The following is a 144,179-nucleotide window of genomic DNA, read 5'->3' as shown; positions in this document are numbered from 1 at the left end:
ATAACTAAAAACTAGAAAACCAAAAAAAGTTTTTAAATGCCAATTAGATGCCAAAGTAGAAATCTTGAAAACTAAAGATAAAATTAAAAAGATTGGAAGCAAAAACAAACAAAAAACCCAAATCTCTAAATTAATAAATAATTCTAGGACTTAATTTAAAAACAAAATAAAATGATAACATAGACAAGCCATTAACTACTCTGATTTTTTAAAAAGAAAGAGGAAAACCAAATTGCCAGTATAAAAAATTATAAAGAGGAATTATCAACAAATGAAACAAAGGAAATTATTAGAAATTATATTGTTGAATATGTGCCAATAAAACCGACTGATTAAATAAAATGGATAAACAGATACAAAAATATAAAATTACAAGATTAATAGAACAAGAAAAAGAAGAATTAAATAACCCAATCTCAGAAAAGAAGTTGAACAAGCCATAAATAAACTCAGAAAAGGAAAAACTCCAGGACCAGATGCATTTGTGAATTCTACCTAGTATTTAAAAAACAATTAATTCCAATATTACATGACAAAATGGGAAAAGAGCCCTACTAAATTTCTTTTATGATACAAATATGGTCATGATACCTAAACCAGGGAGAGTCAAAACAGAAAAAGAAAACTATGGACAAATATCTCTAATGAATATTAGTACAAAATTTTAAAATAAATATTATCAAGATTATAGCAACATATCACAAAAAGGATAAGGTTTAATTTATACAAGGCATACATGGTTGGTTCAACAGTATGATAGGAAAAATATCAATATCATAGCTTATATTAATAACAAGAATAAAAATTGTGTGATTGAATTAATAGATGAAGAAAAGCTTTTGACAAATACAACTCCCATTCCTGTTTTTAAAAAGATTAGAAAAACTAAGATTAAATGTATCTTTCATTAATGTGATAAGTAGAATCTCTGCAAAACCAAGAGCCAGCATTATATGTAATGGGGATAAAAATCTACGGTGAAGCAAGGATATCCATGATCACCATTACTATTTGATATAGTGCTAGAAATACTAGCCATGGCAAGACAAGAAAAAGAAATAGAGAGAATAAGCATAGACAAAGAGGAATCAAAATGATGATTTTTTGCAAATGACATAATATTTTATATTGAGAGCACCTCATGGAGTCCATTTAAAAATTTTATTTAAATAACTAATAACATCAGGAAAGTTTTTGGATGTAAAGTAAACCTACATAATCATCAGCATTTCTGTATATTACCAGCAGAATCTAGCAGGAAGAGATAGAGAAATTCCATTTAAAATAACTACAGAATCTATAAAATACTTGGAAGTCTGCCTGCCAATACATACATAGGAACTATATGAATACAATTACAATATCCTTTTTACACAAGTAAAGATAGATCTAAATAACTGGAGACATTAATTACTCATGGATAGGCTGAACCAATATTGAAACTACTTAAGGCTTACTTTATAGAGCTAGAAAAAAGTCATTCACCTGAAGGAATAAAAGTAGAGTATAACAAAAGAAGTAATGAAAATTATGCAAAGAAAAGGGCCCAAAGCAATAGCAGGTCTCAAACTATACTACAAAACAATAATCCTCAAAATGATTTGTTGTTGGTTAAAAAAAAAATTGACTAGTGGAATAGATTAAATATACACCATACAGAAGCAAATGAAAATAACAGTTTAGTATTTTATCCACCTTAAGATCCCAGCTTCTGGGAAAAGACCTATTATTTGACAAAAACTTCTGGGAAAATTAGAAAGAAAATTGTGTCATTGTATATTATTGAAAATCTGATTATTTCTATATTTGGGCTTTGTGGGCCTAAAATGTTTTGTGACTTATTTGAACTGGAAACTCATAGGGATTGTTTGATTTTATGATTAAGTACAGAAACTAAAAATTAAAAAGAGGATATTGAAATATCATTTGGGAAATTATAAGGTAATTAAGGCTGTTCTTCTATGTTGTCCATGGTAATCTTCTGGTGAAGCTTTAAGGAGCAGCTAGAGCTTCTTGTGTCCTAGCTATTTTTCACTGAGGGGACCAGGAAATGTCATCAATGTTTTGAGACAAATCTTGAGTCAATTATATCTCAATGACAGATATAAACATGTGTTCATGCATGCATGTGTGCATGTGTGTGTGTGTGTGTGTGTGTGTGTGTGTGTGTGTATGAATAAGAAAGAGAATAAGTGAGCATATAAGGCCTGACTTTTTTTGTAACTTCCTCCCCTCTACTCTTTCCTTTCCCTAGTAGCTGTCACATTGGCTGCTCCCTGAGTTGAAGGAAATGAATAATAATGACATTGAGTTGGAAAGTATAGCTGTAGTTGGAAGTGTAGGAATGGGCTCACCCTAACGTACTAGAAAGAAAGCACAAGGACCATATCAAAGATAGCTTTCTCAGTTTGTGGGACCCTATCTCATCACTCCAAGGAGAAAAAGACACCCTGGGCTCAAATTTTAGGTAAAGCCATGAAGTACAACTGGTACGTGCTAAGGAAAAAACACATAAACCAGCAGGATATTGTAACTTCAAGTGGCAGAAAGCTTTACTGGAGTAGCAATTGTGAGCACTGGAGAAAGCAAGGTCAAGTGACCAACTGTTATTCTTCTGCCAGCAACCTTTACACCAGTGCCAGGGGCAGCACCATTTCTGCCTTCACTGGGGGCTCAGATTACAACTCAGCATCAGAGCCTAAAGAGCTCCAAAGCAAAAACTCTTGATGGAGGTTAGCTAGCTAAATTGAGCTGGCCAGCAATAAAAACTTTCTCATCATCTTTTCTCCTATTTCTTCATGAAACTTTTCGAAGCTATTTTAAATACTCTATGTTTTTTGTAAAGTAGGAGCTCTTGGAATGAAGCTTTCATTTCCTTCCGTCTTTTCCTTCAGTAACTTTATTCCCCCACCACAAATCTTTAAACCAAAACATGCCACCTTAACAGTTTTTTCTCTAGATAGATGAACACACCTCTGAGTACATGTTGCCCTTGACCTCCCTGTGTCGGGCATCATTGTCCAGATGACTTCTCTGCTCACAGGTCTCCCTCCCCCTTCTAGATCTCTTTGTTCCACACATTTGACAGATTTTGTGAATTTGTGAATGGCTCAACTTTTAGGAGGTGACTTGTTTGTAATAATCAGAATTACCCAGAATTTCTTCAGGAAACTTTTTGGAAATTTTTTATTGCTCTTGCAGAAGGGCCAGCCAGACTGCTGGGGGAGTTTGTGGTGGTAAGCAGGGACATATATGCAGTTTGATAACTTTGGGCATATTTCATTCCTGCTTCTCTTATTATGTGGTGTTGGGATGTTCAGCTAGCTTTTTGTTTTGTTTCATTTTTGCTTGAGTTGCCAGCATTCAGGAGGGTCACGTATGTATTGGATGTATCATATAGTATGTTGTTGGAGGCTGCAGTAAGGAAACATCAGCCATCGAAGAATCAATTGGGGGAACTCTGGGCTATTACCCCTTATTGAAAAGGGGCAATTATTGAGTATACTTACACAAATTAGAACAAATAATACTCCTACATATGTTACTAAACATTCTCTTCCATTTATTCTTTTTATTACACTTCTCTAATCACAAACATTTTATATAATTAAAAACAAAAATATTAATTTTTTTTACAAAAAAGGGGGAATCTGGGCTATTATCCCTTATCGATAATTGGCTATTAATTTTCTAAATATTAACAAAAATGAGTACACTCCAGCCTAAAAACATCCAGAGACCCGGATCCATTACCAGATCCATTACTAACAAGGGGACGAGGGCGTGCTTATATTTTTTCAGAAAACTTTGATAAACCTGCCTGGATACCAGAGAAAAAAATGTCAGAGCGTGTATAACAACTCACAGCTCGAATGCAGAGTATGAGAATTCGGGGGAAGCACAGAAGGAGCTAATCTACAGTGACAAGTCTCCTTCCCACATGGGGTCAAGTGAAAGCTCCCTCTCATCGAGTGATAAAAGACTCCTGAACTTGTATTTTTAGTAATTAGTAGCTTTACTTTCTGCTCAAGTTTGTAGTTCACAGAATGCTCAGCACTGGATTTCTTTTTCCTTTTCCACCCTGGTTGCAACCTATCACAAATATGGACAAATTGGAACTATATATATACTAATAACACCTGGGTATTCAGAAAACAAGAAGATCCCTATCTCCAAGACAAAGTCAATGTTACGATTACCCTCAGATCTCTAGCATCCAGGATACCTATATGTTTTTCAAAAATTTAGCAACAATATTGAATCATGTCTGTTCCTTGTTACATCATTTGTTAATACCAGTTTATCTATTGGATATGTAAATTTTATTCAATCTAATATTATTTTTGAATTGAAATGATACTGGTATCAATTGTACTCTCAAACAAATATATTGATCATAATGACTATATTGTGCTTTTGGTAAAACAATAATCATTTGTTATTTTCCCTACTAATATTTCACATGAATAGTTTCAGAACTCTGGAAAATGTACCCGCCTATTGAGGGGCATGGCACAATTCTAATATTACCCTCAATATTAATACCCTTTATGATATTAGTGCCAATTTTGGACTGCTCAGTATGCTAACAATTGGTGATTTTACAATATCAAATTTAAATAGATATTATGATGCAACAAGAATTGGATGTTTCAGAGCAATCAGTGATAGCTTTAAGAAGACAAATAGAACAATTAACAATACACTTCAATTTGAAATGTGATTATGACCATTTATCTGTGTAACTCCATATGTGTATTCAAACTTTACTAATATAAAAGTTACTATTGAACAAATATTAAAGAAGCTCCAGGGTGCTTGGCACTCTGAAATTTGTACATAGAAAATTAGCCAACTATCCAAAATACAACATGAAATTGCTGATTCTTGTATGGAAAGCATTGATCCACAAGATATTGCAAACAAATTGTTAAATTAGATTGACCAACTTAATCCTTTTAAGAATGTACTAAGTTTGTTATTGCATTTTTACCTTGGCTATGTTTTGTATTAATTTTGTATTTCTTCTTTCCCTGCTTGTTAAAATACACTCGCCATACTTTAGGTGAGATTTTTTCATCCCTTCTTCTTCTCAAGTTAAATAGTCAGAGGGGAGAGATTGTTGAGGGCTTGCACTGATGGGTTTGAGGATTTAGGTCATGCCGGGTTGTTCCTGTTCCTGTCCATTATCTAAGAGTCACCTAGGTCAGAACGTAGGCTCTCCGACCTCTCCCAGATGCTGTCTTTCCCTTGAGAAGATGAAGGATTTTCAACAAACCTTGAAAGATAACTAGGAAGCGAGGAGATGACTCTAGGGGGACTCCCCCCAGTTGCTATTACCATGAGAAAAATTATTGTTGATACTTGGCTTTTTCCACCCTGGGTTCTGTTCCCACGAATGGGGTATAAAAACCCTAGCCCTCAAATCAATAAATGGTATTGGTTCTGAATCTGTTACCCATCTGGCCCGTTATCTCTTTATCTCTCCCATACTCACCGGAAAATAAACACTGTCAGGGACACAGGTGCCTGAGACAAGGAACAGGGAAGAAGGAGGACTAAGGCTGGGGAGGAGTGATTTTTTTTTTTATATTAAGGGCCATCAATGATAGTTTGATATTATTGCCTGCCACTGAAATTTGACTTTAGGTGGACACTCCCTATTCCAATGATGTTGGCACTAGAAAGCGACAGATTCATAAAGTGCTGATCAAATTTTCTTTTGCTTGTATTTCTAAGAAATATAGCCAACTAATTTTATATATAAATATACGAAGAATGTCTTACCCAGTATTAAGAACCACAGATTACTGTAGTCCCCTCTGTTTTTCCTTCCTTTCCATTCTGTTCTGGGACCTGTATCTATTATATGACCTGGTCCTAGTTCTGGCTGTGGTCAACAGGTTGCTATGAAGGGTTTTGTGTGTTAAGACTTTTTTTGTCTCTACCCTACTCTGTTCTTGTGTTTGCTGATCTCTAGTGTGTATTATGTAGGCTTTTAAAAAATTCATATTAAATTCTATTCCATGTAAAAAAAAGGTATGTTATACATACTGCTGAAGAAATGTCTCACAAGTTAAAACTTTTCCATTTAGTATTAAAACTATAAATGTAAACTTATTTTATCCTTAAAAAAATCTCAGTGACAATTTTAATATATTTGATGTGAAAAACTAGCCAGCCTATGTGAATGTGGTATAGGGCCTTAGAAAAAGCTATCCAAACTTATATGGCAGGGCCCTGGTAAATATTGCTCCTATTACAATTATTCATGTGTAGGAGTATATCAGAGAGACTGGCAAAAGAGACTATATCAGAAGTAGATTCTCTGATTTGCCCAGAACCAGAGAATATCTTTAGTGTATCAGTGCTCACTAGAACCAATTCCAGTCTGTTCAAGACACTAGCAGGATATTTCAAACAAAAAGCCAGAATCCAATATCTGCATACTTTGACTACCCATGTAGCCTTATCAAGTCTTATAGGAGAATAGAAGGAAGTGATGACAGGAAGGCTGCTAGGTAGCACAGTGGATAGAGTGCAGGAGTCAGCAAGACTTCTCTTTATGAATTCAAATCTGGCCTCAGATACTTACTAACTATGTGACCTTAGGCAAGTCACTTAACCCTGTTTGCCTTAGTTTCTCATCTATAAAATAAGCTGGACAAGGAAATGGCAAACCACTCCAGTATTCTTGCCAAGAAAACTCCAAACAGGATCATGAAGAGTCAGACATAACTGAAAAGAAGACTCAACAACAACAACAAACAACAACAACAACAACAACAACGAACTGTACTACTGGTGCTTCAGCCTCAGAACTGAATCCTCAAAAGTGACTTTGGTTATTCTCTATTAGTAGAAGAATTTAAGGATTGGTCCAGGCAAAAACTCAGCAAGAATACAGACGTGTTCTCACTACATGAATTTTACATGGGATATGCTTCAAGGAGTAGCCCATTGGATCCAGTTTACTGACTCTTGTCCATTCCAGGAATATCAAAGAAGATTCCTTTTTCTGTGACCTCAGAAACCATCTCAAAGACCTGCTTGGTCAATGACAGTATCATGGAGACCGGCAGCTCATATACATCACTACTTGTGGTAGTGGTGATGAAGAAAAATGGAAAGATATGAATATGTATAGACTACCAAACTTTGAACAAACCAAAATGGACTGATATACTAAGACTTCAAGATATTGTTAGGTATCCAGTGGGTCTCACTACTGGTCTTTCATAGTATCTACTACCAGGTTCCTGTGGAAGAGCAAGAAAAAGAAAAGACTGCTTTCATATGTCCAGCTGGATTTTTAGCAGTTTTAGCATATGCCCCAAAGCATATTCAGGGTACCTGCCAATTTTCAATGACTTATAGAGATATGGACTATCTTCAAATGCCTTGATATCATTGTGTTTAGGAAGATCCTGAAAGAACATAAAGAATGAAATGGATTTTTAAAATAGTATTTAGTAAGTGTCTACCATGTACAAACCATGATGCTAATATCTGAGGATACAAATAGAAAAACAGAAACAGTCCTTACTTTCAAGGAGCTCACATTGTAAATGGGGAGATTATATATCCAGGAGATTTAAGCTGCAAGTCAGATAGAAAGGCCCTGTGGTGCTTAAGGTGAAGCTGCCAAGCAGATGGTAATGCATTTTCTTTAATGTCATTTCCACTGATAAATTTAATATATGTTTCTAATGTTGAACCATTTGCCAATCCCAAGAACTTTGGTGTCTATAACTTCCTTTAGTGGGTCTTTGGTATCTGTGTTTGCTGAGGAGATAGGGGCTTCAGCCCCTGCAGAAGCAATTACCAAGTTTCATCTCCACAGGAGTTGCTTATTGGGATGATGGCTATAGGGTCTTGCCTGGAAGTAGGACAAGAGGTTTTGGGGACAGAGCCATTCCTGGGACTTTGGGGCTTTCTTGCCCATTGGTGGCAGCTGTACAATTGTTCGGTTGTGGTGGTGAAGAAAGTGAGCCACTTCTCCACCATGAAGCCGCTTCTTCCCTCAATGAAGGCTGCAAGATATAGGCTGGAAACAGGGCCGGTGATCTAAAGTCAGTAGCTTCAAATTAAAATAGAAATAGGGTCACTGAATCCTAAATAAGGATACTGACTTAGAAAATCATACATTAGCATTACCTAAACATTTTCCAATTATGTTTTAATCTAGCTCAGTCTGCATTCTATAATGTTGGGGGCATATTGCAAGCAGTATTTGATACCTCTGGTCTGTGACTCTATGGGGTTGTGACCCACAGTTTAAGAACCACTGAAGTGGTCACAAGTGGAAAAAGTTTAACAAGCCCTGTTTTAGGAGGCACTGCTATTCCCACAGTTCTTCAACACAGGGTCTTGGGTTGTCTTCATTGAAATCTGAGGGGAGGTTGTGGTCAATGTGATCAACTGCAGTGGTTTGACTCACCTGGCACAAACAGTCTACTGTGTCTCTCTAGATGTCTTACAACTTCAGGTAGGCTGTCTTGCCTGCCCTGGGGGTGGCTGTTACTCTGCTGTAGTTGGGGATGGCCAATCCCCTCTCCATAGTATTTGGCTTCCTGGAATGATGGCTGAGGGGGGAAAAGACTGATTGTTGGATGAGCTAGAAGAAAATGGTCTGAAGCTTTGAATTTACAAATGCCAGTTTTGCCTCCGTCAGGTGTGTGGCTTGCATAGTATTTCAACAAGGTATAAAGATTAACCCAAAGAAGATAGAACAGCTCCTGATTTGGCCATATCTTTTAAGGTCTTTTTCTAAGCTTTGATAGTTATTATCCCAGGCAGCTAGGTGATGTAGTGGATTAGGAAGAATCTTCTTGATTTCAAATCTGGCCTCAGACACTGTGCGACCCTGGACTTAACCCTGTTTGCCTCAGCTTCTTCATCTGTAAAATTAGATGGAGAAGGAAATGGCATATCATTCCAGTATCTTTGCCAAGAAAACCCCAAATGGGCTCACAACTGAAAAACAACTGCACAAAGTTATTACCCCAAGTTTGTTTTAAACTCTCTACTCTTCTCCCCAGCTATCAAGGTTATAATTCACTATTTGATAAAAATTCTGGGAAAACTGGAAAGCAGTCTGACAGTAATTATATTTCGACCTCACATCATATAACAAGATAAACTCCAAATAACTACATGACATATATAAAAAGTCACATCATAAATGTACAAAATGGTTGTACATAGCTCCACCAACAACACACTAGTGTGCCTTTCCACCCACAACTCCAACATTGGCTATTTTCATCTTTGGTCATATTTGCCAATTTATTAGGTATGAGATGAAATCTCAGTGTTATTTTAATTTACATTTCTCTTATTGTTAGTGATTTGGAGCATACTTTCATATGGTTGTTAATAGTTTTTGCATTGACTGTCTATTTCTGAAAAGAAACTATGAGAACAAATCAAATTCTGGTGTGATTGACCATTTCACAAAGTATACATAGGCATATCCAACCAGAAACCAGACAACTTCCAGGATAGCTAAGGTATTGTGGGAGAAGTATTTCTTAGTGTATGTACTTCCTGCCAGGGTGCATTTGGACCAAGGTACACTAAAAAGGTACAAGGTTTATCTGGCATTAAGAAGTCTGGAGCCATACTTTAATGTACCCTTCAAATCCAGAGCAACACTATCAATAGGTCTATATGTAAAATATGACTTAACTATAAGCAACAGTATATATGCAAAACCATTAATGTGTTAAACCATTGTTATAGCATGAACATAACACAAAATTACATGACAGAAAAATAAGAAACAAGTATACTCAAACAGGCAGTAGTTCACACTTATAGCAGTTGTTGTTTGTTGTTCATTTTTGCAGAGACCCACTGACATCATGTGGTGATGTCTGGATTTGCAAATGAATTGGATTTAAGTGAGGCAGAGTTGCACAAAGTCATCAGCCTCATCCTCTCTTCCAGAGTCATCCAAGTCCAAAGGCAGGACAAAAGTCAGGATGACTGGCAATGGCCCAGGATGCATTGGATGACCTTGTCATTTTCAATACCTGACCAAGTTCTAAGCACTCCACAGTGCTTTCAGCCACTTTCATGGCCATTGGAACAAATTGTTCTCATCCACCCATTTTTTCAGGAAAAGAAGTCTTCACATGCTTAGGGTAGATATCCCCCTAATTTGCTAACATGTCTGAGGCCTGTTGGTTACCCTCAACCTGTTTTAGTCTGTCTGCTGAGACAGTTTACTGAGTGTGGCTGTTATGCATGCTACAGCTTCTTGGAGCCACAGGTGAGAGTTGGGTGAATTAAATGGGCACCAAAGGTGGATGAGCAGCCCAGAAAGGGCCTTGGCAAGCCCTCACACCAGAGGTACTAGTCCACTTGTACACCCCAATACATATATATAGCATATACACCATATAGCCCAATACATATATAGCATTAAACATATGCTTACATGCAAGGCATATTTAATATAGGCAATCTTGTAATGTGTTACTATGTTTTCAGGTTTACCTATAACATCACAACTTACTCTAGTGATTCAACCAAATGGTCTAATTCTCTTGTCATTGACTGATCTCTCTGTTCCTATAGCAGTACTAGTAGTTGGTATGGGCTGAGCATCAGGATCATTATAGGTGTCTTTGTCTACACCTGGGCTGGCACCCAGGTTGGCTATCAGTATGTTCAAGCTCAGTTGGTTGAATCTGTACCCTAGGAGTCTCTGTAGCAGTTTTGGACAAGAAGGGACTTGCTTTTGGGTTCAATTTTCCTGCCCTATAATAATACACACAGTTTCCTTCACTGAATGTATCACTTTCAGCACCCATATCTGGGTTAGAAAGTCTTTGTACAGCTGGTAGACAGTTCCTTTTCCTCAGCCTTTGGGTAGATAAGTGTCAGAGTAATAAACATTTGTTAAGTGCCTAGGCAGATGTGTGCCAGGCACTGAGCTAAATCCTGGGGATACAAAGAAAGACATAAGGCAGTCCCTGTCCTTAAGGAACTCACAATCTAATGAGGAGGGGAAGAAAACACATAAAAAGGAATTGAAAATTGGGGATGGGGGGAAAGAGGTGGTAAATGTATCTGTAGTTAGGAAAGGAAATAATTTTAGAAGATGTGAATTTCCGAGTTGATTTTATCTTGCAGAATGATGAGTTTCTCCAGATCATAAAGTCCAGGAAAACAGCTGGGTAGGAATTGATGAGGTGAATACCCTGGATACCCTCCTTAAATTGTGGGAGATCTGGGAGGAACTTTCCAATGTCCACCTTCCACCTTCTCCAGAGGGAAGAGGGACCGCAGAGGCAGGGGGTGCCAAGGAGATATGAAACTCTGAAACCTGTGTTTCAGAGTTGATTTCATCTTCAAGAATGATGGATTTCTGAAGATTATGAAACCCAGGAAAGCAACTGGGTGAGAAATTATGAGTATCTATAAGTTCAACAAAGTCCAACTAACTCTTCTATGGGCAATAGGTGGTTTTGGTGAATAGTTCTGATAGGACCCCCTCCATAACTCCGGAACTATTTTGTGAACAGGTAGGTTTCTCAGTCTCTCAATTATTTTGAATGGGTTAGCTTTCCACTGGTCAGCTAACTTATGAGTCCTTGAATGCCAAGGCTTCTCCACAGAAATCTGTCTCCTTGTTGAAGGTCTTGACACCAAACACTATATCATAGCATCTTTTGTTTCTGCACAGATCTTCTGACTTGAAAGTATGGCTAGTTGGTAGGTATTTCAGCTTCCCCTTCATCTAAGAAACTATTGAGTATGTGTAGTTATATCAACTTCATGTGAGGTACTGAAACACAAGCCAATAGGCAGGTGTAGTTCTCACCCAAACATAAGCAAGTATGATGTAATACCTATAGCATAATTCCTGGTGGAATTGCATGCATATGCAAGAAATGAGACATGTTGACTCCACTGTTTTGTTCTGTCTCAAAATTTCTAACATGTTCAACAAGTGTGGCTAAAGACCCACAGCCTGAATGGGAAAGAGTAGTAATGGTAGTAAATGTAGTAAAAGAAATGGTGGTAAATAATAGTCTTAGACCTTTCTATACCTGCCAAGGTCAATATTTCCTTGAGTAGTTTGCTCTGAAAGTCTCTACCTTGGTCACAGTAGATACTGACAGGAAATTTATAAACTGAAAAATGCTTTTTCCAGTAGATGATTTTTGATTTATACTTAGATATGCTTGTGCATACTTGGTGAAATGGTCACTAAGCAGCCAGATTTGATCCATAGTTTTACTATCTCCTTCCAGGCACAGAAAATCAAAATAGAACAATTCCAAAGGCATGATGGTACTTGTGTTCTCCAAATATATAATGTGAGTTGGTAGTGTTTTCCTTTGTACCTATCTGGCACAAGTTCTATACTTCTTGGTGACATCTGCAACCATCTTAGGCCAATAAAATTGGTTTCTTACATGTTCTAGGGTCCTTTCTTGACCAATATTTCAAAGTCATCATATAAGGCATCCATGGTTATTTAGCAGTATGCTTTGGGTAGCAACATAACACCTGTTCAGTGTATGACAGCAATCACAGTCCAATACAGTACTATATTGCACATCTCTAATTTCTATTACTGCCCCAACAGTAAGATGCCTTCTGTTACTAGAACTTTGGATGAGTAGGATCATGACCCTGTTTTTTGGCTTGTATTACTTCTCTTAATCCTTCATAAGCCATTTGTTCTTGTTACCAGTCATCTGTAGCCAATTGTGGCAAGGAAGATTGATTCAATGTCATAAGATTTACATATTTACATAGCATGCTGTCTGGTAGAAATCCCAAACTCCCAGATATACTGCCACTCATTTGTAGTCCAATACTTTGAATATCACAGGTTGTTCTCACACCTTCTTCTGGTATCATCATAGATCTAGTGTTCTATGGCATTCTGGACAAAGCCTCTTCATCCACATTAGTTTTACCAGGCTAATAATGCATGTTGAAATCACAACTGATCAGTGCTGCTAACCATCTCTGACAAGCAGCAACTTGTCACTGGTCAATATATAAGTTAATGAACTGTTATTAATCCACACTTAGAGTTTTTATCCATACACATGCTCTCTGAACTTCTCAGTAATGGCCCATTTTAAAGCCAAAAACTCAAGTTTATGGTCAGGGTAGTGAAATGCATTGTCAGACAAACCTCTACAGACAAAAAACTAGCCTCTGGTGACCATCACATTCTTGGTATAGGACAGTTTCCAAACCTTCTAGGCTGGCATTTGTGTGGGGAACGAAAGTTTACTTGGGTGTGCATAAGCCAATATGAGATCATGGGCAATGTGGTTGATTAAGTCCTTGAAGCCTTTTTTACATTTGTAAATGTACCTCCAAAAGGCTTTTTAGATTTTAAGACAATTTTACGTTTTTGGTCATTGGAATCTCATACACACAAGTGAGGCAATTTAATAGTTTAGCAATAACAGCATAGATTTAAAATTTTTGCACTAATAACCACCACATTTCAGAAAAGTTCTTAGTATAATCACCAGTTGACACTATTTGGGAAACTGAAAGTCAAAAATGTTTGCTCTAGCTTTAGCCTTCATCTTCAGAACTTTAGTCACCTGAATCTTGCTTACTTGTGACTCAGTAGCACATGGATGATTGGTCCCAGGTTACATGGTTCACAGGAGTATAGCTTTAGAGCTGGAACAGGCCATCTAGCCCAATCCCCTTATTTTACATTTGCAAAAACTGAGCCTGAGAAAAGTTGAGAGATTTTTCCAGTCACACATCTATGAAGAGTCAGAATTTGAATCTGGGTCTTTGATCCCAATTCCTGCTATCTTAGGTATATAGAGGGGATGTATATGTGTGTGTGTATTGTTCTGCTCAGTAGGAGCTAATGAGTTGTTAATAAAATCAAAATCTCAAGATTCTCATTTCACTTAATCCCCAGTTGTGGGAGTAGTGAAAAAAAGCATGCTTTCCCTGTTGCCCTGACAGTCATATAAAGCAGGGTCAAAACATGTCTCTTTATTTCTGAATCACAAGCTCTTCCCTTTCAATTTCTTGATGTGTAATTAAATAATAGACATAAGTCATATGAGAACATATGGTTGGCCATAGTTTATAGGAAACAAAAGTCAAGAATTAGAAATAACTTAAAAAAGAGTAAAAATTATTTTTAAAGCACCTGCCAGCTGCAGATGCCAGAGAATAGGGAAAGTTAAACCATGACTGTCCTTTCATTGATCTGAATGAGGGACAGCAACTAGCATCCTCAGTTTCAGCCATATACCCCTTTTCTGAAGTTTTAATAGAGTGGATAACAAGGGAGCTCTACCAAAATAAATATACCCTACTGCCCCTATATCAATCTGCATCCAAAATTGCTTGTTTGTTCCTCTTCTGTTCTACAACATCCTCCAGAGTATCATAAAAATTTCCCCTCCAGGAGAAAGGAACTTTTGCTGTCCCTTTGTACTATAATTCTCTTAAGTCATTGCAGTCATGCTCCCGAGCCTAATTACATTGCTTCCTAAGGTTTTGAATTGTGTAGTTCCTCACGAAATTGAAGTTCCTTACAATTCACTCAACATCTGGAATTACACATCATAGCATCAAAATAAACATCAATATTTTACAGAACAAGAGTGATTAACCCAGTTTCCCAGATAGTATTTATGGCAGAATGTATCATCAGCACATGCAATAGACATTGCACAACGCCCTCAGTGGGCTGCTTTAGAGACTATATGTCTAAAGTGTATATACAGGATATAGTACTTTCATAAGCCAAAGCGGTACATAAATATCCATGAAAGGACAGCAAAAATACATAATTGCAAGCAAAATTAAGGTAATAACAACATCAGGAAACCTACAAAAATATCAAGGTATGTATAAAAAGCAATGTATGTGCAAATAATGGCAAAACCATACATAATAAATAATCATAATACAATAACACAAAAGTAAGTAAGCATAAACAAGAAAAACAGAAACATATTCAATATGTGAATCAATGAACATATGTACAATGTATATATTGAACATATGCAATGTAATGTACACAAAAGGCAAATCTTACATTAACACTATTATTGTCATTTGGTTTACATGAGTAGCCATTTTTTCAGTTTCCTTTGGGATATTAGAAGTTAAAATTGGTCACTAGTTAATTATGGCTGGGTTGTCTATAATCTGATGACCTGTCTGCTCTGTATACAAACTAGCTGATGGTATAGGTTAACTATAATCTACTTCTCTAAACCTGAATTTGTAGAGGGCTCAGGCTGGCTAGCAGCATTACTATGCTCTGTAGGATATATATGAGCCCTAAGAGTTTCTGCAAGTTGAAGTACTAGGCAGAAAATGTATTCCCTCTAAATTCAGTTCACTGTCATCATTTGAATTGGCAGTTGGGTTTCAGTACTGTTGTATTAACTTGAAATGTCCTTTTCTGAGCCATTCTCTGGATCAGGAAGTCTTTGTGTATCTGGCAGAAAATCTCTCTCATCTAGTCTACTGAAATGAGTGTCCGTTTGTCTCTATCTGCTCAACAGGGAATGAATATAACTCATCTTTGGACAATAAGTTATTCAGGTAGCTTTTCTTTAAAGTGCCTCTGTCAGTCTGTGGGGATATTTTGTAAACAGGGAGGGTTTCACATTCTTTCCCACAGTTAGATATGGAGCTTTTCATAAATCTGTGAACTTGTGTGTTTCATGAATACCATGATTTCCAGCAAAATTCTATCACCTTTTTAAAGGTTTTACCTATTAATATGGATATCATATTCTTGATCATTTCTTTCAGTGTTTTTCTGAGCTGAATTTGTGGCTAGGTGGTATGTTTCCTTTAGCTTCTCTTTCCAGTGAGATATATTGTTTTGAGTGTCTGCAATCTTTCCATCTTAGAGAATCTAAAAGACATCAATAGGAATGTGTGGCTCATGCCTAAACAGCAGCAGGATGTAAATCCAATGGCATCATTCTTGGAGAAATTATGTTAATGAACTAGGAAAGTCACATGTTGGCTACATAAGGATATTTGTTCTGGTCTCTGTGTCTCTGATATGTTCATAAATGTGTGATTGAAGCATCCATGCTGTGGGTCTCCATGAACATGGTAATTCTTGATTTCTTTATTTTATTTATTTGGTTAGGTGAAGGGGTTAAGTGACTTGCCCAGGGTCACACAGCTAGTAAATGTTATGTGTCTGAGGCCACATTTGAACTCAGGTCCTCCTGAATCCAGGGCCAGTATTCTATCCACTGTACCACCTAGCTGCCCCTGTTCTGGATTTCTTAATGCCAGCCAAAATAACATCTCTTTGAGCAATGTACTTTCTTTTTTTCAAAATTCAATTTTATTATTATTTTTTAAATCACACACACACACACACACACACACACACACACACACACCCAACACAGACCACACACACTAACTGACCACAAAGAAAGAAAAAAAATCCTTATAATGCATAGTCAAGCAAAGCAAATTTCCATATTAACCGTGAAAATAAATGCACCATTCTGCATATTGAAGGTGGGTAGCATGCATCATCATCAGTCCTCTAGAACTGTGGTTTATCATTACACTGATTTGAGTTCTCATGTCTTTCAAAGTTTTTTTTTAATGTTATTATTGTATAAATTGTTCTCTTAGTTCTGCTTACTTCATTTTGCATTAGTTCATAGAGGTGTGAGTTTTATCTGATACCAACCATTTCAGCATCTTTATGACACTGTTACATTTCATATGCCATAATTTGTTTACGCAATAGTGTCTAATTTTTTGTTACTACAAAAAGAACTGCTACAAATGAGTCCTTGGTAGGTACCCCAGCTTTGTGTGGCCTGGATGTTCTTGGCTGTGACTGTGCCAAGACACCTTATTCTCTAGGCCTGAGGCCTTCCTGAGTCCTCCTGCTCAGGACAGTGATAGCTGTAGGCCTGCTAGGCCCCCTAGGTAAGGGTAGGGACTTGGGAGTAAAAGGGAGGCCACAGACCCAAAGTGAGGGCAAGGTGGAGGTAGAAGTGGCCCTGAAGAGCTTCTCCAAGGGGCCTGGCTAGTCTTGGCCAGACAGTGATCCACCCTCAAGAGTGGGGGCACCTGGATATGGCTCAGAGGGATGTGATGCTGGAGAATTATAAGAACCTTATCTCCTTAGGGTTTCCAAATTCCAAGCCAGCCGTGACCTCAGAGCTAGAAACAGATGTACCACGGAATCTGGGGAAAGATGCTCCAAGAAGCGCCTCTCCAAGTTCTTTTGATCAGGAGAATAGATGTGAAACCAAGGCTTCTGCTCCAAGGAAGGGTAATTGTGTAGTAGAGGCATCTAATAGAGCAAAGCCCTAAAGCATACTAATCAATCTATCAGTCAGAAGGGACACCTTATTAGGCATGACAAAATTCATACTGCAGGGAAACCCTTTAAATGTAATGAATGTGAAAAAGCCTTCAACTGCAATTCAGGTCTTACTATGCATAGAATATTCACACTGGAGAAAAACTTTATAAATGTAATGAATGTAGGAATACTTTAGACACAGGAAGACACTTACTGATCATTACAGAATTCATACTTTAGAAAAGCCCTATGAATGTAATGAGTATGGAAATTCTTTCACAGCTTTAATATAGGCCTTACTTTATACCAAAGAATGCATAGTGGAGAGAAATGCTACAAATGTGATGAATATGGGAAAGACTTCAGAGAGAGAAGAAGCCTTAATATACATCAGGAAATTCATTATGGAGAGGAATCATATAAATGTAATGAATGTGGAAAAGCATTCATTCAGAAGATAACCTTATGTCAGAAAAAAATTAGAGTGGAGAGAAAGCCTATAAATGCAACCAACATGGAAAATCATTCAGCTGGAGGGGAAACCACTATACACATGAGAAAATTTACAGTGGAGAGAAATCCTATAAATGGAATGAGTAGGGGGAAAGTCTTCAGCCAGAGGAAATACTTTAGTGTATATCAAAGAATTCATCCTAGAGAAAATTCTATAAATGGTGTGAGTGTGGGAAAGCCTTAAGAAAGAGGATATGCTTCTATATGTGAGAGATTTAAGCCTAGAGAGAAATTTTCTTAATGCAACAAATGTAGGAAAGACTTTAGCCACAAGCCATCTTTTATCATAAGACAAATCAAACTGTAGAGAAATACTTTTAATATAATGAATGTGGGAACATTTTTGCCCAGAGAGGGTGAACATTAAATCGTAGAATTGGAATTATAACACTTAGAGTTAGAAATGTCTCTTGATCATAGATTTGATGTTACTGTTGAGCAGGGAGCAAAAAAGTCCAGTTTTGGTCTCTAGTCTAGGGTTCAGTGAGACTATCATCTCCATCCTGAAAACTATGTCTTTTTTATGTGAAAAGTTTAATATTTTTACCAATTAAAAGTAAAAACAATTTTTAACATTTGTTTTTAAAATTTTTGAGTTCCAAATTTTCTTCCTCACTCTGTTCTGTCCTCTCTCCTTGAGAAGGCAAGCAATTTTATATAGACTATACATGTGCAGTCATGCAAAACATATTTCCATATTAGCTATATTGTGAAGGAAAACACAGACCAAAAAACAAATAAACCCAAGAAAACTAAAAAAATTAAAAAGTAAGCTTAGATCTGCGTTCAGAGTCCATCAGTTCTTTTGGTGGAGGTGAAGAGCATTTTTCATCATAAGTCCTTCAAAATTGTCTTGGATCATTGTATTGCTGAGAACAGCTAAGTGATTCACAGTTGTTCATCATATAATATTGCTATTACCATGTATAACATTCTCCTGGTTCTGCTCACTTAACTTTGCATCAGATTTTTCTGAAAACATCCTGCTCATTTCCTATAGCACAATAACATTCCATCACAATCATATACTACAACTTGTACAGCCATTCCCCAACTGATAGACATCCCCTCAATTTCTAATTCTTTGCTACCACAAAAAGTGCTACTATATATTTTTGTACATATAGGTCCTTTTCTTTTTTTTTTTTAATCTCTTTGGGATATAGACTACTAGTGGTATTACTGGGTCAAAGGTTTTATAGCCCTTTGGGCATATTTCTAAATTGCTCTCCAGAATGGTTGGGTCAGTTCATAACTTAACCAGTAATTCACTAGTGTCCCAATTTTAACATATTCCTTCCGTAATTTGTCATTTTCCTTTTCTGTCATATTAGCCAATTTGATAGATGTGAGGTGGTACATCAGAGTTATTTTGTTTTGCAATTCTCTAACCAATAGTGATTTAGAACATTTCTTCATATAACCATAGATAACTTTGATTTCTTCTTCTTCATATCCTTTGACCATTTATCATTTGGGGGATGACTAGTATTCTTACAGATGACTTAGTTCTCTATGTATTTGAGAGATGAAGCCTTTATCAGAGAAACTTGCTGCAAAATCCATACCCCCCCCCCAGTTTACTGTTTTCCTTATAATCTTGGCTGCATTACTTTTTAATTTAATGTAATCAAAATTATCCACTTTACATTCCATAATTCTTTCTCTCTCTTGTTTGGGCCTAATTTCTTCCCTTATCCATAGATCTGAGGTAAACTATTCCATGCTCCCCAATTTGCTTATGGTATCCTTTATATCTAAATCATGTACCCATTTTGACCCTATCTTGGTATATGGTGTGAGATGTTGGTCTATACCTAGTTTCTGCCAAACTACTTTACAGTTTTTTCCCAGTAATTTTTGTCAAATAGTGAGTTCTTGCCTCAAAATCTTAAACCACTGTATTTATCAAACACTAGATTACTATGGTAATTTACTACTGCTTATTGTGTACCTGATCTGTTCCACTGACCTACTACTCTATTTGTTAGCCAGTATCAGATTATTTTGATTATTACCACTTTGTAATATAATTTGATATCTGGTAGGCCACCTTCCTTCACATTAAAGGTGCATTTAATATGCAGAGTGATTTGCATATTAGGAAGTAGCAGAGCCATAATTTGAACTCAGGTCTTCTGACTCCAAAGACAATATTCTTTCCACTGTGCTATCATAACAGGTGATTGACAGGTGCTTGTGGAAAGATTGAATGTTACTTAACACAAAGTCAATCACTGACCCCCTAGGACAATCAACTTGAAGACCTCCTCCCAAATAGACATTGACCAATTGATGAGTACCTCTTCTATCTCCTCCTCCTCATCATTATCATTTATATAGAGCTTTAAGATTTGCAAAGCACTTTACAAATATTATCTCATTTGATTCTCACAAAACCTGGGGAATAGGTGCTAGCATTATCCCCAGTTTATGGATAATGAAACTGAGGCAAACAGAGGTTGTGATATACAGTCAAACAGTCTGAGGCTGGATTTGAACCCAGATTTTCCTGACTTCAGGGCTGGAGGTTTATCTACTGAACTACTTAGCTGCCTTCTGAAGCCAATCATCCAACAGTTCTAAATGCTTCTAATTGTATTGTCATATAGTCCAAATACGTCCATCATTTGCATAAGAATAGCAGGAAATAACTTATTAGAGCCTTTGCTATAGTCTAGATTAAAATAAAAAACATTAAATATGAATCTTATTTTGATCTTTTTGGGGAAAAGACTTGGAAATGGTGAAAGGCTATATATAGTTTAATGACTTTTGGGCATAGTTCACATTGCTTTCCAGAATCACTATACCAATTCACAGTTCCAGCAACAGTGCACTAATGTACCTATTTTCCAACAGCTCTTCCAAGAATTATCATTTTCCTTTTTAATTTTTCAATCTGATGAGTGTGAAGTGCTACCTAAGATTTGTTTTAATTTGCATTTCTCTGATTATTTGTGATTTGGAAAACTTTTTCACATGATTGTTGATAGCTTGATACCTTTGTAAACTATATATTCATGTCCTTTGATCATTTATCAATTGCACAGTGGCTCTTGTTCTTATAAACTTGAATCAGTTCATCATGTATCTTGTATATGAGATCTTTATCATAAACTTGCTACAAAATTTGTTTCCCAGCTACCTGCTTCTCTTCTAATTTTAACTGCATTGATTTTGTTTGTGCAAAGAAACTTTTATTTTATGTAATCAAGATAGTCCATTTTATCTTCTCTATTCCTTTCAATCATGCACTATTCATATATCTACCTATCTATGGCCATTTCTTTTTTTACTCCTTTAAATTATTTATGATGTCACCTTTTATATTTAGGTCAGGTATCTGTTTGAAACTTATGGAGATGTTTGTCTATTCCTGATTTCTACCAGTAGTGTTTGTCAAAGTTCTTACTCTAGGAGTTAGGGTCATTTGGCTTATCAGATGCTTTGCCACTGTGTTCATTTGCTTCTATATATTATATGCCAAGTATTTTTCCTTGATTGAAATGTCTTTTTAAAAATAGAAATAATAAATAATTTTGATGATTTGTGGAGTATAGTTTAAAATTTGTTATTACAAGGAACTTTAAAAAGAACACTTCATCCCATTATTACCCTTGAGCTTCTTGATCTTTTGTTCTTCCAGATGAATTTCATTATTTTTTCTAGATCTATAAATTAATATTTTGGTAGTTTGATTGTTATGATACTGAACAAATAATCAATTGTGTATTATTGTCATTTTTATTATGTTGGCATGAGATTCCTACAAGAAATTAAGATTTCTCCTATTATTTAGAATTTTTGTCAGGTGTTTTGTAGTTGCATTTACATAGTTCTTGGGTGTGTCTTGGAAAATACTTTAGATCTCTGAGTTTATCAAACACTAGGTTACTGTGTTTATTTGTTTCTGTACATTGGGTACCTAATCTGTTACATTGAGCAACCACCTACTTCCTACCTAGTACCAAATTGTTTTGATGGTTACTTCTTTGTAATATCATTTGAGATCAAGGCCCCCTTCCTTGCCATTTTTTCCCCATTGATTGCCTTGATATTCTTGACCTTTTGTTCCCCCAGATGAATTTTGTTATTATTTTTTCCTAGTTTTCAAAAGGAATTCTTGGGTAGTTTGGTTTGGCACTGAACAAGTAAATTAATAACAATAGTATTATCATTTTTATTCTATCAGTTTCACCTGCCCATGAGCAATTAATATTTTTCCAATTATTTAGATCTGTCTTCATTCCTATGAAGAGTGTTTGTTATTGTGTTCATATAGTTCCTATGTAGGTAGACTCCTAAATATTTTATACTGTCTGTAGTTATTTTAAATGGAATTTCTCTTTTTATCTTTTCCTGCTGGGGTATGTTGGTAATACATAGAAATGCTGATGACTTGTGTGGGTTTAGTTTATCTCCTGAAACCTTGTTGAAGGTGTTAATTGTTTCAATTGTTCAATTCTTTCAGTTAGTTTTTTAGTTCTAGGATTAGCTATAGGATTCTCTAAGTAAACTATCATCTCAATCAACATGTCATCTGCAAAGAGTTATAGTTTTGTTTCCTCATTGCTTATGCATATTCCTCCAATATTTTTTTCTTCTCTTATTGCCATAGCTAGTATTTCTAGTACAATATTGAACAGTAATGTTGACAATGGACATCCTTACTTCACCCTTTATCTTTTTGGAAAGGTTTCTAGTTTATCCCCATTACAGATATGTATGCTCTTGGTTTATGATACATTCTACTTATCATTTTAAAGAAATCTTTGTTGATTCCTGTGCTCTCTAGTGCTTTTAACAAGAAAGGGTGTTGTATTTTGTCAAAAGCTTTTTTTGCATCAATATAATCATAAGATATTTTTCCTTTTTGTTTTTAATGTGTCAATTATGCTTATAGTTTTCCTAATATTGAACCAGCCCTGCATTCCTGGTCATCCAGCTTGGTCAGTGTACGATAGTTGTGATGTATTGCTGTCAGTTCCTTGCTAGTACTTAACATTTTTTTGTATCAATATTCATTAGGAAAATTGGCCTACAGTTTTTCTTTTTCTATTTTGACTGCTTCTGATTTAGGTATCAAGACTATATTTGTGTCATAGAAGGAATTTGATAGGATTGCTTCTTAACCTATTTTTTCTAAACGTATATGTATTATTGAAATTAATTAGTCTTTAAATGTTAGGTAGAATTCACTCATAAGTCCATCTAGTCCTGGGATGTTTTTTTTTCATTAGGGAGCTCATTTATGGCTTCAATTTGTTTTTCTAAGATAAGGTTAAGTTCTGTTAAACTGGGCAATTTATATTTTTATAAATAGTTGTTGACTTCATTTAGATTATCAATTGAATTGGCATATAAGATGACAAAATAGTTCTTAATAATTGCTTTTATTTCATCTTCATTGGTTGTGAATTCACTCTTTTTGAAACTAGTAATTTTGTTTTCTTTTTTCTATCAAATAAGCAAATAGTTTATTTTACTGTTTTTTTAAACCAGTTCATATTTTATTAGTTCGGTGCTTTTTAAAATTGTCAATATTTATTAATGTCTCTTTTGATTTTCAGGATTTCTATTTTGGTGTTTAATTGAGGAGGTTAATTTTTTGTTTTTATAGGATATTTGTTAGTTGCATGCCCAATTCATTGCTCTGTTTTGCATGCGAGTGCTCTCTTTCTCTCTCTTTCTCTCTTGCATTTAGAGGTATAATTTCCCCCAAGCACTGCTTTGGCCTCATCCCATGAATTTTGGAATGTTGTCTCATTGTTATTGTTATCTTTAATGAAATTATTGTTTCTATAATTTGTTCTTTGATGCACTCATTCTTTAGATTAGATTATTTGGTTTCCAAATAATTTTTAATCTATATTTCAAGGCCCTTTATGGAATGTAATTGTTATTGCTTTATGGTCTAAAAAGGGTGAATTTAATATTTCTACTTTTTTGCATTTGTGAGGTTTTTATGCATGGGACAGTTTTTGTGGAGGTGCCATGAACAACTGAGAAATAGTTATACTTCTTTCTATTCCCATTTAATATTCTCCAGAGCTCTATTGTATCTAAGTTTTCTAACATTCTTCATTTCCTTAGCTTCTTTCTTGTTTGTTTTATGCTTATACTTATCTAAGTCTTAGAGGATAATTTGAAGCTCCATGATGTATAGTTTTACTGTCTCTTTCTTCCTGTAACTCATTTAGCTTTACCTTTCAGGATTTGGATGCTATGCCAATTGGTGGTCCTATATGTTCAGTATTTATGTTAATATGGTGCCTTTTTAGCAAAACGTAGTTTCCCAGATTATTTCTTTTAATTAGGTCTTTTGCTTTGTCTGAGATGATGATTGCTACCTTTCCTTTTTTTTTTTAACTTCAACTATGAAGCATAATAATATTCTGTTCCAGCCTCTTATTTTTATACTCTGTGTGTGTACCTCTGTTTCAAGTGTATTTCTTGTAACCAATGTATTGTTGGATTCTGGTTTCCAATCCACTGTGCTATCTGCTTTAATGGGTAAGTTCACCCATTTACACTCAAGCTATGATTACTAACTATGCGGTTTTATCCATCCTATTTTCTTCTGTTTATCATTCTCTGTCCCTCTGTTTATCCTGTCCCTCCTCTAAAGTCTGTTTTGCTTCTGACTATTGCCTCCTTTAACCAACCCTATCTCTTTTCTCCCTCCTTCTCTTAACTTCTTTCCTTCCTACCTCCCTGTTGAAAAAGATGAATTTTTGTCTCCAACAATGTGTATATGTATATTCTTCCCTCCTTGAACCAATTAAAATCAGAATGAAGTTCAAGTGTTGTCCACTCCATCTCTCATTCTCCCTTCCATTGTATAAACTTTTTCTTGTGCATCTCATTTATGTGAGATAATTTTCCCCATTCTTTTTCCTCCCAGTGCATCTCTCTTTCCCATTTTTCAATTCTCCTTTTCAAATCATCCCAACATAATAGAATCACATCCGTGATTGTTACAACCCTAACTATGATAAAGTTCTAAGGGGTTTCACATATTATTTTCCCATATAGGAATATAAACAATTTAAACTTGTGTAGTACCTTATGATTTTTTAGTCATTTTTGCCTTTGTATTTTTCTTGAGTCTTATGTTTGACTAACAGATTTTCTATTTTGCTCTGATCTTTTCATCAGGAATGCTTGAAGGCCATCTGCTTAATTAACTATCCATTTTTTTCTCCCAGTAGGACTATATTCAATTTTTATGGGTAAGGTATTCTTGGTTGTAGTTCTAGTTCTTTTACCTCCCAGAATATCGTAATTCATGCACTTTGTTCTTTTGATAGTGGTAGCTGCTAAATCTTGTACAATCCTGACTGTGACTCCATGATATTTGAATTATTTCTTTCTGGCTGCTCACAGTATTTTCTCCTTAACCTCAAAATACTTGATTTTGGCTATAATGTTCCTGGAAGTTTTTATTTTGGGATTTACCTAAGGTGGTGAGTGGTGAACTCTTTCAATTTCTACTCTGCCCTCTGTTTCTGAGATATCTGGGCATTTTTCTTTATCATTTCTTGAAATATGATGTCTAAGCTATTTTGTTTTGTTTCTGGCCTTCAGGTAGTCCAGTGATTCTTAAATTATCTCTCCTGAATGTATTTTCCATGTTAGTTGATATTTTGCATTTTCTTCTGTTTTTCCAGATTTGTTGATATTTTACATTTTCTTTTATCATTTTCAGTGTTTTGACTTTATTTTATTCTCTCTTGATATCTTATAGAATCAATAGCTTCTACTTGGCCAATTCTATTTTTTAAAGATTTATTTTCTTCAGTGAAGTTTTCTTCCCCAAACCATTAATTATCTTTTCATAATTTTCTTATATAGCTCCCATTTCTTTTCCCAATTTTTCATCTACTGCTCTTATTTGATTTAAAATCCACTCCCCGCCCTTTTAAGTCTTTCTTTAGCTCTTTTAAGAATTCTTGTTGGGTTTGTCGCCAATCTTGATTTTTTTTTATTTTTAACATTTTAAAAAAAACTTTGGGTTACAAATTTTCTCCCTTCCTTCCTCTCCACCCACCGTCATTGAAAAGTCAAGCATCTTGATACAGGTTATAAATGTGGAGTCATGCAAAACACTTCCATAGTAGTCCTGTTGTGAAAAACTAAGTATATTTCCCTTCATCCTATCCTACCTCCCTTTTATTCTATTCTTTCTTTTGACCCTGTCCCTCCTCAGAAGTGTTTGCTTTTGATTATCCCCTCCCCCAATCTTCCCTCCCCTCTATCAACCCCCTGCTCACCTGTCCCCTTCCCCCCTTATTTTCCTGTATGGTAAGATAGATTTCCACATGCCATCATGTATGTTATTCCCTCCTTAAGCCAAATCCTATGGGAATAAGATTCATTCATTCCCTCTCACCTTCCCCCATTTCCCCTCCATTGTAAAAGCCTTTTCTTGTCTGTTTCATGTGAGATAATTTACACCATTCTACTTCTCCCTTTCTCCTTCTCTCAGTATAATCCTTTCTCATCCCTTAATTCTATTTTCCAGATATCACCCCTTCATCTTCAACTCACCCTGTGCCCTCTATCTATCTATGTATACATACATATAATTTTTTCCCTTCCCACTACCCTAATACTGACAAAGGACTCATGAGTTACAAATATCATCTTTCCCTGCAGGAATGTAAACAGTTCAACCTTAATAAGTCTCTTATGATTTCTCTTTCCTGTTTACCTCTTCCATGTTTCACTGGAGTCTTGTATTTCAAAGTCAAATTTTATATTCAGCTCTGGTCTTTTCATCAGGAATGCTTGCAAGTCCCTATTTCATTGAATGACCATTTTTTACCCTGAAGGATTATACTCAGTTTTGCTGGGTAGGTGGTTCTTGGTTGTAGTCCTATCTCCTTTGCCCTTTGGAATATCATACTCCATGCCCTAAGGACCCTTAATGTAGAAGCTGCTAAATCTTGTGTTATCCTGATTGTGTTTCCACAATACTTGAATTGCCTTCTTTCTGGCTGCTTGCAATATTTTCTTCTTGACCTGGGAACTCTGGAATTTGGCTACAATATTCCTAGGAGTTTTCCTTTGGGGATCTCTTTCAGGAGGTGATCGTTGGATTCTTTCAATTTCTATTTTGCCCTCTGGTTCTAAAATATCAGGGCAGTTTTCCTTGATAATTTCTTGAAAGATGATGTCTAGGCTCTTTTTTTGATCATGGCTTTCAGATAGTCCAATAATTTTTAAATTCTCTCTCCTGGATCTATTTTCCAGGTCAGTTGTTTTTCCAATGAGATATCTTACATTGTCTTCTATTTTTTCATTCTTTTGGACTAGTGTGACAGTGCCTTTATTTCTCAAATTGTCACTAGCTTCCAATTTCTCCATTCTAATTTTTAAGGAAGTATTTTCTTCACTAAGCTTTTGGACTTCCTTTTCCATTTGGCCAATTTTGCTTTTTAGGGCATTCCTCTCCTCATTGGCTTTTTGGACCTCTTTTGCCATTTGGGTTAGGCTATTTTTTAAGGTGTTATTTTCTTCAGCATTTTTTGGGTCTCTTTTAGCATCACTCTCAGTTTTTCCTCTACTTCTCTTACTTGCTTCTCAAAATCCTTTTTGAGCTCCTCCATGGCCTGGGACCAATTCATATTTTTCTTGGAGGCTTTGGATGTAGGAGCTTTGGCTTCATTGTCTTCTTCTGGTTGTATGTTTTGATCTTCTTTGTCACCAAAGATACTATAGTCTGACTCTTTTTGCACTGCTTGCTCATGATCCGGCCAGTTATTTGAGTTATAAACTCTTTGTCAAGGTAGCAGTCTGTTTCCAGTGTGGAGCTTCAGGGGTTTTGTGCAGCTGTTTTCAGAGATACTTCTAGGGACCTATAAATTTTCAGTTCTTCCAAGGTGCTATGATCAAGGGTGAGGTGTTTACTCCTTTCCTGTCCTGTGCTCTGGTCTATGAGTGACCACAAGCAGTCTTTTCTGTCTTGGAGCTGTGAGGATTCTCTCTCTACCGCCACTGCAAGCTCCACCATGCCAGCGCTCCTCCTTGCCCCAGGACTGCCACCCAGAACTGTGACCCAGATCCACTCATGGGCAAAGCAAGAGAATCCTACACCAGCAGAGACATCCCTGCAATCCCCCTCTGATCAGTCACTTGATTCCCCCTCAGTCTGTGGGCTGGAAGCTCAGGAGGCAGCCACCCCCCTGGGGTCAAGCTCCAGAATTGGAGCTGAGACTACCTTGCTTCTCTCTCACACCACAGACACACACTTGGGAATTTCCACTGATCTTCTAAGTTGTCCCTGGCCTTTGTGGGTTGAGAAGTCTGGAAACCGCCCCAGCTGCCCAAGTTTCAGTCCTCTGAGGCCTGCTCCAGGTTCGCTGTGGCCTGCCGCCGACGCCGAACTGTGCTCTTCTCCCAGTCCAGCGTGATATACCTTTCTGATCAACCATACAGAATGTCTTGGACAGGAAATTTGCTTCACTCTGTCATTTTGTGGGTTCTGCTGCTTTAGAATTTGTTTAGAATCATTTTTTATAGGTATTTGGAGGGGTTTGGGGGAGAGCTCAATCAAGTCACTGCTTTTACTCTACCATCTTGGCTCCTCTCCCCCTGGATTTTTTTTTTAAAGGCAATTGAAGTTAAGTGACTTGCCCAGGGTCACACAGCTAGTAAGTGTCAAGTGTTTGGTCTGAGGCCATATTTGAACTAGGATCCTCCTGACTTCAGGGTCGGTGCTCTATCTTCTACGCCACCTAGCTGCCCCGCCAATCTGAATTTTTCTTTGATACTTTGCTTGTAGATGTTTCCCAGTCATTGTCTTCTTCTGTATTCATATCTTGAGCTTTCCTGTCACCATTTTTGTGGTCTCTCTTTTACTCATTTTCCCAGCCTACTTATGACTTTGAGCTTTATGTTAGTGTTGTTGTCTGCTCTTTTCTAGGGTAGATGTCTGGCCTGTCTTTTATAGCTTTCTGCTTCTTTCATGGGTCAGACTTCAGATCTGCAAGTTTTTGGTGCTTCCAAAGTCGTGTGATCTGAGGAAAGGTCTGTAAGCTCCTAACTGTTCAAGTCTGTTAGTTTGTGTGTGTTTGAGTTTCCATAGACTGCTGCTAGACTCAGTCACTGTTAGCCTGCTGGAAAGTTCTGCAGATTCAGAGTGACTGAACTACTAGCTCCTCCTTTGGTTTAGCCTCCTGCCCTGATTTATTTCACTGCAGACTTATGAACAGGGCTAAATATTGGAAATGAGGCTACATATTCTTGGCCTCAGAATGCCACACCTATATTTCTGGAACTTGTTCCTTGTTCCTTACAGAGGTAGGGCCCCTGCTTCATTGCAATTGCAATAGACCACAACCACTCCTCTCTGCCTTGGAACTAGATGACAGGTGACAGAGCTGCCAGATGTCACTCATTCCTGCTCTCAGTACTAGTACAAAAGTTCCCTAGGATCTCTTTCTGCCCAAGTGTTCAGTCCTATTATTCTCCCTGAGCTCTACCACACCTCACTGCTACTGCCACTGCCACAACCCAGTGTTGCTTCTGCCTGCTGCCATACTACTGCTAAACTTTGCTCATGGCCAGCCCCCACTCCAGTGTCTGCAGACCTTTTTGTCTGTCTTCCTAATCTTCCCTGGGCTGGAATAATGACTCCCTGTGACTTTTGTTGACTTTTGCAAGCAGAATTTGGATGGTATGCTTTTTAGGTCATTATGGAAGAGCTAAGGCAAAATCAATACCTGTCACTCTGACCTCTTGATTCCATCCTTCCCCTCCAAGCTCAAGGCACTCCCTAAAGCTCCTGTTCCATTTGTATCAGAGGGAAGGACATAGAGTGAAAGGGTATCATTAATTCTTGGGAATCAGAGTCTGTATGGACACTTGCAGCAATCTCTCTGTATGTTATTTAGATAAGACCAAATGGAAACCCTTGATATTGTCCAGACCCATTAACATTAAAAAAAAAAATCAGGTCCCTGGGGGGGGAATAAGAAATATATTTCTTCAGTGATGATGAAGGAAACTAGAGCACTTCATTATACCAACTCCTCTTTAAAAAACAAAAACTGTGTGGCCCCTGAGGAAAAGAGATGCTATCTGGCAGCTTATAGTGAATGACAAGGATCTGAACAAAGTTGTTATGCCCATGATTGCAGCCATTACTGAACTTACCAATATGTTAGGTCAAGTAGTACAGGCACAGGGTGAGTATAGTACTATGGGAATATTGACCTCACCAATGTTTTTTCTCCCTTGTGGTTGAGATTAGAAAGGAGCAGTTTACTTTCAACTGGAAAAGAGCCTATTCACTGCCCCTAGGACTACCTAAATTCTCCCTCTTTGACATTTTAGTGTGTACTTACCTAAAAGAGACTTACCTTACTAAAGGAATTGATGTTCACCACTACACTGATGTTGAGCAGGCTGAATAAAGCCTCTGTGGTGGTCAATATGGAGGACAAGGGATAGGAAATCCTCCCACAGAAAATCTAGGATCTAACCCATTTGGTTAAGTTTTAGAGAATACAGTGGAAAGGGAAAACCCAGAAGATTCTAGGCACACTCTAGAATAAATTATTTTATATTTCTGCACAATATAAGAAAGTCTAGGGAGTTATTAGACTCTAGGTTTTGGAGAACTCACATTCTCCACCTGAGTATACTGATGGCCCCCAATTCCAAAAGTAATCCACCAGTCTGACCTTTTCTAGGACAAGCTACATCTCTGAAAGACTGAAAACAGGACATTCAGCAATATCTGTCCTTGGGCCCTTATGATCCCGTGGGTCATATTTTTGGAGGTCTCTGTTTATAAAGACAGGGATGAATAGAACCTTTTGGTAGGCACAAAGGCCAGAATAGGTGGCCATTATTAGGCTTCTGGAGCTGCTAGTTTCCCAAAGCAGCCACTCACTATCACTTTTGAGAAGCAGTTGTTCACTTGTTACTTGATCCTAACTGCTGTTCAACAGAAGACACAAGGTCATACCCTTTTTCTAGAGTTGCCTGTTATGGGTTGGGTCATGCAAGATGGCCCCTCTAACAAGATGAGAGAGAGTGGGACACAGGTGGCCTGTATTGTTAAATGGAGAGAGTTTCTGTTCTTAGCAGTTCCTCTTTGGGACTCTCTAAGTTAAAGTATAGTTTCAAGTGGACTTTCAGCTTTGAGAAAGAAGAAGGTAAAGACCAACTCCACTTCAGATTGTTGAGAGAAAACTCTGAAAAAGTATGAGAGGAGCTGGCAGTCTTCATCATGTCCATATGCCAGTTTGCTACTCTAGAGACTTTAGGGAGTTTTGCGTGAGGTAGGATCCATGATATTTTGTTGAGTTGAGTTATCTCACTATCAGTGGAAGAGCTCCTTCATTCTATATTATCTGATTTATATTCTTCTGTGTATACCTTCTTGATTTATGTTTAGCTATAATTTGGATAATGGACTTCTTTTCTATTAGCTATGTATACAATCAAAAGTTAGCTTGAACCTGATGATATCTCTAGATGAAAAATGTTTAAGGGAGCAGATAGATATCCTTTTGTCCTGGTACCCCCTCTCTCTGAGGAGGGCAGAGTGGTGGCCTCTGGCTCCAACCTTTTGCTCCCTCCCCTGACAAGAATGAAAGTCTCCCTTGGAGAAAGGTGGGGGAAGAAGAGGCTAGAGATGTCTTTTCTGCCTCCCTATGAGCCACAGAAGGACAGAGCCCCTAGTCATACATGGTTTCACTACACATGTGGGACCACTCATTCCCTCTCCTTTATTACACATATGTAACTGAATTTTAGTGGTCATTAATGTGGTAATGAGGAATACCCTAGGGAATGTAGGTGCTCTCAAGTCCTCCACAGTCAGCATGTGAGAAAGCCTTGACGTATGCAGTGGAGAAAATTCATCTATGCTGATTTCTTGGTGGTGGTCATGGGTTTGATCAAGTAGTCTGGAGCCTGGAAAGCACAGTGCTAGACAATCAAAGACTCTCTCCTTTGGGGTTAGACCCAATGGAGGAATTTTGTTGATGCCTCCCACTGTATACAGTTGTTTATAGGAGCACATCAGCATTCATCAGGCTGAATCAGGTTGAAGTAGTTATAAGAACTGCATATGTTGGATAAACTGTATACAAGGGCTATGATACAAAGGCTGTGTTGGACGTGGTATGATTCCCCCTAAATACAAGGTAGCTATTCCTGTCCAACTAGATTCCTTGTGCCATTTGGAGCACCCATTTAACCCAAGTGGCACTCAACTTGTCCCCAAATGACTGGCCCTTTTACTATCAACAGCTATACTATACAACATATATACAACTATACAACAACCATATAACATCATGTACCTGAGTGCCTAGATCAGGTGTCCAATCTTATAGAAGCCATGTCTTATCATGAATGCCACTCTAGGAAAGGGAAGGGCTCTCTAGTAGTTTCTGTTTTTTGAACATAGTTACAGTTTCCTCATCTGTAAAATGGGGATAATAAGATCACCTGTCTCCCAAGATTGTTGTGAAGATCAAATGAGATAATATTTGTAAAGTGCCTAGCACTTTACATCAGGTACTGTATAAATGCTATTATTTTTATTACTACCACTACTATGCTTCCCTCCTCCTCCTCCTCCTGTTACTGGCTGTCTTTGGCCCTTCTTTATTCCTTCCCTGAAGAAGAGTTGCTCCTTGTCCCCTTAGAGACCTTTGTATACTTGGGGGAAATAGTTTAGGTCCTTCTCAACTGGCAGGCTTCCTTTCTTCCAGGATTTTTTGGATAACTCCTTCCAGGAATGGGCATGGGGGGACCAAGTTAGGAGACACACTATTTCTAAAAGCATGAGGAGACTGAAACCATTGTTATTTAAATATGGTGAATGTATATACACTTGCAATAAATGAGATCCCTTAGCTGACTTGGTAGTAATTCTGAATTCCTGGGAAAAGGTAAGGAGAGTCCATACCTAGTCCCTGTGGAAGAAGGGAGAAGCCCCTCTTTGGAGGCTTCTAAAGGAGCAAGCATTTAGTATCATTCTTCTGATGAGGGTGGGGAAAAGTTGAGGGTAGAAGAGAGGTTTTAGTAGGTGAACCATAGAATCTGAATGGCTAATAGTATGGGAAAAGGTTTGGTATCTAACTATATCTGGGAACAAGTTGCCTACAAGAGTATGCTATGACCTCACAGCAATTTGACAAAGGTAACCTTGAAGTGTAATGGAGTATTAGTGATTTTGACAGAAGTGTTATCAGCTGTGAAATTATTATTGGGGGAAGGACTTCTCAGTTGGTTTGAGGGAGCAAAAGAGGGAGGGGCAATTAATCCTTATAGGTTATAAGCCTGTTGAAAGGAGCAAAACTAGGAAGATCTGTCTCAAATTATTTGTTAAACATCAGGAGAATAGCCTTGGGTTATTCAAAAGCCTTATAGAGTTGCTTATGGATTTCTCCACTAGAATTTTAAATATGAAATTCATCTTCTTTCCATAGGGGAAGGGAATTAATTTATTAATTTGTGTATTAGGAATTAATTCCTAACATACAAATGTCTTAACATGGAACAAAAAGCTTAATTATGGCTTTTCATAAATAAATATGTGCATGAATGTATATATTCTGAAATAGGCAATATTGGTTAATTTCTATTCCTCAGAGTGAGTAAGGATAGAATATGCATTACCACAATTCTAAGAAGCAAAACAATATCATTTAATAAATAATAAGGGGTATAGAACTATAGTGACCAGATGTCATAGAAAGAATTGCTGTGGCTCTTCCACAGAGTCATTGCAAGGCTGTTGCTGCATCCCACTTGAAATAAGGGTCTCAGTGACAATTAGGGACCCCACCTCAAACTGAGGATACCTCCCAAGTACATGGTTCCCCTTTTCCATCTTCCTGTTCCTGGTTGAATCACTTCCCCAAATCTGGCAATAATAAAAGCCATTCTTATTTTTTTCTTTTGAGAATGCTCATTTTCCTTTTTTTTTTCTGGCTAGGCAATGGGATTAAGTGACTTGCCCAGGGTAACACAGCTAGTAAGTGTTATGTGTCTGAGGCCGGATTTGAACTCAGGTCCTCCTGAATTCAGGGCCAGTGCCCTATCCACTGCTCCACCTAGCTGCTCCTAAAATCTTGTTCTTAAAGAGTATGCTACATCTATTCTAAAAATATCAGTGTCTGCCTCCATTGCATATTGAATATAAATGGGAAATGACAGGTGGAAGGATTGCTGATAAAGTGACAATATGAAAAAAAAATCTAACCAAAATAAGCTTCCTCTAAAACTACCTTAGGAACAAGGAGAAAGATGAAGCAAAGGCTCAACAACAGCAAAAACAGATTAGAGAGAGAGTGAAAAAAAACCAAACAACTCCAGTCAAGTGTAACCACTAGGTGGTATTGATAACCAATATCCTGTTGAATATTAAGTCGTACACTTAACCCTGGCAGTTAATCCTGATAAATAGAAGATCTACAAAAGCATCTCTACCTCATTTGATCTTAGGCCTCATTTCAATTACCTGAGTGGTCCTAATTTGCTGGTTTCAGATCACTATCAGTCCAAATTCTAACCACTGCTAATGGAGAATCACTCAGAGATCATGATTTCTCCACCTGGTATAGGCCTAATCAAACACTGTGCCCCTTATCATAACCACCTAGCCTAGTGCCCACTCCATCTAGGAATATGTCCCTTCAGGAGCTGTAGTTGCTTGAGCTAATGTAACAAGACTAGTAGAGAAACTGAAGAAATGAACAAACATAAACAAATCAACCCTGATATAATGAAGAAACACTGAGTTAGAGAACACTTAAGGTACAACTCCAGAAGAAACTAATTTAGTAAGAATTATCTCACTGGATGACACAAGAATGTCCATTATCACCACTGTTATTCAATAATGTATTAGAAATGTTAGCTTTAGCAATAAGAGAAGAAAAAGAAATCAAAGGAATTAGAATAGGCAATGAAGAAATAAAGCTATCATTCTTTGCAGATATGATGGTATATTTAGAGAATCCTAGAGAATGAACCAAAAATTACTTGAAATAATTAACAACTTTAGCAAAATTGCAGGATAAAATAAACCCACGTAAATCATTGGCATTCATTTTTACTACTAACAAAGCTCAGCAGCAAGAGATAGAGAAAACCCATTTACAGGTACTGCAGATGATATAAAATATTTGGGAGTCTACCTGCCAAAACAAACCCAGGAACTATATGAACATAATTACAAAACATTTTTTTCACACAAATAAAGTCAGATCTAAATAACTGGAAAAATATCAGTTGCTTATGGGTAGGTCAAACTAATATAATAAAAATGACAATTCTACCTAAATTAATTTACTTATTCAATGCTATACCAATCACACTACCAAAAATTATTTTATAGAGCTAGAAAAAAATAATAACAAAATTCATTTGGAAGAACAAAAGGTCTAGAATATCAAGGGAATTAGTGAAAAGAAAAGCAAGTGGAGGTGACCTTGCCATACCAGATCTAAAACTGTATTATAAAGCAGCAATCATCAAATCTACTTGGTACTGGCTAAGAGAGTGATGGATCAATGGAATAGATTAGGTATACAAGACTCAGTAGTCAGTGACTATAGTAATCTACTGTTTTGATAGACCCAAAGACTCCAGGTTTCTGAGATAAGAACTCACTATTTGACAAAAATTACTGAGAAAATTATAAAATAGTATGGCAGAAACTAGGCACAGACCAACATCTTACACCATGTTCCAAGATAAGGTCAAAATGGATACACGATTTAGACATAAAAGTTGATGCTATAAGCAAATTAGGAGAGCAAGGAATAGTTTACCTGACAGATCTATGGAGAAGGGAAGAATTTATGACCAAACAAGAGTGACAGAACATTATGACATGCAAAATGGATAATTTTGATTACATTAAATTAAAAATGTTTTGCACAAACAAATCAATGCAACCAAGATTAGAAGGGAGTCAGAAAGCTGGGAAACAATTTTTCCAGCCAGTGTCTCTGATAAAGGCCTCACTTCTAAAACATATAGAGAACTGAGCCAAATCTATAAGAATACAAGGCATCCCTCAGTTGATAAATGATCAAAGTATATGAACAGGCAGGTTTTGGATTAATTAATCAAATTATATAATTTATATATAATATAATATATAATTATAATAAATTAAAGCTATCTATAGTCATATCAAAAAATGCTCTCACTATTGATTAGAGAAATGTAAATTAAAACAACTCTGAGATAGTACCACATCACACCTATCAGATTGTCTAACATGACAAAACAGGAAAATGATAAATGTTGGAGAAAATGTGGGAAAACTGGACCAGTAATTCATTGTTGTTGGAGTTGTGAACTGATCCAACCATTCTGAAGAGCAATTTGGAATTATGCCCAAAAAGCTATAAAACTGTGCATATCCTTTGATCTAGTAGTACCACTACCAGGTCTGTATCCCAAAGAGATCATAAAAAAGGGAAAAGGACCCACATGTACAAAAATATTTATAGAAGCTCTTTCTGTGGTGGCAAAGAATTGGAAATTCCCCCTCAACTGGGGAAAAGCTCAACAAGTTGTGGTATATGAATGTAATGGAATGCTATTGTTCCATAAGGAATGATGAGCAGGAAGACTTTAGAAAAGGACTTACATGAACTGATGCTGAGTGAAGTTAGCGGTGCCATAAAAATATCATACACAATAACAGCCACACTTGAGACGATTGACTTTGATAGACTTAGATATTCACATTCAGAGAAAGAACTATGGAGTCTAAATGCAGATTGAAGCATACTATTTTCTCTCTCTTTTTTTTCTTTCTCATGGTTTTTCCCTTTTGTTTTGCTTCTTCTTTCACAATATGACTAATGTGGAAATAGTTTAATATGATTATACATGTATAGCCTATATCAGATTGTCTGCTGTCTTGGGGAGGGAGGAAGGGAAAGAGGGGAGGGAAAATTTAGAACTCAAAATCTAATAAAAGTGAATGTTGAAACTAAAAATAAATAAAATATTTTTAAAAAACAAATAAAAGAATAAAAGAATTCTTTCTCCAGAAAAAGACAATGTTTTGTCCATAATGCTCCCAAAAGTGGATAGAAGGCCTTCTAAAAAAATTGAAGGGAGCTATGAGGGAGGAAATAAGGAATTAGATTTAAAGATCTTGAGGAAAAACTTTGAAGGATAAAAAAATAGCTTTAAAACAGAAGCTGTGAAAACTTACCAATGTAGAAGAAATCTTCAAATAACAAAAACAAAGAAACAGAAGAAACAACTCAAACAATGAGACAAGAAATTTTAAAATGAAATCATAAAAGTAAAAAAAAAATTGCAAGAACATATGATATATCTATTACAAAACAAAAACAAAAACAAAACAAAAACAAACAACTGACCTGGAAAATGGGACAAGGTAAAATAATTAAGTGCAACAGTTTAAGTTTAACATAACTTCTACTGCTTTAAGGCCAGGTATATTACATTTCACACTTCCTCCCAGCATTCTTCAGTACCCTTAAGGGGCTTGGAGATATCTAATCTCTGCCATCAGTTCAAGCCCCCACCAATTATGTTCCCTCAATTTGAGGGAGTCCCCCCAACATTCTAGTTGCATTTAGCTACTTAGCTCAGATTGTTTTTTACAAAAGAATATTTACTTCACAGGGATAAGGAAAACAAATATACAAACATTTCTCCTCAATACCTGAGGTTGAAGGCAGAATCCCCCCTGCATATTCCCTTTTGGTCTCTGGGGAGGGGATGGGAATTAGATTCATAGCTCAGCTAAATTCCTATTAGTTCCACCAAATTCCAAGTTTAAAGCCCACCCTGGAATGGCTTCCCTACCGGGCTGGCAGCAACATCCAGCCTGGAATCTTGACTCCTAGGCCACCATGGCTTGAGCTTCCAGGTCCAGGAACTCTACAGCCTGTACCTAGAATTGAATAGGAAAAATGAAACAGAATAAAACTCCAAACCTGTTCTTTGGGGCCATAAGGCCTAAAGGGAGAGGGGAAAGAGAACCTTTCCCTGAGACCCATCTTAATGCATGGTGTCCATGTTGCAGGTGAAACTTCACCAATGAAAAATGACAATGGAAAAAGAGAGCTATATTGCCTCAGTTTGGTAGTTTTAACAACACAGCCAGCTTATTCAGTCAGTCAATAAATATTATTAAGTTAGAGGTGGTGCCAAGATGGTGGAGTAAAGGCAGGGACTTGCCTGAGCTCTCCCCAAGACCCCTCCAAATATGTTTTAAAAATGACTCTAAACAAATTCTAGAGCAGCAGAACCCACAAAATGACAGAGTTAAACAAATTTCCAGCCCAAGACAACTTGGAAAGTCAGCAGGAAAGATCTGTTGCACCTGGGTGAGAGTATAGCACATTCTAGTGCTGGCCACACTAGCATAGCCACAGTTCCAGCAAACCAGGAGCAGGCCTTGGGAGTGACTGAATCAGCAATGGCAATGGCAATGGTAGCAGCAGTGGCTGCTTCTGGAGCTCTCACCACACATTCAGTAAAGGGATCAAACAATTGGTCAGAAGGAGATTACAGGGGTCTCTTTGCTAGCACTGAGGCAGGACTCTGTTGCTTTCCCCATGCTTGGATCCAAGTTGCAGCCCCAGGTGGTAGTTCCAGGGTGAGAAGGAGCACTAGTATAACAGAGCTTGCAGCCACAGTGGAGGAGGGAGACTTTTCACAATTCCAGGACAGAAAAGAGTCCTTGTGGTCACTCAGAGACTAGAGCACAGGCCAGGAAAAGGAGTAAACACCTCTCCTTAGATCATACTACCTTAGAAAAACTGAAAACTCATAGGTCCCTAGAAGTATCTGAAAACAGCTGCACAAACCCTTAAAGCTTGGGACTGTGCCCTCTTCACCCTGGAAGCAGAGCTCTACTTTAACAAAGACTTAAAAGTCAACTAATAGGCTGGGAAAATGAGCAAAAAATGAAAAAAGAAAACCTGACTACTGAAAGTTACTATGGTGACAAGGAAGATCAAAACACACACTCAGAAGACAACAAAGTCAAAGCTCTTACATCCAAACCCTCCAATAAAAATATGAATTGGTCTCAGGTCATGGAAGAGCTCAAAAAGGATTTTGAAAATCAAATTAGAGAGGTAGAGGAAAAATTGGGAAGAGAAATGAGAGTGATGCAAGAAAATCATGAACAGTGAATCAACAGCTTGGTAAAGGAGACACAAAAAAATACTGAAGAAAATAACACCTTAGAAAACAGACTAGGCCAAATGGCAAAAGAGGTCCAAAAAGCCAATGAGGAGAAGTATGCCTTAAAAAGCAGAATTGGCCAAATGGAAAAGAGGTCTAAAAGCTCACTGAAGAAAATGATTCCTTGGGGCAGCTAGCTAAGTGGCCCAGTGGATAGAGCACCGGCCCTGGAATCAGGAGGACCTGAGTTCAAATCTAGCCTCTGACACCTGACACTAGCTGTGTGACCATAGGCAACTCACTTAACCCCAATTACTCCACACACAATAAAATGATTCCTTAAAAATTAGAATGGAGCAGATGGAAGCTAATGCCTTTATAAGAAATCAAGAAACAATCAAACAGAATGAAAAAATAGAAGACAATGTGAAATATCTCATTGGCAAAACAACTGACCTGGAAAACAGATCCAGGACAGATAATTTAATAATTATTGGACTTCCTGAAAGCCATGATCATAAAAAGAGCCTAGACACCATCTTCTTTTAAAAATTTATTATTTTTAGTTTTCAACATACCCTTCCATAAGATTTTCTCTGCCTACCTTCCCTTGCCCCACGCCAAGACAGTGTGCAATCTGATATAGGCTCTACATATATATTCATATTAAACTAGCCACATTAGTCATGTTGTAAAAAAGAATTAGAATCAATGGGGGGGGGGACCACAAGAAAGAAGAAACAAAAAAAAAAGAGAAAGCAAATAGTATGCTTTGATCTTCAATCAGACTCCATAGTTCTTTTGCTGGATGTGGATAGCATTTTTCATCAAGAGTCTTTTGGAGCATAGACATCATCTTTCAAGAAATTATCAAGGAAAACTGCCCTGACATTCTGAAACTAGAAGGTAAAATAGAAATTGAAAGAAGCCAACAATCACCTCCTGAAAGAGATTCCCAAATGAAAACTCCCAGGAATATTATAACCAAATTCCAGAGTTCCCAGGTTAAGGAGAAAATATTGTAAGCAGCTAGAAAAACAATTCAAGTATTGTGGTGCCACAGTCAGGATAACACAAGATTTAGCAGCTTCTAAATTAAAGGATCAGAAGGCTTGGAATATGATATTCCAGAGGGCAAAGAAGCTAGGATTACAACCAAGAATCATCTACTCAGCAAAACTGAGTATAATCCTTCAGGGTAAAAAATTGATAATCAATGAAATAGAGGACTTTCAAGCATTCTTGATGAAAAGACCAACGCTGAATAGAAGATTTGACTTTCAAATACAAGACTCAAAAGAAACATGAAAAGTTAAACAGGAAAGGGAAATCATAAAGGACTTAATAATTTTAAACTGTTTATTTTCCTACATGGGAAGATAATGTTTGTAACTCATAAAACCTTTCTCATTATTAGGGTAATTAAGGGCATATATAGACAGAGGGCACAGGTATGAGTTGAATATGAAGGGATGATATCTAAAAAGTAAAATTAAAGGGTGAGAGAGGAATGTATTGGGAGGAAGGGAGAAGTAGAATGGGGTAAATTATCTCACATAAAAAAGGCAAGAAAAAACTTCTACAAAGGGGGGAAGAGGGGGGAGATGAGGGGAAGTGAGTGAACCTTACTCTCATCAGAATTGCCTTAAAGAGGGAATAATATACACACTCAGTTGGGTGTAGAAATCTATCTTACCCTACAGGAAACTAGGAGGGTAAAGGAATAAGAGAATGGGGGGAAGTGAGGAGGGAGGGCAGATTGGGGGAGGGTGTAGTCAGAAGTCAAACACTTTTAAGAAGGGACAGAATGAAAGAAAAGAGAGAACAATAAATGAGGGGGGAATAGGATGGAGGGAAATACATTTAGCAATAGTAACTGTGAAAAAATTTTGAAGCAAGTTTCTCTGATAAAGTCCTCATTTCTCAAACATATAGAGAACTGAGTCAAATTTATAAAAATAAGAGCCATTCCCCAACTGACAGAGGATCAGAAGATATGATCAGTTTTCAGATGAAGTAATCAAAGCTATTTCTAGCCATATGAAAAAATACTCAAACTCACTATTGATTGGAGAAATACAAATTAAAATAATTCTGAGGTACTTCCTTATACCTATCAGATTGACTAATAGGATAGAAAAAATAATTTAATGACAAATGTTGGAAGGATGAGGGAAAAAATGAGACTTCAATTCACTGTTGGAGTTGTGACCTGATTCAACCATCCTGTAGAGCAATTTGCAACTATGCCCAAAGGACTATAAAACCATGCATATACTTTGACCTAGCAATACCACTACTAGGTCTGTATCCCAAAAGAAATAAAAAACAAAAGGAAAAGGATTTATATGTACAAAAATATTTATAGCAGCTCTTTTTGGGGGTAAAGAATTAGAAATTGGGGGGAAGCCCATTAATTGTGGTATGTGATTATGATGGAATACTGTTATTCGGCAACAAATGATGAGCGGGATGTTCTCAGAAAAACCTGGAAAGCCTTGCATGGGCTGATACAAAGTGAAATATATTGTATACAAAGTAACAGCAGTATTGTAAGATGGTCAGTTGTGAATGACTTAGCTATTCTCAGCAATACAACAATCCAAGACAACTATGAAGGACTTATGATGAAAAATGCTGTCCATCCCCAGAGAAAGAACTGATGGTGTCTGACTACAGATTGAAGCATACTTTTTAAAAAACTGTCTTTATTTTTCTTGAGTTTGTTTTCGTCTGTTTTCTTTCACAATATGACTATTATGGACATGTTTTGCCTGGCTACTCATATATAACCTATATCAAATTGCTTGCCCTCTCAATGGGGCTGGGGTGGGGAGGAGGAAGAGTGGGAATTTGGAACTCAAAGTTGTACAAACTAAGGTTAAAAATTATTTTTACATGTAACTGGGGGAAAATAGAATACTAAATAAAAGCTAAAGAAAATATTATTAAGCACCTCTTATGTGCCAAGCATTGCACTAAGTGCTAAGGATACAAATAGGGGGGAAAAGACAGTCATCATCCTCAAGGAGTTTGCAATTTAATAGGGTAAGACAAGGTACTGTAGGAAGTAATGTTAGCGGAGTGTTTGGAGAAGAAAGTACCCAGTCTAGGCACATTGTAGAGTACAGTCCAAGTAGTAGGAAATGGTAAGAAATGGAGGCTTGGCTAGTCTGTGTGCACCCTTTAAATAGAGACTCTGAAAGGAATTCTTTGCTCTGCCTTCCTGCCCTCTAACTGGAGCGGCAGAGGTACTAAGGGTACTGAAGAGGTGTGTTTCAGAGCTGATGCAGTCTTGAATACAAGTCTAGTGGTGAAAAGATTTTCTCAGAGCATGATGACAGTGAAATCCAAGTCTAAGGAGTGCAGCTGGTAGGAAATGAGCTCTAGCTATGCAGCCAATGCAAAGGGGCTGCAATCCACCACATAGGTGCCTCCAGATCTTAGGTGATTTGTGTATGTGAAAAGCCCACAAGAATTCTTGAGGTCCTAGAAAATGATGATGAAACAAAAAACCTGGATATCTTATTTCAAAAAGTCATAATTTAAAATTACCCAGAACTATTAGAACTATCAGGCAAGGTGAAAAAGATACATCAACTGACCCCCAAAAATGTGACAAATTTAAGTGTAACTCAAATTTCTGTGGATATACCCAGTTCTTTTAACACAGAGATGCCCTTGAGGGGCCTTTTGAACATGCCTAGTTTACATAACAAGGAGTGAGCTACATCCTCTGCCTGAATCTTTAAAACTTGTGAGACTGAGTCATGAACTCTCTCTGTTGTACTCTTTTCAGCAACTCTTACCTTCTGCTTCCAGAAATCACCATAAACTGAAGTCATGAGAGGGGAAAGACTTTGACTTTCCTTCCTCTGTTCCCTCTTTTACACCAGCTCCAAGAAATGATCCTGAGGGTGTTGGTTTCTGTTCTGTGTTATTTGTCCTTAGTTTCAAATGCAGAGAGTGATCCTCATGGGATCCAGGAGTTCAAACCACAGTGAGTTGAAGCCAAGATTGCCGGTGGGATGGTACAGCCAGTGAGCTCAGCATGGAAGCCCCAAGAAGCCAGGGTGTCTGGGACATGAGTACAAGCAGAGTTTTGAATTTGGAATGGAAACTGTACCGTATGGGAACTAAGCTAAGTTATGAACCTAATGCTCTTCTCTCACGGATGCTAAAAAGGTACAGGGGAGTAGAAAGTTTACACTTTAAATGTATTGGGACAGTAAGTTTGTATATTTGTGATTATACCTTCTGAAGTAAATATATCTGTGTAAAAGTGAATCTGACTGTTAGTGGCTGTGAGAAGTAAGAAACCATTATATTGCCATTTAAGGAAATTGAGAGGAAAGTAGCTTTGGGCCATCTAAAATTGGGTGAAACTGGTTGTCCGATTAAAGTGGCTAGAAGTAGGACAAAGGTTAAGCTTTACTTAGAATGCACATACTTGAAACTTACCAAGGGGGAACATGTGGTGGGCATTTTGGGAAGTCTGTGACCTGTGCTGACTTCTACCTATGAAAATCAGCTAGGGAGGACTTGTGGCAGGGAATAGAGGGATATAAAGATTGCTTTCACTTCTGTACTGTGTGTGTGTTTTGAGTTCCACACCTGCTTCCTTCGGGAAGCATATTAAAGCACACATCCTGAGTCTGTCTAACTTACTGTGCCTATTTGGGCACCAGAGGTTATTTCCAACATGGCTAATGGAACTGGGTTGCAAGGGACACTCCTCCTGTTTGGGGAGGAACACTTTAGATGAGGCTGGAGCTACTGACAGAGAGCCCAGACACCTTTCAATCTCTTAAGGATACAAGAGAACCCTGGGAGATGGGTGAAATCCAACGCACCTGGCCTCAGTATTACATAAGAGCTTTCAATTCAAACAAACAAACAGAAAACCATTTCAAGCATAAAAAAAGAAACAAATTTCATTAAAGGAATACCATTCAGAATCAAGATTGCATAAATTAAACGGTGAGTAAGAGGAGCTAAAAGGGCAAGAAATGGGCTTCAGAAGCCCACTCTGCCTCACTTAAATCCAATTCATCTGCAAGTCATCACCCCATGATATCATTGGTCCTCTTTAAAAACCACTACCACCACCACCACCACCAACATTAAATATGTATTTTTTCCCCTGAAGGATTATACTTAGTTTTGCTGAATAGGTGATTCTTGATGGTAATCCTAACTCCTTTACCCTCTAGAATATCATATTTCAAGCCCTCTACACCTTTAATATAGAAGCTGCTAACTCCTATCTGAACATATAATTCTGACTGTGGCTCCACACTATTTGAATTGTTTCTTTCTGACTGCTTGTAGTATTTCCTCCTTGGCCTGGGACCTCTGAGATTTGGCAATAATATTCCTGGGAGTTTTCATTTTGGGATGTCTTTCAGGAGGTATTTGGTGGATTCTTTCAATCTCTATTTTACTCTCAGGTTCTAGAATATCAGTTTTCTTTGATAATTTCTTGAAAGATGCTGTCCAGACTCTTTTTTTGATCTTGGCTTTTAGGTGGTCCAATAATTTTAAAATTATCTCTTCTCAATCTATTTTCCTGGTCAATTGTCTTTTCTAATGAGAAATTTCACATTTTTCCTATTTTTTCATTCTTTTGATTTTGTTTTGTCATTTCTTGATGTTTCATAGAATCATTAGTTTCCACTTCCCTAATTCTAATTTTTGAGGAATTATTTTCTTCAGTGAGTTTTTGTACCCTTTTTTCCCATTTGGCCAATTCTATTTTTTAAGGAGTTGTTTCTTTGGTGAATTATTGTATATCTTTTCCCATTTTTGGTGCTTCCTTTACTAAGCTATTGACTCCTTTTTTCATGCTTCTCTTGCATCACTCTAATTTCTTTTCCCAATTTTTCTTCCACCTCTCTAATTTATTTTTAAAATCTTTTTTTGAGCTCTTACTGGAGTTCTTTTTGGTCCTGAGACCAATTCACATTTTTCTCTGGGGGGTTTTCTTGTAGCTATTTTAACATTGTTGCCCTCTTCTAAGTTTGTGCCTTGATCCTCTTTGCTACCATAGTATCTTTCTATGTCAGGTTCTTTTTTTTTCTTCTAGTTTTTCTGCCTATTTCATGACTTTTTACTTTTTGTAATAGTTGGGCTCTGCTCCTGGAATGGAGGGGATTTTGTCCCAAGCTTTTTGTGCCAAGGCTCAAGGTCTACCTTGGGGCCTACTTGCTGGTTTTCACTGGGCTTTGGAGCCTAGATTCTGGCTTACACTGATGGGAGGAGTGCTTAGTGTTGGCCTGTCCCAGGGTTAGAATCTTACTGCTGCCAACCCCAGGAGTTTTGCCCATCTGTTAGCTTGTTCTGCAGATGGGGCCTCACTTCAGGCTTGTACCAGGAGTGGGATCTCACTGCTGGCTAGCACTAGAGGCAGGGTCACTGGTGGTTTGTGCTGGGATTTAGGCTTTGCTGCTGGCTCATCTTAGGCCCCTGGGCCTCACTAGTGGCTTACATTGGGAGTGGAGCCTCACTGGTGGCTTGCTCCAGGGCTCAGGTCTCACTGCTGGTGCCCTGGGTGTGGCCTCCTCTTGCTGCTGCTGAAGGTGCTTCTCTCCCACCCCAATGAGACAGACCTTTCCTGCTGACCTTCCAAGCTGTTGTCTCATTGGCTGGTAAGGTGCTTCCCTGCTCCAAAATTTGTTCTGAGATGTTATTACAAGGTTGTTTGGAGGGGAATTTGGGAGAATTCTGGTGAGTTCCTGCCTTGTTCCAGTATCTTGGTACTGGAAGTGATTAGTTAAAATTTGTATTTGCTCTAGAAAGTAGTACTATGATCTGGTCACAGTAGGCTAATAGATGTTTATTAATTGAATTGAAGTGAATTGTGAAAAAATATGGCACTGCATTTCTTCTGATGTCAAACTTCTAGTTCTACTTATCTAAAAGTACTCCACAGTAAAGGGAAAGAGATTTCTCCTTTGAAGTTCCAGTCCTTGGGTCTTTTCCTCACTCTTCCATTAATAACCTGACAACTGTATCACACAGTACATGCCTTGATTCAGGGACCCAATTAAGTTTTACTACAGCTTGAGAGAATTTTAGTATATGAACTCCTTACTGGCAAAGCCCATTAGAAATACCATTTCATGTTGAATTCAATTCAGTAAGCATTTAGTAAATACCTATACGTGCAAGACACTGTGCTGAAATCCTGGAGAGATATAAAAACAAAAGGGAAACTGTACTGCACCCTCAAAGAGCCTATATTCTACTGGAACATTATTTAGTTCTCTTGTTTTTGTTTTAAAGAACTAGACCATCATTTCCTTCTTTGGTAAAAAGGTCCTGATCTTCTCCTTAAGTATCTTCTTGATCTTTTGGGCCCACTAGGTAGTTGACCTTTGTGGAGCATTTATTATTATCCCAAAACACTACTCACACTGGCAGGCTGGGTTCCCAGAGCACAACTACTACATCTCTTCTCATGATTCTGAGTAGTTTGGGCTGAATTTTCTAATGCTAGAGCCCAGCATGTTTCCCCCAGTGATGATCAGTTTACATTTACTAGTAAGATTAATTTAGCTTTTACTAAGGGGTAATTTACTAAATCCAAATCCTCCTGCCTTCTTTGGTTCAGGGAAGTGGAAGAGACCTAGGCTCTACAGCTTCCTCAAATGATTTCCTCCTAGCGACTTGGATAGAACTGCTCTCTCTTGATTCATCCCTGGAATCTGCTAGATTCTTTGAACTGGTATGCTATTTTTTTTTTTTTACAAATTCTTCCCTTCACTTCTGTCTCATACGAAAAGGCGGCCCTTCTCCTTTCCAAGGCAGACCTCTTTACATGTACAAATGATCCCATTCCATTTCATTTTCTCTAGCAGATTGCTCTGTCATTCCCACACTTTCCCTTATCTTCAGTCTCTCCCTTTCTACCATCTGCTTCTCTATTGCTTATACAAATATGCCCATGTCTCTCCTCAAAAAAACCCACACTTGATCCATCCATTCCCATTAACTATCATTCCATCTCTTTCCTCCTTTTTGTATTTAAATTCCTTGAGAAAGCCATCTACAATCAATGTTTCTACTTCCTTTCCTCTTTCTTCCCCTTCTTAACTATGTACTGTCTGGCTTCCAGCCTCATCATTCAACTGAAATTGCTGTCTCCAAAATCACCAATGATTTGTGTTTTTCCTTCTTTTTTAACCTTTTCTTTTTTCCCAATTACATGTAAAAACAATTTTTAATATATTTTTTAAATTTTGATTTCCAAATTTTTCTCTCTCCCTCCCACCCCTCCCCACTCATTGAGAAAGCAAGCAATTTGATATGGGTTATACATGTGCAGTCATGCCAATCATATTTCCATATAGTCATGTTATAAAAGAAATCACAAGCCTCTCTACCCCCACAAAAAAAAAGACACCAAGAAAAATAAAGTTTAAAAAAATGTGCTTCAATCTGACCTCCAGACTCCATCAGTTCTTTCTCTGGAGATGGATAGCATTTTTCATCATGAGTCCTTTCAGATTGCCTTGGATCATTGTATTGCTGAGAAGAGGTAAGTCATTCACAGTTGATCATTGTACAATATTGCTGTTACTGTGTACAATGTTCTCCTCATTCTGCTCAATTCACCCTGCATCAGTTTATGTAAGTATTCCCAGGTTTTTCTGAAAGCATACTGCTCATCATTTCTTATAGCACAAAAGTATTCCATCACAAGCATACACCAGAACTTGTTCAACCATTCCCCAATTGATGGGCATGCCATCAATTTCTAAATATTCTTGTACATATAGATCATTTTCCTTTCTTTATATATTTATTTTTAGATCTCCTTGGGATATAGACCTAATAGTGATATTACTGAGTCAAAGGATATGCACAGTTGTATAGCCCTTTGGGCATATTTCTAAATTGCTTCCAGAATGGCGGGATCAGTTCATAACTCAACCAACAGGACATTAGTGTCCTAATTTTCCCACATCCCCACTAACATTTGTCATTTTCCACTTCTGTCATATTAGCCAATCTGATAGGTGTGGGGTGGTACCTTAGAATTGTTCCAATTTGCATTTCCCTAATCAATAGTGATTTAGAGCATTTTTCATGTGAGTATAGATAGATTTGATTTCTTTGTCTGAAAACTACCCACTCATATCCTTTGACCATTTGTCACTTGGAAAATTGCTTGTATTCTTATAAATTTGATTCAGTTCTCCATATATTTGAGAGATGAGGACTTTATTAGAGAAACTTGCTAAGTTCTCTTCTTTCATTCTAATGTTGACTGTACTGATGCTGTTTATGTAAAACATTTTTAGTTTAATGCAATCAAAATTATCTATTTTATATCCCATAATGCTCTCTATCTCCTGTTTAGTACTAAATTCTTCCTTTATCCATAGATCTGACAGGTAAACTATTCTACGCTCCCCTAATTTGCTTACGGTATTACTCTTTAATGTCTAAGTAGTTTATTTCCTCTGTTTGCCATTCAACGCCCTTTACAACTTGTTCCCCTCCTAGTTTTTCAGTCTTTTTACACCTTACTTTTCTTCCTCCATATATTCTATGATCTAGTGACTCTGTCTGTAGTCTCTGCCTAGTACAAGACACCCCACAAGACACATTTATTTGGTCAAGTATTCTTTCCCCATCCATAGTTGTGAAAAAAACAAAACACAACACAACAAAACAAAAATCTCCTTCCCTACTCCTCTAATTTGTTTATGATTAGGCATTTTAGATCTAGATAAAATATCCATGTGGTATATGCTATGAGATGTTGTTCCAAGCCTAATTTCTCCCACAATGACTTCCAATTTTCCTAACTTTTTTGTTGTTATTGTTGAAGCCCTTAGCTCAGTAGTTAATGTCTTGGGTTTATTAAAAATTATGCTATCATATTCATTTTCTTATTGCTTTTGAATATCTGATCTACTCCACTGATTATCTCTTCTATTTTTTTAAATTAGTATCAACTTGTTTTGATGATTACTGCTTGGTAATGTAGTTCAAGGTCTAGTACTGCAAGGCCTCCTTCCTTCCTACCTTTTTTTTCATGATTTCCCTTGAGAACCTTTTGTCCTCCAGATAAAATGTATTGTCTAGTTCAATGAAGTAATCTTTTGGTAGTTGGAGTTGTATGGTGCCAAATCTATAAATTAATTTACATATTATTATTAATTTTATTATATTAGCACAGCCCAACAGTGAGCAATTCTTTTCAATGATTTGACTTCCTTCATTTTTGTAAAGAGTGTTTCACGTGTGTCTCAGTGTGTGGACTCTGATATTTTATAAACTCTTTAGTTATTTTGAATGCAGAGGATGACCTTGGCACCTTCAATGTCTCACCAGGCTCTAAGCACTCCACAGTGCCTGCTTCAGCTGTCTCCATGGTCGTTGGAGCAATTTGTTCTCATCTACCCATTTTGCAGGGGGGATGTCTTCACATGTTTGAAGTAGATGTCCCCTTACTTCAGTGGGTTTGAGGCCTGTTGGTTACCCTTAGCCTGGTTTAGCCTGTCTGCTGACACAGTTTTCCCGGGGTGTGGCTACTATACATGCTATAAGCTTCTTGGAGCCACAGGTGAGAATTGGGGGAGAGGTGGATACCAAGGGCCACAGCCAGTCATCCTGACTTTTGTCTTGCTACTGGACTTTGATAATTCTGGAAGAGAGGGAGGCTGACAACTTGTGCAACTATTATTCACTTAAATTTGATTCCTATGCAAGTCAAAACATTACCCCATGATGTCTTTGGTCCTCTTCAAAAAAGATGAACAGCTATTTTGAATTAAAATTTTCTTCTATCTTTCTGTTGAGTTTTGTTGGTAATATACACAAAGGCAAATAATTTTTGCACATTTGTTTTTATATCCTGCAACTCTGCTGAAGTTCTTAGTTGTTTCTATTTGTAGTTGAATATCTGGGGTTTATTAAGGAAATCATCATATCATTTGCAGAAAGCCATAGTTTTTTTCTCCCTTGCTTTTGATTATTCACTTTTTTTTCTTGTTTTATTGTTATAGCTAACATTTCTGCATCAATAATGGTGACAATGGAATCCCTGTTTGACCACTGATCTTATTGGAAAGATTTCTAGTATTTCTCCAGCCAGTGAGTTCTCCATTACAGATAATGCTAACTCTTGGTTTTAGATAGATACTATTGACCATATTAAAAGAAATAATCCATTTATTCTTATGTTTGCCAGTGTTTTAAAATAGAAGGGCACTGGATTTTGAGAAGAGCTTTTTCTGCAGCTAGTTGATTTTATATATCAAGCGATTTTATTTGCTTTGTTATCAATATATATTATGTTTATTGTTTTTATACTATTGAACAAATACTGTAATTCTGATATAAATATAAACCTGGTCATCATTCAAATATGTTGTGAGAGCCTCTTTATTTATAATGTATGAAATATTTTTGTATCAATGATATTCATTAGTGAAACTGATGTATAATTTTTTCCTCTAATTTATGTCTCCCTAGCTTAGATATCAAGATCATATTTATCCCATATAAAGAGTTTGGTAGGATGTTGTCTCTATTTTTGCAAACAATTTATATAAAAATGGAATTAATTGTTTTGTAAAGGTTTGAGAAATTCACTTGTCAATCCAGCTGTTCTCATTTTTTTTTCCTTTGGAAATTTATTTATGTCTTACTCAATTACTTTTTCTGAAATCAAGTTATTTAAATTCTTTATATCTTCTGTTATGCTGGGTATTTTACATTTTTGTATACAGTCATCCTGAAATTTAAGTTAACAGTTTGGGTAGCATTTAATTAGACAAAATAGTTCCTAATGTTTTCCTTTATTTCTTCTTAATTTGTCATTTTTAATTTTTGTAATTTTAAAAACAAAATTGGCTTTCTTATTTCATTAGTTTTTTTAGAAAAAACTAATTGTTTATTGTTTTATTTATCAATTCAATGGGTTTTTATTTTTAACTTTATCTCTTCTTTGACTTACAAAATTTCTATTTTTGCATTTAGTTGGAGTTTTTTATTTGTTGCTTTTTTATTTTGAAAAGTTGCATGCTAGAACCATTGATCTTCTTTTTCTCTTCTATTGATAAAAGTTTCTAGAGATAAAAATTTTCCCCCCAAAACTGCTTTGTCTGCATCCCAAAAGTTTTGGTATGTTGTCTTAATGTTTTTTTTTAATGAAATTATCTATTGTCTCTAAGACTTGTTTTTTTTGACTATCCAATTAATTAGGAACAAATTATTCGGTCTCCATTTAAGTTGAATCTTTTCTTCAAAGGAGCTTTATTATTTATAATTTTTTCTTACATTTCTGCTTTTCTGTACTTGTTTATGAAGCCTTTATATCTTCACTCCTCATTCTGCAACTGTTAGAGAGCTATCCTATCTAATTTTTCTAAAATTCTACTTCAGTCTTTAACTTTCTTCTTTATCTTTTTGCTAGATTAGTCTAGGGCTGTAAGAAATACATTGAGGTGCTCAGCTATTATAGTTTTACTGCCTATTTCTCCCTGTATAATTTGGTTAATGTTTCTTTTAAGTAAGTAGCTGCTTTGCTATTTAGTGCAAATGTATTTTAATGTTGATATTATTTTGCTGTCTATGTTGCCTTTAAGCCTAGTGTAATTTCCCCGCAGTGAATTTATTCCATTCACATTTACAGTCATGATTGATAATTGTGTTTTTTTTCCTTCACTGCAGTACAGGTTCTTCCAGACCTAGTTCACACTGGCAGACTAGGTCCCCAGAGGACAACTGTCTCCTCTCACTTTTCTAGGGATATCCTGAAGGGGTTGGGAATTCCTCCCCCTCCCAATATTATAGATCAAAAGCCCTCACTGGTATGCTTCTCCTCATGATTATTAATTGCTGTTAATTAGTTGGTTAGATATAATTCATTCTTAGTAAATATACTAAAGTAGTATAATAAGAACAGTTGGTACCAAACATACCCCCACAAATTTTTGATGGGCTGCTAGGCCAGCTTCTACATTGGGTGATATAAAGTTTGCTGGGTTGAATACCTTCTTGGGATGCAGTACTTAACCCAATCTGGGCTTCAGTTTCTTTTCCTCGAGTCCTAGCTCAGTCACAGATGCTGCCCCCAATCCTAATTCCTCCTTTGACTCCCCACCTTTCCTTTTTGTGGCTAGGTTGAATCTGCTGCTTTGTACATAGTGGGGAAAGTGTAGGTAAGGTGTTTCAGGAAGTTTTTTGCAAACTTGGGGGACCCCAAGATAAGCTTGTCCTGCTCTGGTCCCCTGCAGAAAGGAGCCAACTGGCTCTGCCCAACCACTTGAGAAGAAGGAGGCGGGGGGCAGTGGGTAAGGTGTATTAGCAGCATCTCTACAGCAGGTGGGATACCAAGATGGACCCCCTGTCAGCTTTATGTCTATGCCAGAAACCTGAAGTTTGTTTGGGGAGGGTTGCTAAGTATACACTTTGAATACAGAGTTTTTGGGTATTAATTTCTGCTGACTTTACCTTATAGATTTCTCTCCTTTGTTCTGTGGATTCCTTGCCAATTATTCTATATCTGGTGCATTTTTAAAAAAGGGTTTGAGAGGTAAAGGTCAGGAAAAAGTGAATAATCTGCCATCTTCCTGGTCATGTGAACTGAAATGGAACTCTTTTCCCCTATTTTTGAGTTCATAGCCTTCAACCCATAGGATGGCATAGCCCGCAATTACCATAGTTTAAAGAAGGTAGACAAATAGAATGGAGTACTTAAGTTAGCGTGGTAAATATTCCAGTGGGCCACTCAGCTCAGTTAGGATTTCTTTAGATTAGCAGGTACAGAGAATTTCAGGCCAGTTAGCAGTCAGAGAAAGTGGAAGAGCCAGGGCTAAAATCCTTATCTTCTGACTTCAAGTCCTGTTCACATTCTATTAAACCTCCCTAAAAGTCCAAAGGGAATGATACATTCTTGTTCCCTGAATCTTAATTACCTAACCCACAAGAAAGTAAAACAAATGTAATGATTTGGTCTCTAGGATTCTTCAAAATAAGCAAATTTCATCCTATATTTGCATGGAATGACAGAACAATAATTTAAACCCAGCATGAAAAGCTCCAGCTACCAGGGCCCATACTCTGGTTAGGCCTGGTTCAGTAACAGTTCTAGATCTATTATCTTAGCTACTCTCTGTCAAAGAATTGTCTCCTGTTCACAAAGTATAAACACTTGCAGAAAGTCAGCATCAAAAATGATTGCTGTTTAGCTTTCTGGGTTCTGCTAACCACCAGTGGGAGATGGAGGGGGTGGGAGGAGATTACGAGTGATGTCAGGCCCTAGTACCATTGTTAGATTGTATGAAGCACAGATAGGCCAAATGCATATTTTCAGTTGGACTCACCATTCTTGATGACCAAGTTTTCTCTCCTCCTCATAGGTGCAAGGATTAGGTTTGAAAGTTATTAGAAGGAGGCTGAACTGCCAAGGCTTAGCAGCTGCTTTCCAATGAACAGCTGGCTCTTTCCTTTGGGAACTGGTAATTTACTAAAGGTGCATATGTGAATCCTGAATGAATTGTATCAACATTCAGAAATACTAGCAACTTTGTATAACTCTGTGGATTTCTCTGCCTCCTGCCTCAGCTCAGCTCCTGTTCCACTGTAGGAAATACAAAATAGATGGGATGGCATAATATTTCTATAATCTTTCCCAATGTGAATAATAAATAAGTGGGGTCAGAATCATTGTTTGTTGTTGTTGCTGTTGTTTTAAATAGTAGGTAAAAGGAAGCAACAGATAAAGAAAGCTCAAACATGTTGGCTATTTCTCCTGGTAACTAGAAAGAGGATAAGTGGCTTTATGGCTTTTCTCTAACAGGTGGCAGGGTTTACCAGCAACCAGGAGGGTAGCTTCTAAAGGGAGGGGAACAGCTAGTTTCCATTAATCTAGGAACACTTCTTACCACCCCAGGAGCTACAGGTCATTGGCCCACTCCTCTTACTAGTGCCCAATCACAGCAGTCCTTTATCTGGACGTCTTATCATTTTTCTGCTTCACCAGAGACCCACCCTAGAGCTGTGTTACATGACTTGTCCTCTGGCTGCCATTATCAGCTTATTATTCCCAGAAAATTGTCTCATAATCAAAGGTGGAATTCACTGGAACTCAGATAAAGGAATGCTGGGGAATGTTGATCTAAATCAAAGTACATGATTATATACTGCTTACATATTCTATAAAGAGAGACTACTGAACTATGAAGTTCTAACCTAGGGTAGTTCAGTAGTCAAGTCTGATAGTCAAGATAGGTGATAAAAGGGCCTCCTTTATAACTAACAGACACAAAGTATAAAGTAGGGCTGGAGAGACCTTAACTAGAATTGGGAATTCTAAGCTCTACCCCTAGCTCTGTCCTCTACTGTACAGCATAAAATAAGGCAACCCACAGGAAGCATTCTCCTCTATCACAAGACTGGTATAAAGCTGAACATCTTGACCATCGTTAGCAAGGAAAAGTCAACTAAGATTATTGTGGTTATTCAGTCATGGGACCCTCTTTGTGACCCCCATTTGAGATTTTCTTGGCAAAGATACTATAGTGGTTTGCCTTTTCCTTCTCCAGGAACTGAGGCAAACAGTGACTTGCTCAGGGTCACACAGCTAGTAAGTGTTTGAGGCTGTATTTGAACTCATGAAGATGAGTCTTCCTGATTCCAAGCTGAGTGCCTTGGCCATTGTGCCACCTTGCTTCCCCAGCTAAAATAGTGAATGTGAAAAGATATGTAATTATAAATGTAAGGTATTACTAAGTAGTAGGTGCTTATGGGGCCATATCCTGGGCCAGGTGATATAATAAGATGCCAGTCACAATTAAATATATTATTTGACATATTCATATTTCATATTTGAGAAACATAGCACCAGAATTCAGAGAAAAGCATTCACATACAACACCCAACAGAGGCTACTAGAAATATCTGCTATCACGAGTTTATTTTGCCTTTTTGTACAGTATGCTACAAAACACTAAAGTATATACAGGTTGAGGAGTCTGTAGGAAGTTACCTCCACTCCTCTCTAAGGATGATATCTCATCAATAGCTTTACCCTATCTCTTCATGAGATGATCACAGTATAGGTTAAAAGCAGCACTACCAAGAATACATTATAAGATATAGGACCACTAAATTCTATCTAGAATTTGAATTCTAACCAAAAGAATACAAATAAAGCATGGGGGGAAGGGGGAGGAAAGCTCTATTAATCTATTTTCACTTCTTCCTTTGTACCTAGAGTTCTTCTATTTAAACAGAAGCAAAGGAACATGTGAAGACAAGATTAACAATCAATTATATGGCAAACATCATTACATACCCCTCAAGAGATTAAAATGGAGAGGTCCTCAACTATTGGGTCACAACTTGCTTTTGCCTCAGACACCTCTATGTGAAGTAGGAAACTGGGGTATGTGCTAGCTATTGTGAAGAGGTTTAATTCTAAGTCTGTCCTATTTTCATCCACTGACATTAATTATTAAAAATAGCTTCCTTGATTTCAGTTTAAAAACAATAGCATTAGGAACAATGCGAAGACGTGTACCCAGTGCCAAGTTCCATGTTCCAGGCCTATTAAGAAGAGACTGAACAGCTTCTTTGTCTACTAGTCCTTTTCATCTTGTTTCTAGGCTACAGCTTGGTAGAAGCACCATGGAGAGGTCATTTGGGCATGTGGACTCAAAAGATGGTGAAACATATACCTGATTTTGCTTTTCTTTTTCTTTGTATCCTCAGAGCTTAGCAAAGTACCTGGCAAAAAGTAGGTACTTAATAATGTTGTTGATTTGTTTATTGAATCTGGTTCCAGGTTCTAACCCCTCCTAGGGAGAATTATATTATTCAATTACTTCTCCACAATTATCCCTTATATTTTATTACTTGGAGAGTTTTTTCAGAGAAAAAAATAGGACAAAACAAAAACCAAGCATATAACATGTCTAAAATATATAATTTATCACAGTATACATAATTATCTATCATGTGAAGAAACACAGGTATATATAAAACATACTGATAATCTAATATCTAATCATACAACGTTGTAGTTACACTGAGGGATCATCATAAATATGAGAGCTGAAACCAAAGTTATTTTGACAATCTTCAAAGGCTGTTCAGGAAAATTTGCATTTACTTATACGTTTGTTTTTTCACAGAATTTACTGTGTCCAGTCAAAGATTGTTTTGAACTGTGTATTTCTAGACTATTTCCCTGCAACTAATTTCTTATATTTATTCCCCCGTGCCCCCAACCCCTATTTCTATTTAGGAAGAGAAAGGCTACAACCATTAGTACTTGGAGTGGATGAGAGGAAGACTATGCTACACAAGTGGTTTATGGAGCATGAATAGATAAATTAATTTCCCTTGCATGAGAGAGACAAAAACCCTTTTGATTTGGAAGCTGCCAACAGAGAAGAAGGAAGGCAAAGACGGGACTAAAAAAGGTAGGGGTGTGAAAAGGAATCAGAAATACTAGAGTTGAAAAGGATTTTTGAGATCACCTAGTTTGATTTCATCATTTTATAGATAGCAAAACTGAGGCAAAAATGATTTGCTCATGGCCACACAGGTAGTTGGAGTAGTCACAATTAGGACCAAGGTTTCCTCACTCCCAGACCAATGCTGTTTTCCATTTTCAACAATTGCTTCCTAGAATGACTTAGGTTCTGATAGGCATTTCTTTGGGGAGACTTACAGAGCATTTTATTTAAAACATAAAATTAGAAAATTGGAAAAAATTTCTAAGCAAAAAATGTTAGTTATTTTTATAGGTCTAATTCTGATGACAAAGTTTTGTCCAAGTACTTTGGAGAAGCAGGTCTGCTAAAAGATAGTCTCTATGTGCTCTTTAATTCCACCTCCACTGTCTTCTATTGAAATCCTAAAGACATTTGCTTAGTGTCTCAAGGATTATAGTGAAATGGAGGTTAATCTCCATAAATTATAGGATTGTTGTTTACATTTCCCATCTCTTTCACAATCATGGTCAAATGCAATGTTGATTCTGCTAAGTGGTTTGGTGAATTATTCATTGACATTGGCATTGTGCTTTTCCTTGGACCTCCTCCATATAGGGTCTGTGTACCACAATGCAGGTTGCAAAGTGTGGTGGTAAGGGGGCTCCCAATCGCTTGCACCCTCTCCCAGCCTGGGTGGCTTTGCCTTCTTCTGTGCGGTCCTTGTGTTCCTGCTCTATGTCACCTATACTTGGCTTCTAGGATCCAGGAGCCTGAACATCCCCAAACCTCACGTGCCTATTTATGACAATTCCTTCTTCTACTACTTTCCCCACTCAAAAAATTTTTTATCGTGAGCTCTTTGCTCAGCTACCCCTCTTCCTTTTCCATCTTACTAATGATGCCTTCTATCAAAGCTATACCTCTTCTCTTTTTAATACATGTATACAATGACCTTAGAAGACTCACACCACCCCATCCCCTGTACCCTGCGCCCCTAGCCTCTGTCCTCATTCCCACAGACCCTCATGATGGGTCTTCTATCTCTTTATTCCCTCTGCCTCTTGATTTTCAGAGCGGCTTTGGGCCCCTGTATTTACATCTGGTTCCCTCTCCTGACTCTTCTTCCAATGAGAGAATTCCTGGCCTTGAAATTGTTTGTTTATGCTGCATGTTTTGATCTAAAAATCCATTCCATTTGATAGTAAACCACCCCTTTTACTCCAGGCATTGCATTAAACTACTCATCTTTGGGTTCCTGGATACATTTTGCAAGAGATTACATGAAGCTTTTTCAATCATTTCTCTTTAACATATTATGTTTCAAGTTTAAAAAAGTTTTTTTTTTAAATTTTGGTCTTGGCTAAGGGATCACCATTCACTGTCCTTATATCTTGTATCTTTAAAATAATCCTTAGGACAAAGAATATTTTTTAAATTCAGAGAAATCATTCTTCCTTGACAAAAGGTACTGTTCAAAGGTACAGCACCAAGCTAACTGAGAAAATAGAAGACCTAAGAGACTATATACAGGCTTTTCAGGAAAAAAAAAGCATTTGGAATTTGAGGGGAAAAACCCACCTGCTTCATAATTAAAATCCTAAGAATGTGTTCCTGATTGCATAGAATGTTTCCAGTGTCATTTACACATGTAAGTCCTTTTACCAACTTTGCTGTCACCACTTGATATCCATGTTGTCTGTGGGGGGTTCAGCAGTACTGTAAGTGGTGTGCAGGGCTTCCAGGACCTTTGGGGAGTCTGTACCATTTAGCCACTCTTGGTATAGTCTCTGCACATGTGTGTTAGTTTCTGGAAGCTGCACAGGGATCTCAGCATACACTTCCTCCATTCGTCTCAGCAGTGCCTTGTCTGGTTTCCCATCTTCAGTTTGAGTTTGACCTTTGCCATTTAAGCATCCTTTAGAACACAAACCCACACATAAGCCCACACACACATACATACATGCATATGCATGCACACACACACACAACACACACACACACAAAATAAAGTCAGGTAAAAGCATATTTTTTTTAAAACTGTTTTAGCTTAAAAGGACTACTTGCCAGGCTTGGTAAAGGGTGTAGTACCCCTCACTCCTGTGCCCTAACATAAATATAGATATAGATATTCAGTTTCATAGAATCCCATTTTCTTATGGGTAAGAAAGGGTCTCAGGGTTATTTTAATCCTTTTCTGAAGCAGGAATCCATTCTACAAAATTTTTTAGCAAATTATTTCCTGCCTATATCTGAAGACTACCAGTGATATGGAACTTATTACTTCCTGAGGCAGCCCTTTGAGGCAATTATTGTTAGGAAAATAATCCTAATCAGCAGGATTATACCTCCTAAACATCTACCTCCTAGTTTCCTAGGTCTGCTCCTGGAGTTTAAGTAGCATAAATTTGATCCATTTTCCACATGATAACTCTGGTGTTAATTATTAATTATCAAAAATAATTTACATAAACAAAGGTTGTAAAAGATAATGGAAAGGAATATGGTGATTGTAGGCTGGCTTATAATATACTGAGAACTATGATTTTGCATCAAAGACAAAGTGACTGTTCATAAAGTAAATGGAAGGAATAACATACAATCTACCTGAGTGTTAAAGTGGTATCTATGCAACATTAAAAGAAACACAAGAAGGCCTCTGACATGTTGAATAAATCCTTTTTGAAGAATTTATGGAAAGATACAGAAAAGAATTACACAGAATAAAAAGGTTTAGATGGAGAAGCTGTAATCTTCAGAGGTGGAGGGAATACTTATACTACAGTAAGATGACAGCTCCATCACAATCAAAATCAGGTGCCATCAGGCTGAATACAGGAGCTGTTCTCTACTGGGGCACAAACACTTTCTGGGACACATCAAAATGTAGATCATTCCTTCTTCCACTTTCTACCAGTGTCAATAACTGATTAAGCTGTCAAGCTGTGGCATCAAGCTAGGCAGCTATTCCATTGGCTGTTAAACTATACTAAACTGGCCTGATGCTAAGTGGCTGCTATGCCAGAAAGGCACAGTAGCTAATTCAACACATCAAAGAAGACACAGGCAGTACCTGGAGGTCACAAAATATGCCCTAGTGTTCTGAGAATGATAGCACAATAATAGATATCACTGAATTCTCAGACTACTGCTGCTTAAGTTTCTTTCTGGTCTCCTTAAAAGTTAAGAAGTTGCTGGAAGTGCCTTTCAATTGGGGTATAGGCACCCCAAACCACAAAACGCACTCATAATTCTAGGTTCAATAGCTGTGGTGACTATATTTCCTGAACCGGGTACCTGACAGGAGATATTCCAACAAAGCCTTGATTAAAATTTACTGTCTCATGAGATGCATTATATGAAGTTGATGCAGGATGAAGAAAGTAGAACCAAAATAATAATAAACACAATGACAAAAACAATGTAAATAAAGTCAGCATTGAAAGGCAACAAAACTCTAATCAAATACAAAAGGTGATGTTAATACTATGGTGTCAGAGTTAAAGGACATAGCCTTTGCTTCAATTAACAACTGATAAATGTTTGTTAAAGGGTTTGTGGGGGGATATACATTTTTAACTAAAATAAATATTTTATTTTCTTGGAATTTGAACAGTTTCAAAAAATTGGTGAAATTCAGTCCCTTCAGTTATAGCTTTACAAACTGCATGAGAACATCCCACGTCTTTTTCTCCAAAGGAAGGCATAAGGGTTAAGTGCCACATACTAGCAGGAATGGATATGGTGAGGCCGTTGTTCATCCTTTAGTGACTTTATTAGATAGATATTTATTAGATAGATGGATAGATAGATGGATAAACAGACATATGGATAGACAGAACATTTATTGTTTATTCTTTTCTAAGATTGTGCTGAATGCTGAGGATACATATACACACAAACAAGATAGTCAAGTAGCTTAAATTCCAAGGAGGGAAATTATCTGTCAAATCTATGAATAGGGGAAGAGTTCATGACCAAACAAGACACAGAGAGGTTCACAGAAGGTAAAATGGATTGCACAAACAAAATCAATGCTGCTAGAAAAGCAGGAAATGGGGAAATTTTTCATAGGAATTTTCTCTAATCAAGGTTTAATTTCTAAAATAAATAGAGAACTAATTTGCAAGAACAAGAATCATTACTCAATTGATAAATGTTCAAATGTTATAAACAGGTAGTCTTCAGAAAAAGAAATCCAAGCTATCAATAGCCACATAAAAAATGCTCTAAATCACTAATAATCAGAGAAATGCAAATTAAAACAACTCTGAGGTGACACCTTACATCCATCAGATTGTCTAAAATGACAAATGCTGGAGGGGATGTGGGAAAACAGTTACACTAATGCACTGTTGGTTGAGTTGCGAACTAGTCCAACCATTGTGGAATACAATTTGGAACTACAACCAAAAAGCCATTAACTTTATGTCCTTTTTACTCAGCAATACTTCTACTAGATTTTATGCCCCAAAGAGATTTAAAAAAAAAGAGAAAAAGGACTCATGTGTACAAAAATGTTTATAGCATTGTGGTAGTGAAGAATTGGAAACTGAGGTAATGCCCCTCAACTGGGCATATGGTATATACCCAATTGGTATATGAATGTGATGGAATACTATTGCATTCATAAAGAATCTATCAAAAAGAAACAAAGAAGGCAATGGTTTCAGAAAAAAAAAATTGGCAAGACTTGTAAAAACAGAGGCTAAGTGAAGTGAGCAACAAGGTATACAATAACAGTAGTACTGTAATGACAATCAACTCTGAAAGACTTACTAACTCTGATCAACACAATAACCCACCACAATTCCAAAGGACTCATGATGAAACATGCTATCCACCTCCAGATAGAGCTGATGGACTTGAAGTACAAACTGAAATGTATTTGCTTTCTCTTTCTTTTTTTTGCCTTTTTAAAAAAACATGACTAATTTAGACATTTGTTTTGTATGACTATACATATTTGTAATGGGTTTTGCTTTTTCTTTCCTTTTCAAAAGGTGGGGAAGTGGAGGGGAAGAAGAGAATTTTGAACTGAAAAAAATTTCTTTTAAAGTCTCTGCAACAACAAAAACAATTCTAACTGGGGAAGACAATGCATAAAGGGGAACTAAAGGGGGAAGGAAAGTACTTGGGCAACCACAAGGTGGCTGGTGATGAAACAGAAATCCAGTGAATCGAGCAAAGAGTGAAGTAAGCATGGGAGGCCCCCTCATGAAATGGCAGCCTGAGCTAGGAAGTTACCAATCAGGAGAGTGAGCATCACAAAAGAAATTTCTCCAGGGTGGGAAGATAGCTGGTGAGAAGGGACTAAAAGCAGTGTTTGACTGAACATTAAGCGATTGATCTAGATTAACTGCTTCTTGAGCACATTTATTCTACAGAGAAAGTGCTCCATGGTTTTTATGTCAGACTTCTCTGGCAGTTCTGTGAAGCTTATGGACCCCTTCAAAGAATGTTTTAAAATGCATAAAATAAAATATTTAAGATTACAAAGGAAACCAATTTTATTAAAGTATAGTTATCAAAATAAATTTTTAAAAAAATTCTCAGACCTAGGGTTGAAAGCCCCTGCTGCAGAGCAAAAATGCTGCTACATATTGGTCCTGCCAACCTAAAGGAGTTGTTTTATCAAATATAAGGAAAGGAGGCTAATTTTCAAGGGGCCTTCACATATAAAAATATTTATAGTAGCACTTTTTGTGGTAGCAATGAAGTGGAAATATAGACTCTCATCAATTGGCCAAACAAATTACTGTATATGAATGTAATGCTGTAAAAAAAATGATGAACATGAATACAGAGAAGCATGGAAAGATTTCTATGAACTGATACAAAGTGAAGCAGAAGCAGGAAAACAATGTACAGTGACTACCCAAATGTAAATGGAAAGAACGAAACAATCAAAGCTGAATGCTGTGAATTGATAATGTCCAAGCTTGATCCCTAGAAGCAGAGACATGAGAAGACTCCTGCCACCAGAAGTGGGAGGCCACCAGGTGGGGTGGCAGGAGCCACCTCAGTCTTTGAGATGGGCTGGTTGGTTTTGTGGAGTTTCATTTTTCTTTTTGTCTCTTTCTAAATTCTTTGTTACAAGAGATGGCTCTCTGGGGAAGGTGGGGGTAGGGATACAATGGAACAATAAATAAAATAAAATAAAAATTTATTTTAAAAAATGTCAAGGCTCCAGTGAAACTAAAGCTATTCCTTATTTCATGGTTATACTTCACAGGCTGAACCTTCAGCACAAAGGAATGTCCTGGTCAACTGACGAAGCCACACTGTTAAAGCTTATCCTAATTTATTTCATTCTTACCTCCAGGACAGGCTAGGACCTCTACAAAGTGATATGGGAACTTGCCCTTTTTAAGTTTCAGGATCATGTTCTGGATGTTTCGAAAGCCATAAGCAGCAGCAAACCGTAGCACTATTTCCCCATTTTTTTCCAGAGTGATCTCTTGGAAGTCTTTGTTTCTGTAAAACAGAATAGATTTGGAGATGCTAGGTTACCCAATTTTTTTTTCCCAATAGTGGGCCACATAACAAGAAATTTACATGGCATGGGACACATTTGCACAGTTACAACTAGTCACTGACCTAAGTCTGCTAGCATACAACATACATTTTTCAAATACATGCAGAATACAAAAGTCACCCTCTGCAGCAGGCTAAAACCAAGAATGAATTGCTTCTATGCTGAGGGAGGCACAGTGTCTACTACATTAAGGGCTTAGTGTAGTAAAGGGATAAGATACCAATACAAAAGGCTACAATCCATGTTAAATGAGATGCATAATAGTTACAAAACATGAGGGTAGTTATCTAATAATAGCAGTGGGCTGGTGGTCAGGTCCTAATTGGGTTTGTATGGGATGGCTTATTAAAAAACAAAACAAAACATTTTTTGGCCAAAAAATGTGGCCAAATTGGCTACATGCTGGACAGCTGAACGGTGGGCCTTTTACTAGAGTTTTTGGAGGAAAATGGCTTGTATAGCTGGTAGAAAAAAAGGAAGTATAACAGTGGTTTTGCCACTTCGTTTTATGGTTCTTGTCAGAAAAAAAATCTCAAATGATTATTTTGTTTTGTGGCAAATTACAGGAAGTACAAGAAATAGGTCTTTCTTTATACTATGACTTCATACTAAAAAATAATCTGACTTTGTGGTGACTGAGGGTTTCACATTTCAATATCAGGTATCTTTCAAAAACAGTAGTTTTTATTCTCCCAGTCAGTTAGTTACTGTCACAAGTTCTGTGGAAATGTTACTTTGGGGAATTCCATCTCTACTCAAACTCAAACTGCACTTACTTCAATGCTCTGTAAGTGATTTCTTTGATGTCCATGTCAAACAGTTCTCTGGCTGCATATTTAAAGATGTACTCCAGGTAGCCATCTGACCTCGTCGCACCATCACTCACTGTGTCTTCTTCCTTTATCTCACCAAATCTTGAAAAACACATAGAAATAAAGAATTCTAAAATGAAACCACTAACAATCCCTCTTACTACTCATCCAAAAAAGGGCAAGTGATGGCAAAAAATGAAGTCCAATGATGTTCCGATAGCATGCAGTCTCTTCTTTATTTCTGAAGAAAATCAGAGTTTAAGAGTTGTGGCTCAAATTTACTATCATTATTTTTGGGGAGACTTTCATTTTATTAGGTGGGTCTTTATATTGTGATAGTCTATTCTTAACCTCTGCTTATTTACAGGAATAATACTTATGCTCCCTACCACAAATAATTTTGAGGCCTAAAGAAGCACAGACATTTAGAAGGGACCTTAGAATTCAATGTTTTCCTTCTACAGATAGGGTCCAGATAGATTTAAAAAACAAACAAACAGACCTAAGTTGTACAGATAGTTATGAAAGGCCAACACTAGAAACCTGGGCTCTTTCCACTATGCCCAAGTCCCATACCATATCATTTACAAAAGTACCACAGAAGAACATATCAGGTTCTTTGAAAATACTCTTTAGTTTTTCCAATATTAAGTATTGATGATTGTTTAACTCTAAAAGTGAGAAAGCACAGACAGTTGTAGTTTGCTATCCTTTTTTTCCCCCCAGTTCTAAATAACTACAGGAAAATGGACTTTCTTCCAGGCAAATAAAGAAGAAAAGTCTCATGACTGAATTTTCTGTTCTGACCTTATGCTATATGAAGGCACTGCTTTCTTTATTGGGTTTTCCACAAGCTGTTTTTTGTAGAAAGAGAAACCACATGGCAAAATCTCATTTACTGAAAGCTTTACAGTTGAAAGGACATTGTTAGCTTTCATGTAATTTATAGAATTGAAACTGGCCAAATTATAACCATCTGCATACTGTTAAGAGGAATCAGAAAAAATAATGCCATCAGTATGGAGGGGCAACCTGATACAATGACTATCTGCCAACACTAGATCAAAGACTTTTAAAACCTGTAGCCCCAGCATAGCCTCACATTTCAACTTTCCATCCTTTACTGACATGACAGAAAACATTTAGTCTTTCTTCTGATGAAGGAACCTATCTGTAATCAGGGATGAGGAGAGCTCAGGAGAAAAGAGAAAACATCCATTTTCATAGGTGGCACATTATTCCCTATAATTTCTGAAAACAGTCTACTTTTGTTTGTTTGTTTGTTTGTTTCTCTAGAAGTTGGGCAGGAAACAACAATGTCTAAAATCCTTACTAACTAGGATGGCGTCCAAAGTGAATAGCAATGCTATCCCTAATACTATGAGAATGGCCTGATTTGAACTAGCCTTAAGTCTCAAAGACTACAAAAGTGAGACTTCCTTTTGTATTCTTGGTGTTTCTAGTATGGTCTTCTGCTTTTAGTGGGGGTTCCTCAGACCTACATTTGGCTGGACTAATACAGCTATACTATGTCAGCTATCATTATCCTTCAGCTGACCTCATGAAAATTTCATCTTGTTGTTCCAACCTAGTTGCATTCAGATCCAGTGTATGATTTTCCACTCTGAGAAATTGCTGAGTATCATGCTGGAATCAGTAGGGATAACCTAGGAAATAAATATTACCCAAATAGGGGATAGAGTCACAGCCAGACAATCCTCTTTCCCTGACCCTGTGTTAAGTGTTCAATCCCAGGCCTCAAGTTAATTTAAGCTGTCTGTAGTCAGTTTATTTCCACCAATACCTCATTATTTCTAAAAAAGTTTCTGTATAATATGGTCAAATAATAATAACGATGATGATGATGACAGCTAACATAGCTTTTACTCTGTGCCAGGCACTGTTACAATTTAAAATTATAATTTATATACAATAATTTATAATCATATATATTATATGTGATAACATTATACATATAGAATTATAATTATAATCTCATTTGATCCTCACAATAACCCTGGGAGGTAGGTGCTATTATTATCCTCATTTTACAGATGAGGAAACTGAGGCAAAGAGATTAAGTGACTTGCCCAGGATCATATAGCTAGTATCTGAGGCCACATTTGAACTCAGGTCTTCCTGACTGTAGGCCAAGCACCCTATGCATGGCACAACTGGCACGTCAAAATGAAAGCTACTCACAGATTGTCTACTACAGCTTCTTTCACGAATTCTTTTTTTTGTTCCATAATCTGGATAATTTCACCTGTAGACAAAATGGAGATAGACACTTAAAAGCAGTAATTGTGACATGCTATAGAGTTCATCACAGTTTTTGAAGGCTGAAATCTCCAGCGCATGTTCACTCATTCAAACTTTTTCCCCTCACAATCCGTGAACAAAATCAAGCATTTATTAATAAACTCTGATAGGCTATAGAGATACAAAGACAGAAATGAAAGTCTCTGCCTTCAAAGAATTTACATTTTATTGGCAGAAAGATTCATTCACACAGTGTTCCAACTAGAAGCAACTCTGAATAATTCTCTATAATAAAAGGCTTTTTCTTATGGGGTATGGAGTATGTCACAACACAGCTGCAGTTCATGACAGTTATATCTAATCAGGTTCTAGGCTTACTTTTTCCCCTGAAATAGTGGCTACAAGATAAATCATAATGTCACTGTACTCCAGCAGTTTTCTTAATATATCCACATCTAGTTTTTCCCAAGCTATAATCCTGAATAACCAATTGCTTATGGGATACCTCAAAACGGATGGCCAGTGTGCATCTCAAACTCAAAATGTCCAAAACAGAACTGGTTATCTTTCATCACAAGCCTATCCCTCTTCCTAACCTTCTAATTACTGCCAGTGGTACTGTTATAAGAGCAATTTGAGTTCTCCCTTCTCTCCTTTTTAACAATGTGGGTTAGACTAGTTTTCCCCCAAAAGGTAGCAAAGCTACCTTGACAGGCCTGATGGTAGAGCAAGGCTCAAGCTGTGCTGCTCTTGAATAGCTTCCTGGAGCTCTGGCCACACTGACATGATCATTTATCATTTAAGGACCATAAGGGGTCAGGACCATTCAGATTTGTTGGATGTCCTGAGACCATGTGAATCCCTGTATCCTTTCCTGATGACCAGATGAGTGGGAGCCATGTCTATCTTTTCTATGTTATAGCTAAATAAACTTCCTTTTGTTAACTGTTGAATTGTCTCCAGTGAGCCTCATTTCACCCCAGCATTGAATCCAAACTACAAGGTGCTGGCCTGAGTAACCCTGGATGCCACTGGAAAAAGAGTGTGAATATGCCTCTGTCATGTAAATTTAAAGACATAGTAAGTTTTCATTACAGAACCAATGAAAAGAGGCTACTCTCTTCATATGGTAGGAGAATGAAGATTGTCTTCTCCTAGGAGCAGGTCCCTGACATCTTCCGCATAGATGCATCTATCTTAGGTGATCTGGTCATAGATCAAAGTGCCATTACCTGAGTTTTAATAGGTCCAAGAGGATGCATTGGCATCCCTGAGCTTCAGAGTTTGCAGGCAGTGCAGCATTCCCCAAGGAGCAAGGAGGTACCTTCTGTACCCAGGCCAGCAGAAACTGGGACAAGGATTCATCCAGTAGTTATGCTGCATCTGGACATGAATTTGATGGGACCAATGGAACATAGGAATAAGCTAAATTGAGCCTATTTCTCCGGTTCCTCATCCTCCCCAGACCAAGATAATAACAAGGGAGACTATGTCGGAAAATGTTTGTTCATGCTACATCTTTGAATTAACTATCCCTTTGTTTCACACAAACCCCTCAGGCTAAGCTTGGCTCTGGGAGAGTAAAGCCAGAGTATAGTCACTATACTGTATAAATGTTCTTTTTCTGTTCTGGGAAGTTATATCAAAGAATCTACAATTCCCTCTCTTTTTTAACCCTACCTCTCCCTCCACTGCTCTGATAAAATATTTGTTAAATCTATCTTTCCCTCTTCTCTGATGCTTCCCCTTAAATTTCCTTCTCATTTCAGTATGTGCATCCACACTAGCAAAGGCTTATAGCTATCATCATTTTAAAGATAAAATAAATATTTAAAAATGAAGAAAGGTAAGAACCCAGAGCTTCCTCAGGGGAGCCCAAAGGGGAAAAGGAGATACAAGATTACTGCCTTGGGAATCTACAGATGAGTTATTTCAGCAACACTACTTTTGCAGTCCCTTTGCACCAGGGACTTCAAAGGTAATATTAGGTTGAGGAACATAGCTCCTGTTCTGACACTCCGTGTGTCTCATCTGCCCAAGAAGAACTGACGGGGATGAGGCAATGGGACCCCTAAAAAGGAAAAGCACTGGAACTTTCCCACAAATATCAGTAGCCCAGATCACTGGTGCCTCCACCCAAGGCATCTGGGCCCATCTCAGCCCACCTTGATTACTTAATTAGCTTACCTGACACTTCTTAATCCCATCCAGATCTTCCCAAGTCTTTCTGCATAAAAATATCAATCTTACCCTCATCAAATTCATAGATTCTTAGAATCCTGCCTGCTTCTATTGGCAACACAACAAACCTTGTCTCTGACTGAAAGAAGGATTGGGTGGTGGAATTCTTTCGAGGCAGACCCCCTCCCTGTACCCTTGCATTCTGGGGTTCCTCACACCCTTAGACTACAACAGAACTGCTCACAGAATCCTGGTCCCTTCCTTTGTGGCAGCTCCCTCTGACCAAGCTTTGGCTCTCCAAGCTCCTAGTGGCTTCTCAGAGCCTCCCTTGCCTCCAGCTCCATGTGTTATCAGTAACTGGGGTTCCTTTTCAGGAGTCCCTCCTAGACTTACTGAGCTGAACTTTAAAGGCCATTTCAGACCCAAAGATCCAAGATTTAAGGTCAAGAAATCATTATTTGACAAAAATTGCTGGGAAAACTGGAAAGCAGTATGGCAGAAATTAGGTATAGGTCAGCATCTCACACTCTATACCAAGATATGGTCAAAATAGGTACGTGATTCAGACATAAAGAATAATACCACAAACAAATTAGGGGACATGGAAAATACTTTACCTGTCAGATCTATGGATAAGGGAAGAATTTAGGACCATATAGAAAGCATTACAGGATGTAAAAATGATAATTTTGATTACAACAAATTAAAAAGTTTTTACAGAAAAACCAATACAGTTAAAATGAGTAATATTGTACAATGATCGATTGTGAATGACTTATTCTCAGCAATACAGAGATCTAAGACAATCTGAAAGGACTCATGACGAACAATGCTATCTGCCTCTAGGGAAAGCACTGATGGAGTCTGATTACAGATTGGAGCATCCTTTTTTTTTTTGCTTTATTATTCATGGTTTATTTTTGGTCTGTGTTTTCTTTTGTAACATGGTTAATATAAAAATATTTTGCATGACTACATATATATAATGTAGCAAATTGCTTGCCTTCTCAATAAGTGGGGAGGCCTGGGGTGGGGAGAGAATTTGGAACTCAAAATTTTAAAAAATGAACATTAAAAAATTTTTCATATGTAATTGAGAAAAAAAAGTCACCTGGATGAGTGGCCTATCATTCTTCATTCTATGGCTTGCTACCTTTCTAGTTCACTCAAGGGACTTGTTTCTACTTCATAAAGGCATCACTTGCCATGGCTTCGTTTTTTTAAAGTTACTTTAACATTTTGTTATTCAATCCCTTTTCTATGTAAAAGACCAATTCCCAATTTCACACACATAAACACACACATTCCTTCTTCCAATAGAATATTTCTCTCTGCTTCATCTTTTAGAAATATTAAGAAGTTGCAGCTGTGACAGAACAAAGGCAAGGGGCCCAAGACTGATCCACCTTGATTGAATTAGGGTATTAATCAGGTAATAATCAGAAGAAAGTCCTTGTTTATTTCAGTTAATGTAAGTATCTCCTGAGGTCACCTCTGATCAACTAGGAAGGCAATCCTTAAAGGGGAAATGTCAAAGAAAGACTAAATGATTTTAGAGAAATGATTGAAAAAGTTAAGTGGCTACTTACTGCTCTGTTTGTTAACTGAATTTTGCCCTGAGTGCTATAACTTAAATTTTATGTCATTGTGGTATTTTGTCTGTTTCCCAAGAATGCCATAATCATAACTCTGAAATTGCTTGTGGTAAGGGAGATTTTTCAGGGCTCTGTCACTGGTCCCTTCTCTCTAAGTAGAAATGCTTAATTAATCAAAAATTACCAAAATTGTTTCTGGCTGGTTTATGCCTAAATTGTAAAGTACAGAATTTTTCCCCACAAGTCCCTTAAAAGAAATGACTATTTCACTTATGTCTTTGTATCCCCAGTGCCCCACCCATGTAGTGAGGGCTTAATAAGTGTTTGTTGATTGTCTGATGAAGCATATCTCTTGCCTCTTGGCAGAAAAATGGTGGAAGTAAAAAATGAAGCATATGTTTTTAGACATGATTAATATGTTTATTTATTTTGCTTGACTATGAGGGAAGGCTCCATTCCTAGGGGCTGGAGAGTAAGGGGAATCACTAAGAAATGACAGTTATGTAAAAAGACAAAAGAGAATCAATAAATGAAACATTTCCTCTAAATTGCACAAATGTGGGCAAGCATGCAAACAAGATATTCCTGTATACACTTCCGGTTTACAAAGTCCTACACACTTTACCATAGAGCCAGGTCACTGATCGGGAAGGAGGAAAGCAACTAAAGCGAAATCACAGAAGATGGGTGAGGTAGGAAGGTAAAAGGGAGGCCTGCCCTCTATTCCATGAGGTGAACTATCATTGTACCTCTTGGAATCCATCCCAAGGCTCATTGTTCTTTACATTCCTTCACTAAAATTTCTTGTCCCTTCAGGGGACAAACTTTAGCCTCAGTGAACACCCAACTCTAAAAAAGGAAAAACCAACTAGGAGCTTCTAGTCATGCATTCTAGGAACACACGAATCTCCAACACTTGTTTTATGATGGAAGATCCAATTTTCTCAAGAGTGGAAAGCTTTATTTGATGTTTAGGAAGAAGAGAGGAGGCAGAGCTGGCCCTAGGCAAAACTTAAAAGAAAATATAAAGTATTTTGGGGGCTCCACCCTTTCTTACCTACTCCAAAGCTGCATATTGACCCATCCAGGCCTGTTCTTTCTGTGCTTTCCTCTTGTTCTAAAATTACTTGTCCCTCTAAAATTACCCAGTCACATGATTTCCATGCCTTTCATGGTTGATTTTAGGTATTAGGTAGAATACAATTATTCACACTAAGATATGCCTATCTGGTGAAGCAGACACAATTCTAGTTCTTTTGTATTTCCAAGAGTGCCTAGCCACTGGAAATATTCACTGAATACTTGCTGAACAATTCTTCCTGCCAGATGAGGATTCTTAAAAACAACAAAAAAACACAATGATCAATAAATCAGGGATAGGGAATTTAATCAGAATTATTTTATTTAACCAGATATTTGTTTAAAAGAAAGACTGAATGGGCAGACCAGGAAAGATGGGAGAGGAGGAGGAAAGCCCTAGCTATTTTTTGTTCCCCTACAACTACTCCAACAAATATCTGGGAAGAACACCAGACTGAATAGCCTGGGAAATCAAAGGCAAAACCACAGTGAGTTATTTTTTTTAGCCCAGGTCAGCAAAAGGAGACATTCAGAGGCCTGGAGGCAGCGAAGGGGATGTCTAGCCAGGAAGGCTCCACATGCAGAGCTTTCCAGAATGGGGGCTGGACTGGGTCTACATATGTATACCAGAATGGTCATGGATCCCAGTAGGGAAAGATCCTAATGCTGTGCCCCATGGAGGGAGCAAGAACAAAAACAAGCTGGCAGTTATCACTTCGATCCCAGAGCTGGGTCAAAGATCCAGTGTGGACTGAGGAGGCAGGGAGCTGTGGCAAGGAACAAGATTGCAACTTGGAACTGTGGCAGTGTAATAGGCAAAGAGAAAGAACAAAGGGAAGAAGTTATAGTGCTGTGACTCCATAACAGGTTCACAGACCAACACTGAGTCTTGAAGCTGAATGGGAAGCTCAGGCCAAGGGAGAGCCTGAAATTATGATGTATTGAACCTCTAGAGCTAGCCTTCCAGTTAGCTGTCAGGATCTGGGATTAGCAACAGTCTACTGGAGCTCTGATGAAGGTTAAGTTGTGGTGTCCGGACTCAAACTGGGGTCAGGAGTTTACACAATAAAACAGGAGGGAAGTGATCAGACTCCGCGTAAATCAGAGTACTGAGGGAATGCTGAAAGCCTGTAGATTTCCAGATGGAGACACTCTTGAGATCCTTGGCAAAATACAAAATACCTGGAGAAAGCAGCAGCAGGACCCCAGATAACACAATTGAGGGCCAAACAAGGTCCTGACAATCCCTCTAAAAGTATCCAGAGTGTGCCCCTAACACAAATTTCCAATTTGAGAAGACTGGAAGAATGAGTTAACAAAAAAAAAAAGACCCCGATGACAAAGAGCTGATCTCTTTGTCTCCCTCATGTTAAATCCCATGACAAAGTCCCTAGTGCCAGGGGCCCTCAGGACACAGGCCTAGGAGAAGAGAATAACTCCAAAATATTTACAAGTAAAGCATCAAAGAAAAACAATTTGACTACAAGGTCAACTAGAATTCCTGAAAGAAATGAAGAGTCAAACAAGTGATATTATTAATGAAATAAAAGTATTAGAAGAAAGAAGCAGGGGGAATATGAGAGTTTTGGAGGAAAGACTTTGAAGAGAACAGTTCAGCTTGAAGTATAAAACCATACCCATGTAACAAACTCCCTAAAAATTAGAATGGACCAAACAGAAGTTCATGACATCACAAGTCACCAAGAAATATTAAAACAAAGTCTTTTGACTTTGACTGAAAAAATAGGAAAAAAAAGAAGGCATCTCATATTAAAAAACAAAAACCAAAAACGATTGACCTGGGAAATCGATCAAGGAGAAAGAATCCAAGAATAAGCAGACTACTAAAAAGCCATGACCAAAAAGAGATCACTGGATATTGTATTTTAAGTAATCACAAAAGAAGTCTGCCCAGACTTATTTGAACTAGAAGATGAAAAGAAACTAGAAAAAAAAATCCACTGGTCACCTTCTGAAAGAAACCTCAAAATGAATACTTCCAGGAACATTATAGCCCAAACCCACAGCTCTCAGTCAAAGAAATAATAATACAAGCAGCCAGAAAGGTTCAAGTATTGAGGAGCCACAGTCAGAATAACACAAGATCTGGCAGCTACCACTCTAAAAGGGCAAAGAAGTTAGAATGATACTTCAAAAAACAAAAGGTAAAAGCTTACAATCAAGAATAACTTGCCAAGCAAAAATGAATATAATTCTACAGGGGGGAAATGGATCTTTAATGAAATAGAGAACTTCTAAGTAAGCATTCTTAAAGGAGAGACTAGAGCTGAGGGAATTAGACCATAAGAGGTGGCAGGAATTGAGTAAACCATACTGGCTCCGTCTTGTGACTAAATTCTGGATCTAGCTCAGTTCCCTTTCTATTCAATTATGGATCTAGTCCAATTTCTGTCTTGTGAGAAAACTTTATTCAACTGTAGGAATTGTGAGAGGACTTTGTTGTATTGTTTGAACCTAGCCCTGCATGGCTGGAAAGCTGGACAACCTCTATCTGCTGCTTAGAGACCCTTAACTGAGGACCTAGGTTATGCTGACCAGAAACTAGGGCAGATCCAAAGACTGATGCAAGGAGTTTTCTCACAATGGTACATCTCAAGCAACCCATATGTCTTACCTGAAAATTGGCCCTGTACATATCAATCAGTTATTTCCATGTTCCTTTGATTGAATACAGAGTGGGACACCTCTTTTTCTGATTTCAGGGAATTGCATCTGTTTGCTCCCCCTCTCCCAACTTGGAAAGTCCCTAATTTTTCCTCCAATTAGAAATCAGATTACCTGATTTATATCCTGGTTAACTGTTTTCTTTTAATTAATTGGTCTTATTGATTGTTTTTAATGTATAAAAATCTGTCTCCTCCTTTATTCAAGGTCTAGTGCAAATGGTGAAGAGGCCTGGTCCCAGTTTGTTGAGCAATTGGAATGGCTTGCTTAATAAACTGGTATGCTTGAAAGCTCAAACATTTGTTTCCTTGGTTATTTAATCTTTTACCCACCACATAGTTCAACAGAAACTGTAAAATACAAATACAAGAGTTGACAAATATAAAAAGATAAATATGAAGGAACAATTGGAAAGGGAATATACAAAGATGAAGTGTTTACATTTTAATTGGGTGAGATGATACAAGGGTACCTGCAAGACTGATGTTATTAGGAGCCACAGAGGCAGTTAAATATGTCAGATGGTCTGGGAGTGGTTTTTTTATGTTTTAGTGATCTTAAAAAAAAAAAGAGGGGGAAAAAGGAATATACTAGGGAAAAAAGAGTGAGCATAGGTAGAAAAACTTATTATTTCACATAACTGGGGCACACAGTAAAAGACTACAGAAGCAAGAAGAGGTGGGGGAATGGTTTCCTTTGAACCTCACATTTATTTGAACCAGTCAAAGGAGGGCAGAACACATACACACACACACACACACACACACACACACACACACACACACACAGAGTTTGGTACAGGTATACATTCAATTCAACATGTAAACAGAAAAGGATGGGCAGGGAGGTATTAAAAATGAGGGTACACTCAAGGGAGGATTACTGAGAAAGAGAGTAAGACTTAAGCTTAAGCTCAGCATGTGTATCATAAAGAAGGGTTAAAAAGGAAAGGAAAAAAAAAGTAAGAAGCTGTGATTGGGTTTTAAGTAAAGGATAGTAAAGGAGGGCAGGGGAAAAGAAACAGACTACATCAAGCAGAAAGCACTTAGGTTGAGCATTCTCCTCTCTCACCATCTTCTTATAAGGGAGGGAGAGGAGTGGCACAAGGGGAAAGGTGAGGACAAATATAAGTGAATAAGATGGACAAGAATAAACATTTTAAGGAATTCAGGATTGTAGCTGTGGATGTAAAAAAGATGAACTTATTCATAAAATGAAAGAGAATAGCAGAATGTGTTAGAAAACAGAATCCAGTAATATAATGCTTACAAGAAACATACCTTAAATATAATTAATCACACAGTTAAAATAAAGGACTGGACCAAAATCTGTTATGCTTTAGGTGAACTTAGAAAAGCTAGAGTAGCAATCACGATCTCAAAGAAGGCAAAAGCAAAAACAGACTTCATTAAATGGGATAAACAAGTAAACTACATTATGCTGAAAGGTACCATAGGCAAATGAACTAATTCGATACTTCATAATATGAAATATAGTATCTAAATACTTGAAGGAAGAGCTAAATGAGTTACAGGGGAAAATAAACAGTGGAAATGGGGATTTCAGTTTCCTTTCAGATCTTGTCAAATCTAACCAAAAAAAAACCCCTCAAAGTTAAGGACATGAATAAAATTTATGAAATTTAGGTATGATAGATCTCTGGTAACTACTGAATGGGAATAGGAAGGAATATACCTGTTTCCTAACTACCCCTTTACACAAACTGAATATCTATCAGGACACAACAATCTAATAAACAAATGTAGAAAAGGAGAAATAAAAAACATTTTTACTGACCAAAATGCAGTAAAAATTATGTTCAATAAAGGACCATTAAAGAAAAGATTAGAGATTAAAAATCAAGTGGAGATTACATTGCTTTATAGTCAGCAATATTTAGAGGAAAATTTCTATGTCAACACTTTCATCAACAAAAGAGAAACAGCAGATCAATGAATAGGGCTTGTGACTAAAATAAATTAAAAACTCAACAAATTAGGCTGAACCAATAAAACAGACAATACTACCTAAATCTATTTGTGTCTTTATTTCTATAACAATCAAAGTACAACAAATAGGATTACTTTACAGAGCTAGAAAAAAAATATTGAAGAAATTCATCTGGAAGAACAAAAGGTTAAGAATCTAAAGATAAATAATGAAAAAAAGGCGAGAAGGAAGGGAACTTAGTAGTAGCAGATTTCAAATTATCTTGGTTACCCTCTTTCCTCTCCCCTTATTCCTTCCTTCTGAGATTACCTCCCATTTACTCTGTATATATCTTGTACATAGTTATTTGCAGTTATGTTATTTTCCCCTTTAAAATGTGAGCTTCTTGAGCTCAAATTATGCTTTTCCCTTTCTTTTGCATCCCCAGTGTGTAACACAATGTAAGGCTTGCTGACTGATTGCAAAGCAGAAATTATAATTTTAAAAATGGCATTGGTTTAAAAAATTGAGCAGCTAATGGGACAGATTAGTTATATCTCAAAAGAAAATGAACCTGGTAACCTAGTGTTCAATAAACCCAAAGATCACATCTATTGGAATAAAGTCATATTAATTGATTAAAACTGCTGCAAAAACTGGAGAGCAGTCTGGAACAATTAGATTTAGATGAAATCTTCATAACAATATACCAAGATAAGCTCCAAATGAATACATGACTCATATTTAAAAGGTTACATCATAAACAAATTAAAGAAGCAAGGAAGAAATTTCTATTTAGATTTATGGTTGGGGGGAAAAGTTTATGACAAAACAAGGGACACAGATAAACTGCATACTTTTGATTTATAAAATTGAAAAACTTTTGCCCAAAAAAAACAATGTAGCCAAAATTATGAAGGAAACAGTTAATTACAGTACAAAAATCTTTGCTCACTAGTATTTTTAATAGGAATGGCTGTTGTGTTTTGTCACAGGTTTCTTCTACATCTATTGAGATAATCATATGATTACTGTTGATTTTGTTATTGATATGGTCAATTATGCTGATAGTTTTCCTAAAATTAAGCCAGCCTGAATTCCTGGTATAAATCTCACCTGGTCATAGTGTATGATCCTTGTGACATATTTCTGTAATCTTTTTGCTAGTATTTTATTTAAAATTTTTGCATCAATATTCATTAGGGAGATTGGTCTATAGTTTTCTTTCTCCGTTTTCACTCTTCCTCACTTAGATACCAGCACTATATTTGTGTCATAAAAGAAATTTGGTAGGACTCCTTCTTTGCCTATTTTCCCAAATAGTTTATATTAACTGTTTTTTAAATGTTTCGTAAAATTAACTTGTAAACCCATCTGGACCTGGGGATGTTTTCTTAGGGAGTTCATTGATGGGTTGTTCAATTTCTTTTTCTAAGATAGGGTTATTTAAGTATTCTATTTCCTCTTCTGTTAATCTAGGCAATTTATATTTTTGTAAATGTTCATCCATTTTGCTTAGATTATCAGATTTGTTGGCATATAATTGAGCAAAATAGCTCCTAATAATTGTTTCAATTTCCTCTTTACTGGTGGTGAATTCAACCCTTTCATCTTTGATACTGGCAATTTGGTTTTGCAGAAAGCTTTCCTAATAAAGGTCTCATTTCCAAGATGTATAAGAAACTGATTTAAGTTTATAAAAAAGATAAGCCATTCCCCCATGGATAGCTGTTCAAAGAATATAAATTTTTAGTTTTCAAAGGGAAAAAATTGGATATGTATAGCAATATTAAAAATGCTCATAAAATACTGTAAATCACTATTAATTAGAGATATGCAAATCAAAACAACTCTGAGGTACCACATCACACCTATCAGATTGGCTAATGTGACAAAATAGGAAAATTATAAATATTGGAGAAGATGTGAGAAAATTGGAACACTAATGCATTGTTGATGGAGTCGTGAGCTGATCCAGCCATTCTGGAGAGCAATTTGGAACTATGCCCCTTTGGGCACAGCTATAAAATTGTACATATCCTTTGACCCAGCAATAGCACTTCTAGGGCTGTATCCCAAAGAGATCATACAAATGGGAAAAGGACCTATATGTACAAAAATATTCATAGCAGCTCTTTTTGCAGTGGCCAAGAATTGGAAATTGAAGGGATGCCTATCAACTGGGGAATGGCTGAACAAGTTGTGGTACATGAATGTAATAAAATACTACTGTGCTATAAGAAATGATGAGCAAGCAGACTTCAGAAAAACCTGGAAAGACTTATATGAACTGATGCTGAGTGAAATGAGCAGAACCAGGAGAACATTGTACACAGTAACAGCCACATTGTGCGATGAATGACTTTGATAGACTTGGCTCTTCTCAGCAATGCAAGGATTTAAGACATCTCCAAAAGTCTCATGATGGAAAATGCTATCCACATCCAGAAAAAAGAACCATGGACTCTGAATACAGATGGAAGCATACTATTTGCTCTCCTTTTCTTTCATTGTTTTGTTTTATTTCTTCTTTCTCGTGATTCCTCCCATTAGTTCTAATACATCATGATAAATGTGAAAATATGCTTAATATGAAAGTATAAGTAGAGCCTATATCAGATTACACACCGTCTTGGGGAGGGGTGAGGAAAGGAGGGGGAGGAATTTTTAAAACTCAAAATCTTATGGAAGTGAATGTTGAAAACTAAAAATTAATTTTTTTAAAAAAATGCTCCTAATCACTAAGAATTAGAGAAATGTAAATTAAAGCAACTCTGAAGTTATTTAGACTGGTAAAGTTGAAAAAAAAAAGGAAAATGACAAAATATTGGAGGGGCTGTGAGAAGATAAGCTCTTTGATACACTGTTGGCAGAATTGTGAAGTGATCCAGAAATTTTGGAAATCAATTTGGAACTATGACTAAGTCAATAAGTTGTGTATACTCTTTGATCCAGCTAAACTATGATTACACATATACTCCAAAGAGATCAAAGAAAGAGGAAAAGGAACCATTCATACAAAAATAGTTAAAGCAGCTCTTTTTGTAGTGTCAAAGAACTAGGAACTAAGGAGTGTCCATGTTTTTCAGAATGTCTGAACATATTATGTTCTATGGATTTTTTTGAGTACTATTGGCATGCTGTAAGAAATGAAAGGGATGGCTTCAGAAAAATCTAGAAAGACTTAGGTGAACTGATGCAGAGTGAAGTGAGTAAACTAGGAAAACGATTTATACAATAGCAACAACATTGTAAAGACAAACAACTTTAAAGAACTCTGTGAAAACAGTAGCCTAGTGTTTGATAATCTTATCCTAGCTATTGTGGCAAGAAATCACTATTTGACAAAAACTGCTGAGAAAACTGGAAAATAGTCTGGCAGAAACTTAGGCATAGGCCAACATCTCAAACTGCATACCAAGATAAGCTCAAAATGGATACATGATTTAGATGTAAAGAGTGTTAAAAGCAAATTAGAGTAGCATAGAAAAAATTACCTGTCAGATGTATGGATCTGACAGGGGAAGAGTTCATGACCAAAGAAGAGATGGAGGGGTTCACAGTAAATAAAATGGATAATTTTGATTATATAAAATTAAAACATTTTTGCATAAACAAGACAGTGTAGCTAATTAGCTAAAATTAGATGAGAAGAGGGAAACTGGGAAAATATCTTTGCAGCAAGTTTTTCTGATAAAGGTTTCATTTCTTGGAGATATAAGGAACTGAGGAAAATTTAAAGAAAAAAAAAGAGCCATCTTCCAATTGATAATGGTCAAAGGATATGAATGACGGTTTTCAGATGTAGAAATCAATGCTATCAACGGTCATATAAAAATGCTGTAAATAACTAATAATTAGAGAAATGCACATTAAAACAACTCTGAGGTACCACCTAACAGCCGTCATCAGATTGTCTAAGATGACAGAAAAAGAAAATGATAAATGCTGGAGGGACTACGAGAAAATAGGTAGACTAATATACTGTCAGTAGAGTTATGGATTGGTCCAACAATTCTGCAGAACAATTTGGAACTATGCCCAAAGATCTACAGAACTGTGACCTAGCAAAATTACTACTAGGTCTGTATTCCAAAGAGATCGAAGAAAAAAGAAAAGGGCCCCTATGTACAGAAACATTTATAGCAGCTCTTTTTATGGTAGCAAAGAATTGGAAACTGAGAGGATGCTCATCAACTGGGTAATGAGTGAACAAGTTATGGTATAGACATGTGACAGATACTTTGTTATATGAAAAGATGAAGGGGATGGTTTCAGAAAAACCTGGGGAAAATTGTAGGAACTGATGTAAAGTGAAGTGAAAACCGGGAAAACAATGTATACAGTAATGGCAATATTGTAAAGACAATCAACTCTAAAAGACTTAGTAATTATGATAAAAACAATGATTCACTATAACTCCCAAGGACCCATGACATCACTTCTAGATAGAGAACTGATGGACTCATACTGCAGACTGAAGTGTATTTTTCCCTTTATTTTCTTTATCTTTTTTTCCCCTAAAACAAGTCTAAAATAGAAATATGTTTTGTATTTGTATAATGGGTAACATTTTTTTTCCCATCCTAATGGGTGAGAGAGGAAATGAATGGAGGGAGAGAACTTGGAACTGAAAATAAAAATTTTAAAAATAATTTAAAGAGAATTCTGATCAATGCTATGACAAACCATGATTCCAGAGGACCAACTAGTGATAAGATACAAGATGCAGGATGAGATAAATATTTTTGCGCATAGCCAATGCAAGAATTTATTTTGATTGATTATGCATTTTTGTTATACATTTCCCCCTCCTCACGCCAAAGGGGAGGGAAAGTGAGGGAGATAGGAAATAAATGCTTGTCAACTGAAAAATAAATAAATAAATAAATCGATATAGTCCAACTAAAAAACTGCCTTCAAAATGTTCTTGGGGTGGGGGGAGCAGATAGGTGGTACATTGGATGGAGCACCGGCCTTGGATTCAGGAGGACCTGAGTTCAAATCTGGATTCAGACACATAACACTTACTAGCTGTGTGACCCTGGGCAAGTCACTTAACCCCCATTGCCCAACCAAAAAAAAAGAAAAAAAATGTTCTCAAGGGAATAATTCTTCACATGTGGTCTCGGGGACAAAGAGAATACTGCATTATTTTTGCTTAACTTTTCCTTTACTACAAGGAAGAAGCTGGGGCATGTCTAAAAAAAACACTGATATAAAAACAAAACCCTCCACAACTAATTCAAAAAGAAAATACACATTTTTTCTCCTTTCTACCACCTCAACCCATCTATTTTGCTGATATTATATCAGTCTCCATTTTTCATTTCCTTTAGTAGAGTAAGGCTGTACATCAGTATTTTCCAGACTGGGAGCTGTGGCTCCCTGGGGGATGCTGGCCTGGTCACAAGGGATCATGGGTTGTGATCAACCAACTGGAGGGTGGAATGATGGGTCACATCCCATCCTCTGTGATTGCTGGTCATGGGGCAAGGCTTGCTCTCCAATATAACTACTCTTATTCTTATCTCCCAACAGTCTCCTACTGTGCCCCCTCACTGTCTTGTGTAAACTCTGAACCCCCTCTTTTGGGCACTGACCTCTTGGGGCAGTCATAACCTGTGACCTAAGTATCCACAATAGCAGCAATGCAAGTGTGACTGAAAATCCACGCCCTCCATATATCCCTCTAAGTCCTTGGCCATACCCATCCTCTACCCCCAAGATAACCTCATGGCTATGACAAGTATTCTTAGAGGGAATGTTCTGTTCTCTAGATGCTGACTGATATGTAAAGTTCCCCTTTTCATTAATTTTTTAAATTAATGTTTTCTGTTTCTTACATCTCAATGGTATCCTATGTATCCCTCACCCTCCCCAAGAGCTATCCTATATGACAAATTGTGTGTGTGTGTATGTTGAGGTGGTTTAGAGAGGGAAAAAAAAAGTCAGCACAACTCACTGATACATTGAGAAAGTCTAAAAACATGTGCACTGTGTAATAGTTGTGGACCTCCCACCTCTATAAAGGTCTAGGTTGGGGGTAGTTTCTCATATCTATTTGAGTCTCACTTGATCTTTATAATTTCGTTACATTTACTTTTAACTTTTGGTGTGTCACATTTTCTTTTAAATTGTAGTTACTATGCATATTGTTTTCTTGGCTCTACTTACTTCTCTTTGCATCAGTTTATATAGCTATTTCGATGCTTCTTTGTATTCATCACGCACATAATTCCTTACAGCACAGTTGTTTTTCAATACACTTATGCGCCACAATTTGTTTAGCATTCCCTAGCACAAAAAAGTGTTACTACAAATATTTTGGAGTATATGGGAATTTTTTCATATGCACACACATCTGTGCGTGTGTGTGTACATGTGTATACATGTATATATACACATATACCTATGTATGTGTATATACACATATTTATACATGTGTACACATACACATATACATGTATATACATGCATATACATGTATACACACAGAGAGAGAATCATTACATAGATATATTGTTTATATATCTTAGATACCAAACCCTTATCAGAGAAATATGACACAAAGACACTTCTCTTCTTATCTGAAACACATTAACACTGTCTGTGCAGAAACTTTTCAGTTTCATGCAATCAGTCATCTGGCTTATCTTTTGAAATTGCTGCTATCTTGTTTGCTTAAGAATATATCTCTTACCCTTAGCTTTGAGAGGTATATGATTAGTTTCTCTTCTAATTTTTTAAACAGTATGTTATTTTATATTAAGGTCACATATCCATTCAGAATGTACTATGAAGTATGCTGTAAGATGTTGGTCTAAGCTAAATTTCTGCCAGGTGGCTTTCTAGTTTTCCTGGCAATTTTTAATCAATTAGGGAGCTTTTCCATAGCTAACTTGCATTTCCCACTTTGTCAAACACTGGGTTATTGAACTCTATTGTTTCTGAATCTCCCTTATCTAGTCTGTTCCATTGATTTATCTAACTATTCTTTCATCAATACCTCATGGTGTTGATGACTGCTGCTTTATAATATAGTTTGAGATCTGGAAGTGCTATTTTCCCTTTGTTTTTGTTTCTTTTCATCATTGCCTTGATATTTCAGATCTTTTGTTTTTCAAATGAATTTTGCTATTATTATGTTAAGCTCTGTAAAGCATCCTCTTGGTAATTTGATAGGTGTAGCATTAAAAGTATAAATTAATTTTGGCAACACTATCATTTTTATGATACTGACATGGCTTAGCCATGAACACTGAATATTCCTTTAGCTATTTAATTCTTCTTCTTTCTTTTCTTTTCTTTTTTTTTTGTGCTAGGCAATGGGGTTAAGTGACTTGCCCAGGGTTATACAGCTAGTAAGTGTTATGTGTCTGAGGCCAGATTTGAACTCAGGTCCTCCTGACTCCACGGCCAGTGCTCCATCCAATGTGCCACCTAGCTGCCCCTAGCTATTTAATTCTTTAAGAACTTTGCAATTGAATCTATTTTTTATGTACTTTGGGAGATTGATCCCCAGAAATTTTATGCATTTTGTAGTTATTTGGAATGGATTTCCCTTTCTATTGTTGCTTCTTATGTTCTGTTATTGTTATATAGAAATGCTACTGATTTTTGAGGATTTATGTTGTAGCCTGCAACTTTGGTAAAGCTATTGTCTGTTAGTATCTTATGCTGATTGCCTGGATTTTGCCAAGTAAACCACCATATTATCAGCAAACAGGTTCAATTTTTATCTCTGTCTTACCTAGTTTTTTTACACTTTTTTTTTAGTTTTCAACATTCACTTCCACAAGATTTTCAGTTCCAAATTTTCTCTCCATCTCACCCCTCCCCTCACCCCAAGACAGTGTGCATTCTAAATACTCCTTCCCCTAATCTGCCCTCCCTTCTATCTCCCCCTCTTCTCTTATCCCCTTCCCCTTCTATTTTCCTGTAGGGCAGGATAGATTTCTATACCCCATTGCCTGTACATCTTATTTCCCAGTTGCATGTGAAAACAATTTTTAACATTTGTTTTTAAAACTTTGGATTCCAAATTTTCTCCCTCCCTCCCTCCCCACAAACCCTCACTGAGAAGGCAAGCAACTTGATATAGGTTATACATGTGTAGTCATGCAGAACACTTCTATAGTAGTCATGTTGTGAAAAAATAACTATATTTCCCTTCATCCTATTCCCCCTCTTCCCATTTATGCTATTCTCTTTTAACCTTGTCTCTCCTCAGAAAAGTGTTTGCTTTTGGTTACCCCTTCCCAATTTGCCACTGCTCTCTTATCCCCATCCTCCCTGTTTTCCTGTAGGGTAAGATAGATTTCCATACCCAACTGAATGTGTGTGTTATTCCCTCCTTAAGCCAAATCTGATTAGAATAAGATTCACTCACTCCTTCTCACCTCCCCCACCTTCCCTCCACTGTAAAAGCTTTTTCTTGTGTTTTATGGGAGACAATTTACCCCATTCTACCTCTACCTTTCTCCTTTTCTTGATTGTAATCCTATCTCCTTTGCCCTCCCGAACATTATATTCCAAACCCTCTGATCCCTTAATGTAGAAGCTACTAAATCTTGTGTTATCCTGATTGTGTTTCCACAATACCTGAATTATTTCTTTCTGGCTGCTTGCAATATGTTTTCCTTGACCTCTGGAATTTGGCTACAATATTCCTAGGAGTTTTCCTTTGGGGATTTCTTTCAGGAGGTGATTGGTGGATTCTTTCAATTTCTATTTTACCCTCCGGTTTTAAAATGTCAGCGCAATTTTCCTTTAGAATTTCTTGAAAGATGATGTCTAGGCTCTTTTTTTGATCATGGCTTTCAGATGGTCCAACAATTTTTCAGGTCAGTTGTTTTTCCAATGAGATATTTCACATTGTCTTCTGTTTTTTCATTCTTTTGGTTTTGTTTTACAATTTCTTGATTTCTCATAATATCACTAGCTTCCATTTGCTCCAATCTGAATTTTAAGGAAGCATTTTCTTCAGTGACCTTTTGGACTTCCTTTTCCATTTGGCCAATTCTGCTTTTTTAAGGCATTCTTTTCCTCATTGCCTTTTTGGACCTCTTTTGCCATTTGGGTTAGTCTATCTTTTAAGGTGTTATTTTCTTCAGTATTTTTTTTGGGTCTCTTTTAGCAAGTTGTTGACTTGTTTTTCATGGTTTTCTTGCATCACTCTCATTTCTCTTCCTAGTTTTTCCTCTACTTTTCTTACTTGCTTCTGAAAATCCTTTTTAAGCTCTTCCATGGCCTGTGACTGATTCATATTTTTCTTGGACGCTTTGGATGTTGAAGCTTCGACTTTGTTGTCTTCTTGTGGTTGTATGTTTTGAACTTCTTTGTCACCAAAGAAAGATTCTGTGGTCTGACTTTTTTTTTTTTTGCTGTTTGCTCATGTTCCCAGCCAACTACTTGAGTTTTAAACTCTTTGTTAAGGTAGGGTTCTGCTTCCAGCGTGGAGAATATACTGTCCCAAGCTTTGAGGGTTTTGTGCAGCTGTTTTCAGAGACACTTCTAGGGACCTGTAAGTTTTCGGTTCTTCCAATGTGGTACGATCAAGGGCGAAGTGTTTACTCCCTTCTTGGCCTGGCCTCTGGTCTATGAGTGACCACAAGCACTCTTTTCTCCTTTACAGTTCATGTAACTATAAAAAAGATTCTCTATTCACTGCCACTATGAGCTCCACCACACCAGTACTCCTCCTTGCCCCAGGACTGGGACCCGGATCCAAGCACAGGCAAAGCAAGAGAATCCTGCCTCAACACCAGCAAAGAGATCCCTGCAATCTCCCTCTGATCAGCTACTTGATTTCCCCTCAGTCTGTGGGCTGAGAGCTCCAGAAGCAGCCACCGCCTCAGGACTGGGGCTGGGAACGAATTCCTCTCTCAGCATGGTCTGACAGACTTTTCCTACTGACCTTCTAAGTCGTCTTTGTTGTTCATGGGTTGAGAAATCTGGAAACCACCACAGCTCCCCTTGATTCAGTCCCCTGAGGCCTGCTCCAGGTTCAATAAGGCTTGGTCTTTGCCTGTGTGGCCCACGCTCAACTGCATTCCTTTCCCAGCCAGGTGCAACAAATCTTTCCAATCAACCATCCAGGTTGTCCTGGGCTGGAAATTTGTTTCACTCTGTCTTTTTGTGGGTTCTGCTGGTCTAGAGTTTGTTTAGAGCCATTTTTTACAGGTAGTTGGAGGGGTTTGGGGGAGTGCTCAAACAAGTCACTGCTTTTACTCCACCATCTTGGCTCTGCCCCCCTCCTTACCTATTTTTATTCCTTTAATATCTCTCCTCCCTTCAGACAGTGTTGTTCATTTGTTTTTTAAATTTCATTTTTCTTGACCCTTTCCAAAAATTATTCCTTTCACTCTCTTCACTCTCCATCTTCTCCTGTTTACTCTAGATCCTCATTGTCTGATTCATGACTCCTACAATCATCTGGTCTCTCTCTTTTCTCTGTATTCTTCATACGATCAAAGCATCCAAAGTATCCACTCTAGGCTCTGCATTCTAGGTTCTTTCTACCCCAGGCTTGTTGTGTTTATTCTATAGATTCCTCTTTCCCGCTATGCCACACTCTCAGAACAATGCCTATTATTATATGTTTCAGAGAGGCCACTGCTCTATGGTAGGCCACTTCCTCTCACCCTCCTCATTGATCTATACCCTCTTTCTGACATTTTTCTTTTGCCCTCCCACTCCTCCAATTTGCAGTACCCCTCCTCCCACAACAAAAAGACTTTTCAGGCACCAAATTCTCCAGCCTACATCTAGTGAAAAGTCCTTATCTTCCTTCATTCACGGAAGCACAAACCAGTAGAACCCCCTCCTACCTCCAAAGAAAGGCCTCCTTTTCCTCCCCTTTTCAACCTTTCTTCCTTCCTCCTCATCTCCTCTATAGACTCTCCTCTTTCTGGGACCATAGAGGTCACCCTCCCCTCCTCATTGTTAGTCCTTGATTTGACCCTAGCACATCTCTCACTCTCCTTTATCCCTATGTTCTTCTCTCCTCCAGCCCTTTCATGTACCCTTCCCATTTTGTAATGTAGACCTACAAAATGTTGCCAGGTTCTGTCCATAATCCCTCCTGTCAGCCCCTTCACTGTAACCTCTACCATATTTCCACAGTTACCCCCCCTCTCTTTATGTACTTTTACAAAGAAGTCTTTTACTGGTCTTTCTGTGTCACTCTGTTGCTGTTGTTGTCTATATTTATTCACTCCTCCTGAATTTCTATTGCCTGTGGTGTTGAGAAGCAAATAGTCTCTTTAGTTCTAGTTTTCTTTCTAAAAATGTTTCAAACTCATCCTTATTAGTGAACATCCATCTTTTGTCCTTGTATGGTTAAGCTCAAATTTGAAGGACATGGCACCCTGGGCTTTATCCTGAGATCCATTGCTCTTTGGAACATATTATTCCATTCTCTTTTCCATTTTTAAGTGTGTTCAGAATAATCTTGTGTGGTTTGAATATCTTTTCCTTTACATTTGAAAGTCTTTCTCCTAATAGCTTGCAGAATTTGTCCTTTCTGAATTGAATTGTTAAATCTAACCACCGTGTCTTGGAGTTTTCAGCCTTAAGTTTTTTTCTTATTTTGCATCTTTCTGGAGGCGATCTGTGAATTTTTTCAATTGGAATTTCATTTTCTTTGGTCAGAAGTTCTGGACTTCTATTATCTCCTTCATTATAGGGTTAAGATTTTTTTTATTCTGTTATGTTTTTCTGGGAGATCTTTGATCCTTAGTTTTTCTCTACATAGCCTGGCTTTGAGATACATACGTTTTGCTTGCATAGTGAGTACATTTTCTTTTAATGTTCTTATTTTTTGTTTCTTTTCTTCTAGGCTGTCATTTACTTCTGTGCATTTGCATTCCTACTCTATTGTTTTCTCCTTTGTTTCTTTGAAGAGGCTTTCCACTGCAGATTCAAGTTTGTTGTTGTTGTTGTTATTTTTAATCCTATTCATTTTATTTATTTATTTGTTTGTTTGTTTGCTATGCAGGCCATAAATTCTGCTTTCATAATTCTCATTTCTCTTTTCAACCACTCAGAACAGTGCTGTTGCTCCATGTTCTTTTCAAATTCCACAAGGTCCTCTGTCTTATCAATGTTGGATCATTTTCCTTCATTTTGCAGTATTTATTCAGAGATTCCTGAGTTAAATTACTAGATCTGGAGGCCATTATTTCCTTCCGTTGTTATTGTTTCTTCCTATTGATTTATCTGCTTATGTTCAAGGTTTTTGAGATTTCCTCTTCCTGGAACCTTTGGTCCTTTCAGTCTTTTTCTTCCCCTTATTTTCCTTATCATTCACTTCTGGCTCCCTCCCCTCTGGTTGTGATTTCCTTGGGGACTGGATCTCAAAGGAACCTCCTCCCACACTAAGCAATTCATGATTCGCTGGCCTAGGTTTCTATCCTAAGTGACTTCTGGATGGTCAAAACTGGCCCCATGTGGATGCTATGTCCTTTCCTCAGGCTTGGTGGAGTGCTACATAGGTTGTTATTGGCACCTGTCCCACTCGCTCTGTTTCTTAGTTCTCTGACTGGGTACTGGCAGATCGGAGCCTGCACTAACAGAGGCTTCTTTCCCTGGCATTGGCATTGGTGCTTCCAGGTTTCAGTTTCCAATAGATTTTTGTTCCTTAGTACTTAGTACTGTGGCCAAGCTGGCTATTGAGGTCCAAGGAAACTTCCACAATCTGGGGCCAAGAGTCTATAGAACTGGAAAGAGGGAGGGAGGAACTGGGTGCCAGAGAGGGTTTTGATGTAAGTCTGTGTTGTTTCCTTGGGTCTGCTAGTGCAGCTTCTGAGTGTGGGAAGTGGTGAGAGAGGTGCTGAATGAGCTCAGGGTCCATGAGCATCAGTTCCTGGGTTTGTTTTTTCTTTTTTTTAACCTTTTTTTGGATTCCAGATGTCCTAGACCATGGAAATAGCTGAAGTTGCTTTAACTTTGGCATATGCTTTCTGTCTTGGAGAGGTTTAAGAGGTTGTGGGGATTGGAGAAATTGTCTATTCTGCCATCTTGTTGTTCATGTCACCCAGAAATCATTTCTCCTTTTCATTTTGGGTGAGATTAAGTCAGTCATACAGGCTAGGTTGGCATGGATGGGTTACAATTTGTACCACAGTTCTCATTATATTATCTCCCCCACCCCCAACCCCTGACCCATTACTATCTTCCAAACTTCTATTGTGTTGGAACTATCATTTTTCTAGTAACCTAGGCTCACAACTTTGGTATCATTTTTTATTCTTCTTTGTCTTGCTCCACTTATCCAATGAGGTGCCAACTTTTGTTGTTAACTTCATGACATCTTTCTCTATATTCACCCTAGTTCAGACCTCTCCCCTAAACTCTCTTCTAAACTATTGCAAAGGTTTCCTTGCCTCTGGTCTCTCCCTTTTCCATTCTACACATAACCACAAAAATGATTTTCCTAAAATGCTGGTCTGAACATATTACTCTTCTATTCAATAAATTCCCATGGCTCTTTATCGACTCCAAGATCAAATATTACTTCAACATTAATTCAGCCTTTCAGAATGCATATTTTTGGAGGTTGTTTTATAATGTATATAAAAATTTGTTTAGTAATACATTTACAAAATTTACAGTTAGTAAATTTACAATTTTATACATATTCAAGAAAGCATGCTCAAAAATGTTTTACTGATGTTGTGCATAATCAAAAAAGTTTGGAGAATATAAAGAACAGCAGACAAGCAAACATTTTATGGCAATATTGCTGATTCTCCTGTTCACTGCTTTAGCTCATCTATCTCTCTCCCCCAATGAATGTCTATGTGAGGATTCATTACCTCCAAATAAATAACAGAAAAGAAAATGCTCTGGAAAGTCTGGAAAAAAAACTCACAAAAAACCTCATGGCTAATTGGAATCCTCAGAACTCCAAATGTCTAGAATAAAACTTTTTTTGGGGGGGGAAACAAAAAGTGGAAAAGGATCGTGAACAGGTTTTTATATTCCTAAACTACAGCTTTAAAAACACCATTCAAGGGTACCTTATATAACTTGTGATTCTGTTTGCCCTATTTATCTCCTAAAATTGTTTTCACCTAGTTTCAGGAAATGATTCCCAGAGAAAGGCTGGAAGAGTAATTTTTGATGATCCTGATACCTTATGTTAATTGTTCCATCCCATTCCCAATCCCCTCCTTCATCCAAGATCATGATCAAAAGTCACTTTGATAGGATAACGACATGTTATACAGTGTCCCCCTTTTCTGTGGCTCTTGAGATTCAGACTCCTGAGAGAGAAGGTAGGACAGCAGCTAAATACTGGAACCCAGGGAGAGGTAAAGACACCACAATCAGCAATAGCCAGATGCTTCTGCACAATGAGAGACAACCATAGGCCAGTGCAGTTCTGAGTATTTTTAAGCCTGAAGCAGAGACAATAGCCAGAAGCCATGAGAAGAAAAGATACAGAGCAATGTATACAATGAATTCTGTTCAGAAGGTAAGCTGGGGAAATTTATTTCCCTTACCACCTTTCTTGTCTTTTTCTTATTTTTAGCTCAAGATCCTGAGACAGGTAGTGAAGGACCCTCTCTTATTCCTTTCCCACAATCTAAGGGTGAGGACATGGGCAAGCTAGGTGGCACAGTGGACAGAGCACTGGGCTAGGAATCAGGAAGATTCATCTTCCTGATTTCAAATCCAGCCTGACACACTCACTAGTTATGTGACCTTGGGCAAGTCATTTAACCCTGTTTGCCTCAGTTCCTCATCTGTAAAATGAGCTGAAGAAGGAAATGGCAAATCCTTCCAGTATCTTTGCCAAGAAAACCCTAAAATGGGGTCATGAAGAGCCCGACACGACTGAAATGACTGAACATCAACAATAAAATTGAGGGTGATCAGGATTTCCCCTAGCTGTGCCCATAGACTTGAAAGGACAGCACCAGGAAGGAAGGCTATGAGATAGCTGGAGATGAGTGTCTCTATACAAAAGACTCTTTGGTCTATTTTCTTTTTCATTTTATTCTTTGTACAGTAAACTATGTGATAATGGCATACTAACTCTTCGAATCTATGAAATACAGGATACACTGAAATGAGAAGTAAAATCAGGATGAGGTAAATGCTGATGAGCAGAAGATTTGATATTTTAATATTCTTGAGTAATAATCTATTTCACCTTCTAAATTAATTTTGGAGTCAGATAGGGAGTGGTTAATGAAGGGTACTTAGCAACAAAATTGCAGTGAGACTGTAATGGGGAAAGCACTGGGCATATTTTAGCCTTTTAGGAAAAGGCTATTTCTACAGGCACCAATAAAGTAGTTTAGAAGGTTGGCCGGGCAGTTTAAATAATGCACCACCTAGTGTGCAACTCAAATATTGCTCCTAGTTAATTAAATTGCCTCAGTGGATAATTATTTTAATAACAAGCAATCTTTCTACTAGTTTATGAAAGGAAGTGCTGAAGCTATACAATCTACACAATTCTATCCAAAATTAAAGGACACTAAATCTACTTTGTTTTTGCCATTTTCTGTGGAAGTTTCCAATGTGGTATGATTTAAATTAGTTGTTCTAAGATGAGTGCATATGCATTCACATACTACCTGTTTTCATTTTAAGTGTTTATTAACATTCATATAGTCAGAGATGTTAAAGCACCATCCTAGGATAAGAACAACTTGTTTAACATATAAACTTTCCAGAATTAGCATTCCCAAGTGAAGGTCTGCTTCTTATAAACAATTTAAAAATAAAGATAGCACCTGAGCTCAAATCCAGCCTCAGACATTTAACACTTACTAGCTGTGTGACCTGGGGCAAGTCACTTAACCTAGGTCACTTCCCCAGAAAACAAACAAATAAATAAATAATAAAGATAGTGTCTCTTTTATACTAATACCGTACACATTTCTTAGCACTAATCACAAAAAACTGGCAAAAAAAAGCACTCCTTTTTATACTAGCAACAAGTTATGATGAAGTAAACAGAGAAATCATTTTACCTGATGTTAACACACAATCAACATCATGAGAATTATATGAAGCAGTGTAAAAATCTTCTCTAAGGGCTTCCAGTTTCTTGTCATAACAAGGGGCCACAATGATATGGAAAATTTTATCTGGAGACAAGTTCTGCAGAGCAAAAGCAAATCATTATTTCAGGGCTGGCTTAGAACCAACAGTGGCACCTTAGAACTACGAGTTAAGAAAGAAGTAGAATTTGAGTTCATGTAAAAGCAAAAGTTAATGATGACTACACTACAGAAATGTAGTGTCATTACTTCTGTCCTTCCACCCAACTCAATTCAAATCACTTCTCTTACGACTAACAGAAATCTGGTAAACCTGGCATGATGGGGAAATTAGCCAATGAGGGCCCAGTCCTCAGAGAATGTGCAATGTGCTCTAACTCCTGCCAAATCCATGGAGGTCTAGTGAGTTTGCCTCAGGACAATATAATGGAGAGGCCCTCTCCCTGCTAGAAAATAGTATTTTGTATTTTGTTTTCTGTTTGCTTATTATGCAATGACAAAAAGACTTAAAATTGACTGCTGAGCTAGAACTGAGTGTGTATTAAAAAGTTTAAACAGATGAAAGCTTTTTTTTTTCTCAGGAGGAAGAAATACTGTAAGGCTCCAATTGGGAAGGAAGGCCTGATGCTGCCAGCTGATGACTCTCCCTGCTCGGCTGTGAATGAATGGTCCTGACTCTGTTTCTGTCTTTATTCTTTCCTGATCTTAGGTGAATGAGTATCAGAGATGGAACTAAGCAGGTTATAACTCTGAGAGCTTTGAAGGTTGGAAGAGCCATCAGAGGTCAAGAAAATGGAGTCCATTGAAGATTTTACCAGTAATCAGCTCTGAGAAGCAATTTGCTTGACTGAGACACTATGTCCTGTAAACAAGGGAGCATCTTATCCACTGGCTATTCTGACCCAGAAGTGAACTTGATTGAGATGGGTATGGTTTGTAGCAATTATTTTATTATGTTTGAGCCCACTGTTCCAGGAACCAAGTGGATACATAAAAGAGAGAGTGGACCCTAGTTCAGATAATGTATTTGCACTTCTGTCCTTGTTATATTTTCTCAGTAAATATCCCTTTGTAAAAGCTAAATGATGTTAATTGGTTAATTGATATTGAGGAGAGATTAACTAGTCAAATAGAGATTGAAGTGAAAGCTGGCTATGTATATATGGGAAACTCTTGTGGTAGGATGCTCATGAGCAATAGCGTTAGTATGAGAAAACACCTCAACCCTTCGAGTTTATCCCTAAAATCATAAGGGGAATAGTAGCTGAGATCTGGAGACCAGGACTGCCAGTCCTACTCTGTGCTACACTGGAACATACACAAGAAATGTATTCTTGCTTCTTTGAAGCAAGAAAAATAGATCATTAAAAGGGCATATGGTCTATGCTTCCAACAAAATGAATCTCTGAACGGGAAAATACAAGAAATTAAGTGAAATCCTGAAGTCCTTCCCTTAGTAGTTCACAAAAGAAATGTCAAGATTATAGTTCTTTTCATGGACAGTTAATCTACTCTTGTCATGAAATTCTATCCCTTAAATAACACCTATCTTCAAAGACGCCACATTTATTCCTACTTTATGCCTTCATTCATGTTCTTTCCCTCATCTGAAATCCCCTCCCAACTCTTCTCTGATAAATGATCCATCTCTTGCTCCAAAGAAACAGCAATAGATAGAAAAAGAGATGGAAGTGGATACAGAAGAAGAATGGAAGTTTTTCATAGTTACTCCAGCCCACATCAGCCTTGCCCTTTGTTGAACTTCTATAGCAAGGAAACAACAAAATTCAGTACTTGATCCTATACTATCTTGGGCCATTCATTATCTCATAATTTAACTCAGATTTCTAAAACACTACACAGGCTTACAAAACCACATAACAACCACCCTATTATATAGCAACTGCAAGTATTTTCATTCCCATTTTATAGATGAAGAAATTGGAGGTGAGGTGGGAGTGGGGTAGAGAAGAAAAGAAGACAGAAAAAGAGAGAGAGAGATCGAGATCTGATCCCAGCCCAAGACTCTTTCTACTGTACTCTATTATCATGCAACTAGATTATAAATTTCCCTAAGGTAGAGAGGGGCTGGGACTTTCTTCTTTTGTGTCCCTTGAGGCTTCCTAGAAGAAAGTGGTGAAAAACCTAGGGAGATCTATTTAAAAGATTATTTTAAATGGTACCTAGAAATGGTTATCTCTGTACTTCAGCGGTGCTCAAAAGACTACTATTGAACCATCCAAACATCAAGGATTTACTGAACCCCTATGTGTGTGCTAGGGCTATTATCTTCCTTCTGAATTTATCTTCAATTTATTCTGTACATATCTTGTTTGTACATCATTGCTTACATGGTGTCTTCTCCTATAAGACTGTGTTTTTTTGAAGGCAAGGGCTGTTAATGTGTTTCTTTGTATTACCAGGGCTTAGCACAGTGCCTGGCACACAGCAAGCACTTAATAAATGCTTCTCGACCTGACATATATAAATAGATTATATATAAGAAGCACTTAGTACAGTGCCTGGCACATAGTAGGCACTTAATAAATGTCTATTGATTTGATTTATTGAAGCAGTTGGTGGCATAGTAGATAGAGCGCTGTACTTGGAAGTCAAGAAGACTTGAGTTTTTCAAAACTTGCCTCAGACACTTAATAAATGTGTGACCCTGGGCAAGTCACTTTCCCTTACTAAGCCTCAGTTTCTTCATCTACAAAATGGGGAGAATAATAGCACCAATCTCACAGAGATAATCAAATGAGATAATATGTAATGTGCTTTGCAAACCTTGAAACTCTATATAGATGCTAGTTACTATGATTATTGTATAACGTGCATATATGACATACTAATGGGAAAAGTAAACCACAGACACTATAACAGCCAACTATTATACAATAGTAGCTATATGACCCTTTGGTATCAATGGCTGGGAAGAAAAGGGAAAAAGAATAAAAAAGAGTAGGAGTGAAAGAAAAGAAAATGAAAAATATGTAAATGGTTGCTTTTGGCAGAGTTCCATAAAGAGCTAGCTGTCCTAGGTACTGCTGCCAACTCTTGCTTTATAACCTTAGAGGAGGACCATATGACCAGGAATCATTGTGACAGACTGAGCATCAATGGTAAAACATAAAGCTGACTTTAGACTGTGAGCTATTACAAATAGACGTAAATCAGAAAATATCATGTAAATAAGAGACATTGAAAGAAAATCAAATTACCTGGGGCAGCTAGGTGGCACAGTGGACAGAGTACCAGCCCTGGAGTCAGGAGGACCTGAGTTCAAATATGGCCTCAGACACTTGACACTTACTAGCTGTGTGACCCTGGGCAAGTCACTTAACCCCACTGCCTAGCCAAAAAACCCAAAACAAAACAAAACAAAAAAAGGGAAAAAAAAAGAAAACAAATTTACCTGCTGTCTGGCAAAGTAATCCTTCACCAGTGATCCCATGATCTGCTGGGGGGATTTTGCAGTACATATATGTGGTGTAACTGGGTTACCCAGCACCCTTTCTGCATACCGGATCCAACCTAAAATGACCACAAGGTTTATTTAGTGATGTTGTTAAGTTACTGCTAAGGTAATCTTTAATGCTTCTTCTCCATTCCTAACCTTTTAAATTCCTTATTCACATAAAATGGGGCTGTTTTCTCTTTAATGTAAAAAAGAATGTTATAAATGAAAAATTCCTCCTCTGTTAGTTCTGAAGGAGCTAAAATTAGACTCCTTTATTCATAATTTCTCATTGGTAATAGTAAGCTCATATCTTAACTTCATATTTACATGGTAAGAACAAACTATGTGTATGTCCTCACTCTGGATACGGGATGGGCATTAAGAGATAAAAGGATATCACATCCTTTATTTCAAAAAGGCTACGTGATAATCATCTAAACTATAAAAACCACCAAAGAACTTCGTGGAAGAACAGCTAAAATTGGAAATTTTAATAGAGACTTGTGCTGAGCCACCAAGAATGGATGAAATTGAAGGCGGCAGAAAGAAAGGAAGACACAAAGGATAATCCATCTTTCACACGGAGCAAGCTTTCAGGGCTCTATTCCTGGACTCCATTCTCATGTAAGGAGTGACATCAGCAGACTACATTATCAGATTTTCACACCCCACCCCCACCCCGACCAAGGAAATTGCTAAGCATTTTATTAGCCATTTAATCAATCAATCAATCAATAAACATTTATTAAGCACCTACTATGTGCCAAGCACTGTGCTAAGTGCTAGGGATGCAAAAAGAGGCAAAAGTCAGTCCTTGCCCTCAAGGAGCAATCTAATGGGGAGACAACATATAAGCAAATATATACAAACAAGCTACATAAAGGAGCAATAGGAAATAATTAACAGAGGGAAGGCACTAGAATTAAAAGGGACTGGGAAAGGTTTTCTGTAAAAGATGGGATTTTAGATGGGACTTAAAGGAAGCCAAAGTTAGAAGTTGGAGTTGAGGAAGGAAAGTGTTCTAGGCATGGACAACAGCCAGAGAAAATGCCCAGAACCAAGAGATAGAGTGTCTGGTCTGTGGAACAGTCAGGAGACCAATGTAATTAGAATGAAGAGTATGTGACGGGGAAATAATGTGTAAGAAAATTGGAGGTGGTGGTGGTAGGGGGTTCCTAAGTTATGAAGGGATGGGAATGTGAAGGAGGATTTTGTATTTCATCCTAGAAGTGATAGGGAGCCACTGGGGTTTACTGAGTAGGGAAAGAGTGACATGATTGTACCTGTGCTTTAGGAAAATCACTTTGATGGCTGAATGGAGAATGGACTGGGGAGAGATTTGAGGCAGGTAGATCCAATGGCAGGATACAGTACAGGTGTGAGGTGATGAGGGCTGCACCCGAGTGGTAGCAATGTCAGAGGAGAGAAAGGGATATATTAGACAGATACTAAAAAGGTGAAGTCAACAGGCCTTGGCAACAGATTAGATATGGGTGGTAGGGTGGTGGTGAGAGATAGCGAGGAATCAGAGATTACTCCTTGGTTGTAAACCTGAGGAGAATAGACATACATCTCTCAACATGGCAGAGGGACAGGGCAGAATGCTGTATATATTGTCACATTCAGTTTAGTATATGGGTGGTTTTGATTTGTTTTTCATTGTTTCAAAAATGGATTTAATATGGAGGGTGAAGTGTTTACATATCCTCCTCATCCCTTAAACGATTTTAGTGTAATGACAAAAGACATCAATAAACTATTCAAAATAAATAATATTGTGACTATAATCCTTTAACTCCTTGTTTCTCCCCTTAGTGGGCAAGCTTAAACACAATCTTGCATATTCTATTAGCGACTGTTATATGATAAAACAATCCAGTAAAGTCACACAATTCCCTAAGCAAATAACTTTCCCTCAAGATTACCTCAATTGTGGGGCAGCTAGGTGGCGCAGTGGATAGAGCACCAGCCCTGCAGCCAGGAGAACCTAAGTTCAAAGCCAGCCTCAGACACATAATACTCACTAGCTGTGTGACTATGGGCAAGTCACTTAACCCCAGTGGCCTCGCAAAAAAAAAAAAGCCTCAGTTGTTCAACTCTAAAATAAGGGAGCTAAAACTAATAACCTTTAAAGGTTCTTTTTAGGTCTGTCAAGTCACATGAGGAAGAAACAATAAAAGATACAATAGCTACTGACAATCAGCCATAATGTGCCAGAGATATCGGACCTTTGAAGATTGGTGAAAAACTATTGTGATTTCCCAATTACATTATTATAGTAGGACAATAAATTCATTTGGCATTCCCTGAAGACCACTGTCTGGCTCTGTAATCTATTGTGCTATTTTATGAGCAATTCATTAATTAAGGACCTTAAACATCTTTTTCTAGGCTGTAAGCTTAATAAATGTAGGGACCATTCACAGTGTTCTGAGCAGAATATCCTGAATATAATTAGCACTTAAATATCTCCTGACTTGTGACTGAATTAGAAATCAGCTTAACACTTTTTACTTTTTTGTAGTCCAGGAAACTGAGGCCAAGAAAGGTAAAGTGGACTAATTAGGGGTAGAACCAGACCTTGCCAGGCTTCTGGGCTCCTACTATTTTACTCTTTCTACTATGCCACCCTGCCCTATACAATACACCAAAGATATGAAACCTAGATAATAGGCAGAACTAGTCAGAATTTTAGAGATCATCTTGTCTAATGCCCCTCATTTTTGATATGAGAAAACTAGTCTCCAAAGAAGGAAATATACTTGTACAAAATCTACTATCTGGATTACCAGGGAAGAGGAAGAAAATGGTGAGTAGGAAGATACTAATTCAATTATACTTAGGTTAATGGTTCGGTTATCCTAGAATAGCCATGACTTAACATATCAATGATTTTACCTAAGGAATTTAGTAAGAAAGTGACAAAACTGCTACAGCTTCTCAGACACTCAGACACTCACTAGCTGTGTGACTCTGGGCAAGTCATTTAACCCTAACTGCCGCACACACACAAAAAAAACAAAACACAAAAAGTGCTTACAGCTTTTGTATACACAAAAAGATGCCTAGATTTTTGACATTGCTACTGATTGGTTGGTCCATTTAGCCTGCCTGGGCCTCAGTTTTTTCACTTATAAAATGCACATGACAATTAGCTGCAAAACTATTAATAAATATTGTGCTAAATAGCTAATAATTAAAGCTATGAAAAGTAAAACAATTATGAAGGTTCATAGGATACTCAGCAAATTGCCAAAAATGATATAGATGGAAATAACTACATGTAATGTGAACATTATTACACAGAAAGAAATGACAAATATGAGGAATTCAGGGAAACATAAAAAGATTTATATGAACTGATACATAATAAAGGAAGAATAACCAGGAAAATAATATGCACAATGACAACAATGAAGACAGAATAATAAAGAATAATATAAATCATATGAATAATAATAATAAAATGAAACTGAATGCTAAGAAAAATGAATAAAAATAAAAATGATTTGCATAAACCAACACAGCTAAGATTAGAAGGGAAGCAGTTAACGGGAAAATATGTTTGCAGGAAATTTCCTGAAAAATATCTTATTTCCAAAATATATATGGAACTGATTAAAATTTATATGAAAATCCATATATCCAACATATCCATATATATACAATTGATAAATGGTCTAAAGATATGAATAGGTTTCTTCTCAAGGGAAGAAAACAAAGCCATATAAAAAAATGATTATAGAAATTCAAACAGAAGCAACTCTAAGGTTCCACCTCAATCCCATCAGATTTATAAAAGCTGATGAGAAATGGAAATGCCAAATGTTAGAGTGGCTGCTAGAAAATATGTACAGTGATGCCCTTTCTGTGAAGCTGTAGTCCAACCATTCTGTAAAGCAAATTGGAAGAATGCCCCAAAAGACACTAAAATGCAGAAACCTTGTGAACCAGCTACACCACTACTAGGCCCCTACCCAAAAGAAATAAGAATAAGAGAAAAAGGTATAAAAATATTTGTAGCAGGTTTGTTTTTCTTTAGTAATGGCAATGACCTGGAAACCAAGGAAGTGGCTGTCAGTTCAGACATACCTAAACAAACTATGGTATATGATGTGATAGAATGCTACTGTGCTGTAAGAAATAAAGAAATGATTTCAGAGAAACCTGGGAAGACTTGTATGAACTGTTGCAGACTGAAGTGAGCATAATCAGGAGAACAATTTATATGAAAAGATCAATACCACAAAAACAAAGTATTCTGAGGAGGCAGAACAAAGATGGCAGAGGAGCAAGAAGAAGCACAGCAAACTCCCAACCCCAAGCTCCTTTGAACAGGTCTAAAAGAATACATCTGATCAAATCCTGATGAGGAAATCCAAGAAAAAGTCACAGCAAGTTTTTGCACACAAGATAGATAGATAGATCTGCACACAATGGGTATGGAGTCTGGCCAAGAGCTATCCCTGTAGAGAATTGTGGTACAAGAAAGAAGCTGTACACAGAGGCAAGAGGAGGACCAGACCCACACTGGAGCATCAGCAATGTGAAGGAAGAAGTTCCAACTGGAAGTTTTGTTGTTCTCTACCCAATTCTGTTCACAGATCCAGGGCAGAAGGAACTGTGCCTATGGGGTGGCATTCCTGGGGACAAAAGCAGCAGGAATCCCTAGGCTATGTATGGGGATAGTCTTAGAGAGAAGGCACCAAGATTCATTTCATTTTATTTTTAGTTCCTTATTCTCTCTCTCTCTCTCTCTCTCTCTCTCTCTCTCTCTCTCTCTCTCTCTCTCTCTCTCTCTCTCTCTCTCTCTCTCTCTCTCCTTCCCTCTCTCCCTCCCTCCCTCTCCTTCTCTCTCCCTGCCTTCTTCTTCCCCTCCCTCACATCTAGAAAACAAGAAAAACAAAACCACTGTTATAGACTTTGACAGGAACAGTGGTTTCCTGGCATAGCTTTCTTGACCCTGATTCTACTTTCCTTAGCCCATGCAATCTGACTGGTTCCAGCTTCCCAGATGTAGCTTCCTGGGGGAAGCTTTCATGGAGGCATGTATGGCTTTCAGATTTGGTGAATGCCAAGTCCCATGAGAATTGCTATAATATAATAAATAATATAAGTGACTGACCTGATGAGTTTCCAAATAGAGATGAGGTGGGATATATCCAGATGCTAAGTATCACTGTCTCTTTGCTGCATATCCTTACTGTATTAGGGCAAAGCATATCTCCTTTGTTCTACGAGATACGAGTAGCTCATTTTGTTCCAACACTGAACTTGAATTAAGAGGGTGCACGCTTTAGAGCTATGCTTACAGCATATCTATATGATGAGTTCAGAGTGTACCCCAAGAATGTTAGGGTACCACCTGAAATAACATGGAATAGTCATGTAGGTTCTAGTGTCCTGAAAGAATTCACTCAGACATTCTCCAACTTAAAGAAAAGCATTTACTGGGGTGGTGCACCCCAGTAGGCCTGCCTCCCGTGAGGCAGAGGTCCAATGGGCTCTACTCTACATAGGAGGCAAGCCTCGGCAGGCCCTCCTCCCCTATGGGAGGGGCAGGCCAGAGCATAGGTGGCAGGCCCTGCTTCCCAAAGGAGGCAAATCAGAAAGCATTATTTGTAATAGGGGTAAGCTAGAAGCCTTCCCAGTAAGATTAGGAGTGAAACATGAACGCCCATTGTCATGAATATTATTCATATTATATTAGAAATGCTAGCAAGAGCAATAAGGGAAGAAAAAGAAATTGAAGGAATCAAAATAGGCAGTGAGGTAATAAATAATAAAACTATCTCTTTGCAGACAATATGATGATATACTTGCAAAATCCTAAAGATTCAACTAAAAAGTTGGTGGAAACAATAATTTTAGCAAAATAGCAGGATATAAAATAAAATCATCAACATTTCTATATATTACCAACAAAACCCTGCAGGAAGAGATAGTAAGAGATACCCCATTTAAAATAAATATATACACTATAAAGTATCTGGGAGTATACTTTCCAAAACAAAGCCAGGAACTACATGAACATAATTATAAAATACTTTTTCTACAAAGTTAGATTTAAATAATTGGAGAAGCATTAATTGTTCATGGGTAGGCAGGGGTAACATAATAAAAATGACTATTTTACATAAATTAATCTATTTATTCAATGCTATCCTAAATAAACTGCCAACAATTATTTTACTGAGCTAGGAAATATAACAAATTCATGTGAAAGAGCAAAAGGTCAAGAATATAAAATGAATTAATGAAAAAAATATAAAGGAAGGAGGTTTACCAGTATTAAATCTTTTTTTTTGTTTGTTTGTGAGGCCATTGGGGTTAAGTGACTTACCTAGAGTCACACAGCTAGTGAGTGCTATGTGTCTGAGGCTGAATTTGAACTCAGGGTCCTCCTGACTCAAGAGCCAGTGCTCTATCCACTGTACCACCTAGCTGCCCCCTGCAGTACTACATCTTAAACTATACTATAAGGCAGTAATTATCAAAACTATCTGGTATTGACTAAAATAGAAAGTTAGATCAGTGGAACAGAGTGGACATACAATATGCAGTAGCAAATGATTACAGTAACCTTGTGTTTGACAAATGTGAAGATTTAAGTTTTGGTATAAGAATTGATTATTTGGTAAAGATTGCTGGGAAAACTGGAAAGCAGTCTGGTAGAAATTGGTCATAGACTATTATCTTACACCATTTACCAAGATAAGGTCAAATGGATACATGATTCAGACATAAAGAGGGATGACATAGGAAATCAGAAGCACATGGAACATATTACCTATCAGACTTATGGATAGTAAAATTTATGAATAAACAAGAGATAGAGAGCATTGAGGTATAAAATAGATAGTTTTGGTTACATTAAATTTAAAAAGTTTTGTGCAAATAAAACAAAAATATCCTGGAAAGAAAACAGAAAATTGGGAGAAAGCTTTTATAGTTTCTCAGATAAAGGTTTCATATCTCAAAAATATAAATAACTTTGTCAAATTTATAAGAACACAAGTCATCCTCAATTGATAAAGGGTCAAAGGATCAGCTCAAGTTTTGCCAGGTTTCTCTTTATCTTTGCTTTAAAAACAATAGTATTCTATCATTCATATATACAATATTTTGTTTAGCCAATATCCAATTGATGAATTAATGGGCAGTACTTCAGTCTCCAATTATTTGGGGCCACAAAAGGAGGTCCTATAAATATTTTTGTACATATGGAACCTTTTCATCTTTCTTTAATCTCCTTGGGGTTTATTAGTAGCCGCATTGTTGAGTGAAAGGGAATGCACAATTGAATAGCTTTTTGAGCATACAAGCCAAACCTCAACTTTTGAAGGGGTAATGTTCCTGGAAAAAACGCAAATGTTGATATGCTGAACCTATGGGAAACAGGAGATTAAGTTTCTGTGACCACCAAAAATTGTAATCTTTCACTAGAGACTGCTGAAAATATACTTTTCTTTATAAGAAAACATTAATTCTGACAATACAAACTTTTCCTAATATGGTAGCCATGAAATAGCCCATAAAATGCAGGAGAAGCAACATTGGATTGACTAATAAAATCACAAAACCTGTGAAAGTTAAACTCATGAATGTTGAGGATTGACCATAGTTTCAAATTTTGCTTTCTAGACTGGCTGGACCAATTCATGGCTCTTGCTTTTATTTATTAATTCTATGTTTTTTGTGGGTTGTTGGGTTGGAGCTTTTGTTTTGTTGCTTTCATTTTTGTTAATCTCCTTTATTTTTATGATTTTTATTTTGGTTTTTAATTGGTAGTTTCAAATTTATTTGTTTCCTAGTTTTGTTGATTTGTTCTCTTATACTGATTAAAAACTTTATAGAGATAAAAAAAAGAATTTCCTAAAAATCTGTATCTGCTGTATCCCACATGTTTTGCTATGTGTGGGTATAGAAATTTCAACAGTCTCATTGCTGTCATTACCTTTAGTGAAATGATTGTTTCTATGACTTGTTGACATACTCATTCTTTAGGATTGTTGTTTAGTTTCTCATTAATTTTTAATCTTTGCTTCAAATACCCCTTATTGGATATAACTTTATTGCACAGTAGTAAGTAAAAGATGCATTTAATATTGCCACTTTTCTGCATTTGTTTGTGAGGTTTTCAAGCCCTAATAATCAATTTTTGTGAAGTTGCCACACACAACTGAGAAATAGGTAAATTCCTTTCTTTTTCCCTTCAATATTCTCTAGAGGTTTACCATATCTAACCCGTCTAAAATTCTATTCATCTCCTAAATTTTTTTCTTGTTTATTTTTTGGTTAGATTTATCTAAGAAGGGCTTAAACTGCGGTTCTCCACTACTAAAGTTTTACTTTCTATATCTTCAGGTAACTCATTTAACTCTTTCTTTAAGAATTTAGATGGTATATCAGTTGGTGCATATATGTGTAGTATGATATTTATTTTCCTTTTAGCAAAAATGTAGCCTTCCTTATAGCTTAACTCTTTTAATTAAGCCTATTTTTGTTGTTGCTTTGTGTGAGATCATGATTTCTACCCCTGACTTTTTTAACTTCAGGTGAAACATAATAGATTCTACTCTAGCTCCTTATTTTAACTTTGTGTGTATCTTTCTATTTCAAATATATATTTTTGTAACCTGTACATGGATGAATTCTGGTTTCTAATCCAGTTATTCTCTTCTGTTTTATGGGTAATTTCATCTTGTTCATAAGTACAGTTATAATTGTTAATTTTGGATTTCACTCCACCCTATTTTCTCATACTTTCCCTTTTCCCTCCCTGTCCCCTCATTAATTGTTTTGTTTAATTAACACTATTCCCTCCCTTTAATTGGCCTCCCTTTTATTTTCTTTCTCTTACTCCCTTTTCCTCTTGTTTACCTTTTGAGTAAAGTGTATTTCTGTACCCAAATGTGTATGTGTATTCTTCCCTATTTTTCTACCAAATAACAGTGAGGTTGAAATGTTGCCTGCTCCCCACTCCCACCTTTTTCAGTTTTTGTATAGACTTCTACATGTATATTCCTAATACAGGGGGGAAAATTCCCCATCCTTTTCTCTTCCCTGCCCTCTCCCTAATGTATTCCTCTTTCCCTCCATTTCCATTCTTCTTTTTTTTTTTTTGGTTAGGCAATGGGGTTAAGTGACTCGCCCAGGGTCACACAGCTAGTAAGTGTTATATGTCTGAGGCTGCATTTGAACTCAGGTCCTCCTGAATCCAGGGCCGGTGCTCTATCCACTGCACCACCTAGCTGCCCCCTCCATTCTTCTTTTAAGATCATATGAACATAACATAATCTCTTTCAAGTCTTCTAATTAAATTACCTCCATGACCCCTGAAGACAGAGGTTCTGAGGAGATACATGTATTATCTCCATATAGTAGAATGTAAACATTTTAACCTTGTTTATCTCCTGTTTTCTTGTTCATGTTTTCCTTTTTATGCTTCTCATGACTGATGTGCTTATATTTCAAAGTTTTTATATATTTCTGGTTTTTTCATCAGAATACTTGGAAATCTTCTATTTCATTAAAGATTCATTTTTTCCACTTTAGGATTATACTCCATTTTGCTGGTTAAGTTATTCTTGGCTGTAAGCCTAGACCTTTTGCCCTCTGGAATATCACATGCCAAGCTCCATTAGAATAATGGCTATTAAATCTTGTGTAATCTTGACTGTGGTTCCTTGGTACTTGTATTTTTTTCTTTCTAGCTACTCGTAGTACTTTTTTTCTTTGAACTGGAAGTTTTAGATATTGGCTATGATATTCCTGGGCAATTTAATTTTGGCATTTCTTTTAGGTGCTCATCAGTGGATTCTTTCAATTTTTCCTTTGCTTTCTGATTCTAAGAGATATGGACATTTTCCTTTTATAAATTCCTGAAATATGATGTCTATATTTTCTTTTTGGTCATCATTCAAGTATGCCAATGATTCTTAAATGACACCTCCTTGATCTGTGGCCCAAGTCAGTTGTTTTTCCTATGAGAGACCTTTTATTGTTTTTCTTCAATCTTTTGACTATATTTAAAGGTTTTGTACTTTTAGTTCCAAGCTATTAATTCTCTTTTTGTAGCTTTATTCCATAGTTTTTGTGATTTTTAAAATATTTGCCTGGCATGCACGTGCTGTAAAAACAGTAAAACAGTAAATAGGGAAATAAGTTGAGATGATAGCTAGCTTTGCTTAATGTCTTGCAAAATTTTTATGAACAAATCAAGTATAATTCTTAAGAAAATGTATATTAAAGTTGATCCAAGTGGAATAAATGTTTTATGAATAGACTTTAAAAAAGAGAAATGACTAATGTGAAAATAAAAGCCATCAATGTCATTATTTTTCAAGATGGAAAGAAATTGCCAGTTGGGGATTATGAAGGAGAAAATATATAAGAGATGTAGAAATGCCCCCAGCTTGTAGAAAAAGTTTTGAAGTAACAGTTACAGATAAAAAGACATCATATATACTACAAATATTACCTAATCTCAGCTGGGCCCTAATTCAGCATGACAATCTTTTTATTCCACCTTGATTAACTCTCTTTTATGCTCACCTCAGTAGTTGTTCCAAAACTTCTCAAAGTTCTCTTAAATTTTTCCCAGCTCCCTATCTTTTAGATGATCTCACCTTCTACTTCACTGAGAAATTACATCCATCCATCATAAATTTCCTCATATCCCCTACTATATTGCCTCAAAACTAGCCATATATCTATATTTGCCCCCCTAAAGCCGCTGCTTTGTTCCACTCTAGAGATAGGTGGCCTTTCTTCATGTTCAAGTCAACCACTTTATTTGTGTCCTTAATCTCATTTTCCCCAGGAGCTTATTGCAACAATCAATCCAATATTCAGTAAATATAGAATTTTGCACATCCTTGGATTATCATTCAAACTGATATTTGGGATATTGACCTGGGCAGGCAGAGGCAAACATAGGTAAGGAATGTTCTTCTTGCTTTTGATGGCGATATCGATGTATAAATTCTTTCTGACTTTCTAGGATGCTGAAATCAACAGCTATTGTTGAATCAAATACATAATGTACACCTGCAAGAAAAACATAATTAAAATATTATTTTCAAATTATGAGGCAATTACTTCTAGGACATACTGTTCACTATTATTGCTCAAATAATTTCTACCAAGTATCATCCATTAGAATCTCTTTAAAATGTTTAACCACCTAAACTGGAGGCAGGCTGCCAAGCTCTCTCAAACCAACTATAGAAAAACCCTGAAGTTTATACAAGACTGAACAATGACCAAGAAATCCAATAGGAAATCACAGTGGAATCTTTTCACCATAGAACTCGCCAAAAAGTCAGCCAAAAGCCCATGTCTAGTAGGAAAGCTGCCTCCCATCTCCCACTGCAAGCAAAGCAAGCCCTAGCATGACACATTAATCTCCACACCTCAGGCTCATTTTGTATAATGTCCTTTGTGAACCTTGAAGACACCAGGGTTTTAAAGAGACAGCTGTTTCTTCTCCTCCATTAGGATATCAGCAATTCAACAACATTTATTCCCTTTCATTTCTTCTAATGGATTTACATTACTCTTACATTACTCACTCTTATTTCTGTGTTTCAGAGATTCTGGTCTTTCATCAGGACTGCGTGAAAGTCTACTATATTGAAAATCCATGCCACTGCTACACCCTGCCCCATAGGCTTATACTCTGTCTTGCAGGCTAAAACTCTGTCTGTTGTCTTTTGGAATATTATATTCCAAGATTTTCTCTCCTTTAGGTATTTGCAGCATAGTTTTTTGGTGATCCTGATTGTGGTTCCTTGGCATTGGAACTCTTTGTTTCTGACTCCTTAGGATACTTTTTCTTTCAAGGTCTGGATTTTTGCTATGACATGAGTATTTTCAATTTGGGATTTCTTTCAGTTGGTTACTAGTGGATTTCAGTTTTCATTTTTGTTTCTGATTCTAATACATCTGGGCAATGATTTTTTGAAATATGATTTTTTTTGGTCATGTTTTTCAGGGAATTTGATGAGTCCTAAAATTATTTTTCTTTGACCTGTCTTTGGTCTTTGTTTTTGATAGCGGATACCAGCTACGTGGCACAGTAGATAGAGTGCTGGTCCTGGACTCAGGAAGTCTCATCTTCCTGAATTCAAATCTGGCCTCAGATACTTACTAGTTGTATGATCCTGGGCAAGTCACTTAACCCTGTTTGTCTCAGTTCCTCATCTGTAAAACAAGCCAGAGAAAGAAATGGCAAACTACTCTAGTATCTTTGCCAAGAAAACCCCAATTGGGATCACAAAGAGTCAGACATGACTGAAACAACTGAATGACAACAACTATTTTGTTTTTCAATCTTGATTTTCCTCCTACTAATAGTTCTTATTTTTCTCCAGAATCAGATTTCTACTTTGTCTGTTCTGCTTTTCAGAGAGTCAGCTACTGGGCAAGGTTTTCCATCTTCTATTTTCCTTCCATTTTTTCTTCCACAGCTTATTTCATTGGATTATTCTCCTTATGGATTTGCCTCTTAACAAACAGAATTTCTTCACTATGCTCAGGCTTTTCCCTTTTTACTCTTCTCAAGATTCAGTTCCTGGTTTGATATTTTATGCTCCAGGGCCAGGTTCTACCCCTTATTCTCTTTGATAGAATGGTCAATCTATGTTTGATCCTGTTCTGATTTCTGTTGCTCCTGCAATAGAAAGGCTTCCATCTCCCCTTCCACATCTGTGCTCAGAGCGTTAGCAGGTTTCAGGCCTTCCTAGAACAATTAGAGCTTCAGGTCCTTTGTAGTGTTGCTGGTCTGAATGCTACTGGCTTCAAGCTCTCCCAGGGAAATATTGTATGTTTAGCCACCAGGTATCAGGAAAAAAACCCAACAAAAAACAGGCACAACACATTTTAAAATTAAACCTGCATTATTAGCATTTTCTCTATTACTTTCTTAAGTCTAGTCAATTCTCAAAACAATAAATTAAACCACAGCTTATTACATTTGCTGATTTCCAAGGTATAAATGCTTACACTGAAAATTTAACAACTGGCTTTCTGGGAGTTGGTACAAGTTAGCTCCAGCAAACCATTGTCATATCCCTGGCCAGAGTCCTGAGAGCTTCCAGGCCCTCTAAAATGTCCCTTCTCAGAGCACAGGTTTCAGATTTCTTTATCTGAGTTTGCACTAGCTTTCTGAAAGAACTCCTCTCTCAGAGCCTCCTGTCTTTTTGTGCAGACTTTGGCTAGATAGAGGTCCTTGGCACTGTTTCAGTTTGGATTTCCTGATCATTAGTCAACGTAATCAATATAACCCTTTTTAGATCTTTACTGGAGAAATTATGGGAGAGATGGACTCCTTTACAGCCTTTCTCATGGCCATCTCAATCACAAGTACCCCCACTAATATGACCTATTATACTACACTCAAATCACTAATAACTTCACTTCTCTGCACTAGGGAGAACAATGAAGCACAATGTGGGCAGTGTAGACCACTACAGTAACAACAACAAAAACCATCCTGTAAATGTGAGACAGTAAATGAAGCCAGCTTAACAATCAGGTTTTAATTTGAAATATTGAAAAAAACCCACCTTATTTTTATTAGCTAAGAGATAAGAGTTGAGCAGTACTACTTATATAGTTGAAGCATATGAGGATCTGGTGTCCATGTCCCTTATCTATTCTCCTGTCAATTAAAAGAATGCCTAAAAGAAGGAAGGAAAGCACAGTTCTGTCTCTAAGTAACACTATAGGCTTGGGGTGTGTGTGTGTGTGTGTGTGTGTGTGTGTGTGTGTGTGTGTGTGGTGTGTATACATACATGTGTATATGCATATATATGCAGAATTATGACAAAGAGGCTAAGGAACAAAGATTATAATTAAAATGCTAAATGCATCTTTCCTTCCCCCTCAAAAACTGTAATTGTGAAAACCAACTTACCAAGACTTTTTAAGAAACCACAGAGTCTTTTTGATGCATCAGTTACACTGAGATTGAACTTGGCAGCAAAATAGGGCAAAGACTGAGGGCATATGGACACTGCCAACACTTTGTGGGCTGAAGTATCACATTTCTAAAAAGAAAAAAATAGACAAAATAGATAACAGTGTTCTATATTTATATAAAATGTCTCTCCAAGAAAGTTTCACTACCCATTAAATCTGACTGCCTAATTGAGAAACCAAGTCCTGTTATTTCCACTTTTCAAAAGAAAGAAATGAGTCAGTGAAGTTGAACGACTTGTCCAAAACATCACATGGAGTTAGTGGGAAAAGAACCTACACCCAAAATGTCAACCAACAATCTCCAATGCCACACATCAACCCAAAAGTTTCATGAATATGTTGACTTTATTTTTTATACTCTTCCATGCTGTGGACACATAGTCATTTCTACAAGACAATCATCTTATCTGCATAATACCTGTTCTTTTACATTCCTAAATAAGCTCTTGGTATTCCTAACCATCTTGCTTTAATCTAAAAACAACCTCATTTGATGAAATAGTAGACACACTTCTGACTAATACTGAAAGGAAACTTATAATCACATAGAAAAAACTTAAGAGAACATAGCAAAAAAAATTCTGGATTATACTGAGGACAGACTTGAGTTTAAATAGGATTGCCTATACATAAACATCTGCAAGATGAGGGTTACAGTAATTATCTCCATAAGGTCATTGTGAAGATCAAAGGACATATTTGGAAAGTGCTTTGTGAGTCTTAAAATGACATGTAAAAATTAGCTATTATTATCTTCACAATTATAATTCTCTTTCAACCAGCTAGATGAATCAAAAAAGACAGCAGGAAGACTGGGAAGCATAAAACACAGCTTATATCAGTAAGTCAATCAATAGAATTAATATAACACTTTTTATGTGCCAGGCACTGTGCTAAGAGTTGAGGATAAAAAAAAGAGGCAAAAGACCACTCTCATGGAGCTCATAACCTAATGGAGGAAACAACAAACAATTATGTACATAGAGAATAAAGAAGAAATGATTAATAGAGGAAAAGCACTAGAATCAAGAAAGATTGAAATTAGGGTGGTTGAAAAAGACTTCCTGTAAAAAGTGAGATTTTAACTGACACTTAAAGGAAGTCAGGAGACAGAGCTGAGGGACAGCATTGCAGACATGGGAGACAAAGAAAATGCCTGAAGTCAACATGGAATGTCTTGTTCATGGAACAGCCAAGAGGCCAGCGCCACTGGATTGAAGGGTATGTGGCACAGACTAAGGTGTAAGATCCCAGGAAGGTAGAAAGAAGGGAAAAGAGAGACTAGGTTATGAAGGGACTTGAATGCCAAAGAGAGAATTTTGTATCCTGTAAGAGGCAGGGAATCATTCAAGTTTATTGAATAGAAAGGGATGACATGGTTGGACCTAAACTTTAAGAAAATCACCTTGGTGGCTGAATGAAGGATGGATTGGAGTGAAGAGACACCCATCAGTGGGCTAGGTGTAGTAATTCAGGTATGAAATGATGAGGGCCTGCACCCTCATAACTGCCACCCTCAGTGGCAGTATCAAAGGAGAGAATGGGGCATATTTGAGAGATGTTGCAAAGGGGAAACTGACAGGCTACAGATTGAATAAAGGGGTTAGAGATAGTAAGGAGTCAAAGATCCCAGGTTCTGAGCCTGGGCAAGTATAGTGGTGTTCTCAATAGTAAAGGAAAGTTTGGAGTAGGGAGAGTGCAGGGGAGAAAATAAGGAGTGCAGTTTTGGACATGTTAAGTTTAAGATGTCTACTGAACATCCAATAGGGGCAGTTAGGTGGTACAGTAGATACTGTGCTGGACCTGGATCAAGAGTTCAAATCTGGCCTCAGACATTTGCTAGCTGTGTGATCCTTAACTGCTGTTTACCACAGTTCCCTCATTTTAAAAATGGGGGTAATAATAGCACCTACATCCCAAGGTTGTTATAAGGATCAAAGAAAATATGTGCCTAACACACAGAGCTATATAAATGTTACATGTTATTATTATTATTATATCTGAAAGGCAATTGGAAATGCAAGATTGGAGGTCAGTAGAGTGATTAGGGTAGGATTAGGAAGACTGGAGAATCATCAGTACAGAGACAGTAATTAAATTCATGGGAGCAGACTGAGATCATCAAGTGAAGTAGAAAAGAAAAGGCCTCAGGAAAGAACCCTGTGAGGCATCTATGATTAGAAGGCATAACCTGGATAAGGATTCAGCAAAGGTGACTGAGAAGCAGCAGTCAGACAGGTAGGAAGAGAACTAGGAGAGAGAGTATCCAAAAACCTAGAGAGGAGAGTATCAAGAACAGAGTAATCAACAACATCAAGCACTGCAGAGAGGACAAAAAAACTGGGCATTGAGAAATGGCCTTTGGGTTTGGCAATTAAGAAACTGTTGGTAACTTTTGAGAGAGCAGTTTCAGTAGAATCATAAGGCTGGAAGCTGAACTGTAAGGGATTAAGAAGTGAAGTGAGAGGAAAGGAAGTAGAGGTACTTATTTTTATCGATGGCCTTTTCAAGGAGTTTAGCAACAAAGGGCAAAAGATATAAAGACTGATATAGGCAGCAAGGATAGAAGGATAAAGTGAGGGGTGTTTTTAACGAGGGGGGAGACATGGGTATGTCTGAAATGGAAAAGCAGCCAGTAGACAGGAAGAAATTGAAGATAAGTGAGAGTGGGGATAACAGAGGGGGCAATCTATTGAAGGAGATGGGAGGCAATGGGATTGTTTGTGTTGGTAAAGGTGTTTGGCCTTGGTAAGGAATGAAGCCATCTTTTTGTGAAAAACAGGGATAACCTGGGATAAAATATTTGAGTTTTCAAAAGGTGTTCAGAAGAAATCATAAGTTTTTATGAGCCTATCAGCAATTCTGTCATATAAGCCAGTTTCACACTGAGTGTAAAATACCTCACTGGAAAAACAACTGACCTGGAAAATAGATCCAGGAAAGATAATTTAAGAATTATTGGTCTATCTGGAAGCCATGATCAAAATAAGAGCCCAGACAGCATCTTCAAGAAATCATCAAGAAAAACTGCTCTGAGGACCTAAAACCAGAGGATAAAATAGAATCCACTGATCATCTCCTGGAAAAGATCCAAAATTGAAAACATTAAGGAATATCGTAGCCAAATTGCACAACTATCAGGTCAAGAAGAAGGTACTGCAAGCAGCCAGAAAGAAACAATTTAAATAACATGGAACCACATTAAACATGGAACTACATTAAAGGATTGGAGGGCTTTGAATATATTCCAAAAGGCAAAGGGGCTTGGATTACAACCAAGTGTCAACTACTGAGCAAAACTGAGCATGATATTTCAAGGGAGGAGATGGACATTCACTGAAATCGGTGACTTCTGATGAAAAATCCAGAGCTGAAGGAAAATTTAATCTTGAAATACAAGACTCAAGAGAAGCAGAAAAAGGTAAACAGCAAAAGAAAAAAAACCCTCATGTTATTCAATAAGGTTAAACTGTTCACATCCCTACATAGGAAGATGATACTTGTAACTGTTTAAAACTGTATCTTTATTATGATATTTAGAAAGGGTATACATAGAGGATGTGGATGCAAGTTGACTTTGATGTGATGATAAAAAAAACATTAAGGGGTGAAAAAAAGAGTGTACTGGGAGAAGAAGAAAGGAGGAAGCAGAAAAAGATAAGTTACCTCATATGAAATGGCTCAAAGATCTATTACAGTAGAGGGAAAGAAGGGAGGGAGGAGAGCATTGTTTGAACCTCACTCTCATTAGATTTGGTTCAAAGAGGGAAAATCATAACCACTCAGTTGGGTATAGAAATCTATCTTACCCTATAGGAAGTAGTAAGACAAAGGGGAAAAAAAAGGAGAGGAGCTGATAGAAGGTAGGGCAGATTGAGTGAGGTGGTAGTCAGAAACAAAACACAGGTGAAGAAGAAAAGAGAGAAAGGAGAGAAAAAAACATAAATGGGGAGAAAAATAGGATGAAGAGAAAGACATAGTTAGTAATCATAACTGTGAATGTGAATGGAATGAACTCTCCCATAAAATGGAGGTGAATAGCACAGTGGATTAAAAAACCATAATTCTACAATAGGTTGTTTACAAGAAACATATTTGAAGCAGACACATACACACAGAGTGAAGGTAAAAGGTTAGAGCAGAATATATCATGCTTCAGCTGAAGTAAAAAAAAGCAGGGGTAGCAATGATCTCAGACAAAGCAAAAGCAAAAATAGATCTACTTAAAAGGGATAAGGAAGGAAACGACATCCTGCTAAAAGGTACCATAGACAATGAAGTAATGTTAATACTAAACATATATGCTTACCAAGTGGTATAGCATCCAAATTCTTAGAGGAGAAGTTAAAGGAGTTACAAGAAGAAATGGACAGATAAACTATACTAGTGGGGGATTTCAACCTCCCCTCTCAGAACTAGATCAATTTAATCACAAAATAAACAAGAAAGAAATTAAGGAGGGGAACAAAATCTTAGAAAAGTTAGATATGGTGGACCTCTGGAGAAAACTGAATAGGGATAGAAAGGAATATACATTTTTCTCAGCAGTACATAACACCTACACAAAAACTGACCATGTATTAGGGCATAAAACCTCACAAGCCAATGCAGAAAGGCAGAAATATTAAAGGCATCCTTTTCAGACCATGATGTAATAAAAATTAAATGTAATAAAGGGCCATGGAAAGATAGACTAAAAATTAATTGGAAACTAAATAATCTAATCCTAAAGAATGAAAGGGTCAAACAACAAATCATAGAAACAATCAATAACTTCATCCAAGTGAAAGACAATAATGAAACAACAAACCAAAATTTATGGGATGTAGTTAAAGCAGTTCTTAGGGGAAATTTTATATCTCTCAATGCTGACATGAATAAAATAGAAAAAGAGGAGATCAATGAATTGGGCATACAACTAAAAAAGCTAGAAAAAAAACAAATTAAAAATCCTCAATTAAATACTAAATTAGAAATTCTGAAAACCAAAGGAGAGATTAATAAAATTGAAATTAAGAAAACTATTGAACTAATAATAAAAAGAACTGGTTTTATGGGAAAAAAAACAAACAATAAAACAGATAAACCTTTGGTTAATTTGATTTAAAAAAAGAAAGAAGAAAACCAAATCACCACTCAGACCAAACATTTGACACTTACTAGCTGTGTGACCTGGGCAAGTCACTTAATCCCAGTTGCCTAAAAAAAAAAGTTTTAAAAAAAGAGAAAACCAAATCACCAGTATCAAAAAGGAAAAGGGTGAATTCACCACCAATGAAGAGGAAATTAAAACAATAATTAGGAGCCATTTGCACAACTGTATGCCAATAAATTTGATAATCTTGGTGAAATGGATGAATATTTACAAAAATATAAGTTGCCCAGGTTAACAGAACAGGAAATAAAATACTTAAATAACCCCCTATTAGAAAAAGAAATTGAACAAGCCATCAATGAACTCCCTAAGAAAAAAATCTCCAGGGCCAGATGGATTTACAGATGAATTCTATCAAAGATTTAAAGAACAATTAATTCCAATACTATATAAAATATTTGGGAAAATTGGTGAAGGAGTCCTATCAAATTCTTTTTATGACAGAAATATGGTGCTGAAACCTAAACCAGGAAGAGCCAAAACAGAGAAAGAAAATTATAGACCAATTTCCCTAATGAATATAGTTGCAAAAATTTTAAATAAAATATTAGCAAAGAGATTACAACAACTTATCTTGAGGATAATACACTATGACCAGGTGGGATTTATACCAGGAGTGCAGGGTTGGTTCAATATTAGGAAAACTATCAGCAAAATTGACCATATCAATAACAAAACAAACAGAAATCATATGATTATCTCAACAGATGGAAAAAAAGCATTTGACAAAATACAACACCCATTCCTATTAACAAAACATTAGAAAGCATAGGAATAAATGAAGTCTTCCTTAAAATAATAAGTAGCATCTATCTAAAACCATCAGCAAGCATTATATGTAATGGGGATAAGCTAGAAGCATTTCCAGTAAGATCAGGGGTGAAACAAGGATGTCCATTATCACCACTACTATTCAATATTGTACTAGAAATGTTAGCTTTAGCAATAAGAGAAGAAAAAGAAATTGAAAGAATTAGAAGAAGCAAAGAAGAAACAAGGCTATCACTCTTTACAGATGATATGATAGTATACTTAGAGAATCCTAAAGAATCAAGTAAAAAATTATTTGAAAAAATAAACAACTTTAGCAAAGTTATAAGACATAAAACAAACCCACATAAATCATCGATATTTCTATATATTACTAACAAAGCCCAACAGCAAGAGATAGAAAGAGAAATTCTATTTAAAGTAACTGTAGATAATATAAAATATTGGGAGTCTGCCTGCCAGGACAAACCCAGGAACTATATGAACACAATTACAAAACACTTTCCACACAAATAAAGCCAGATCTAAACATGTGGAAAAACATCAGTTGCTCATGGGTAGGCCATGTTAATATAATAAAACTGTCAATTCTACCTAAATTACTTTTTAGTGCCATACCAACCAAACTACCAAAAAATTATTTTATAGAGCTAGAAAAAATAATAAAATTAACATGGAAGAACAAAAGGTCCAGAATATCATGGAATTAATGAAAAGAAATGCAAGGGAAGATGGCCTGGCTGTACCAGATATTAAATTGTATCAAAACTATTTGGTACTGGCTAAGAAACAGAGTGGTAGATCAGTGGAATAAGTTAGGTATACAAGACACAGTAGTTAATGACTATTATAATCTACTGTTTGATATACGCAAAGACTCCAGCTTCTGGGATAAGAACTCACTATCTGACAAAAACTGCTGGGAAAATTGGAAAAGAGTATGGCAGAAACCAGACATAGACTAACATCTTACACAATATACCAAGATAAGGTCAAAAGGGTACACAATTTAGATATAAAGGCTGATTCTATAAGCAAATTAGGAGAGCAAGGAATAGTTTACCTCTCAGATTTATGGAGAACAGAGAATTTACAACCCAACAAGAGACAGAGAACATTATGAAATACAAAATGGATAATATTGATTACATTAAATTGAAAAGTTTTTGCACAAAGGCAATTCAACCAAGATTAGAAGGGAAGCAGAAAGCTGGGAAATAATTTTTACCACCAGTGTCTGTGATAAAGGTCTCATTTCTAAAATATATAGAGAACTGAGTCAAAATTTTAAGAATAGAAGTCATTCCCCAATGGATAAATGATCAAAGGATATAAACAAGTAGTTTTCAGATGAAGAAATTAAAACTATCTATAGTCATATGAAAAAATGCTCTAAATCACTATGATTAGAGAAATGCAAATCAAAACAACTCTGAGGTACATCACACGTATCAGACTGGCCAATATGACAAAACAGGCAAATGACAAATGTTAGAGAAGATGTGGGAAAATTGGAACACTAATACATTGTTGGAGTTGTGAACTGATCCAACCATTTTGGAGAGCAACTTGGAACTATGCCCAAAGAGCTATAAAATTGTTCATACCCTTTGACCCAGCAATAGCACTTCTAGGTCTGTATCCCAAAGAGATCATAAAAATGGGAAATGTACCCACATGTAAAAAATATGTGTAGCAGCTCTTTCTGTGGTGGCCAAAATTTGGAAATTGAGGGGGTGCCCATTAATTGGGGAATAGCTGAACAAGTTGTGGTATATGAATGTAATGGTATAGTATTTTACTATAAGAAATGATAAGCAAGCAGACTTCAGATAAACCTGGAAAGACTTGTATGGACTGATACTGAATGAAGTGAACAGAACCAGGAGAACATTGTACACAGCAACAACAACATTGTGTGATGACTAACTTTGATAGACTTAGCTCTTCTCAGCAATGTAAGGATCTGAGACATCTCTAAAAGTCTCATGATGGAAAATGCTATCCACATCCAGAGAAAGAACTATGGAGTTTGAATGCAGATCGAAGCATACCATTTGCTCTTTTTTTTCCTTCTGTTTTGTTTTGTTTCCTCTTTCTTGTGGTTCCTTCTATTTGGTTCTAATTCTTCTTTACAACATGACAAATGTGAAAAAAAGGTTTGGTAGGAATATATATGTACAGCCTATATCAGATTGCACACCATCTTGGGAAGGGAGGTGGAGAAAAATTTAAAACTCCAAAACTTATGGAAGTGATTGTTGAAAAGTAAAAATAAACTAATAATAAAAGCAGACAAACAAAGAAATGATGAGCAGGCAGAATTCAGAAAAACCTGGAAAGATTTACATGAACTGATGCTGAGTAAAGTGAGCAGAGCCATGAGAACATTGTACACAGCAACAACCACATTGTGTGATGACTAACTTTGATAGACTTGGCTCTTCTCAGCAATGCAAGGATCTAAGACAACTCCAAAAGACTCAATGGAAAATGCTATCCACATCCAAAAAAACAACTATGGAGTCTGATTACAGATCAAAGCATCCTATTTATTCTCTTTTTTTTTTGTTTCTTCTTTCTCGTGGTTTCTCCTACTGGTTCTAATTCTTCTTTACAACATGACCACTGTTAAAATGTGTTTAATATGAATGTATATGGATAGCTTATATCCAAACCATCTTGGGGAAGAAGGAAGGAGAGAAAATTTAGAACTAAAATCTTATAGAAGTGAATGTTGAAAACTAAACATAAATTTTTTTAAAAGATAAAATGAGGTTAAGTATTCTATTTCCTCTTCTGTTAATCTGGGAAATTTATATTTTTGTCAATATTAATCCATTTCACTTAAAGTGTCAGATTAATTGACATATAATTGGCCAAAATAGCTCCTGATTGCTTTATTTCCTTTACATTTTTGATACTGGTAATTTGGTTTCTTCTTTTTTAATTAAGTTAACCAATGGTTTAATCTATTTTGTTGGGTTTTTCATAAAAACCAGCCTCTAGTTTTATTTATTAATTCAATGGCTTTCTTCTTTCCAATTTTATTAATCTCTCATTTGATTTTTAGGATTTCTAATTTGGTGTTTAATTGGGGATTTTGTAATTTTTTCTTTTTCTAGCTTTTTTAAAAATTACATGTCTAATTCACTGATCTCCTCTTTCTCTATTTTATTTATGGAAGCATTTAGAGATACAAATTTTCCCCTAAGTACAGATTTGGCTGCATCCCATAAATTTTAGTATTTTATCTCATTATTGTCATTCTCTTTAATAAAATCACTTCTATGATTTGTTCTTTGACACACTAGTTCTTTAGGATTATTTAGTTTCCAATTAATTTTAATGTTTCCCCAGATCTTTATTGAATATACTTTTTATTGCATTATGATCTGAAAAACTGCTTTTTTGCATTTGGATGTGAGGTTTTTTAATGCTCTAATAAATGGTCAATTTTTATATAGGTGCCAAGTACCACTAGGGGAGAAAAAGGATATATTCCTTTCTTTCTCCATTCAATTTTCTCCAGGTCTCTCATAACTAACTTTTCTAAAATTCTACTCACCTCCTTAACTTCTTTCATTTTTTTTGTTTGTTATTAAATTTCTCTAGTTCTTAGAAGGGAACATTGAAGTCCCCCCACTAGTGTAGTTTTACTGTCTATTTCCTCCTGTAACTCACTTAAATTTTCCCTTTCAGATGTTTTTTGGATGGGTTTGGATATTATACCAATAAAAATATTTTTTAACTCATCTTTTCATCTCTTGCTTCATTTTTTCCAAGAATTCTAGTTGAGCTTATGTCCATGATGTGTTTTTCTCTGGGGAACTGCTTGCACATATTTTAGAGTCACTGTCATCTTTCGTGTTTGTGTCTTCAGCATCCATCACCACAATAGCTTATCATTGTGGGTGTTCTTTTTTGTTTGCCCTTTTTTCCAACCTAATTCCTCACTTTGAAATTGATATTAGGCTTGGGATCTGTTGTACTTCTAGAAGGAAAGTTTAGGCTTCTTTGGGATCTTGAGGGTTGTGTTATTCCTCAGGGACAGACAGGAGACCTGCCTGGTGAGGCAGGGGATCTACAAGCTTCCAGTGCTCCCTAAGTGATCTGGTTCAGGGCAAAGTCTGATTGGTGCCCTTTTTCAGAGTTCTGCAAGTTCCTTAACTGGGTTTGGGTCTGTACAAGAATAAATTGCTGCTGGACTTGGCTCCATATCAGCCAGTTAGAATGCTCTATTGATTCAAAGTGGCAGAACTATGGGTTCCTGAAGGTAGTTGTCCTTATGGAAAATCTCTAAGTCCTTATAGACTTAAGGGGTCAGTACATATAGAGGCTTGCCTGAGGATAAATGCTCCCAAGACTCTTGCCCCAATTCAGTTTGTTGATTCTAAGTTCTCACTTATGCCCAGCCTTGAGGCCAGGTGGCTGCTTTGGGCAGATAATACTAAGAACTGGGCAGGGAAATAACAGATATGAATTTTGGCATTAAAACTACTTTCTCATGAGAAAGTGAGGAACTTTAGCTGCTTAGTTTGTGTATATTATTAATTAGCGCTTGTAGATCATTTCTCATGGTACAAAGCTGTTTTTCTATGGGTATATAATCAGAAAACTCCTGAAATAAACTAGTCTTAAGCATTAATCTCAGACTTGCCTAGCCTGACTTTTCTTTCTCCATCTCCCCTTCCCCGTTTTTCTTTCACCGCTCTGTCTTGCACCATGCCGGCTTCTGGCAGGTTCCCCTTTGGTCTAGGTTTCCTGCCTTGGCTGCTCCTTTCTAGGCTGGGATAGATGCTGGAAATGAGGCCATTCACTTGGGGGTCCAAATTACACTGCTGCTGCTGGCTTTTGAATATCCTCCCTTCTCTGTATCCCACCCAGGGCCTCTCTATCTGGGCCTCTGCACAGGACTCCTTCTCAGTCTGACCTGATTCTATGAAAAGAGGTGAAAGGGAGCCACTGGAGTTTACTGCATGTGGAAGGGGAAAGGGGAGGAGGAGAGGCAGTGACATAGTCTGACATGCTTTGAGGAATAATACCACAAGCAGGACTGGAAAATTTCTCCACCCTGTGGTGATAGCTGAGTATATTAGGACAGAACAAGAGAAGGATGGGAGGAGCACAGCTAAGAACATAATCCTTTCAGCTCCTCACAGAAAAACAGAGGAAAGAAATGACCCAGAAGAAAGGTAAGACAAGAAAACATGGGGCAGGCTCAGAAAAGCTTCTAGTATTTGCTTTCTAACAGATAGAGACTATCTCTCACCTGAAGGGGTCTGAAGGCCATAAGTAGAGTGATTTGGTGGTAGAGCGATCAATGTAGAAATAAGCCAGTCTACAGTGCTTCCAGGGACTGTGCAAAGTGCTAGGAATACAAAGAAAGGGGGAAAAAGTTTTTGCTCTTAAGGAGCTCACAGTCTAATGGAAAAACATGAAAACAATGTACATGTAGGATATATACAGGATAAATTGGAGATAATTTCAGAGGGAAGGCACTAAGATTAAGGAGTTCTGGGAAAGGATTCTTGAAGCAGGTGGGATTTTAGCTGAGCCTTGAAGGAAGCCAGAAGGCAGAAATTAGGAAGAGAGTGCCAGGCAAGGTGGACAGCCTGGACATGAGAAGATGGATAGTTGTATGCAAGGAACAGCAAGGAAGCCAATGTAACTAGACTGAAAAGTATGTGGAGGACTAAGGTGTAAGATTAGAAAGGTAGGAAGGCATCAGGTAATGAATGGCTTTAAAAGTCTAATACGGAATTTTATATTTGATCCTGGAGGCAATAGGGAGGCACTGAAGTTTAGTGAATGGGAGGTGGGGGGAACATATGGTCATATCTATGTAAGGGATGGATTTGTTACTGGAGCTTCTTTCAAGAGAGAAATATGTAATTCCAGAATTTGTCAGGGGAGATATGTGGAAAAAAGAGAGATTTTGGAAGCTTTAGACATACAGGAGAAAAGCTGGCTTTTCAACATATTCCTGATTCCTATGATTACTTCCCTAGAGATTCTGGAGAATTTCCCTTGGATGAGAGCAGACTCTCTTCTCTTTTCCCTCTAAATATCTCATTTGGTGATCTTATTAGCCACTATAGGTTCAACTGCCATCTCTATGAAGGTGATTCTCAGAGCTGCACATCCAGCCCCAGGCTCTGCTCAACCTGCATCACCAGCATCACCTTTTATGTATCTTGAACTAGTTACTCTGTAGTAAGGCAGTCAACAAGCATTTATTAAATGGCTACTATGTGTCAAGCACTACCCTAAGTGCTGGGGATACAAAGAAAGACAGAAACAAAAAACAGTTATTGCTCTCACAGACTAATGGAGGAGATAACCTTCAAACAACTATGTACAAATAGGATATATACAGGATAAACAGGGGGCAGTCTCAGAAGGAAGGTATTAAGATTAAGGAGGACTGGGAATGGCTTCTTGCAGAAGGCTAGATTTAAGATGTGCCTTGAGGGAAGCCAAAGAATGTAGGTGGAGATAAAGAGGGAGAGAGTTTCAGGTATGGGGGACAGCCAGTGAAAATGTGTAAGGTAGGGAGACAGAAATGTTATGTGCAAGGGGACCAGTGTCACTGGATCACAGAGTACATAGAGGGGAGTAAGCTGCAAGAAGACTCGAAAGGTAAGAAGGACTCAGATAATGGAAGGTTTTAGAAGTCAAACAAAGGATTTTATATTTGTTCCTAGAGGTGATAGGGAGCCACTGGAATTTACTGAATAGAGGAGTGATATGCCTGTAATTTAGGAAGAACAATTTCATAAAATTCAATAGATGAGTGGAGGATAGAATGCAGTAGGGAAAGACTCAAGGCAGGAGATCAACACCAAGCTATTTCAATAGTTCAGGTATGAGGTGAGAAGAGATTGCACCAGGGTGGTAAGTTTCAAAGGAGAGAAGGGAGCATAAACAAGAGATCTTACAAAGAAAGAAAAGGGTCTGGCAACTTATTGGTTATGGGGTGGGTTAGAGAGTATGAGGAGTCAAAGATGACACTATACTGAGAGAACTCACTATCTTTTCCTGAAAACTCTCTGATCTTCTCAATTTTCTTGGTATGCTCAAGGTACCAACAACTTTCCAGGAATCCAAGTTTGCAACCTAAATGTCATTCTCAGTCACTCCATATTTCCAGTCTATTGACAAATGTTATAATTTTTTTCTTTCACAACATAACTCACCTTCTCTCTACTAACACTGAGACAACCCTAGTTCAGGCCTTCATCACCTCTTAGCTGGACTACTTGAAGAGCTTTCTAATTGATCACTCTGCTTTAAGTCTCTCCCCATTTTAATCCATCTTCCACTTGACTGCCAAAACAACTCTCCAAAAGTCAATAAACACCAGTGGTTCCTTATGACCTCTAGGATCAAATAACTCCATTTATCAGGTAAAGCTTTTTATAACTGGGCCCTTCCTGACCTTTCTAATCTTCTTACACTTTACCCTCCTCCACATACTCTATCATCCAGCTATCATGGCTCATCTGCTTTTTCTTTTACATGAAAATTCATATTCTATCTCTCTGTCTTTGCTATCCAACATGCCTGGAATGCTCTCCCTCAGTTTTCCTGGCTTCCATCAATATTCAGCTCAAATTCCATCTGTTGTAGGAGGTCTTTCTCAGTCCCCCTCACCTTTTCTCTTATACTACTTTCCATCTACCCTGCACACATCTTGCCTGCAGTTAGTTTTTATATGTTGCTTTTCTTTGGAATGTGAGCTCCTTGAGGGTAGGGACTGTTTTTGCCTTTCTTTGTATCCTCAGGGCTTAGCACAGTGTCTGGCACATATAAGCACTTAGTAAATCCTTTTTAACTGACTGCAAATGGTGAAGATTTTAGACTAGAATTTTCATGAGTGGTCAGAGGTGAAGGTATAGATTTGTGTGTCATGAGCACAGAATGAATAATTAAAGCTATGAGACAGGATCAGTGAGATAAGATCCCAACAAGAAGAGCAGGGGGTGAAGCAAGAAGAGAATCCAGTTTGGGAGATAGAGAATAAGAAGTAACAGAGATAGGAAAACAGAAAAGCATAATTTGTGAAGAGTCAAAGGAGAAGAATACCAAGAAGAAGGTAACCAGTAATATAAAATGTGCTGGAGAGGTCAAAAATGAGAACTGACATATAATAATAACAGTAATAATGATAATAATAGCTATTGTTTTTATATAACACTTTAACATTTGAAAAGTATTATACATATGTTATCTCATTTTGATTCCAAGAACTCCTTATTTGTTGATGTGACATAGGCATATGTGTGATCAAGGGCAAGCAGAAAAAGAAGAGCACACTGAAAGTCATGAGTCTTGGAGGTTAGTGCAAGAGTTAATAATACAAATATATTATACTAGCATGGCAAACTATGCAGACACATACACTCACCTATTCTTTCACTAAATGCATGAGGTTAATGAGGAAGTTTTTATTGAGTTTTTTATTGGGTGAGTTTTATATTCAGATAAAATGGGAGTCAGGGAGGAAATTACCACCTCAATTCTAGCTATTTTAGAAAGGTTTAGTGAGAGAAGTGAGGTCCTTTTCAATGGTTTTTATTTCTAAGGTAAAATAATTGGGGACAGAGGAGACGTAGGTGAGAGGCCTCTGATGCTGAAGGGTTCTACTTATTCATAGATTAGTTCAGCACAGGAAGTATCAGTTAAAATAAATTTCACACTGCTTTTCAACATGCAAAACCAAGTTGAGCTTTTAGCAGCTTATCCCCAAGAAAGGTCAACTAGGTAACTTAAATTAGCACCAAAATCAGGTATGTTTTTCCTGAGCTAGAAGTCTAGAAAAACTTGATATAAAACAGAATTGCAGAATGCAAAATTCTTCACTCAAATCAATCAATGAAAAGAAAAAATCTTCCTGAAAATGCTTATATTTGTCAGATTAAATCTGGCTTAATTTGAAGTCTCTCTTTTCCTTTAATTTTACTGTAATGGTTATAGCTTTGAAGAGATGTTACTGATTTCATACAATGCCTTATGTCATATGGACCCATTTTAATCAGATGGGCTTTAGATGTCTGGGGTATCCAGCAGTACTATTCTATTTCATCTGTACCATGTGCTTTGGAGACATACTACCTTATTAAGGTTCAGTATACGAAAAAACTCCTTCTGATTCTGCTGGAAAACTTTTATTCCTTCCTCCACAGTAACACAACTGTCATGGGCCAGGCAATCACTGAGAAATATTTTAGCATCAGCCAACTTATGGAACTCACTTTTCTGCAAAAACAAAGAAATAAATTACAACTAGATTAACCTGATTTCTACCACAAAATCACTTTTAATTTTTTAAAATTATTTTTAATTAATTAATTTATTTTTAGTTTTTAACATTCACTTCCACAAGATTTTGAGTTCCAAATTTTCTCTGCATCTCTCCCTTCCCCCCACCCCAAGATGGTGTGCATTGAATTTAATTTCTTGAAGAATTAACACTGTAAAATCAACATTTGGGAAAATGTCAAGGGAATGGATTGCTACATCACTAAAACACAAATGGAGAATAGCTCCCATATCTATAGTATTTTAGAATTTACGACAACTTTGTAAAGTAGGTAGTTGGATGCATCATCCTAATCTTATAGATGAGGAAACTATGTCTCAGAGAAGTTAAATAACTTGTCCAAGTTCCCAAAGAAACAGAACTTAAACTAGGGTTATCTGACTTCTGCCTCTAAGTGAAAGCTAGCTAGAATCCTTTCAGTGTGATGACTGACAATTTAAAGAAACTTCATCAAGCAATTCATTTATCGTCAGCAATTTTTGGAATGTTTCCCTTAACACATGGTAGAAGAGAAACCTTTTAAAATTAGTATGTAGAATTCTGATAAAGGTTTTGAAGCACTAATATTCCCCAGTACCAAAGTTCCAAATTTCCCCTCCCCATTTTACCATTTCTCTATTTACCAATCATATTTAGAAATTTATAATAGAGAGATGCTTACAGACAACACAACTAATAGCTAAACTGGAAAAGAAACTTTTGCATCAAAATCAGGATAAGAAAAATAAACTTTTTTCAAAGCACTTTTGAAATGGAAGGGATAACTAGTCCAATCCCTACATTTTACCACTGAGGAAACTTCCCAGATATAAATATCAAACCTATGGCTCAAAAAGTACAATAGAGGACTATAGAAATGGAAGCTGCTTCTTATCTGGAGTAATTTCAGTAGCACCTATCCTAACTTGTGATTATGGGATAGCTAATTTTTTATGTCTTTATTTTAAAAATCACACTCTAATATGTTTTCTTTGAGAACTTTTTAGGGAGCTGACTATTGTCGGCATACAAAAAAGCAGTCATTTATGAAAGCTATTTTTTCAACCCTTACAATTTCCATTTGTATCTTTTTGAAAGGGATTATTTTTGGTGCACCCGACACAGATCCCCAATGAGGAGAAAAGCATTATGCTTGGGACCAACAAAAAGTTTTAAAATACACTCACCTCTTCATGTTCACTGTTAAAGTCTGGTGTATCAGGTGTTACACTTTGTTGGTCATCAATGTTTGTTTTTTTAATACATTCCTTTAAAAAGGGAAAAAAGAGAGGAAATAAATGCCAACAACCTTAGTGCCATCACACAGATCTCTATAAGGAAGCTAAAGACTATATCTCTTATATTTATTTGTGGGGTGGTGACTCATGGGAAAATTTGTTATTTGGACTATGACAGCTGCAAAAAATATTTTTGGTTCATAGGAAATGATAATAACTAACAGTTAATTACATAGCACTTTAAGTAAAGCTTTATGAACATACATTCTCGTTTGAGTCTTAGAACAACCCTCTTGTTTTAAAGGACAAACAAATTAACCAATAAAATCTACAAAAACTATTTAGCCATCTCAAGATACCAGAAAATTAACTCTAAATGATAAAAAAATTCAATAGCACCAAATAACTTGTTTGCAAGTACACAAATTAATTAGATTCAATGCAATATGTTTATAGTGAATTTAATATCTTCTCTAGCTCTTACCAAAAAATCAGTCGAGCAAACAATCAGCAAGCATTTATATGGAGACACAGATAAAAAGAATGAAAAATTCCGACTTGCAATGAGCATACCCTAATGGGTATGACACATAGTACCCTACATAAGTATATATAGAATATTCCTAAAGAGCATAAGTACAAATAAAGGTACTAAAAATAGAAAAAGCATGCTGGAAAAAACACGTTTTTCAAATTAATGGGCTACATTGGGAACAGAGGAGCAATTCTGATCCTTGGTTTAGCTGTCATTAATCTACTTTGACGAAAAGACTTTATTACCTGGTGTTTCATTCCTAGATCCATTGATCCGAAACCGTTTAAAGTTCAAAGCCACAAAACAAATAACTAAAGTTTCTCAACAACCCACTATCCAGCCGACTCATCTACCCTTCCTTCTGCGGCTGTGCAGTGTGCTTATGAAAAATGGACACCTTTATAAACAAGCAAAACCATTACATAGCGGGTTCTGTAACACCCACAAGTCAACGAGAAAATAATTTAAACACTCACCTTCTTTGTGCAATTTTCACACTTCATTTGGAGAGTTGCTTTTAATTGCTGTTTTAGTACAAATATTGGGAAGGTAGGTTCAGAGTCTGGTCTTTGTGTGTGCTTCGGGACGGACTGACTAGGAAGAACGAAGAAAAGAGACGTATTCACAAAGCGTGTTTTTCTGCTCTCAGAAATAATGCCTCACAAAGAACACACCACACCAGTTCTTCAATCCCACTCAAATGAATTTCAGTTCCTGCTGCCCTTTGTTAGCATTGCCCTGCTCCCCTTTTTTCAGTAAGCTCCTCCTTGATGGGCACTTTTTAATCGCCAATGAGCATTCAAAGAGTGGGAGGGGTAGAAATACAAGAACCAATCTAAATTTCCAAGAGGCAGCTCTTCCAGCTCTACGTCCTTCAGCAGTGGTATGAGATAAAAGTTGTTAGTGGTTATTACGTTCTAATTTTCAATAAGTCTTAGATACAAATTACTCCTCACCTCCATCCTATGCACTATAGTTGAGAAAATGTTAAAAAAAAATACACGTCTCCATGTAAACATAAAGGATTAAAACAGAAAGAGAACTGTTTTGTTTATAACTTTAGGAGTTATGACATTTTGATTTAATCCTTAGATAGAAAACCAGGAAAGTTTGACCCTAGAAGGAAACTATGAGTTGCAGAAAGCGGAGGATTTTTTTTTCCCACTTCGGCTGTCGCAAAAATTCAAATCAAGCTCAAGAGGAATACCAAGCACAAAAACGTTAAAATGAGGGGTTGGGAGGGGCCTTAGAGATGGAAAGGACCATAGAATTTAGAGCGGGGGAGGCCTTTTGGGGTTATCTTGTCCACCACCCCTCTTGTTTTAGGGCTTAATCTCTCCAGGAAAGAAGGAATAGGGTGGGTCTTTAATAGATGTTTTTTTAAAATGAGGAAACTGAAGATAAGAGAGATCTCGGAAAGGTCAGGACTCTTAGCTCAGACTTTAATGAAAATAGAGACATCATGCCATAGGTTGAGAAATGTCGAAGCAATTCTTAAAGTGAGGTTCTTAGAATTTATATAATTTGTTCATCCGCTCAACATTTTCTTTATCCCAATTATTATAGAAACCTATTCTGTATAATAGAAATTATAGATTGAAGCCTTGTATCATTAACATTTACAAAAATCCTCTCATTCTCATCGCGGACAATTCGTTTAAAATTCCGCTGAAAAGAGAGTAATTAAGATCCTATTTCCAAAACTCATTACCTTAGCCAAACGTATTTGGATGACTGGGAGGGGCGGGCATTATTGCTGGGTCACATAAAAAGCAAGAAGATGTGTGCTAGAGAAGGACCAAATAACAAGAGGACAGATAAATCATTAAGTTGGGGAGACGGGTGGAATTAGTACAGTGCAGTTTACTTCATTTTAAACCATAATAAATGACAGCCCTGGTTTAAAGGCTTAAAAATAATTCATTTTCCTTTAATATTATCAGCCTCGTTTAAAAAGCAAAAATCTTGTTAGATTCAGTCCAATACTCTAGTTTATCAAGATCCTTTTAAAAAGCAAAAATCTTCGCAAGCACAAAAATGTGACAATTTTCTAAAATTGACCCGTTTCACTATTTTATTTTGAAAAATACATTTGTGGTTCCATTCTTCGTGCTCGAAAAATATTCATAGTAAACCTGACAGGTGTCACGTACACTGGCTGGGTTTTGCTAAAAAGACGCAGTGCCTCCTTGCTGCAGAATGTGAAATTAGTTCCCTTACCCGCTTCTTGTGGCCCTGATAATCCGTTTTAGGGTTTTGCTCTGTTTCCCTTTTCCATTTGTCCTTGAAAGGCGTAGGCAAGGGAGTAGGTGTAGAGAATATAATTCCCTAACCTAGGAGTTCAAGCCATGGAGATATTAGAGCCCAGATTCCAGAAAAGAAGTTGCATTCAGCCCAGACTTGAAGACTGGAAAAACAATGGTTCTGGATGCTAATCCAGCATAGTTTTGGAGTTGAACTTGTTGGTTCTAATATCACATAGGAAATTAGTTAAACTGTGAGCTGAATCCCCTCCGCAGAGTCCTAGGTAGGTTAGAGTGGATTATGTTCCTGAGGTGTTGGGAGGGAAAATGTATATTTGATCTTATACCTTCGAAGTAAAAAAAAAAAAAAGCTAATCACAGTTCTAATTAATTGGAGCTGGGGAGTCAGTCACTGAACCTTTAAATGAGGAAGAGGCGGAATGTGAGACGATCCTCAGAAAGAGGGGCCAGACCATGTTAAAAATATAAAGCATTTGACAAAAATTGTAAATTAATGGAGTGCTTACTTATTAGGAAATGGCTTAAGAAACTAATGGGGCAAGGGGCAGCTAGGTGGCGCAGTGGATAGCGCACTGGTCCTGGAGTCAGGAAGACCTGAGTTCAAATCCAGCCTCAGGAATATGATACTAGATGCAAAACCAAAAAACTGATGGAGCAGGTAGGTGGCTATAGTGGATAGAGTGCTGGGCCTGAAGTCAGGCAGATTCATCTTACTGAGTTCAAATGTGATCTAAGATACTTATTACTAGCATTACTAGCTGTGTGATTTGGGACAAGTCACTTAACCCGGTTTGCCTCAGTTCCTCATTTGTGAAAAGAGCTGGCAAAAGAAATGGTAAGCCACTTCAGTATCTTTGCCAAGAAAACCCCAAATGGAGTCACAAAGAGTTGAAAGGATTGAACTACAAAGTAAAGTAGATGAATGTAATGGAATATTATTGGAATTACAAAATGGGCATTTTTAAAAGGAAACTTGGGAAAACCTCTGGTCTGATACAGAATTAAGTAAGCAAAACTAGAATATTTACACAATGACATCATAGAGAAAAACAATTTTGAAAGACTTTACAATTTTGGTTAATGTAATCATAAATTCAAGAAGACTCAGGCTACCCACTTCCTATCAGAGATATGATAGACTTAAAATCCAGAATGAGACATACATTTTTGGATATGTCCAATATGGGAATTTGTTTTGCTGAACTATACATTTTTGTTAAGAGGTTTTTTTCAAAAATTGTTCATTGGGGAAGGTAGAGGAGAAATAATAAAAGCTTATGTAAATAAATATTTTTAAAATCTTAGTTATTATTATAATTATCTTTATTATTATTAAGCCTAGAAAATAAAACTGGTAAATTAGGCTTCTCACCATCATTCTTCCCACTCTTTAATCTTGAAGCCCTAACTTTCCATGGTCCACATGGTTATTCCCCTACACATCACATCATATACCAAATACAACACCCTTTCCAACCAAACCACAAGCTGCCACACCAATTGCAGTAGGAGGTGGTCCATTAAATAAAACTCATCTAAAGGTACATTACATTAAAATACCCCAGTATTAATTGTCCCAATAGAATTTTTAAATTACATTTTAAAAATTAAACATTGTAATTCTTTTCTTTCCCTCCCACACCACCCCTCTGGAAAAACAAAAACAAAATCTTTGTAACAAATATGCAGAGTTAAGCAAAACAAATTCCCATATTGGCCATGTCCAAAAATGTGTATCTTATATTTAATCCATTACCTCTCTATCAGAAAGTAAGTAGAATTTTTGATCATCATTCTTCTGGAATCATGGTTGATCATTGCATTGATCAGAGTTCTTGGCTTTCAAAATCGTTTTTAAATGTTCTAGAAAATATTTTCCTGTCTCTGCTCACTTCACTCTGCATCAGTACATACAAGTCTTCTCAGGTTTCTCTGAAACCATCCCTTTCACCATTTCTTACAGCACAAAATATTCCTTTACATTCACATGCCATTAGCCATTCCCCAATTGATCAGTACCCTCTGCTTACAATTTTGTTGCCACAAAAAAATAAATACTTCTGTATATGATAATAGAACTGGGTCAAAGAGTTGTTGCACAGTATAGTAACTTTTGGGTCATGGTTTCAAATAACCTAATATCATAACAGAGCTTTTTAAAGTGCTTTAGGAAATTCTTAGAGAACAAGTAATATGAAAATTTTTCAAAGAAATTTGTGAAGATTTTTACACAATAATCCATAGTGAAAAAATGAAGAAACCTTTCTTTGACACTACTATTGTCTCAAGTTATCATACTGTGTTTCACTTCCCTTTATCATACAAACTCCTAAGAGGGGAGGAACTACCTTTATTTGTTGCCCCTCCTCTCACTACCTTCTCAATTGATAGATAATTTTCTCCTGTTTCTAGCGGAGACCTTTTTTCATTCCCAGCTGAAGTACTCAACTTTTTTTTTTCAGCCAAAGACAAGGATTATTAGAACATCTGTCATACTGGCCAGACTCTTAAAGGAATCTGAACATTACTGAGCTATTGGCTAGATTATAAGAATCTTAGTGGTGGCTAGACTCTTAAATTTTCCAAAAATTAAGGAAATTACTCAGGGAGAAAAGGTAAACCCTGCCCTTTTCCAAGACCAGCTGGTAGTAGCTATTAAGAAGTATACGAATTTAGATCCTGACTCTATAGAAGGGGCAGCAATCCTTAGCATATATTTCATTAGTCTGCCCCAGATATTAGGAGGAAACTTCAGAAATTGGCAATGGGATCCCAAACACCTCGGGCCCAATTACTGGAGATGGCCTTTGGAGTTTTTAACAATAGAGACAGTAGCAGCAGAAGAAAGAGAAAGAAGGGAAAGGGCTAGAAACAGAGAACATGCTCAACTCTTGGCTGCTGCCATGGCCAGGAAATGTTGCAAGGGTGCTCCTGGCAATGCCAGCAGTAGGGAAACCTGCTTTTGGTGCCACCAGGAAGGTTACTGGTCCAAGGAGTGCCCCTCCAGGGCGCCCCCAGAGGAAGCCCCCAGGACCAGCGCCTCTGGGACCATGCCCAAGATATGACCAGGAGGGACATTGGAGGAAGGTTTCTCCCCGAGGTTGGAAAAGTAGTGGCGTCACTCCACCCCAGTACCCTGTCCTCTAGTCTCCTCAAGACTGGATATGACAAAGGAGCCTGAGGCTTGGCAGTGCTCCCACTTTCTCCATCTCTCTTGACGAAGGTAAGGTTACCCACTTTATCATGGTTATGTTCTCTGTTTTAACCAATTATTCTCAACCCCGATTGCATCACCAAGAAAAGGAAAAGGAAAAAAAAGAATGACTGGGTTAAAGAATGAATCATGGGGGAAAAAATCAATAAATTCATTGAAGAGAATGACAATAATGACACAACATATCAAAATCTATGGGATACCTCAAAAGCACTAATCAGAGGAAAATTTATTTCTCTAAATGCTTATATCAATAAAAGAGAGAAAGAGCAGACCAATGAATTAGGTATGCAATTTAAAAAAACAAACTAAAAATCCTCAAATAAATGCTAAATTGGAAATCCTAAATTAAAGGTGAGATTAATAAAATTGAGTGAAAAAAACATTGAATTAATAAATAAAACTAGAAGTTTGTTTTCTGGGGGAAAAAAACAATAAAATAGATAAACCATTGGTTAATTTGATTAAAGAAAGAGAATGAGAAGAAAAATCACTAGTATTAAAGATAAAATTAAAGTAATTATAAGGAGTTATTTTGCCCAATTATATGCCAATAAATTTAACAATTTAAGTGAAATGGAGGAATATTTACAAAAATACAAATTGCCTAGATTAGCAGAAGAGGAAATAAAATATCTGAATAGACCTATTTTAGAAAAAGAAATTGAATAGGCCATAAATGAACTTCCTAAGAAAAAAGTACCAGGACCAGACAGATTTACAAGTGAGCTCTAGCAAACAGTTAAAGATCAACTAATTCCAATATTAAAATAAATTATTTGGAATAATAGGCAAAGGAGTGCTACCAAACTCCTTTTGTGATACAAATGTGATACTGATACCTAAACCAGGAAGAGTAAAAATAAAGAAAATTATAGACCAATTTCATTAGCGCATATAGATGCAAACATTCTAAATAAAATATTAGCTAAAAGATTACAATATATTACAAAGATTATGCATTGTGACAAAGTAGGATTTCTACCAGGAATTCAGGGATATTTTAACATAAGGAAATCTATTAACATAACTGATTATATCAGTAATAAAAGTTTTTAAAAATCATATGATTATATCAATATAGAAAAAGGGAGTTTTTTTGTGGGGGGAGGGTGAGGGAATCAGGGTTAAGTGACTTGCCCAGGGTCACACAGCTAGTAAGCATCAAGTGTCTGAGGTTGTATTTGAACTCAGGTCCTCCTGACTCCAAGGCCAGAGCTCTATCTACTATGCCACCTAGCTGCCCCTTTTTTTTGTTTTTGTTTTTTTGTGAGGCAATTGGGGTTAAGTGACTTGCCCAGGGTCACACAGCTAGTAAGTGTCAAGTGTCTGAGACCAAATTTGAATGAAGGTCCTCCTGATTCTAGGGCCAGAGCTCTATCCACTGTGCCGCTTTGCTGCCCCTGATTGCCTATACCCTTTGACCAGTAATATCATTACTAGGTCTGTTTCTGAAGATGATTAGGGAAAAAAGAAAAGAACCTATATGTTCTAAAATGTTTACAGCAACTCTCTTTAGCAAAATGAGCAGAATCAAGAAAATGTCATATACAGTAACAGCAATATTATTTTAGATTTTTTAAAAAATTTTTTATTTTTAGGCAATTGGGGTTAAGTGACTTGCCCAGAATCACACAGCTAGTAAGTGTTAAATGTTTGATCTGAGGCTGGATTTGAACTCAGGTACTCCTGACTTCAGGGCCGGTGCTCTATCCACTGCGCCACCTAGCTGCCCCATAGCAATATTATTTTAAGAAAAACTTTGAGTGACTAAGTAATTTTGACTATTATAAATACCCAAATTAACTACTAAGGACATATGAAAGAAGACGCTATCTGTATCCAGAGAAAGAACTGATAAATAGAATGTATAAAATAGTTTTATACACACACACTCACTCTCTCTTCTTCCCTCTCTCTCTCTCTCTCATATATATGTATATACATATAGATACATATATTTGGGGTCAGAGGGAGGGGGAAAAAGGAAAAAAAGAGAAAGTTACATGATAACTTTATTATATATTTAAAAAGAATAGCAAGTTGTACATAACACAATAGAAGTTTCATGTACAATCAGATTTTTTTCTATTCTACTGTGCTATGGAATTTGTTTTATTTCTTAAGTTGAGAATAAAATAAATAAATTTTCAAAACACAATGAAGGTTAGCACCTTCTCTGCAACTTAGCACTGCGAGGTTACTTCACCAGGGTCACAAGTGAGTACGTCAGTGGTTGGACTTGAATCCAAGAATTCCTGACTTTGAGACTGGTTCTCTAGCCACTACACTATGTGGCTTCTCTACAACATAGCAAATATAAAATTTTTCATTCTGATAATTTGTTTTTCAATCATGTCCGACTCTTCATGACCCTATTTGGGATTTTCTTGGCAGAGATAATGAAGTGGTTTGTCATTTTCTTCTCCAGCTCATTCTTCAGATAAGGCCAGATTTGAATTCACCAAGAGGAGTCTTTCTGACTCCAGGCTTGGCACTCTCTCCACTGCACCACCTAGTCACCCCACATACAAAATACATATAAGTAAATAAAATGTAGTTTTAGGAGGGTGACTCTAGCAGTTATAGAGATCAGAAAAGGCCTCAGGTAGTGTTTGAGTTGAGCTTGTAAGGAAACTAGTCTAAGGGACAGAGGTGAGGATGAAGTACATTGAATAAATGGAGAATGACCTATGCAAAGGCATATACCCAGGAGATGGAAAAACAAGGAGAGTTTGGCTGAAACTAAGCATAATATATGATAAGGCAAGTCAGAACCAGGCTGTGAAAAACTTTAACTGCCAAGCAGAAGAGTCTATATTTGAGCCTAGAGATAATAAGGAACTATAGGAGTTTAATGAGCAACTTACTGAGTGAAATGGTTAATCTGTGCATTAGGAATATCACTTTGGAAGCTATATGAAGAACACATTGGAGGGATAAGAGATGATGCAGGGAGACAAACTATTCTACTTTGAGAGTCCAGGTTAGAGGTGATAAGGGGTTGGTATAGGGTAGTAGTCATGTAATCAGAGACAAGAAGACAGAGCAAGAAATATTGTGATGGTATAATAATCAACGAGATATAGCAGTTGGTTGGATATTTGAATGTGAGAAAGTTAGGATTCAAAGATGACTCTGAGATCATGAATTTGTGTGACTGGAAGAATTGTGAGTGTCCTTAGAAGAAATATGGAAACCTATGAAAAAGAATGAGTTTGGGAGGAAAAATAAGAAAGATAAAGAAAACTAGGAGGGATCTCCAAAAGGAAAGAATAAAAAATGAAAATGAAAACTCTCCAGAAAAGAGAACAAATAATATACAGTATGGTTTAAAATCACAATAAAAGCTAAAAAGAAAGGTCTGTCATCTGTAAGATTGGAAATACTATAATTGAATGAAAAATCAAGAAGACGAACATGAGAATGAATGAATTTAGAAACACTGATTAAGTACTTACCATACATCAAACAGGGACAGCTCAGGGCTTAGTGGATAAAAGTATTTGGCCTGGAGTCAGAAAGACCTGCGTTCAAATCCAGATTCAGACACTTACTAATTTTTTGATCCTGGGCAAGACCACTTCTCCACTGGAGGAGGAAATGGTAAGCCACCCCAGTATCTTTGCCAAGAAAACACCACGGCCAGTACAGTCCATGGGGTCATGAAGAGTTGGACATGACTGAACAACAACTATATGACAGCAAGCACTGTGCTAAGTGTTGGGGATACAAATATGATATAAGCATGAGTGGAGCCATAGGAAAGTAGATGGATAGTCCCTTTCCAATAGCAATGGTAGTATCTGATCTGAAAAGAGAACTAGGGAAGGGTGCATGTAGTGGCAGCCAGGATGCAAAGTGAAGCATGGCTGAGGCCAGCTAGATATAATGGGCCATGGGAGGCATTCAATAAACAGGACAGCATAAATCTCAGAGTGGGCTAGAGAATTAATAATAAAGAAAAGTTCACAGAAAATCTCAATGAGTCAACGAACTTAGAGAACAGTGGCTTGGATAGAATGAAGTATATTCAGAAAAGAAAGAAGAAAAAAATGGAGAAAATTTTAAAAAGCAAGACTGGAAGATCTTAGCTTTCTAGAAACCAAAACAACAGAGCTATAAGACAAAAGACATCTAGACAATCTGAGAATTACTAGCATTCCCAAAAAATATTTTTAAAACCCCCAAAGAATCTAAATACCATATTCCAGGAAATTATACAAGACAATTGCTTGGAAGCATTAGAGCCAGAGAAGATAGTGCAAATTGATAGACTCCCCAGGACAAGGATGCAGGGGCCTCCAAGTTTAACTCACTCTGTCACAGAGTCATCAAAGGATAGAACTTAAATACTAAAGGGAGAATCTTTCGATCAGCCAGAGGCATAAATTTAAATTTCAACAAGTCAATAACTATTTGTTAAGTGTCAAGTACTGTGTGCCAGTACCGTGAAGCTAGGTGGTGCCATTGATAGAGCGTTAGGCCTGGAGCCAGGAAGACCTTAGTGACACTAGCTGTGACACTTGGCAATTCACTTAAAAAACCCAAAACCCAAACACTTTATTGCCTCAGTTTCTCCAACTGTAAAATGGGCACAATAACCACGCATACCTCCCAGAGTTGCTGTGAGGCTCTAATAAGATAATATTCGTAAAGTGCTTAGCATGGTGCCTGGCACATAGTATATGTTATATAAGTGCTTATTATTTATATCTTTCTCTTCCCTTCCCAATATGGTAAGTGCTAGAAGAAAAGCTCCAGTTTGAACTGCACTAGACTACTCAATGTGGGCACCTAGGTAGCACAGTGGATAAAGTGCCAGGCCTGGAGTCAGGAAGACTCATCTTCCTGAGTTCAAATCTGGCCTCAGATGCTTACTAGCTGTGTTACCCTAGGCAAGTCACTTAACCTTGTTTGCCTCAGTTGTTCATCTGTAAAATGAGCTGGAGAAAGAAGTGGGCAACCAATCTAGTATCTTTGCCAAAAAAACACCAAAGGGGGTCGTAAAGAGCCGAACACGACTGACATGACTAAACAATAACAGACTACTCACTGAAGACAAAAAAAAAATGAAAGAAGGTAGAAAGTGATTGACTGAAACAGCAAGGGAATTGTTCTATGCCTTAAAATGACCAATCAGAGCATACTTCATTATGAGGAAGAGATGATTCATCAATTAGGTATAGCTCACCTCTTGGAACTCTTAGGGCTTAGACGTAAAGGCAGACAGGGTTCAAGCTGCCTGTTAGTGAACAAATCCCTCTCCTTTATTCTCTTCGAGAAAATTGCAGACTTTATTGAAGGAAAAATTACCTCAAGTACGTTTTGACCCTGATTTTGAGGGGGTTGGTTGGTAGAAGAGATAGAAAACAAGTCAGTCATGCAAGACATGGAGAAGATGAAAGACTTTCACCTTGATGCATGGTCAAGAATAGTGGAGATTGGAGCCAGAACATCCCAACCAGAATTTACATTCTAGACTTGGCCATCATAGGATGAGGTGAGCATTGTCAGGTTTTGCAGGAACAAGCCCTTGGAAACAGGGACAGGATTCAAAAATAACTATCTGAGGCATAGGAACAGGGCTTTAGTGAAACTGCCTTGGAGACTTTTCCCTCTATTTCTTACAGCGGACTGAGAGCGACTCTCCTATTAACTGCTCATTTTTTCTCCCTTTCTTCACCTGTTCCCTAACAAAGGGAAGCCTACTAATCTGGAGAAGGAGATCAGAAAGCTCTTGCCTCTCTTCCCCATTCTGGTGGTGAATATACATATATGTTTACATATAAACATAAACATACATATGTATATGCACATTAAAAATTAAATAAAAATACAAGGCAGCTGCAGACTTTGGCCACCACTTTTGAAAACTACTATTTCTTTAAAGGAATTTTAAGTGGTTCTCAGTAGTTATATGACAATGTATTAAAATCCAGTGACAAATCTATGCCAATTCTGCTTACTTGTAGGTGCTTTAATAAATGTTTGGTGACTTGATCTGATTTTGTAAGGTTGGGAATGCAGAAAAGACATGTCTAGAAGAAGAGCAGATATACAATGGATTTTTTTCTTTTTTAAAATTATAAATATGATGAACATCAAACATGAACAATTCCATGAACAAAAAGAACAGAAAAAGAAAAAAATTAGGAAACCGGAAGTATCAATTATATATAGATTGTTTTAGGGCAGCTAGGTGGCACAGTGCTGGGCCTAGAGTCAAGAAGACTCATCTTTGTGAGTTCAAATTTGGTCCCAGACACTTACTAGCTTTGTGACCCTGGGCAAGTCACTTAACCCTGTTTGCCTCAGTTCCCCAACTGTAAAATGAACTAGAGAAGGAAATGGCAAACCACTCCAATATTTTTGCCAAGAAAACCTCAAATGAGGTCACGAAGAATTGGACACAACTGAACAACAAACAACAATAGATTGTTTTACATAGTAGTACCAATATTGCTCTGCTTTTCTATGTACCTTTATCAATTTTGTTTTATTCTCTTTTGTGGATTTTTAAATGTTTCATTATCACTCTTTTCTTCTTTCTCTCTAATTTGGGGCATCATTAGCACTACCTCCCTTACTGTCAGTCAATCAGTTGACAAACATTTATTAAGTACTTACTATATGCCAGTCACTGTATAAGTACTGAGAGTACAAATACAGGTACAGATATAATCCCCTTCCCTCAAGAAACTTGCATTCTTTTTTTATTTTTACTTTAAATTTTTAAATTTTTTTCCATATGCTTTTGAGTTGAAAAATTTTCTCCCTTTTTCCTCCCCCCACCCTCCCCAAGATGGCGCACAATCTGATATAGGCTTTACATTTACACACTCATTAAACATATTTTCACATTAGTGAAGTTGTAAGTAAAAATTAAAACCAATACGAGGAACCATCAGAAAGATGAAACAAAACTCAACAGAAGGTAAAAATAAGTGATAGCAATTCGACTTCCATAGTTCTTTCTTTGGATGTGGACAGCATTTTCCATCCGAGGCCTCTGGAGATGTCTTAGATCCTCATAATGCTGAGAAGGTTCAGTTTAACAATTTAGTCATTGCATAACATGGCTGTTATTGTGTACAAAGTCCTCCTGGTTCTGCTCACTTCACTCAGCATCAGACCATATAAGTCTTTCCAGGTTTTTCTGAAGTCAGCCTGTTTATCATTTCTTATAGCACAATAGTATTCCATTACATTCATATACCACAACTTGCTCAGACATTTCCCAATGGATGGGCATCCTCTCAATTTCCAATTCTTTGCCACTACAAAAAGAGCTGCTGTGTATATTTTTGTACATGTGGGTCCTTTTCCCATTTGTTTGATCTCTTTGGGATATAGCCCTAGAAGTGCTATTGCTGGATCAAAGGGTATGCACATTTTTGTAGCCCTTTGGGCATAGTTCCAAATTGTTCTCCAAAATGGTTGGATCATTTCACAACTCCACCAACAATGTATTAGTGTTCCAATTTTCCCACATCTCTCCAACATTTATCATTTTCCTGTTTTGTCATGTTGGCCAATCTGATAGGTGTGATGTGGTACCTCAGAGTTGTTTTGATTTGCATTTCTCTAATCAATAACGATTTAGAGCATTTTTTCATATGACTATAGATGGCTTTAATTTCTTCATCTGAGAACTGTCTGTTCATATCCTTTGACCATTTATCAATTGGGGAATGGCTTGTGTTCTTATAAATTTGTCTTAATTCTCTATATATTTTAGAAATGAGGCCTTTATCAGAGAGACTGGTTGTAAAAATTCTTTCCCAATTTTCTACCTTCCTTCTAATCTTAGTTGCATTGGCTTTGTTTGTGCAAAAACTTTTCAATTTAATGTAATCAAAATTATCCATTTTGCTTTTCATAATGTTCTCTATCTCCTGTTTGGTCATGAATTCTTCTGTTCTCCATAGATCTGATAGGTAAACTATTCCTTGTTCTCCCAGTTTACTTATGGTATCAGCCTTTATATCTAAGTCTGAACCCATTTTGACTTTATTTTGGTATATGGTGTGAGATTTGGGTCTATGCCTAGTTTCTGCCATACTCTTTTCCAGTTTTCCCAGCAGTTTTTTTCAAAGAGTGGGTTCTTATCCCAGAAGCTGGGGTCTTTGGGTTTATCAAATAATAGATTACTATAGTCATTGACTACTGTGTCTTGCATATTTAACCTATTCCACTGATCCACCTCCCTATTTCTTAGCCAGTACCAAGCAGTTTTGATGATTGCTGCTTTATAATACAATTTAAGATCTGGAATTGCTAGGCCACCTTCCCCTGCATTTCTTTTCATTAGTTCCTTTGATATTCTGGACCTTTTGTTTTTCCAAATGAATCTTGTTATTATTTTTTCTAACTCTATAAAATAATTTTTGGTAGTTTGATTGGTATGGCACTGAATAAGTAAATTAGCTTAGGTAGGATTGTCATTTTTATTATATTAGCTCGGCCTACCCATGAGCAACTGATGTTTTTCCAATTATTTAGATCTGATTTTATTTGTGTGAAAAGTGTTTTGTAATTGTGTTCATAGAGTTCCTGGGTTTGTTTGGAGGTAGACTCCTAAATATTTTATAATGTCTACAGTAAGTTTAAATGGGATTTCTCTTTCTATCTCTTGCTGTTGGGCTTTGTTGGTAATATATAGAAATGCTGATTTATGTGGGTTTATTTTATAGCCTGCAACTTTGCTAAAGTTGTTTATTATTTCAAGTAGTTTTTTACTTGATTCTCTAGGATTCTCTAAGTATATCATCATGTCATCTGCAAAGAGTGATAGCTTTGTTTCTTCTTTGCCTATTCTAATGCCTTCAATTTCTTTTTCTTCTCTTATTGCTAAAGCTAAGGTTTCCAGTACAATATTGAATAACAGTGGTGATAATGGACATCCTTGTTTCACCCCGATCTTATTGGAAATGCTTCTAGCCTGTCCCCATTACATATAATGCTTGCTGAAGGTTTTAGATAATGCTATTTATTATTTTAAGGAAGACTCCATTTATACCTATGCTTTCTAGTGTTTTTAATAGGAATGGGTGTTGTATTTTATCAAAAGCTTTTTCTGCATCTATTGAGATGATCATGTGGTTTCTGTTGGTTTTGTTGTTGATATGCTCAATGATGCTGATAGTTTTCCTAATATTGAACCAACCCTGCATTCCTGGTATAAATCCTACCTGGTCATAGTGTATTATTCTTGTGATAAGTTGCTGTAATCTACTTGCTAGTATTTTGTTTAAAATTTTTGCATCTATATTCATTAGAGAAATTGGTCTATAATTTTCTTTCTCTATTTTGACTCTTCCTGGTTTAGGTATCAACACCATATTTGTATCATAAAAAGAATTTGGTAAGACTCCTTCTTCACCTATTTTCCCAAATAGTCTATATAGTATTGGAATTAATTGTTCTTTAAATGTTTGATAGAATTCGCATGTAAATCCATCTGGCCCTGGAGATTTTTTCCTAGGGAGTTCATCAATGGCTTGTTCAATTTCTTTTTCTGAGATGGGGTTATTTAAGTATTTTACTTCCTCTTCGGTTAATCTGGGCAATTTATATTTTTGTAAATATGTATCCATTTCACTAAGATTGTCAAATTTGTTGGCATATAGTTGGGCAAAATAATTCCTAATTATTGTTTTAATTTCCTCTTCCTTGGTGGTAGCTTCGCCCTTTTCATTCTTGATACTAGTAATTTGGTTTTCTTCTTTCTTTTTTTTAATTAAATTAACCAAAGGCTTATCTATTTTATTGTTTTTTCATAAAACCAGCTCTTAGTTTTATTTATTAGTTCAATAGTTTTCTTAATTTCAATTTTATTAATTTTTCCTTTGGTTTTCAATATTTCTAATTTGGTGTTTAGTTGAGGATTTTTAATTTGTTCTTTTTTTTTTTTTAGTTGTATGCCCAATTCATTAATCTCCTCTTTTTCTATTTTATTTATGTAAGCATTTAGAGATATAAAACTTCCCCTAAGAACTGCTTTCGCTGCATCCCATAGGTTTTGGTATGTTGTCTCATTATTGTCATTCTCTTGAATGAAATTATTGATTGTTTCTATGATTTGTTGTTTGACCCAATCATTTTTTAGGATTAGATTATTTAGTTTCCAATTATTTTTTAGTCTATCTTTCCATGGCCCTTTATTACATATAATTTTTATTGCATCATGATCTGAAAAGGATGCATTTAATATTTCTGCCTTTCTGCATTGGATTGTGAGGTTTTTATGCCCTAGTACATGGTCAATTTTTGTGTATGTGCCATGTACTGATGAGAAAAAAGTATATTCCTTTCTATCCCCATTCAGTTTTCTCCAGAGGTCTATCATACCTAACTTTTCTAATGTTCTATTCACCTCCTTAACTTCTTTCTTGTTTATTTTGTGGTTAGACTTATCTAGTGCAGAGAGGGGGAGGTTCAGGTCCCCCACTAGTATAGTTTTGCTGTCTATTTCTTCCTGTAACTCCCTGAACTTCTCCTGTAAGAATTTGGATGCTATACCATTTGGTGCATATATTTAGTAATGATATTACTTCATTGTCTATGGTGCCTTTTAGCAGGATGTAGTTTCCTTCCTTATCTCTTTTGATTAGATCTATTTTTGCTTTTGCTTTATCTGAGATCAGGATTGCTACCCCTGATTTTTTTACTTCAGCATAATATATTCTGCTCCAGCCTTTTACCTTTACCCTGTATGTGTCACTCTTTTTCAAATGTGTTTCCTGTAAACAACATATTGTAGGATTATGGTTTTTAATCCATTCTGCAATCCATTTCCTTTTATGGGAGAGTTCATCCCATTCACATTCACAGTTATGATTACTATCTGTGTCTTTTTCTCCATCCTTTCCCCCATTTATGCTTTTCTTTCTCCTTTTTCCTTTCCCCTTCACTAGTGTTTTGCTTTTGACCACGCCTCCTTCAGTCCCTTCCCCTTTTATTATCCCTTTCCCTTTTCTTCCCCTTTAGTCTTACTGCTGCTTCCCTCCCTTCTTTCCCCTCCCTTTTCTTTCCCCCTCCTTTTCTTTCCCCTTTTCCCTCCTACTGCCTATAGGGCAAGTTAGATTTCTATACCTAACTGATTATATTATGCCCTTCTTGAGCCAAATCTGATGAGAGTAAGGTTCAAACAATGCTCCCCCCCTTCTTTCCCTCTGCTGTAATAGGATTTTGTGTCTTTTCCTGTAATGTAATTTACCCTTGTCTGCCTCCTCCTTTCTCAGTACATTTTCTAAGATCAGATTGATCCACTTATTTGGATCCATTTAAACCCACTTATTAGATTTTTTTTTATCATTACATCAAAGTCAACTAATATCCACCCTCTTTATGTATACTCCTTTAACAAGGTGTAATAACAATACAGTTCTCAAGGGTTGCAAGTCTCATATTCCCTTGTAGGGGTTTAAACAGCCCCCCCTTATTAACAACATATTGTATCCTTCTGTCCCATTTACCTTTTTAAGTCCTTCTTGAGTCCTGTACTTGAAGATCAAATTTTTTTTGAGCTCTGGTCTTTTTTCAGGAAAGTTTGGAAGTCTCCTATTTCGTTGAATATCCACCTCCTCCCTTGAAAAATGATGCTCATTTTTGCTGGGTAATTGATCCTTGGCTGCATTCCAAGCTCCTTTGCCTTATGAAATATCATGTTCCATGCCCTGCGGTCTTTTAATGTAGAAGCTGCAAGGTCCTGTGTAATCCTGACTGTGGTTCCATGATATTTAAATTGTTTCTTTCTGGCTGCTTGCAGCACCTTCTCTTTCATCTGGTAATTTTGGAATTTTGCTATTATATTCTTGGCGTTGTCAATTTGGGATCTCTTTCAGGTGGTGATCGGTGGATTCTTTCTATGGTTATTTTCCCTTCTGGTTCTAGGACTTCTGGGCAGTTTTCCTTTATGATTTCCTGAAAGATACTGTCCAGGCTCTTTTTTTCATCATGATTTTCAGGTAGTCCAATAATTTTTAAATTGTCTCTCCTGAGTCGATTTTCCAGGTCGGTTGTTTTACTGATGAGGTATTTTACATTTTCATTATTTTTTCATTTTTTTGTTTCTGTTTGACTGATTCTTGCTCTCTCATAGAGACATTAGTTTCCATTTGTCCAATTCTAGTTTTTAACAGATTGTTTTCTTCTGTTAGTTTTTGTACTTCCTTCTTCAACTGGCCAATTGTGTTTTTTAGGGACTTGTTTCTTCAGTACTCTTCTGTTAGTTTTTGTACTTTCTTCTTCAATTGGCCAATTGTGCTTTTAGGGACTTGTTTTCTTCAGTGTATTTTTTTTCCAATTGGCCAATTGTATTTTTGAAGGACTCTTTTACCTCTCTCATTTGACTATTAAAATCCTTCTTGAGCTCTTCTAAGAAGGCTTTTTGGGCTTCAGACCAGTTCATATTCCCTTTTGTTGTTGCAGATGTGGGTTTGTTGACAATGTTGTCCTCTTCAGAATTTCTGTCTTGATCTTCACTCTTCTCATAATATGAATCTATGATACGTTTCTTTTTACTCTTGGTGTTTCTTTATTCCCTGGCTTCTAAAGAGATTAAGCTCTCCTGCTGGGGAACAGAGGGTACTGACCCAAGCTTCTTGTGTTGGGAGCCTAGGTCTTGGTCACTGGCTTTGTGTTCTGGGGCCTCTTATGCTGGGAATTGGAGGCTGTAGGTTTC

General features: G+C 36.9%; 1 protein-coding gene across 3 annotated transcripts; it reads right to left on the bottom strand.

The window, feature by feature from the left end:
• Positions 1 to 54,919: 54,919 nt before the first annotated feature.
• Positions 54,920 to 126,787, bottom strand: NARF (nuclear prelamin A recognition factor). Of its 3 annotated transcripts, XM_020987545.2 has the most exons (11): positions 126,490 to 126,786; positions 125,428 to 125,508; positions 124,054 to 124,197; positions 108,946 to 109,078; positions 105,942 to 106,076; positions 94,980 to 95,098; positions 91,535 to 91,664; positions 66,013 to 66,076; positions 63,775 to 63,912; positions 62,780 to 62,937; positions 54,920 to 58,378 (listed from the first exon to the last, which is right to left on the bottom strand). In XM_020987545.2, exons 1-11 carry the CDS (start codon positions 126,514 to 126,516, stop codon positions 58,137 to 58,139), a joined length of 1,371 nt encoding a protein of 456 aa, XP_020843204.1. In that variant the 5' UTR covers positions 126,517 to 126,786; the 3' UTR covers positions 54,920 to 58,136. The 3 variants fall into 3 exon arrangements, with proteins under 3 accessions (XP_020843204.1, XP_020843206.1, XP_020843207.1); XM_020987547.2 differs by lacking the exon at positions 124,054 to 124,197 and having other exon boundaries at positions 126,490 to 126,787; XM_020987548.2 differs by lacking the exons at positions 124,054 to 124,197; positions 125,428 to 125,508; positions 126,490 to 126,786 and adding an exon at positions 120,209 to 120,303.
• Positions 126,788 to 144,179: the final 17,392 nt, after the last annotated feature.

The sequence above is a fragment of the Phascolarctos cinereus genome, unplaced genomic scaffold (assembly GCF_003287225.1).
Source record: "Phascolarctos cinereus isolate Bilbo 61053 unplaced genomic scaffold, phaCin_HiC Scaffold_5;HRSCAF=322, whole genome shotgun sequence".
Taxonomy (NCBI): Eukaryota; Metazoa; Chordata; class Mammalia; order Diprotodontia; family Phascolarctidae; genus Phascolarctos; species Phascolarctos cinereus.
This window is presented reverse-complemented; position numbering and strand designations above follow the sequence as displayed.

Bases quoted from the DNA above. Each gene is read 5' to 3' on its own strand.
- NARF (XM_020987545.2), bottom strand. From the start codon at position 126,516: ATGAAGTGTGAAAATTGCACAAAGAAG. The intron at 109,079-124,053 runs GTAGTATGTCTC...TTTTCTTTTTAG, and splicing joins GTATACTGAACCTTAATAAG to AAATGTGATACTTCAGCCCA. The intron at 62,938-63,774 runs GTAAGTGCAGTT...TCTGTTTTACAG, and splicing joins ATCACTTACAGAGCATTGAA to AAACAAAGACTTCCAAGAGA.